A 144,179-nucleotide genomic window follows, 5' to 3' on the forward strand; every position below is an offset into this window, starting at 1 on the left:
ATTGATGGTGTGCTGGTGCTGCTCCTGCTGGGCTTGAGTGGCGGTGCTTCTCTTCTCTCCCCGCTCTGCTGCCTGGCTGTGTGGGCGGGGAGGGGGGTTCCCTGGACTGCCTCCTGGCCTGCCGGGCTTGCTTGGAGTCGGTCTTGCTCTGTGCCGGTCTTTGGATTGAAGAGTTCCCGGCTGTGTGCTGCGTGCGCTTGCCGGCCCTTTGTGGCTGGTGCTGGAGTTCCCGGTTGCTTGGCTTCCCGAGCCTGGCCGGGGAGCCGTGCCTTGATGGATGGGCTCCTGATGGACTTCTGCTCGGCGGTGCTGTGGGGGCCTTGTTCCTGGGGTTGGCCCCCACTCCTGGTGAGTCCCGATTTCGGGATCCCTTTTTTCTTCTGCCTGCCTGTGTATGCTGCCCATTCTCTTTTTGTTTCGGTGGCCGGCGCTGACGGCTGCAGGCGCCTGGCCTTGCTTCTGTGGCACTCTGCTCGTGCCTTTTCTCTGCCTGCCCGGAGTGTGGGGGGGGACTGCAGGGTCCCCCGCACAGCCTCTGATGTCATCTAGAGTGTGGGCTTCCCTCGTCGCGCCGCTGGCAGCGCTGGAATGTTTCCTGTTCAAGGCATGCGGGGGCCTCTGATGTCTGGTTCGGGGGCCGCCTCTGGTGTCCTCTGCTTCGTTCCTGATGTCTCGATGGGGGGTTTGTGCCTGGTGTCTGGGGCTGTGTTTCTTCAGTCCCTGTGGATACATGGGCGCTGTGTGTGGGACGTTCCTCTTGTTCCTGTTCCCTGCCCTCTGTTGACTATTCTTTTCCCCGCCTTGCAGGTGTGCTCGTGTTTTTCACTTTCTGTGGGAGTAGATGGGGTCTTCTGAGGGTTTGTGCCTGTTCCCTCGGTTTGGTGTCCTTGGCGGGCCGAGTGCTCTTGGGCGCCGGACTCCAGTGGGCTTGTCCTTCGGTGTGGCTGTGCCTTCTGGTCTCCTCATATGCCCCCGCCTTTGCCTGGATTATCCTTTTTTCTGACAGTTACTGTCTTTTCACGGATGCTTTCTGCGGTGGCCTGTACTGCGTTTGTATGTGCCCTGGGCTGCGTTTGTATGTGCCCTGGGCTTTTTGCACGATCCGGGGGATGGGTTTTTTGGGGTTTTGCGCACCCTAGAGTGCCTTCCGTTTTTTGGCGTGTCTATGTGGCATGCTTCTGTGGCTTGGAGCGTTGGGGTGTCTTGTTCCTTTGCTGCATATGTATGTGTTTTTCTCACATTTGCGGTGGGGGCCTTGTTGTGTTGTTGGCCCCCTCTCTGGCTTTTTTCACCCCCTCTTTTTTCTTCTAGTTGCTGCAAGGCGCTGGGCTCCATGCTCCTTCTTGTGCCTCTGATTTTGCTGGCGCTCGTGGCCGTGGGTTCGAGTCCGGCTGCTGCTGTCCTAATGTCCGGTGTTGGTGGGTCCTCTGTTCGCCTACTGGTGCCGGTCCTGGGGTGATGACAGGTGTGCCTTCTGGCGTGTGTCTTGTCCCTGAATTGGTGCCTCCTGGGGGTGCCGGGGTTTGTTGGGGCCTTGCGTTCGGCGCTGTGCTACGTCCTGTATTGCTTTTTTGGGGTGTCCTGCTGCTGTCTCTGGAGTCCCCGCTGCTTGCCTCCTGTGTGGCTTGTTCCTGGTCTACGCTCTGGCCGCTGGCTCGCCCCGGATCTTGCTGTCGTTGCATGGTGGGCTTTCTGAGGCTCTGCTCCCTTTGGTTCTCTACTTCTGGATGTGCCCGTGCTCTTGGCGGCTCTGTGGGCGTTCGCCCTTTCTGTTTGTGGCTAGCCTCGGGTTGGCGTGGGTTCCGGTCGCCTCTGTGGTGGCGGGTTCCTTTTCGCTGGCTCTGCCTTTGCTTGCTCCTGTTGTTCCCTGTGTTGTTGGGGTTTTCCTGCGTGCTTGCTTGTGCCTTTCTCTCTTCTGCATGGCGTTCCTCTCTTCTTCAGCGACGGCCTGTGGGGGGTACGTTCTGTTCCCCCTCTTCTTCGGGCTGCCTGCTGCTCCTCGGGCCGATGCGGGGGTGGGGTCCTGTGGGCTCCCCTGGTTCAGGTTGGCCTTTCGTGCTGTTCTCCCTCTGTGGCCTTGCCTCCGCAGCGGACTGGCTGTTGTGCCTCTGCTCAGCTTGGGTGTCCTGGTTCTTCGCTTCCTGGCTTCTGTGTGGTTGGTCGCCTTTGGGGCTCCTGGTTCCTGGTCCTGTTCCTCCCGTCTCTTGGGCTGTGCCTGGTTCCGCTCATGGGTGCTTGCCTGTGTCTTGCTGGGGGCTCTTTGGGGTGGTCTGTCCCCTCTTCCCGCGCTTGGGTGGCTTGTGCTGCCTTGGGTGCGGCTGTTCTGATTCGGCCTTGCCTGCTCCTGTTCTCGTCTTTTCCCTGCTTGGTGCCTGTTGGTGGTGCCTGCCTGGGTCTTCCTGTTAGTGTGGGCTTCCCTTGCTCCGGCTTGGGGCTTCTGGTGTTGTCCGGGGGCTTTTCTGTGTGCTTGACCTGGCTGCTTCTGCGCTGGCTCCCCCTGGGCTGGCCTTTGGATGTCTGCCCCTCCTGTTTCTGCCGGGGTGCCTGCCTGGTTTGTTCCTGGCTGGGGCCTCCGGGCTGCTGTCGGTTCCTGTTGTGCCTCCTGTTCTCCGGGTTGGTGTGCTGTCCCCGTGCTCCGCTGTCTGCTCTGTGTTGTGCTTGGTTGGTCCCTGCCTGGCCTTCTGGGGCTGCTGGGGGCTGTTGGCTTCCGGGTCCGTCTCCTGTTGGGGGTGTTTGCTCCCTGAGTTGTTCTAGTCTTGTCTGGTTCCCTTGGTGGGTGCCTGGCTGAGGTTTCTGCTGTTGCTTCCCGCTCCTGCTTGTGGTGCTCCTTTTTGGGCTCTGCTTCCTTGCTCTTCTCTCTTTGGATCCTGGCGGGGTGTTCTGCAGTTGAGGCCGCTTCTGGTGGTTCCTTCTGGGCCTTCTCCTACTGTTGGTTCTCTTCCCAGGCTTGTTTGCCCGGTGTTGAGGGCCTGTGTGGGGTTCTGTGGCTGCGGTTCTTCCGGCTTCTTGCTGGTTGTGTGTGGTTTCGGGCTGTGCCTCCTGGGTTTTCGGGGTGTGCCGTCCCATTTTTGGTCTGCTCCGGGGTTTGTTGCAGGCCTTTTTCCGGGTTCTACCTGGTTCTGTGGTCCTGGCTCGCTCCTTCCTCCCTTGCTTCCCGGGCTTTGTTCCCTGTGTGGGTCTGTTTGGATGCCCCTCCCTCTCTGGTTGGGGTGCTGTTCTGTGGTTCTCGTGCCTGTGCGGGTCCCTCCCTCCTGGCCGCGGGTTGTCTGTGCTTTCCTGCTGCTTGGTCCTCTGCTCTCCTTTGGGGTTTGCTTGGGCCTGCTGTTCCTCCTTCGTGGTCGGGTTGCTTGGCTCTGGTCCTGGCTTCCCGGTTCTGTTGGAGTTTGTTGGCCTCTTTTTTGTGGTTTGCTTGGCTCCTCACCGGCGTTGCTGGGTTGGGGCCTTGTGGTTGTGGTCTGGGTGCTGTTCTCCCTGGGCTTTCTTTCCCGCTACTCCTGCCCTTGCTGCTTGCCTGGCCTGGGTGTGGGGTTCCTGTGCGGTCCTGTGTCATATGGGCGCCTTCTTTGTGCTGCCCTCTGTGCCTCGATGGGCGGCTGCGGGGGTTTCCCGGTTGCTCTGTGCTCCCCTCCTGCCTTGTGTTCCATCCCTTTGGGATTGGGGTTTTCTGGGCTTGTGGTCGATTTCTCTGTTCCCGGCCTGGTTGAGTTTTCTTTGTTGCTGGTTTCCGGTCTTGTTGGCCTCTCCTTGTTTGGTGGGCTTTCGGCTGGGTTCTGGGGTCCTTCCCCTTACCTGTCTTTTGGGTCGGGTTCTCGGTCCTGTTCGGCTCCTGGGTGCTTGTTGCTTCCTGGGCCTCCTTGGCCGCGTTTCCTCCTAGGGTCTCTTGGGCTCGGGTCCTTTCTTTTTGGGAGTTTGGCCAGTTTCTGGCCTGTGCTTCTCCTTCCTTTTTGGGCTGGGTGCTTGTGCCTGCGCTCTGTTGGCCGTTTCTTCTTTGGCTTTCTTCTGGGTTGTCTCGTCTTCCTGGTGGGTCTGCCTGGCCCTGTGTGCCTTCCTGCTGGTTCTGGCCTGGGCGGTCTTCTCCAGTGGGTTGTTTTGGCTGGTCTTGGTGTCCTGGTTTGGGTCCCTGTTGCCGGTTTCTCGGGTTGGCGGCCTCCTTTGTCCGGTCCTTGTCCCTGCTGTCCTGTTCTGGGTTGCGGGCCGGCTGTTTTCCTGCGGTCTTCCTTTCCTCCTTCTCGGTGCTCCCTTGGATGGCTGCTTCTGTTGTGGTTTCCTGGGTGTGCTTGTGCGTGCGGAAGGCCGGGTTTTCCGCTTTGGTATTCTCCACTTGTTAGTATGAAGGTGTCGAGGACAGAGGGACCTGGGGGTAATGTCCTGTTACTTACCGGTAATCTTCATTACTCCGGGTCCCGTAGTCCTCGACACCTTCATACGCCCCTCCCTCCCTCCCGGGCGGCCGGCCTTCCTGTCTGGGCTTGTTAGTACAGGAGGTCTGCTGGGTAAGTACTGCTTATGTACTCCCGGGGGAGGGGCAGTATTAGTATCCCAGCATTCCTCTTGTTTTTTTCTGTCGGGAGATGATCATCTCCACTTGTTAGTATGAAGGTGTTGAGGACTACGGGACCCGGAGTAATGAAGATTACCGGTAAGTAATAGGACATTAAACCAACAAAAACAGTCAGAGAAAATATAGGAGGATGGCAAAAAGTTCAGGGATGACCCTGCATAAAGGGCCAAGTCTAACAAACATCATTTGAAAAATATGCATAAATTCCATTCTAACTGGTTGCTCCAGAACGGGGTCTGCATACAGCGCACCACTTACATTGCTATACATTAGATACAGTCTTATGTTGTGAGCCATATATTATCCTACATCCTTATAACAGTAAATACTCAATGGCTGAGAGGGAGAAGGATGGGCCTACTGGTTAAAGGGAAACAATCCCTCCAATAATTAATGAAGAGGTCCACATTTCTCCATAATGTATTTATGCCACCCCTATTCCTCATCTCCTAAGGGGCCATATGATAAAAGGAAACGACAATCAGTTAGAAGAAGGGACCTCCCAATCAATATGGTTTGACAGTTATCATAGCAAATGGCCTAGGTTTTCAAGAATCTTCCCCACACAGCTTCAAATAATATTTGTTGGTCATTAACTTTATACAACAGTTTTTCAAACTGTTCAAGTTTATACATATGTTCAAAACACTGTCTATAAACTGGGACTTTAGTAGTTTTCCAAAGTCTTACTATTCCTACTTTTACTTGTGCAGAACACTGATACCCTTAGCTTCACAATGGAGGTCCTCTCTGCAAATTCAAAAGTGTCATGTAAGATAGCTATTCAAAAAACCTTTAGGACAACATTGCCAAAATGCATTTAGGAGTAGTAAAGTTAACGTTACTACTTCTAAATGCCTTTTGTGAATACCGAAAGTCATAAAGTTAAGTTTTTGTCTCAGATTACTTTTGTGAATCAGGTCCTAAGTCTCTTGGGAAACACCTATCCTTATTGTAATTTAGATATGGCTTGTCTGATCTGTCTTTTATCAGATATGGGGTGACATTCCAGTCTCTGTTGACTAAATCCGTCAGCTTGTCAAAGGAAGCAAACAGTCTTGCCAAGTTAGAGCAGAAGCCGTATTTATCACTAACGCAATTTGCAATTGACAAATATGCCTCTACCTCCCTGGTCTGACTATGTGCGATGTAACCTGTAAGGGACATTTTTGTTTATAAGTACTGCGACTTCTTTTTTCGTAAGACTGAGCGCTGAGGCTTGGTGGACATCATTTGGTCCGGTCCTGAGGGACTTGACGTTCTTTTTTTTTATTCCAGCTACATTTAATAGATAAAACATTTCACTGATCTCACAACACAGTACACACGTTTTGGAATATGTAGTACCCAGTGTAGTTAAGGCTATGATTATTTTAGTCTTTCATGGTCAATACCCTCTTTTAGGATCAGGAAACCATTTAACTACAAAAAGTCATTAGTTCCTATGCACAGTAACTTTACTCATAAAACATAATACCCATCTGAGGCTATAGGAACGCTTCATGAATAGGGTCTGCTTTCAATGGTAATTTATCTGACCTCGAACTGACCCTCAAATATGAGTTAACTCTAATGTAATTTGAGGGCTTGTACTTTGTTGGTTTGCAGTGTGGGTTAAAAAACATAAACCTGGAGTACATAGTAATGCAATAGTCTAATTTCCTGAAACACAGAGTATATAGTGTGAAGCTGAAGTCAGTAAAGAGCATTAAACCTCAAAGAAGCTTATCTACGTTTCTATTTGAGCTTGGCAGGGGGCAAATTATTTAAGTTACAGAAGTTAACACACTGAAAAGGACATCGTTTAAGTAAATTGCTCAAGCAAAGAAGCATACTGTGATATAATGCATCACATTCACCGGTGAAATGATATACCATGTAATTTAAAAAGCAAATGCAAGTGTTTCTTTTATAATGATTTGCTGCTGACATTCTGGTATGCGCTCCGCCATAATCCATTAAAATGTGCTTCCTCAAGGGATTTGCTACTTGTGTTTATTCAGGCAAACTAGTATTTCTTCTATATAGACATGACTTTACCTTTCCATGAGTAAATACGAGGGCATTGGGTTGTAGATGACAAGATGCTAGGAATAACAATAAATGGCAGAGCCATTATGCCTGTCTTTAATGTGCTAATGCATGCAAGCATAGGCATGAGTGAGCTCCCTTGTGCTTGTACCTGTCTTCGCATGTGCTACCACATGAATGCCAGACCTATTGCCTTTGTTAATCGCTTCCCAGCCTCCTCTGGCCATGTCACTCGAGGAAACAGGCACCCCTTGCTTTAGTTGTTGCCATCACATAACTCTGCTATTGAGAGGGCCTTTATTCCCTGCTTGCATAATTTAATGAGCTTTATTGCTGGCAAGGCCTAAAAAAAACATTGGAAAGTCTCGCATGCTTATTAATTCATCACGTTTTTATAGTTTTCGATAGCTCCTCTTTTCCAATCATTATTGAAGGTCTAGAGAAACGATATATTATCAGTCCTTATTCAATTCTCGATCCAGATAGGAGCGCCTCATCTGCAGTATAACTTGAAAAGTCCTCTTTGGAAAGCAGTGTATCTGGTGATAATCTTGCATGTGTTGAAAGAGCATTTGACACGCTCACCCAGGCACCAGAGAATGTCTGCCCCAGGCCTTGCGTCGCTCCGAATGTCGGTGTTTCCCGTTGCAGCATGGTTTGCTCCTTCATATTCCATGCCCGCGCGGAGTTATCATTCACTCTGCTACGTTGCTCGACCTCCCGGAGTGGACTGCTTTGAATGTGAGGCAGCGGGTTATGAATGCGGCTTCTAGCAGAAACCAGTGCAACTCTCTCAGAATCGAAATCAGTCGGGCGGTCAGGTGGAGAACAGCTTTGATTGTTGCTAGTATTCTAGCCGAGAGATTCACCATCAAGACATTTCCAACTTGCTGAATAAAGTAGATAATTAGCACATTTACGGCTGCCTTCGTCTGTTCTGTTGAAACTATGGGGCATATTATCAACAACTAGCGATATTTATCGCTAAATAAGCTCAGCGACATTTTTTTTATATCGCAGTGCATCGCCCACTGGTGTAGCTTGGGGGGTGGGTGGGGGGCGGTCTGCCCCAGGCGGCACCATTTTTGAGGGGGCCGCGCGGCACTGGAGGCCCGTTGCGGCCGCGGTGGTCTTAATAATTTATTTGGGAACCAACACAGTGTCCAGTTACTATCCCCAAATAAATTATAAAGGCGGCCGCGACCGCAACGGGCCTTTAATGCCGCGGCCGCCGCCCGCGGCCCAGTAGTTTAAGTTTAAGTTCCAGCCTGCACTCCTTCTGACCTCACACCCAACAAAAAAAAAAGACGAACAACATGTAGGAGGAGCCTAAGCCCCTCTCTTAATGCTGCTTCCTAAAGCTCATTATCTGGTTATGGCATAAGGAATGGCATTAGATGCGCTGTCAAATCGCACCTACAAAGGTAGGTCAGGCGCAATGGCGTAGGGTGCAAGGAGCTCAGGTGCAAGCAAGGCAACTTGACCTCTTACTGCGAGGCGACTACTAAAATACAGCAATAAAGAGTTTTCCGTCGGTTCTGATGCACCTATGATAGCCACGCCCCTGGTCAGAAGAATGCATTGTAAAAGAGTGCCTTTACGCACATATGGTAACAGTGGACTGTTCCGTCAAAGAAAGAACAAGCCCTGGGAATAAGGAAAGTGCTGCAGAGACCTGTTGTGTAGCATTGGACTTTACCTAAAGATATGTGGTCATTAATGTCAGAGCAGAGGGTGTGGCCTTTTAGTGCCGTCGATTCATTCATCTGTTCATACAATTTCCATAATTCCCTGATGCAAGATTGGTTAAAATAAAATAGCTTCGTAGCAGTCTGCTATGTCAATTGAAGTGCCGCGACGTTCAAGGAGTAGGTGAGTTTGTTCAGTCATTACTGTGCTTAATTAAAGGACGCATGTTGGATAAATAGGTAGATTAAAGGACACAAACTATGCCATCTTGCTGGCTGACCGATACAGATCTTTGCTCCCCTGTAGCTGGTGAGACGTGAGAGGTAAAGAATGCTGAGTTACCACCTGAGCTCTGCATTGCGGGACCAGCAGTGGAGATGCATTACTGTTGATGTTAAGTTTAGGGACACATGTGTAAGACAGAGTCTGCCGTTAGTATCACACACAGAGACTGCCTGCTTTCGGTAACTGCTGCACAGTGCACACAAATGCAAAACTTACTTTATGGCAATTTAATTGAAAGCATCGCGGCCGCCTGCAACAACAGTGCTTTCAATTAAATTGCCAAAAACTAAGTCCCGCGTTTGCACTGTGCAGCAGTTACTGAAAACAGGTCAGAAGGAGTGCAGGCTGCACGTGGCTTAACTAAGTCCTGCGGCCTCCACGTTAGTGTGTCCTCCGACCGTTGTTGGGCCCCCTCACCATGTCCCAGCTGCTGAGTCCTCGCTCTAGTTGCGAAGCGCGAGCAGCAGAGGCGCGCAATTAAGGACTAAGGACACGCTGTTGCTCTCCGTGTGATCCAGACTAGCTCCGTGGCCACGCCTTTCTTTATTCATAGCCTGCGCGGCCGTGACGTATCACGGTCGCGCTAACGCACTGCTGCGTACGTGACAACTCTCCCGCACGCATGCGGTCTCCAAAACATTACATTCCTTTCAACCTTTATTAAATTCGAAATTCAAAAGGGAATAGACGAAAACCAACATAAAGTCTCAGGAAGTCAATCAGATATAGCGTACATCGGGATATTGAAATAAAAGTCAAAATGGCCGACAGGCCTGTTACCAGTTCAAGACGCAGGCGCCACCGTCTCAGCTCACAGCAAAGTCTGCCAGTTGTGAGGAGGGCGCGGGGTTTCTTCTCAGCCCATAGCCCGCGGCCTCTCCCCTGAATAGGACTCTCTGGGGTACACTTTGTCGGACCAGGACAGGCGACAACCCTCCACTGGGAGTTTGAGGGCTCTCGGCATAAGCTATCCCCAGGCTCGGAGGGCTTGCCCCTGCTCTCTCTTCAGAGTCTCCAGACATGGTCGATGGTGCCGGGGTGTCAGATGTTGCGGGGCTCAGCCTGGCTGGGTCTTGACCTTGGCCTGGGCGGTCACCCGCCTGGGCGACTGCTCGCTTGAAGAACGATATGTTCCGGGTGACACTCTCGCCCTCCCTCTGGGCGGTCACCATCGTGCCAGACCGACGTGTGACGGTCCATGGATGGGGCTCAAAGGGGAGCCGGAATTTGCTTCCAGGAAAACGGTCTCGCACATAGACCCAGTCTCGTTCTTCGATTGGCGAGTTTTTGCTCCGGCGCCTAAAGCTAGCGTATTCGTCTGAGCGCCTTCGATTGTCTTGGGTCTGCCGGGGGTTAGCTTTCTTGGGGGTCCATGTTCGGTGGTGAGGAATGGTGTCTTGGACAATCCGGCCCATGGTGGATGGCCCCGGGGCAGCCGTAGTTGTGCGGTGGGGCGTCAGCCTATATTCTCGCAGGAATGTGTACAGGGCCCTCTCGACCGGTGTCTCCTCAGCCTGAGCGATTCGGATAACTTTGTTAAGGGTCCTCATGAATCGCTCTACTTCCCCGTTGGCTTGGGGCCATCTGGGGGTGATTTTCTTGTGTTGAATCCCCCACTCCTGGAGGTAGTCGGCAAACTCCTGGCTTTGAAACGGGGGTCCGTTGTCTGTTTTCATTTGTTCAAAAATGCCATGAGTGGCGATTATCTTTTCTAATTTGGTGATCACTTCTCTGGCGGCCAGCGATGATATGATTTCGACTTCAGGGTATCTTGTCAGGTCGTCGATGACGACAAGCACGTGGCGGCCGTCCGGAAGGTGTCCAAAATCAACGCTCACTCGCTCCCAGGGTTTTGTGGGTTCGTCCTCAGTGATGATCGGTGCCGGGGGTTCCGACGGACCTGCTGCTTGGCACCAATGGCATGCTTTCACCCACTGTTCGACCTTCTCATCCATTCCAGGGAACCAGATTTTGGCCCGGAGCCTGCTTTTCGTTTTTACAATCCCTTGGTGGCCGCGATGGGCCAGCTCCACGGCCTGTTGCGATAGACTTGCGGGCATAACAATCCTGGGTCCTCGAAGGAGACATCCCTGGGTGTCCATGGACAGTTCGTCCTTCACTCTGAGGATCGCCTCGATGATTCTCCATGCCTCTGGGGTTCTTTGACTTAGGGAGTTGGATAGTGACTTCCAGTCACTGCTTCTGGATGCGTCAATTGCCAATTGGAAGGCCTCGTCGTTCTGGGTTGCTTCCACAATTTGGTCGATGCTGATGGGCATGGGTCTTGAGCGTTCCAGAATGATCCTTACGTATTCTTCCGTCTCTTCGGCATCCTCCCTCTCCTGCGTGGTGGCCGCTCGGGGGTGCCGGGACAGGTAGTCGGCCGGGTTGTTCACTCCGGGCTTGAATTCTAGCCTGTAGTCATATTCCTGGAGCTGCAAAATCCACTTTTCAATTCTCGGGGGAGGCTTGGAGATAGATCCCCTGAACAGGGGGAGCAGGGGTTTATGGTCAGTGGATACGGTGAAGGGGTGATAATATACGTACACGTGGAAGTGCCGGCATGCCCATTGTTTTGCGATTGCTTCTCTTTCGATTTGAGAGTACCGCTGTTCGGTCTCTGTTAGGGAGCGGCTTGCATAGGCTATCGGCACCCAGTCTTCTCCATTTCGGCTCTTTGTCAGTACCGCCCCCAGTCCGTATGGGCTGGCGTCCACCGCGATGTTTGTTGATTTTGTGGGGTCGAAGTACGACAGAGTGGTTTCGGCGGACAAGGCGGCCTTGGTGTTCTGGAATGCCAGCTCTTGTTCTTCTCCCCAGTGCCATGGGGTGGTGGTTTTAGTGAGTTCTCTTAGTGGTCTTGTGAGGTTGGAGAGGTCCGGAATGAACTTCCCGCAGAAATTCACCATTCCAAGAAAACTCCGCACTTCCGACATGTTGGTTGGGGCGGGTGCGGCTTGTACGTCTTTCACCTTTTCAGGGTCCGGTGCTACTCCCTTGTCTGAGAAGGTGTACCCGAAGAAACTTATGGTGTGCTTCAGGAATTGGCATTTCTCCCTGTGTAGGGTGAGACCCGAGTCTCTGATCCTCTGCAGCACGCTCCGGAGCCTCCTGTGGTGCTCTTCCACGGTATCGGCATAAATCAGTAGGTCATCGCTGATGTCGAGGACGCCTGTTATTCCACTCAGTACTTCGCGAATGGTGTTTTGAAATTCTTCTGCCGCACTTGAGATACCAAAATTGAGCCTTCAGTACCGTCGGAGCCCGACGTGAGTGGAGAACGTGGTGATATATCTTGAGTCTGGATGTAGGGGCAGTTGATGATATCCGGACCTCAGATCCACTTTGGAAAACCATTTCGCCCGTTCAATTCTCCTAAAATGTCATCTATTGTGGGCGTCAGATGCCTCTCTTGTTTGACTGCGGCGTTGGGTAGGCGCATGTCTACGCAGATGCGCATTTGGCCTGGTTGCTTGGGTTTTCGCGCCACTACGATCGGCGACACCCAGGGGGTGGGGCCACTGACCTTCTCGATGATTCCTTGCTTTTCGAGGTTCTCCAATTCCTGTTCCACTTTCTTCCTGAGGTGGAAGGCAATCCTTCGATGATGTAGGGCCACTGGCTGAATGGACTTGTCGATATGTAGGGATACTTCCTTCCCTCGGAGGCATCCGATGCCTCTGAAGACATAGTCGAACTCCTCGATGATCGTTTCGAGCTCTTCCTCTAGTACAGCCATGGCGAAGGATATTAGATGGAGTTCTTCTGCTGTTTGACCACTCAGTAACATTCCATTACCCTCTCTGGTGACATAGATCGTGGAGGACGCCTTTTTGTCCTGGTGGTGTATGTCTGATTGGAAACACCCGATCAGTGGTATGGGTGTTTTTTGGCCGTAGACGAAAACCCTAATTTTCGCAGGTTGTAGACTCGGTTTTTCTCGCAGTTGCGCGTAGACGTTTGCTGCCATGAGTTCGATGGATGCGCCCGTATCGATGGTCGCTCTCACTTCTTGGTTCTGTATTGTTATCCTGCACTTCGGTAGTCGTCGTTTCTTCCTCAGCGGCTGGTTTACCGCGAATACATAGTGTACCGGGTAGCTAGGGTTATTGTCGTCCAAATCTTCGCTTTCGGGATCCTCCAGCACTGTGTGAGCTGCCTCCGGTTTGAGTTTGGACGACCTGCATACCGAGGCGAAGTGGTTCATGCGCCCGCATGATCCGCATTTCTTTCCTCGAGCTCGGCAGTCTTGTGCTCTGTGCGGTATGCCACCACAATACCCGCAGTCTTTCCAATGGTCTTGCGGCCTACCTCTCCCCACCGGGCGTTGCTTGGGCCGTACTACGTTGACGTGTTCTGCCACGTGAACCTGTTCCGTTTTCGCAGGCCTGTGCAGTGCTGCCTCCATATGGGACTCCCTCGCTTGGGATAGTTCTTTTGAGCGCCCCAGTTTGAGGATCTCCACCAGTGGTTTGCCATCCTCTTGGAGGATCTTCACCCTCAATTCGGAGGAGTAACAGCCCTGGATGATTTGCCCGCGGATTTCCTCTTGCTCATCGCGGAATCCGCACGTGCTTGCGAGTTCTTTTAGGCGGCCATGGAAGGCGTCGAGGGATTCCTCCGCTTCCTGTCATGCCTGTCGGAATATGAACCCCTCGTAATCCTTGCTCTGCATTGGCTCAAAGTGGGCATTGAGCGCGTTGAGGAGAGTGACGTACGTGTGAGGGGTGGCCTCCATCAGGGTCTTGTAGATTCGATAGATATCCTTCCCGCCAAGATGTAGAAGTAGGGCCCTGCGTCTCTCCCTCGCTGTGCCGGCACCTTCGAAGTAGAATTGTAGCCTCTCAACCCAATCTTTCCATCTCGGGGCAAGGGCCATCGGTGCGCCATCAACTGAGAAGGGCTCGATGGGCAGAATGGACGCGATGGTGGGCAGAAACAAGAATCCTCACCGCCGGAGGTGCACCGGGAGGAGGGTCGCAGGACTGGGACGATTCCCTGACAGGGCAGAGTCAATGCTACAGCACCTCGTGGGTTCTTCAGACCCTCGTCGCCATTGTTGAGTCCTCGCTCTAGTTGCGCAGCGCGAGCAGCAGAGGCGCGCAATTCAGGACTCAGGACACGCTGTTGCTCTCTGCATGGTCCGGACTAGCTCCGTGGCCACGCCTTTCTTTATTCATAGCCTGCGCGGCCGTGACGTATCACGGTCGCGCTAACGCACTGCTGCGTACGTGACAACTCTCCCGCACGCATGCGGTCTCCAAAACATTACACCAGCCTCAGAGTCCAGGGCCGTCAATCAGTTGTAGCGTGCACGGGGCGTGCGAGCGCTACCAATGACGGCCCAGTAATGACATTTTTAGCCAGTCCTCGCCTCGCGATCAGAACGTAGCAGTGACGCTTTACACGCTTCACCGATACGCTCTCGTCATGAGGAGTCAATTCTGGCCTGGGGCAGTGGTTATTATACTTGCAGGCAGCTTTGGGCGTTTTGCTGGCCTGGTTGGCTCTCTGGACTGTGAGTCTGCAGCACTACAGACTCAGTACTAACAGGGGAACAAAGTTGCAACCCCTGGAGCCACCCCTGCCTTCCATAGACCCTGCTTGGAGCGAGTGAGGTAAGAGAAGAGCAGCAGCAGATTCAGAGGGGTGGGTGGCCGAGTCTGTGGCTCATCCATGATAGCTGCCAAGGTTTCAGATTGCTATGTGTGGCACTTTCAGAATTTCATTGTAATTATAAGTGACATTTCAGCGTCTAGAAGTCACACTTTCTCAGGGGCAAAAATTAAAATCCCTCAATAAAGATGAAGGAAACATATGAATATCAGAAATTACACCCATTTGATTATGGGGAAACTATTAACATTTTGAAACAGGTGCAAAGCAGTGTCATGTATGTGCATGTTTGCATTGTGCTGAGGGGTAATTTTGTGGTCTGCTTAATTCAGACACTCTGTTCATCACCACCCCCTTTTCTGAATCGTTTTTGGCCACTATAGGTGTGGCAGGGAACCTCAGACATGAGTCCCTTTCTCACTGCACCATCACGATTCAAGCAAGCCGGGCCGAAGACGGCTGAAATGCCAGAAACCGGTCCCCGGTAGCTTGTCTCCTTTCTGGTGAAGAATTGGCTTGGTAGTTTAGTCTGCCCTGTTCCCATGATGCACTGGGCCAGGGACAGACTGATTTGCATATAGCCAGGTTCTGAGCTGGGATGGTGCAGTGAGATAAATAACGGTGATGGATCAAGCCCTGATCTTTGGACTGGGTAAGAGTGGTCTGCTTAATTCAGACACTCTGTTCATCACCACCCCCTTTTCTGAATCGTTCTTGGCCACTATAGGTGTGGCAGGGTATACTCAGACATGAGTCCCTTTCTCACTGTACCATCAGGATTCAAGCAAGCCGGGCCGAAGACGGCTGAAATGCCAGAAAACGGTCCCCGGTAGCTTGTCTCCTTTCTGGTGAAGAATTGGCTTGGTAATTTAGTCTGCCCTGTTCCCATGATGCACTGGGCCAGGGACAGACTGATTTGCATATAGCCAGGTTCTGAGCTGGGATGGTGCAGTGAGATAAATAACAGTGATGGATCAAGCCCTGATCTTTGGACTGGGTAAGAGTGGTCTGCTTAATTCAGACACTCTGTTCATCACCACCCCCCTTTTCTGAATCGAGGGGTAATTTTTCACACAGCTCTCTGATGGATGTCACATGCGGTTTTTCTGAGCCCTCAGATAAATCATGCAGTCGTGTGTTCTCTTTTGTATTGCCAGTCACTGGTGTATTAACCTGTGTAGCCTTTGACCGTGTCATGTATGTGCATGTAACTTGCATGTTTGAGGTAACTATTAGCAGCAATACTACGTAGTGCTCACCGTCCTTTTTCCACGGCACCCCCCCCCCCCCTAAGGGGCGGCAATATGAGGGATAGCTCCAGGCGCCGCAAGCTCTAGCTATGCCCCTGCTGCTATTCTGTGGAATCCAGGGGACGAGTCGGCTGAAAAGTTTTAGTATAGAATAGGCTTTTCCGCACAGCGAGCGTATTTGATCCTGCATAGATAGACTGTCATCGAAAATGATGCCTAAGTTCTTTGCCACTCGTTTGGATTCTGGGGCGTTGCCTAATGCCTGGTGGCCACCAGCTATGGTCGTAAATACCATGAGCATGCCCAAAAGTAGGATTTCCAATTTCACGGCGTTTAGTTTTAGACTGTGTTGGGACATTTAGCCTGCGAGTTCAGTGAGACAATTAATTAAGTTGTCCTTAATCTCAGTGTTGGTCAGCCTGTCTATCAGGGGAATCACCAATTGTGTGTCATCAGCGTATGAGTAGATGTCAAATCCCAATTGCCTACTAATATCATCCAGAGTTGAAACGTATGTATTAAACAGGGTGGGGCTTAGGGTAGCTTCCTGCGGGACTCCATATTTAATGCTTTTTGATGTTGACGTGCAGGATCCCATGTGAATTGTTTGGGTCCGATCTTTTAAAAAGGAGGCAACCCATGACAAGACTTAAGAACTGATCCCTTTTTTCGCAGGATTTGGAGAAGTTTTGTGTGTGATACAGTGTCGAAAGCCAGTAAGATCCAGTAGGATCAGTGCTACGGCTCTTCGTTGACCAACAAGTGATCTCATATTATCAGGCACTGCCAGTAAAGTGGCTTTGGTGCTATTGTTGGCTCTAAAGCCCGTCTGCGAGGGTTCAAGTAATTTGTTAGATTTAAGGAAGGTGGTAAGTTGCTTATTTACTAAACGCTCCAAGACTTTAGAAGAGTAGGGAAGTTGAGAGATGGGCAGTAGTTAGCTGGGTCATATATTCAGAGTCCTGCTTTTTTTAGACGTGGAAATACCACTGTTTTCTTCCATATATCTGGGAATGAAGCTTGCTCCAGAGATTAGTTAAATATTTAGGTGATGTGAGGGGATAGTACGCATGCTAATTGGGCAAACATAAAATGGGGGTAGAGATCTAATGGTGTTCCAGCTTTGACCTCAATCATGTCTTTAGCCACTTCTTCAACTGAAAAAGGAGTTAAAGTGTCGATGTGATTTTGTGCAGAGGGGTGAGGGGCCAAGTTTTCCCAATCTGTGGTGTCTTCTGCCGAAGGATGCGTAGATTTTTGTCACCTTGTCTGTGAAAATGTGATTTCATTGATTAGTTCACAATTCTCTGTTGTAGGAGCTATAGTTTGAGATTGAGTTTGAGTTTACAAAGTTCACGAATAACTTTGTAGAAATCCTTAGACGAGTTGCCATTGTCTTCGATCCTTTTTGTATAGTAGTTTGTTTTAGTATTTTTTATGGCGTGATGGTAGTTTTTTTGTTCAGCTAAGAAGTTTTGTCTATCAGTGTCGTCCTTTGACAGTCTCTATTTATGCTCCAGAATGCAGCATTTTCGTTTATTTATTTTTAGTTCAGGGGTATCACCAATGCGCCCCTTCCGATTAAGGGGCGACCCTTTGGGCGCTGCTTTAAATTGACATCACAACTGCGATATTAGTCAGGTGTTATAAAATATAATACAGCGTTTGTTTTCAATAAAACATTACCATCCGGTTTCCATTGAAAATTTCTCGTATTTATTTCATATGATTCTGTTTCAAATTGAAATGTTGTATATCAAATTCAACTTATCAACCGATTTTTTGAATAAGATGGCTAAAATTACACTTTCTGAAAGCCAGGAAGTATGGCTATGCACCATAGACGTGAAAAAGCTTTATACCTCCATTCAGGCATTGAAGCAGTAGAATCTATGTTATTACAGTCAGAACTTGATCAAGACTTTCAAGTGTTTCTTATGCAGTTATTGAATTTTTCACTGTATCAAAGCTACTTTAAATGGAAGGACGATTTTTACCTACAACTCACTGGAACCTCAATGGGTAACTGTGCAGCTTCCAGCTACGCGAATATCTTTATGACCAACTTTGAGACAAATCACATCCTGACCGGAGAACAGTGGAAACAACATGCACGCATTTACTTACGATTCATTGATGACATTTTTGTGTTATGGCAGGGTCCACATGACATTCTAATACAAGAACTGAACAATCTCAACAACATTAATGACCGGATACAATTCACTTACCAGGTGGACAAAACAACTATAGCATATTTGGATGTCTTACTAAAGATAGAACACAACAAAATCACTACCACACTATTCAAGAAACCAACCGATCGCAACAGCCTGTTACATTACAACAGTTTCCACCAACTATCCCTGAGAAACAATCTTCCAATCTCTCAACTGTATAGAACCAAAAGGATAGTTTCAGACCCTGCTGAGTCCGAAAAACAAGTGAAGACGATGTTGGAATGATTTCAAGAACGGGGGTACTCCCTTGAAATCCTAAAAAAAGCAGAGGCAAAATGTTCAGCAAAAACACGATCTGACTTACTACAATCTGTTCAGAAAGTGGAAACTAAACGCATGGTAGTTGTTTCAAAGTACTGTACTAAAAGTCATGTCTTCAAACGTACAATACTCAAACATTGGCAGATTCTGGCGCTGGAACCAGATTTCAACGGTATTTTTCAAGAGAATCCAAGATTTGCTTTCACCAGGAGCCGGAACATTTTGAATATACTTAAGACCATGAATACAACAATGTCATTCACCCAACACAAAGGAACACAGCCTTGTCACAATTGCAATAATTGTAATGCCATTATAAAAGGTATCCAGATTAATCACCCACGCAGTGGGAGATCAATTGAACTTAAGGTAACGGCCACCTGCGATTCTAAGAACTTAGTGTACTTATTGAAATGCCCTTGCGGCCTCGTTTATGTTGGAAAAACTATCAGAAAGATCAAAACGAGGTTAGTTGAACATAAGAGCAGCATCAGGAGGAATGATGACAAATCTTCTGTGGCATCACACTTTAATGAACGCAGACACAACGTCTCACAATTACAATTTATGGTGTTAAAGACACTTGAGAACATTGAACACACTGATTTGAACCGTAAATTATTACAGAAAGAGAATGAATGGATTATTAAGCTTGATGCTTTAAAGCCTTATGAGCTCAATGACCGCACGGAATTCTCGTGCTATCTATGATAATGGTGTAATCACTGCAGAATGGATTTGTATTAGAAGGGACCCTTTTTTGAGGTCTCTTATTTCATGATTAAGTATATGTGATGCAATTTTAATAATTTTACTTTATTTAATATTTTTGAATCACGGTTATCCAGTTTGATCATTAACCCGACCCTTGTTAGTTCTCTTCACCTTTGATTTATGCATTGTTTGCGCAACAGATTATTGAAATCACAGTTCTTTTACACACCTTAAGTTGATTCATACATTTCAAGATGGCCGCCGCTTTCACTGAGGTTTTCTTTTTTTTAAGCAAGGCATCTTTTGTGTCTAGTAGTGCGTAAATCACGTATTTTTGAATGTAAGAAGACAGTCAACACACTTAGTGTGTAACAGAGTGATTATTCACATCACGAAACAGCCTTGCGGCAAGGCTGGTAAGTATGGGCATATTTCAATGTCCATCAGCCTTTTAGCATGAATGTAGCAGCGTAAAGCCATAAGCTTTTTTGCATGAATGTAGCAGTGTAAAAAAACAGCATCACTCAGCTTTGATTTAAGCAGCACACGCAACAGATCTACACACGTACTCGTTTTGACTCACACAATGTTATTTTTAGTTGGCGCTGAGATTACTTTTTATTAATACTTTGAAGCACGTGATATTACGAACTGTTGAAAGACCTTCAGGGGGTCTTAATTGTTTAGCAGCAAGCTATTTTGAGGATGATTAATATGCGTATCAAGGCTTTTTCACGGTTATCACAGTTTAAATCACCAATGTTTTATATACACGATTAGTTGGTTTATAAGCATATACTTAAATGAGGTACTGATTTTCACATTATAGATGTATTATTGTTAGACTTTTTGCTACATGAATGATATGAGTGTGGTTCCTCATTATATCTATTGATTTTCAGATTCCCCTGATGAAGTGCCCCACGGCACGAAATGCATTGGGACCTTGTGATATATGAACAATTGATAAGTTGAATGTGATATACAACAATTCAATTTGAAACAGAATCATATGAAATAAATACGAGAAATTTTCAATGGACAGTAGAAAACTCATCACCCAGAGGTCAGTGGGACGGCTTGGCCTTTCATCTGTGGAGCATTACTACATGGCCATTCACCTGGTGCAATTGGTGTATATGCATACCTTGGTCCGGGACCCCCGCTGTAGGTCATGATAGAGAACCATCTCTTGGGTCGCCCGCTGGGTCTACACTCCCTCTATCTGTCCAATTGCCCCAGAGCTGGCACCCCAAACCCCATTCTGCGGGCAATGCACAGTATGTGGGCTCTGGCTCACAAGCTTCTCTCAGCAGATGCACACCTTCATGATAAGCAATCATGGTATCCACGTAGGTGGGGCCATGCTTAACTGTACTTTCACTCATCTGCTCTACCAGGGTGAGTACAAATCCTTACAGCGTTGAAGGAGGAATTCGGCCTGCCTCTTACTAACCCAAACAGTGGCTCCACGCCCAATTGCTCCATTGCCTTACTAGCAGACTGGACTAATAGTCCTGGTCCTTTCCCTCCTCCCCAGTGCTTGCCTACCTTAATACTTGGGAGCACTTTAAGGGCATGAAGTTGTGGATGTATGGCCTCCTGATTCATCTCCTCTACTCCCAGTCACAAGTGGAGAGCCTGAGGTTTACTGGGCAAGCCCACCTTTAGGTGGAATACGAGGAGGAGGACTGGGTGGAGCTTCTGGACAACCTATGTCAGTGAGCACGGGAGGCCTGGTTCAGCCTATTGAAGATCCTTTAGGGGTGGCACTGAATGCCAGCTCAACTTCGATCCATGAGGTTATTGCCAAATTCCTCCAGCTGGCCATGTGCCCTTACACATTGTGACAATGCCCACATATTTGTTGAATGTCCTGTCATCCACCCCCTACTGGACCAAGGTGAGGTCCAGGCTAAGGGGGCCAATCAGCATGCCCTCCCTGCTTCAGGCCCACTGGTCACCCTTCACGACCTGGGAGACCTCCCCCATTTGGCTCACCACCCCCAACTTTTGTTCACTACCACCTATGCAGTGGCCAAGATGTGGATCCTGTGCTGTTGGCGCTCCCCAAAGGTGCTGGCCCAGAGGGGACCGCTCATAGCTATTTTCCAAAGAGCCTCCTATGAGGAGGTAATCTACAACCTAATGGACAAAGCAGATGTTTTCTCATTATTTGGTCTACTTTCCAATGGGGGGACTGATGCAGAGCAAATCGTTAGGGGTTCTGAATGTGCAACAATAGTGTAGATCCTCCCTCCACAGTGCTCCTAGCACAAAAGTAAATTTTGGGAAGTACTTTACTGCAATGAGGTAAGTGAAATGTGCAATCTTTCTAACCCCAGGGCATATAAAAACCTCTTTTATGAGGGTCCTCCTTATAGGTACCTGATCCACCCCCGTGAGGCATCTAGGGAAGACCCTGGGGGTACCTAATATATCAAAATATTGCAATGTATCTGTTTTGAAGAGCCCCTACCACCAGGGTTACGTTTTTTCACAATTTACATTTAAAAGCAGTGCTTTTAATACAGGGCTGCTTTTAAAATTACCTCGGGCTCCTATCAGCAGTGCACACATGCATGTGCAGAAAGGGCTGCTGGCCTCCAAACTGCCATGGCCTATTGCATACCAGGGAGTTAAAGGTAGTTTTAATCCACCTGCCCTCTTATGTAATATGGACTTATAGGGTGGGTCATGCCAATCATAAGGATACCCTAACACATAGTGTGTCCTAAAGAGTGTATGGGTTTACACTGTGTTTTCAACATACCAATGACCCTGGGTCTGGTTAGGCAGAGTCCAGGATCAGTCAGAGTCACTTACCACACAACCAGTCAGCAACAACATGGGGGTGTCAATGGTACAGGAAGACTTTGCAACAGAGAGAAGTTATGTAGCAGGCTAAAAGTGTGGAACACATGTTATCATGAGTTGATGTGAATGCTGTAGAATAGAAAGTGATGAAGAAAGTCATAAGCAAATTCAATAGACAGTGATTTCATTGTGGTCTCATAGGTCACATGGTGAATAATAGTGACTGTCCGGCGTTCAGAGCTGTGAGCTGCAAATGTGGCAAGAGAGGACAGGGTGGCAAAGAGGGAAGGTATGAAGAAGTTTAAGAAATGTTTGAGGTGATTGTATTTCAGATCAAAGACATGTTTGTAGGAAATCCTTTAGACAAACTGATAGTGGATGACTTTTGTAGAGATGATGTTTAATGGTGTCCTTAGCCCACAATTATCACAGATGATTTATTTAAACAGCATTTTATGAGTTCTCTCAAATTCCATAGAGTGGGCATCAGGCTAATGGCTTATGAGGGTCAAGCCATTGTCTAAAGAGGTACTTTCAGGTTCTATTGATGTGCAAAGAAAAAAAATATCAGTGGCAGAAATGACAAACGTATGTTGTGGACAACAGGGACAGCATCATCAATAAAAGCTAGGAGGATTTTTCCATTCCCAATTATGAGGCCCAGGGGGATCAAGTGGTTAAGAGCTGGTATCCAGCTGTATTCATGTCTAAACTGGGTTATATAAAAACCTATCTGCATAAAATCAGACTTAAACAAATTATGTGCCTGTCATGGCTAGGGTGAGGGGCATGCAGTTTTCTGTGTAAAATTCAGATGGGCAGGAGTTTGATAGACTATGTGCAGCAGGAGTGATTTTTCGACGGAGTGGTTGACCCCGCGGAGGTGGTGCAGAAGGAGAATGGCAACTGTTTGTCGAGTCTGCCGATGGGTGCATCAGCTATGGGAGAGCATTCATAGGAGGATATTTTGGTAGAGGAGAGTGTTTGTATCAATACCAAATGAGTAGTACTATTTGACCCTGCTCGTAGGCAGGTCACTCCCCATGTTGCAGTACTGCCTCAGTACTGCCTCAGCTGTACTGGTACTGGTGCCTTCATTCTGCTGCTCTGCTTAACTGTACTTGTCTTGCTGTTTCTGTCTAAAGCTCCTTTTTTCTCCCAACTATTATCTGTGCCCTGATTATATTCTGTTTCCCCGTAATCCATCACCCTCTTTGCTGCTCTTCCCGCCACTGCGTCCCTGCGGCCCACCCCCCTGATCACCCATTCGCAACCCCGCTCCCGCCTCTCAGCTGCTCCTCCCTCCCAACTCCCCTTATATGAGGCCGCGCAGCAGTGAAAGGGACGAACTTTGACCCTGCTCGCAGGCAGGTCGCTCCCCACGCCGCGGTACTGCCTCGGTTGTACTGGTACTGGTGCCTTCATTCTGCTGCTCTTCTTAACTGTACTTGTCTTGCTGTTTCTGCCTAAAACTCATTTCCCCCCCAACTAGCATCTGTGCCCTGCTTGTCTTCTCTTTCCCCCATCGTCTGTCACCCTCTTTCTTGCTCTTCCCGCTGCTGCGTCCCTGCGGCCCGCCCCCCTGATCACCCATCTGCCACCCTGCTCCTGCCTCCCAGCTGCTTCTCCCTCCCAGATCCCCTTATATGGAGGGCGCGCAGCGGTCACGTAGCAGTCGCGTAGTGGCCACTCAGCAGCCGCACGCAGTGGCCGCACCTAAGGCAAGCCCATCTGCGCCTGTCCATGGCTAGACCGCACCCAGCGCAAGAACTCATGGACCCTGCAACCGCCATGATGCCCGACACCGCTACGATGCGAGCACCCTCCACGCACTCAACACCGGACAATCACACACCTGCTTCCTGGCCGCCCGATGTGTACCCACGGACCTTTCACTTGCCAGAACTGCAGCTTCACCAGCATCCGCCCCGCCAAGACACCGACTAGGATGAACCTAACTACCTCAGATGTATCCTCTTAAACACCTGCTCCGCCTGCAAACACGCCATCAAAGTCTGAGACCTACTTGACTCAACCTCCTCAGATGTCGCCTTCTTGACGGAGACCTGGCTGAACCCCGTCTCGGCATCCAACATTGCCATAACCGTCCTGAAAAGCTACAAGATCACCCGCAGGGACCGCACCAATGGAGTAGGAGGAGGAATTGCCATCGTCCACAAGAACACTCTCAGAGTCTCGAACAACACAGACGACACCCTCAGCACCGCCAAACACCTGCACTTCCAGATCCACAACGAACCCAACCCCACCCTCAGAGGAACCCTCATCTACAGACCACCCTACCCCGACCACAGTTCAGCAATTCCATCGCCGACTTCATCAGCACACACGCCCTCGCCTCCATGGACTACATCCTCCTCGGGGACCTGGACTACCACCTCAACACCAACCCACCACCCTGATTGACAACCTAGACAACCTCTGACTCAAACAACTCATCACAACACCCACTCACTCTGCCGGCCACAAGCTCGACCCCATCTTCTCCGCAAACCCCCATGTCTCATCCAACCACACCACCGAACTCCACTGGACCGAACATCGCTGCATTCACTTTACCTTCAAGAAACCCACCAGGCACCACCACACCCAACAGATGCCTCGCCGTTGCTGGATCAAAGTCACCGAAGACCGGCTTACCACTACCCTCGCCCATAGCCCATCCTCCGACCCCGACACCGCCGCCCGCAACCTCAATCAGTGGATCGGTGACTGCGCCAACACCCACGCCCCGCTCAAGAAGCCCAACAGTCACACCAGCAAGAAAGCCAGCTGGTTCACTGAAGACCTCTAGGCCTCCAAGCAAACCTGCCGTAAACTGGAGAAGAACTGGCTCCGTGAACGAACACAAGGCAGCTACGCAGCCCACAGATAAACCACCCGCAGACACCATCACCTCATCGGATCTGCCAAAGGAGCCTCCTTCAAAAACCACCTAGACAACAATGCACACAACAAAAAAAAGAGCTCTTCAACATTGTGAAGGAACTCTCCAACCCCAGCTCCAACACCAATGACGTCCCACCTTCGCAAGACCTGTGAGACTCGCTGGCCACCTTCTTCCACAGCAACATCGCAGACAACCACGACAGCTTCAACACCACAACCACACCAACAACCACCAAGACCTCCGCACCCACGACCACCATCCGCACCAACCGCCTGCTCTCCTGGACCAACATCACCGACGACAACACCATCAAGATCATGAACACCATCTACTCAGCATCTCCGTCGGACCCATGCCCACACCACATCTTCAACAAAGCCAGCACAGCCATCACACCCCATCTCCGGAAAGTCATCAACATCTCCTTCAAGTCAGCAAACCTTCCCGGAGTGCTGGAAGCACGCCGAGATCAGAGCCTTATTCAGGAAACCCAAGGCGGACCAGAAAGACCTCAAGAACTTCCGGCCCACCTTCCTGCTCCCGTTCCCGGCAAAGGTCATCGAGAAAACCGTCAACACACAACTGACCAGCTACCTCGAGGAGAACAGCAACCTGGATGCTTCTGAGTCCGGGTTCCTCAGCAACCACAGCACGAAACTGACCTCATCGCTGCCACTGATGACATCAGGACCCTGATAGACAACGGAGAAATAGCGGCCCTCATCCTTCTGGACCTGTAAGCCGCCTTTGACACCACACACTACGAACACACCTCCACGACGCAGAGATCCAAGAGAAAGCCCTGGACTGGACCACCTCCTTCCTCTCCGGCAGAACACAGAGCATTCGCCTTCCCCCCTTCCGCTCCGAAGCCACAGAGATCATCTGCGGCATACCACCCCGGGGCTCATCCCTCAGCCCAACGCTGTTCAACATCTACATGGCACTGCTCGCCCACGTCCCCCGACTGCACAACCTCAACATCATCTCCTATGCCAATGACACCCAGCTGATCCTCTCCCTCAGCAGAGACCTCCACACGGCCAAAACCAACCTCCACGAAGGAATGAAGGCAGTCGACAAATGGATGAGGAACAGCTGACTGAATCTAAACTTGGACAAGACGGAGGTCCTCATCCTCGGATCCACCCCTTTGGCCTGGGACGACTCCTGGTGGATGACCGCACTAGGAACAGCCCCAACACCCACCGACCATGCACAGAGCCTAGGGGTCATCCTCGACTCCACCCTCTCCATGACTAAGCAGGTCAACCCCATCTCTTCTTCCTGCTTTAACACCCTCCGCAGGATCTACAAGTGGATCAACACTGAAATGAGAAGAACGGTCACCCAGGCCCTTGTCAGCAGCAGATTGGACTACGGAAACGCCATCAACGCAGGACCCTCCTGAAATGGCTGCAACGCATCCAGAACGCCTCTGCACGCCTGATTCTCGACATCCCTCACTGCAGCCACATCACACCCCACCTGAGAGACCTGCACTGGCTCCCCATCAACAAGAGGATAGTCTTCAATCTCCTCACCCACGCACACACAGCACTCCACAACACCGGACCAGCGTACCTCAACAGGCGACTCAGTTACCACACCCCCACCCATCAGCTCCGCTCTGCCAACCTCGCCCTCGCCACAGTCCCCCGCATCCGAAGCGCGACCTCCGGCAGCAAATCGTTCTCCCACCTCGCCGCCAAGACCTATAACACCCTCCCCACCCAACTACGGCAGACCTGCTGACATGCTGGCCTTCAGAAGACTCCTCAAGACCTGGCTTTTCGAGCAGTAGCAGCATTCCCCACCCCCAGCGCCCTGAGACCCTCACGGGTAGGGTAAGTAGTGCGCTTTACAAATGGACTGATTGATTGATTGATTGATAGTATGATTGAAAATTGGAGGATGAGATTGTGTCTCAAAATTTGTTATGGATGAAGCTGTGGTGGCTGGAGAAGAGGAAATTAAAGGTGATGAAACTCTTCTAGGCTCTGATGCTTGAATTGGCAGAAAGAGCAGGTTGCAGTTTATAGGAATTTAACTTGTCACACCATTAAATCTAGGAGGAAGGATTTCCAAACTAGCACATGAGAGACACCTAGGAGTGCTGAAAGCTAAGGAGAGAATAAGACATGTTTTTTTGTGGCTAGATCTGGACATAAAAATGTGTAGAAGAGTATAAGGAATTGTGCAGAGTACTGGGTAAATGGTAAGATGTGTAAAACATACATTGCACCTATGATTTGCAGACTACGTCTGAGTGACCCTTGGAACCAAATAGCAATGGATTTCTTCTCCAGGTAGCCTGAAGTGTCAAGTGTAGGTAACATAACTTTGAGGGTTTGTTTAGAAGGGAAGGATTACCTAGAACTTTGCTGATGGGCGATTAATTCAAACTTTGATCCAAGGGAAAGGAAATGTTCCTAAAAGTATGTAGCATTGACAGAGGTTTTATGTATTATCAATAATCTAAAAGCAGGGCTGAAATGATTAAAAAACGAACAAGGAGGCTATACGTTTAGCGAAGGTTAATGTGTTGAATAGAAAAAATTAGGTCTAGAACCAACATGTGGCCAATTGGCTTTCTCCTCCCATGATGACTGGCATGAGATCATTTGAGCTTTTTATGGGTCACAAACTTAATTCACAAGTAGACTTGGATGGATGAAATGGAAGAAAGTTTGGGTAAGTGTTGCGGAAGGATGGTGAGAGAAAGGAAGAAACTTGAATAACCAAGAGGGAGTAAGAAGCTAAATGGGGGCATCCGTCCGCCTCTCTGAATATGTCCAATAAATACACAGGAGAGAGTTAGCCTATCTAGTAGTGAACTCTTAACGTCTAAGAGGTTAGTTTGCTGGTCTCAATATATTACACAATGGTAGCGATTTTGCGGCCTGGTAAATTAATGCTTCCCTGGCAGTTCATGGATACATTAGTCGGATCCTCACCCACAGCTATCGCCAGTGGGATTCTTCATCATCAGATCTTCACCCTCTGCATTTTGTGTGAGTTGGTGGGCTCAACATAGTTTATAAGCATACATCTTTCTAAGGGATAACAGGTGCAAATTAAAATGACCTCAGGATTCTAAGTCCTGTTTGTTAGCAGGGTTTTTTGGCGAGAATCAAAATAGAGGGTGCAGATCCTCTAGCATTTTGAGGCACATTGAGACTAGCCCACAGATCTCTTGAACATTAAGAGTTCACTATTACAAAGGTTAACCCTCTCTTGTGTATTTATGGAAGGAAGAAAAAACAAATAGATCAAGAGAAAACTGTATTCTAGTAAGAGCAATGAAGGAGTAAGTGGTGAGTGTTGAAGATTCAGTTTACATTAATACACCGCCAGAGCCTAAAGGTCAGTGGAAGTTTACTGAACACAAACAGATTGTGAAGTTGTTCAATAATGCGGTGCAGACTGACAGCATGAGGCTATGGAACATGAGCCCAGTTGCTGTGTGACAAGGGATATAAGGAGAAATGATAAAGAAGAAAATGGTAATCTGAAGGAAGGTTTCACAAGTGGAAACCAATGTGAGGAGAATGGTGGTGGTAGCAGATCTGAAGTTGATGGTGGATGGTCCATGAGGGAAAGGGAGAGGACATTGATGTATAAGGCTTGTTTATATTAAGGACTATGGCCCAAATTTACTATGAATTTGCATCAGGGTTGCATCACATTTGAGTTGCAGCTCCAATGCAAAATATTTTCTGGCAATTACTGAACCACTCAAAGACACTTTGTGTGGCTTTGCATGGTTTAGTTTATACAAAGTAACGCAAAGCAGCACATGGCACTGCATTGCATTATTTTGCATAAGAAAGATAGGCATTACATGGGTGAAGCATGGGTGTTGCCATGCTTCTACCCATGTATTTTGACGCAAACCCAGATTTGCATAGACTTTCAAACCTCTGTTTGAGCCAAAATCATGTGTCTACCTGACATAACAAGGAGGAATATCAATATGTAATATGCCTCTGAGGATTTTTTTGTGCAGGAAGGTGTCACTAAGTCCAACAAAACTGAATTCCAGCAACAAAAATTGAGGTAAGTAGGCAAAAAGGGTGAGTGAAGACCACCCTAAGACTGACAGGTCTAACATACAATATTTACCTCATACTGTCACTGTTGGAACTAGCCCTTTATGCAGAATCTCTCCTAGATTTTTACCTAAACTCATTTTTGTTGGCTTTAGGAGTTTGTTTACTTTACAGCTGCTTACCAGTGCGAAAGTGCCTCGTGCTCTACTCTACATCCTTGATACAAATTGGCCCATACCTTATTGGCACATTTAATTTACTTGTAAGTCACTAGTAAATAGTACTACATGTACTCAAGGCTTATAATTTAAATACTATGAGTGAGCCTGCATCACTGATTTTACCACCCGCTAAAGTAGCCTTTTAACCCTTTCACAGTCAGGGCTCAGGGCTCCCACATCGCACACCTCTTTTTGCTATTTGGGGTAGTTCATGCTTAGGCCCCATAACTGTTTGTCCCATAAGGTATCCATGCCAAATTTGTGTCCCTTTTTACCAACATCTTGGGGATTCCAAAGGTACATAAGGTTTGTAGATTCTTCTAGAGGGCACTGGGAAAATACGCAAAATACAGCAACATGTTGTTGGGGAGGGCAAAATGGGGAAAAAGTGAAGATAAAAGCATCTTTTTTTCCCTGCAAATGGTATCAAGAAAGGGTCTTTTTCCCAAGTGCCAGGAACAGGCAGACTTTTGTCAGAAAACCAACATTTTCTACACAGTTTTGGCATTTTATAGGAACATAGCCTTTTTCCCATTTTTTGTGCTTTCACCTCCTTCTAGTTAGTGTTAGAAATAGGTGTGAAACTAATAATGGATCCCAGAAAGCTCTACATGTCTGAGAAGTAGACAAAATACTGAATTCACAAGAGGTCATTCATGTAGATGCTTCAAGGTTTTTCTATAAAAGTAACAGTTGAAACAAGACAATATTAGCATTTAGTTGAAATACAAAAACCATTTGTGACTACATTTTCACATGTAACTTCTTCTAACTAAGATAGATTTCTTAAATCAATATGCCGTGACATCTGCGGGATCCTTCTGGTTGTGGGTTTATATGAGGCTTGTACGTTCATTAAGAGCTCGATGTACCGAGAGCCCATTACTGAGTTGCATTGTGCAATGGTTTTTCATTGTGTACCGAGTATACAGCAAATCATTTAGTAAAATATAAAAAGTGAAAAATAGGTAACAAGCAAACCTATGTAATTAATAAATGGGAACAAGATATGGAATTTAGCAGCAGTGGTTATTTATGCATCTTTGAATTTGTGGGTACCCATATTAGCATGTGAATTAGAGGGTGCTGTTCAAAATGACTTATTTTTTATACACTGTCTTTCATTTTGAAGACAGAAATGTATAGAAAGGCAAACTGTAATAACAATGTGCCTAGCTGTGGAATGTGGGCCCTAGCTCAGCCGGAACCTAGATAAACCTAGCAAACCAGTACATTTTTTAAACTTAAACATCCTGGGAAATGCAGGATGGGGTGACTTGTGTGGCTCTAACCAGGTTCGGGGAACATCGTTTACAACGAAACTTTTACCACGCACTACCATTACAACGCAGGAATTACAACGAAAGTGGTTACAACGACTTTCGCTGGAGTGCGCTGTTGGATAGGGAATAGTTTAATTTTCTATCCAACACCTTCCCTACTATCCATGGGGACTGGAGTTGGAATAGAATTTAAACTATTCCACTATCCAGAGCCCCCCAACGCAAGTCGTAACGACTTGCGTTGTAATACCTGCGTTGTAAAGGCATGTGTGGTAAAAGCATGCGTTGAAACATCATACATCTACCAGGTTCTGTAACTCATATTTTACTTACATTTCTACGATGGAAAGCTCTGGAATCTGTGAGAAATAAAATGAAAAAAATAAATAAAACCACTTACCTTGCTCATGCCGCATCGCCGAGTCGCCGATGCAGCGAGCGCAAGGTATGTGCTTTTTCTTCTTTTTTCCTACATTTTTCTTATTCTATCATCTGTCTACTGCTCCCCGCATCGCCCCACCCCAATGCTCTTTCCTGCGCCACCGAGCCTACCAGAATCCCTTGCAAACCTAACACTTTTAAAAAAAACACATTTTCCTCACATTTTTGTGGACACATCAAATTTTGCCTGGGAAAACTGACCCTTTTTTTGCAATGTGCCTAGCTGTGTATTTCGGGCCCTAGCTCAGTCAGCACCTAAGGTAACCTAGCAAGCCTATACATTTTTTTAAACTAGACATCCAGGGATATCCAGGGTGGGATGACTTGTGTGGCTCTCGACACACAAGTTATCCCATCGTTGCAAACCTCAATATTTGTAAAAAAAAAACACATTTTCCTTTCATTTCTGTGATGGAAAGTTCTGGAATCTCCGGGGAGCAAACAAACTTCCACCCACCCATTCCCCCAAGTTGTCCAATAGAAATGGTATCTCACCTGTGTGAGTAGAACTAGTGCCAGTGACAAGAAACGACCCAAAACTCAACAAAGACACATCACAATTTTCCAGTGAAAACTGAACATTTTTTTGCATTCAATGTGCCTTTCTGTTTATACTCTTGTTCAGCTGGCACCTAGGGAAACCTAGCCAACCTATACAATTTTTGAAACTAGGCGTCCAGGGAAATCCAGGATGGGATAACTTGTGTGGCTCTCACCAGGCTCTGTTACCTAGAACTCCCTGCAAACCTCAAACTTTGTCACAAAAATACATTTTCCTCACATTCCCGCGATGGAAAGTTCTGGAATTGGTTGGGCACCACAAACTTCCACCTATCCAGCATTTCCCCAAGGCTGCTGATATAAATGGTACCTCACTTGCCTTAGTAGGCTTAGAGCCTGCATCAGGAAAAGGTCCAAAACCTAGTGTGGAGACATCAAAATGATTTATCACAAAATAATCTGGTTTTGCAAGGTAATCACCTACGTTTTTGGTCTGTGCTCGGCGGCCATCTAGGGACATCTACCATGCCGAGACATTTTTGAAAATCAGACATCCGGGGGAGTCCAGGGAGGTGCAGCTTGCATGGGTCCCTCAGTGTTTTCTTACCAAGAATCCTCTGCAAACCTCACATTTAGTTTAAAAAAAACAAGTTTTTTTCACATTTCTGTGTGGGAAAGTTGTGACATCACCGGGCCAACTCTTCTTACAGTCCCTGTATCTGACCTGCGCTCCAATGTGCAAGCCTGAACATGTGGCTTTTCTCCAGATTAGTACAACCAGATGAACGCAAGAGGTGTTTTGTACTTTTAGGTGCTATATTTCCTAAAAATTATAAAATTGCATTTCTCCAGTTCTACTGATCGGATTTTTATCATTTTGGTAATTTTTCTAAATTGATTTGGTATTTTTGTTATATTGTGTTTCCACTTTATTGTTGCTTGTGTGCTGCAGAAATACTAAACACATTGCCTCTAAGTTAAGTCTGACTGCTTTGTTCCAAGCTACTAGAGGGTTGAGCACAGGTTGGTTTACTGATTTGCATGGTTCACCCTGATTGTGGTTGTCACTTGAGTAGGTCTTCCAACCCTTCAACCAAAAACCTAATTGCTTACATTTCTATCAATATTTTTCTCAATGTATCCACCTAAATGTCTACCTCCAAACGAGCCACCTTACTATGCAAATGCCATTTGTGAATTTACCTGTACCTATATATGTGCCTGTGCATGTGTTCTTGATTTGTCTTTGTGTGATGTAGTGTGTATTTACAGAGTGTAGGAGTGCCTGTATGTATTCTGTCTTTGTTTGCATCAGTGCCTCTATGGGTGCTGCATTTATGTGCATATTTTCTAATAAGTCTGTTGCTCTATATGCACGAGCTCATGTACACATGCTGTTCTGTGTGAGTATGGGTCTGTTATACATAGGCTGTCCTGTTTTCAGTTTCTATTTTTAGTAAATTCTGGTGGGGTTTTTTCAGTGTTTTCAATATCTTAAAAAACAGTTGTTATCAGTGGTTACACACTTTCACACCACTTAAAACAACAGAAAAGGTGTTTTTCCGGTGTTTATGGAATGTTTTGCTTTCATCATTGCTTGCTTTCTGCACTGAAAGAACATGGTATATAGACAGTGTACGTATAGTGTATATGACGTCCAAAGAGATTTTTGCAAATTAATCTTATTGCAGTACACCATACAATACTTCTTCAGTGAGTCTTTGGTCATGTGCGCTCGTGCTTTCCTTCCCATGTAAACTTCTGTGAAAAGGCCCTCTCAGCATTCATAGCCCCTTGGGCTGAGAACCGTCAGCTAAGGGACACAGTTGGGATGACTCTTTCTTTGATGCCACATAAAGCACGAAATGATAAATATTTGTGTTTTAGTTCCTGGGCATAAGAAAACAGTGCACCAGAATGGACTAAAAAGTCAATAGCATCCCTCATTAACTCTGAAGATTGTAAAGATGCTTTCAGCATACCATCTAACAAGTGGCAAGGATCTCCTACAGGGAATCACTTCAGCTCGAGTATCAATTTTGACAGGTAATCACACACATTTTTTATATACGTAGCTGAATCACTAAAAATACAAACAATATCACTCCAATCTTTGTTGAACTTGGAAAGAACCTTTTTTTCAGAGCATAACAAGTGACACTGCGTTTCATGCGTTCCAAAAGTCTAGTGTCAGGTTTTCACCACTATCCCAGATGCTTGGTAATATATATACTTGTCACTATACCTTGCCTTTAATGTTTAAAGCCTGAGGTGTTGGTAATTCACCTACTAACAATACTGTCCCTCTAGAAACTATGGGCTGATGTATTAAGGATTTTTACCCATTCTCTGTGGGTAAATGTGATACACATATTAGGAAAGATTTTTATGAAACTAGCCATTTTACCTATTAGTGAAAGAATCAAATGCAGCCAAAATATCAAATGTGAGTTTGATATGTCCTGATTCTCTACAGTTTATAAAATAATTAAACTAAACCTAAAACGTGAAACTAAACCCTGCATCTTTAGACCAAAGGCCATAAAACTGAAAAAAGTAAAAGGAAGAAGAAACAATATTTTAGTGGCATCCCTAAAGAACAAAACTCAAGCAGAATAATGTTAGCCAGTCTTTCTTACTGCTTAAAGCTAGCTTGTATAACAAAGTTACATTTTATTGACCCCTTCAGTAAGAACAAAATGACTCTTTCACTTTCTTTTTCCTTTCTTTGAATGGTATTTAGTTTGTGGTTGTGCAGGTGTTTTTTCAGTGTTTATATCTTTTCACCGGTGAGGGCTATTTTTCTTTCAGTGGGGTTTTATCAGTTATTATAGGTTTAAACCTAAAACCCCACAGCCTAGTTATACATGATTACTTCTTGTGCTTCTTTGTGAAGTGTGTGTGTGCGTGTGGTGTGTGTGTGCGCTTCTGCATATTTGGGAGTTGTGTATGCAAAGGTTTAGAGATAGTGTCACAGGCCTCAATGCAGCAAAGGAGACATTCCATTCTAGCCCCAAGAGTTTACTCAAAGACAGGAATAATTGCAGTGCAGGGAGCCTTTCAGATCACGGAGGGATTCCCAATGCCGCTGCACCTGCTTTACTAATGTAGCTGTTGATGTTTTCCTTTGTACTGTGTGGATCTCGGTTGATATTTGTTCCCATCGCTCTGACCACTACGAGCTGAGTAGTAGATTCCGATTACAGTACAATATGTTGTCATACGGTACTGGGTCAGCCCAATTTGTGTAAATATCATCATGCCAACCAGACGTGCATCTTGCAGCAGCATCTCAAATTTTTAAAACGAATTGTATAATTTAAGAATGGATTCCCAATCTAAATTTGACATTGATTTACTAATGCTTTCGCATTGTAATTCTTATTTGGGGTGTAAAACATCAATATACCCATTGATCATTCACATTTCCCAGCAGCAATGTCTTCCTTTCGTCCAAAATCCCCACTGTTGAAATACACCATTGAGCACGTTGCACCATGCCCTGAAGTCAGTGTTAAAGCAATAATTGCTATCAATTAGGGGGTCCCTAGCCACAGGAATGCTTTCAAAGAAAAGATAAAACACGTGTTATCGATATTGGTATCTGACTGCAGCGCGGCTGTGCTAGTGAGACTCTTTCTCAGCATCTTCACATGCTCGATTATTTTAACACACTCAGGATAATGATCTTTAAAGGTTTGCTCAAGGTTACATGGCTTTTAATAATCCGATATTATGATATTTATTAACTAAGGTCATTTATCGAAAACAAACTAAGCCTTTTGCTTTTCACTAACCTTGTGGAAGTTTTCACTCGAGGTAGAATTGGTAATCCACAGTAACAGCCTTGAAAAGGTTTTTTATTTCGCAGAGTGAATGGTGCAGCAAAAGGCATTCTCGCAGAAAACCAATAGCTTTTTTTAGTTCCCACAGAACTTGTACAAACTATTTTTTTCTCACCAAAGTATATTTGTTACATTTTTTTCAAGGAACAGGGAATTAATTGATTGATTTCTTAATTCGATTATAACTATATAATCATACAAGAACAAGCATAAAATGTGTTAAAAAATGCAACAAATAATTGACATAAAACATTAAAAACATTGAACCAGGAGTGGCTTCTACCCTATGGCAGAGGATCTCGCCCCCCCTCCCTTGTGCTCCCCCTCCCCTCTCCAGCAGCCTCCAAAACTTGAAAAATAATACAATTTAAAAAAAGGTTTATTATAGCTTTATTTTTCTAGTCCTGGGCAGGGCCGAGCTTGGGGGTCGGGCCACCGGGGGGGGGGGGGCAGTACCTGGAGGGGTGGTAGGTGCACTGCTATCAGTGCGCATGCCGGTTTGGCTGGTTGTCTTAGGACGGCCAAACCAACATGCCCACTAAGCCGTCTCCAACTCAGATGCTTTGCCAGGTTGGAGACAGCAAAGCTCAAGATCCCAGTCTCCCTGGAAGTGCAAATCGAGGGCGCTCAGGCCAATCCCAACGCTTCTCTCATGTATGAGAGTAGCATCAGGACTGGCCAGACGAGTGGTGATGTGGCGGGCAGCAGAGCATGTTGTTTCTGTTTTTTGTTTTTAGTTATGTGTTGTCGTCGACTGTCTCTCTACCCCCTTCCCGCCCTGCCACTCTTACCTAATACCAGCAGTTACTGCATTGGACCAATCACAGATTAGAAACTTTGATGCAATGTATGTGCCCAATAGAAAAGTAGGTAGCCATCCTTAATAAAATCTAAAAATTGAAGGACTTGCACCTGCGAAGAGAACTTTTTAAGAAAGCTCCCAAAGAATAGCACACATCATGATCCAGGAGCATGTGAAGGGAATAAAGTGCAAGCTGATACTAACAAAAACCCTTCTTTTAAGGATTGGGACGAGGTAATTTGATAAAAACTACAAATGAATAAAGAACGATTCATGGTTTGAGGAAAAGATTCATCACAGAAGCAAAGTAAGATAGATTTAGAATCAAATTGACCAATAGAGAAGCATAGGTAACATCTTATGATCCCAGATGCAACAGATTCTCATCTAAATTGTAAGATTATGAAATTTGTGTTACAATACCAACAGATAATGATGAATAAGGATAACAAAATCACCATGCCATTGATGGGGTAGTGTTTGGCAACATTAATATGAACTGTTAGTAGGGACTGTACCATTGACTATAATAGTGGGACTAAAACAAGTAGCAATCGTACATCGATTTTATAGATTAGTTTTTAATAGGTTTGTTTTGTTTTAGTTAAAAAGGTATTAACACTGTATATTTATGTATGCAATTATTTTATATCATCTCTGGAAAACTTTTGTAAACATTTTTGAAAAGGAGAATGCCAGTTCTTTCGATATTGTAGGGTTTTTATTAACTGAAACAATAAATTATTCATTCATTCTTTCATTCATGATCCCAGATGAAGTTTAATCAAGAGTGCCCTTTCTCACACATTGTTTGTATGCTAGAGTTATGGCTCATGACCTTTATCGGTTTGAATACAGCTCTCTCCCGTAGGGCTTTATACTCTCCATACCCTCTCTATTGGCCACTGCCCAGCTCAAATAGAGTTCCTTGATTTTCCCTAATTCCTCTTTGAGGATGTCATGGGGTGCACTAAACAATTCTGGCCTACCCAGTGTTTCCGCTGTTTAATTTATATAGTTGAGTCAAGGGATTCACTATTTTGGAATGGGTAAGGTGAATTGACATATTCTACATTTTTTCGAAGTGTATTTTGCTATAACAGCCTGAGTGTTTTCCTATAGTCATACGGAGTGACTGGTTTCCAAATTTAAGAAAAGCTAAGAACAGGATATCCTTATAAGTAATTATATTTATATAACTTTGCAAAGGACTAAAACTCTACTAATGGAATGTTATTAGATAATAGTATTTATACAGCATTTTTTGGAGGCCAAAATAGGTGAAAACTGTAGTTTTGTATTATATATTACGAAAAGTGATAAAATTAACTGTTTATATTTTTATACAAGGAGCGAGAACATAAAGGAAAAATTATAGAAGAAGAACATCCTCATACTGAGGAGATTTTGAATATTCACTTGAGTTTAATTGAAGAACTAATCGTATCTGTCACAGGCAATAAGAGTGAAGAAGGGGAAATTAGTGCTGCAGACATGAGGTGTGATTTAGAAGAGGAAAGCTTGGATGGAGAACTTCTGGAAGTATTAAATTATGTTGAAAGTTTGGACAAAATGAATTCAGAAACTGCTAACGAGGGAATTGATCTGTATGACATATCTGATTAACTTCTATTGGAATGTGTGTTAAATTATGAGATGTTAATAGAATACATTTATTGTTTAAAAATAATAAAGGTTTGAGCACTATCTACTAATGTATTTATTGCACTAAAAGTGAAGCACTTATAGATTCAGTTATATATTCTTTAAATGTTTGTATTCATTTAAAATATGCAAAGTGGGTCTGAGGGTATGGATTGCTTAAAATCTGTATGGAGTATACATGCAGTCTTGTATGCACCTGCAAACTTGTGTTTTATGCCTTCAATTCCCCAGTCTGTATCCTTAGACTTCCTCCAAACACTCTGACACAGCTGTTTTAGTATTGTAGTGAGCCAGTCAGCAGTATGTTCTTTTCCATTGTACCGTGGTAAAACTGAAGCTGTAATAAATTTAGTGAGGAACTTTCTTTGCAGAAGTGTAATGATCCAGTCAGTATCTAGATATTCATGGATTAAAAGAGGCCTTAGTCCATAGGCTGTTTCAAACCTCTATAGATTGTACATGCACTGTTCTATGCACCAGCAAACTTATGTTTTATACGTTCAATTCCTCAATGTCTATCCTTATACTTCCAGAAAACATTTTCACACTACTGTTTCAATATTGTAGTGAGTCATTCAGCAGTATGTGTTTATCTGTATACTGTGCTAAAACTGAGGCTTTTATATATTCAATCAGGTTCTTTCCTTGCAGAACTGTAATCATCCAGTCACTACCTAAGTACTCATGCATTAAAATAGGCCTTAGGGCATAGACTGCTTCAAACCCTTATAGACGATGTATGCAGTCTTCTATGTACTTGCAAACTTGTCTTTCATACGTTCAATTTACCAGTTTGTATCCTTACGCTTCCATCAAACACTCTTTCTCTGTTGTTTTAGTTTTGTAGTGACTCATTCATCGGTATGTAGTAATCCATTCACTATAATAAAATACTAATGGGCACATATACAATAACTGGCATATCCCCAGGAATATGTCAGTTATTGTGCTCTGTGACACCATCACCATGGATATATTGTATTTACAATGCGGTGTACCATGGGACAAAAATGGCACATATATGTGATTTATCTGTGCTGTAAAGGTGGTGCTTTGTTTGAGTTATGTTGCAAGTGGAACGTATCATCCAGCAATGCTCTGGGGGCCCTATGCTCAGACTGCTGTGTCAATCCTTACACCTGCTTCAAGGTAGTGCAGGGTTTTGACACAGCATGAGCCCAAAAGAGACAAAGTGAAATCTTGTATATTTCAGTCAGCCATTTTTAGGAGGTGTTCCTGTGCCGGAACGCCCCCCTCCCCCCATGTAGGAGTGTCTCCTTCTGGTACAGGGTTTTACAATGTGACGCACCTCCCAGATATGTCACATTCTAAATACCACATACCATGGCACATCATTTTCACCACCGCTTCATCAGAAAAGTGATGCAACAGCGGTGTAGAAGAGGCACAAGGGTTTGTAAATCTGCCTCTAACAAACAGTTACAAATTCACCCAGGCAGTTTCACTTTTGTTATTATTTTACATAAAAAATATGAAATGTAACTTTAAAAATAAAATAAATGTTAGTATTTATAATAAAAATGTAGGTAATTACTATAAAAAGAAAGAAATATATTAATTAGTATATTTTAAAATTATCATTTACAAAACCTTAGAAATTCACTGAAAAAACCATAGGTTTCAGGCACGTTATAGTTAGAAAGAAATTCACTGAAAAAACCATAGGTTTCAGCCACGTTATAGTTAGGAATTAGCATTTAAAAAACCTTTGAAATTCACTGAAAAAACCATGGGTTTCACACATGTTATAGTTAGCTGGACACTTCTCTCATACAAAACTATTGAAATTCCTCCGTTATAGTTAGTTCAGCTAACTATAACTTGCGCGCCCGCAATGCACTGCTGATGACGTCACGTATTACATCCCTCATGACATGGTCAGTGACATCACTCATGACATCATTGATGACATCTCAAATGACATCACTGATGACATCACTGATGACATTATCCTTGTGAAAGAGTGGCAGACCTCCTCTCAGCGTAATATAACCTTTGATACACACATTGAAAAATAGAAACAAAAAATGTCAAAACAATGGAGATACCAATACCAGTTACAACCTGTTCAGTAATTCCAACATCTACATACACATCCACTCATTCACCAACAGTTCTATATAGTCACACATACATGTACTCACTCATCAAATGTACTCATACACCTATACAACCTGTTACACATGATACTCATCCATAGAGTTACTCACACACATACTCACACATGCAAATAAACTATCAAACATCCATTTACTTGCATATATAGCTATACACACACCACTACACTTACTTCTACAGAAACATACACATACTTATTCTCTTAAACAATCACTTATAGAAACACATACTTATTTATATAGGCACTCTTCCAATCTCACACTCTCACACATACTCACTTATATACATCAATACTCGCATATACTAGTTTAAAACATATGTAGTTACTTATATAGATACTATTGAGACAGTCGTTCACTCAGTAACACACCCATACACACACTCATCCACCCATACAGTCCTGCACACATGCTGTCTTTAAAACACATACAGTGAGTCAGTCATTCATGCATCTGTGCGCTGAGAAATACCCCCACCATACAGAAATTCATTCTCATACTCAAAAAACCAACTAATAACCCATCTAGATTCTCATTTATCTACTCACCAACCCATGCAGCTACTTATACACAAAATGAGACACTGAAACAGATATTTACATATTTAAACATTACTTGCTAATACATGTATTCACTAAAATACATTTAATGAGTATGTTATACAATCAATTTTACAAAAAAAATCTATTTAGACACTTATTTACCCATTGATTCTTACCTCGACCTTTAGATATACATATATAAAAAAAAAACGCAGTCCCCCATTTGAAACGTGCTTTTAGCTCTATTTGTGCAGTGCACCTCATGAATAGTGCATCTCTACAGCTAACATCAGTGCTCCATTATTCTTCCGTTCTATTTGGGATAATAGCAAGGTCTCCTGTGTGCAGTTCTCATGCGCTGTGAAATAAAAGTGAGAAAGTGCCATCTGGGATATGCATGTGAAGCATCCATATGTTTTTTTTGGCAGAGAACGTTGAGGACTTAGAAAAGATGTGAAAAGCAGCAGAGACAATCGTTATCTGAAATTTATTTTCAAAATACCTCAAAATAATATATTCGTGTTAATTGTGTGAACATATTGAATGTATCCAGTGGCCAGCTGTGCTTGCCTATGAATGTGAAATCATTCGGAGCAGGTTTGCCTTCTGCTGGCACATCCGTTTTAGCATGTTCTTGGGGAATGTGCTGATATCTGACATCAGTTTGTGTAAGAGGAGCAGGGTATTCAAAGGCTTGGTTTGCACATCACTGCTCATCGCATCTGTTAGTTTTGCACATTGTTGGTCACTTCATGTTGTCACATACAGTATTTTGTTTGCGCTTCGAAAACTGTCATCAATTCTACAAGAAGTTTCAGATTTTTGTGCGTGGTAAGATGTTGATAGCAATAACAAAACTTTTAGTATATAAATTTGCATCTATAAAAAAAATCTTGTAAACTCCTACAGAATCAAAGCAACAAAACAGAAGTCTCTTCAAACCCCAAATCTCCCCTGGGCCTGAGACCTTGATCCTCCTTCATTGAAGGTTAGTCAAGCAATAGATAATTGCAAGTTTTTAAGATACCTCCTCCAAAAAGGACATGGTGACCCTCTGTAAACAAGATTTAATCAGTGGCAGTTCTTTCTCTTCCTTGCTTCAACAATCTTAGGTGAATAAAGAACATTTGGAGATACACACCTACTAGCACTGCTACCATAGCATGTTTAACTTCTGTCCCCTCCCTTGAGGAGGGCCCCCTTAAAATGCCCCGTCTTTTCTTGTCTTTTGTAGATAGATACCAGATACTTTTAAATCCTATTAATTTTGTTACCTCTCTTGAGGTGGTCCCACTGTGCATAGTCAGTTATCAGCTTACCCACAGTTGGACATTGGGAGCTTCTTTGTTTCACCCATTGGATGGTCTTCCTTTGGCAGCCTGGAAGCCCAGACTGTGCTGTTGGCAGGGATCAAACAGTCACCCGATGTTTTACTCTCAATCCATAGGGGCATGGCAGTATATTGTTCTGTGGTCACTTAAGTGAGAGTCCATCTAAAGACATTTGTATGTCATGTTGTGGCCCACCCAAACCCAACCTTGGTTGATATGACTGCCAGTTTGGTAATGATTTGCAAATCATGTATATTTTGCAACTTTTGCTCATTGGAAAAAATTCTACAGGCATGAGGTGACACTAAAACTATTATTACATTCCATGCACAGATTGTAGGTACTTGGGGACCTAGAGGCATTGATAGCGAGGCCCTGCACCATACATCACAGTGCATAGTCAAAGGCCATGTGCAGTGCACCTGGCCTCCTGAAGAGAATTGGGCGCAGCGCCTAGGTGCAGACCACACCCTGCACCCAATATCTTGCGGTGCTCAGTGGGGTTGAAAAACATGTGTAATGAAATTAACATATACATTCACTAAAAATAACAGTAAACCATGAGTTATGGTTCAGGAGCAAATGCAGAAAGCCAATGGAATACGCCAGTTATGTTATGCAACAAGCGCCATACACACCATGGGCCGTATTACGTATTGGTGTTCTTTGTACCCTGTGCACATTTGAACAGGTGCCCTGGGCACAAACAATGACAATGCCCCCCATTATGGTGAATGTGCTGCCTTGGGGGCAGCTGCAAACTTGTGCTGTCCTGGGCAGCACATTCATGTGAAAACATGGAGCACCCAACTGCACTTTCAAAGGGGATTAGAGATCCCCTTGCAGGCAGGTGCAGTCAGTGACTGTACTTGCCTGCAAGGGGATGTCTGGGGGGTCATTTACCCCCAGCAGAGGGCTACTCTTAGGGGGTACAAAGACAGTGTGCCACCTTTTAAATAGCGCACTGTCAGTGTGCCTTTTAAGGGCTCTTTGACTCTGCACCTGTGTCAATAAAATGGTGCGGGAGCTGAGTCAAAAGAATTCCCTGATTTGCATAGGGCATGAACCTATGCAAAGGAGAGAATACCCTCTGTTGATAGCGCTGGTCCTTTTAGTGCACCAGTGCTATCGGTATCATAGAAGGGGACGTATGAGCAAAGCAGGTGCAAATGCCTTATGTAATACAGCCCAATAACTTTTAACACCTACGATGCACAAAGCACCCATTTGCAAATGGCACTTGTGAAAAAGATAGTCAAGCAAGAGTTAAAGTAGGCAAGCATCATGAATTATGGTGTACGTTGTTGGGAAACATCCTTTACAACATGGTGTTTACGCCGCGCGACCTTGACGACGCAGCCATTACAACGCAAGTCATTACTACGACTTGCGCTGGATGGCGCTCTTGGTTAAGGAATAGTTTGATTTTCTATTCCAACACCTTCCCTACTATTACGTGGGCTGGAGTTAGAATAGAAAATTAAATTAATCCTCAATCCAGCGCCCTCCAACGCAAGTCGTTGTAACGACTTGCGTTGTGAAAACCCCGTTGTAAAGTACCGCAATCAAAATGATCGCATTGTACTGATGTACATCCACGTTGTTTGTGTCACATGCTATAACCGTATATATAATACAACACATCCCTGTGCTTTGAAAATGATGCTGCACCGCGCTGCATAATTTTCTTGTAGTTGAGGCCCTTAGTCTATAGTGAGTGTTGATGGCTGCCAGAGCTGGGAAGTGAGTTGAAAAACAAGCCACTGACATAGAGGCCAGAGGTGCCAAGAGTGAATCTGTCATGAGCATAAAAAGTAAGCCAGAGCAAAAGACTAAAGGACACAAAGTGATGTCAACACATAAAAAGAAGGTATGATTTAAATGTGGATTGTTGTTTCCAAACAAAGGTAAAAGTCAGGCATTGGACAGATATGTAAAGGCTGTTGGAAAGAGGACCATTTTGTGATGGGTTGTAAAGTGGAGGTAAAAGCAAGTGTGTTTAAGCAAAAGTGGTTTGGTCGGGTAGAACAAGAGTAACTTTGGGAAGCTAGTAATGCAAGCATAAAAAAGGCTCTCTAACACACATAGAACGAAGTCTTAGCACTTAATGAATAAGACATGAGATCAACGATTGGATGATGTTATTTATATCAGAATTACTTCATTCAATTATATATACATTACATATGTAGACTCTCAAAACCAATAATAATCATCAATATAAAGTGTGAATGGGTGACAAATGTGCACGGTGCTTATGTGGTGAACATTATATACAGGGAAAGCAGTTCCATATATACAGGTGTCGGGATGGGCCAGATTTGGAATTCAATCCAGAGACTTCTATCTTTCCTAGCAGCCAGTGTGTCAAGACAAAATGGCTGCCAGAACATTCCAGAAGCAATGTTTGAGGCACACCCACAATTCCAAGCGGTTACATCAATTGAGGCAAATCAACACTGAACAAAGTCTATCATCATCTAAATCCTCGTCAAACTGTTCTTCCGCCTCAATATTAAGTGAAAGTGAGGAAGATTGTTGTGCCATGTTAATGTTTACCTCGAGAAACATGCGCATGTATAACTGGCTGGATGTGAGGAAAAATATCAGTCAAAGAAAAGTTGGCATGCCGCAGAATCAAAATCATACAAACATTGTCCAAATATAACATTGAAAATAAATAGGTGTTCGATACCTTTCATCATTGTTAGACTTGCCATCTTTGGCGAGCTTTCCCCTGACGTTTTGCCTCTACCTCCTCTATTTTTGATGCTCTGCTGGATTTTGTTTTTGCTGGCTTAGATGCTTTGGGCACGTTTCCACTGCTGATAAGTGTCAAAGTGCAAGTGCTCCCTGTGAAAATTGTTGTTACAATTGGTTCTCCCTGATTGGCATGTTTGATTTACTGGTAAGTTCCTTTCTAAAGTGCACTGAAGTGTTCCTGGGCCAGTAAATCAAATGCTACTAGTGGGCCTGCAGCACTGATTGTGCCACCTGCATGAGTAGCCCTGAAAAGGTAACTTATACCTGCTACTTCAGTGTCTGTGCGCAGTTGTTAACTGCCATGTGAACCTAGCAAGTGCACTCCACTTGCCTAGCCCTAGCCTTCCCTTTTCTTAAATGTAAAGCATCCCTATGGTAGGCCCAAGGTACCCCCCTGCGCAGAGTGCAGTGTATGTGAAAGGTAGCGCATGCACTGGTGTGGGTGACTTGTCCTGATAGTGAAATACTGCCAATTTCGTTTTTCACTATTGAAAGGCTATCTTGCCCCATAGGATAGAATGGGAAATGCTTTGTAACATCTTACAAGTATAGCTTCCCATTGGGACAAGATAGAGAATAACGTTTCAGCTCCTTGAACTCATAATTTAATCACACATCTTTTAGTAAAGATGGTTTTTAAATTGTGTTTTTTGAAAATGCCACTATTAGAAAGTAGGCATTTCTTGTTTAACCATTCTGATGGCTGATAGCCAGAAACCGGTCCGAGGATGCTTGATTCCGGTCCAGGAAAGACATGGTTTGGCAGTTGGGGCTGGACTGTTCCCATGAGGCACAGGGTCAAGGCTGATTTGCATATGGCCATGTCTGAACTGGGGTGGTGTGGAGTGCAAAAAAACGATGGATTTAGGCCCAGATCTCTGTACTGGGGTGAATGTATGACATTGTTCTGCATTCTGGCCATCAATTGTTGTTTTTTGCATTTGTCACCCCGAGTGGGATGGGTATGCTCAGATGTGAGTCCCATGCTCTCCACACCACTGGAGTCAAGCTATCCTGGCTGAAGACGCCTGATAGCCAGAAACCGGTCCTAGGATGCTTGATTTTGGTCCAGGAAAGACATGGCTTAGCAGTTCGGGCTGGACTGTTCCCATGAGGCACAGGGTCAAGGCTGATTTGCATATGGCCATGTTTGAACTGGGGTGGTGTGGAGTGCAAAGAAACAATGGATTTAGGCCCAGCTCTCTGTACTGGAGTGAATGTATGACATTGTTCTGCATTCTGTCCATCAATTGTTATTTTTTGCAAGTTTAGAGACCCGGCAAGCTCTCCTGCAGATTGTTTCAGCACTTGTTTGCTGGGGAAAGGGGGGCAAATTACAATTGAATGCCACTTGGAATGATTCTTTTTGAGAACTATTAACCTCTTTTTTATTTCCTAGCCCACCTCTTTTCACTGGCTTGGCTCTCATTCCAACACAGTTTAGACACTTTTGAGGTTTCACTGTCCATAGAAAGCTTACTGAAAAGTATTAAAGCCCAGAAATACACCAACAGGTTCCAGGAGGTCAGATTTAATTTCCTCCTTATAACCCTCTCCCTGGCAGTGGCAGGAGCCTTCTAAGAACCACCCCTCCAACTGGTCCCAGTCACAGGAAGGTTTAAGGGTAAGTACCACCACACCATACAGCCCCAAAGGGGGTATTTTCCCTTTGCATGCCTTCATCAAGGGAGTATAGGCCAGACCTCTATATTTCCAAATGAACCTGATCGGGCAACTAGCTTCCAACAATTACCTTTGCTTAATACAACCCATGTGTGTGTCCCATTTAAAATTCCTGTTAAAAGGACAGGCTTAGAAATGTGTAAGTATTCAGTATTCACACCTCCCAAGCATAAAGAAACCACTTAAAACTGTGTATCTTTTTGCCAAAGACCAACACCTTGGTCTTCGATACATACATTTTCAATACGTTCTGTTTGTTGTAAGCTTCAAGGGCATCTAGTTTTCTCTGCAGGCGACATGGATGTAGTCCAGAAAAAACAAATCATCAGTGTGTAGCTGGCAAGAGATGTGATGAATCTCAACTTTATGGGAGAATGACTTTGCTTCAGTTATAAAAGACAGGAGGTCTGCTGGGAATAAACTAAAAAGCAGAGGGGCTAAGACACACCCCTGCCGAAGGTCCTTCTTTATGTTCTTTTTTTAGATAGCCTAACTGTTTTATCAAGCTCAACCTGTGCCCAATTGTCCGTGTGTAAAGTGTGTAATACACTAAGGAGGACAGTTGGAAGCTTCCAGTTGACAGGTTTCCTCCATAGGAGTTCCCTGCCCATCGAGTCAAGGGCTGTCTGAAAGTCAATAAAACAACAATACAGTATTTAATTCACTTCCAGGCCGTCCGTATAATGGCTCAGAGAGCAAACTAATGGTCTGTAGTTCAGTGACCTTCCCAAAATCCTTCTTGCCAAATCGTAATGATTTTTTCCCCGGAGACCAATCCTCCAGCCTTGACAAACATTTTGAAAACACCTTAGCCGAGATTTTCAAGCGGCTAATCAGTTTGCAATATAACATAACATAATTTGTATTTGTAAAGCACACGTTCACCCAAGGGTATCCTGGTGCTACTGAACAGTTGTTTATTGTTAACCAACTCAATGATACTCATTATATGTGAGGGATCTTAACCATTTCACCTTTTTATTATAGGTTTTACTATTGACCCCTTGACCCCTTCCAAGACTTAGGGTAGGGCCCCTAGAAGCTATCTAGCAAAGCAGGAGAGAGGATACTTTTGCCCACCAGTCATCATTAGATGTAATTATCCCGCCAGGATATTATAAGGGTTTGCAGCTCTTGAGTGCTTGATCAGGTCAATTACCATCCCTACCTTTTTTACTGAGAACCAAGTGGGGGGAGGTTGTTATCGGCAGTACATTTAAACCTAAATGAGGTAGATGGATTACTAAAAAGATCAGCCAAATACGCTGCCCAGATATCCTCAGGAATCAACCAAAGTTGGAATTCCCCCCACTGCAGCCCCTAGAATGATTTACTTATGCACAAAACTCACATAAATCCCCAGATGGAATGATCTTTTGCACCTCAGGAGCCACGGGACGTCTCTCCATCGGAGCAATATCCCTGAGAGATCACTCAGGAAGGTGCCCTGGGCCACATTGGGGCGTATAGTAAACCCAATAAAATCGGTTGCCCCTTCAGTCTGCCACCTATCAGGACATACCACCCCATTGGTCCTGCCAGGACTTTTTTTCCCACAGGACCCCTGCCTTAACCCATATTACGACCCCTCTAGCCATAGATGAGTAATTGTTGCTGTATATCTGGCCGTCAGCGCAAACGGGTGGCTTCCAAGGCCATCAGGTGTGTCTCCTGCAAAAATGCAATACTCGTCTTAAGAGGCTGCAAATAGGCATAAATGGCGTATTGCTTAGAAGGTGTCTGGATGCTCTTGACATTACAAGTGAGGACATTAAGGTCTGTCATCAAGGCAACTAAGGTCAGTGTGTCCGAGTCTGGATACTGCGTGTGCCCCCGTGTGCAGGACTTCCTTGGATGGGAAGGACGGGGAGGCTGCAGGTCTGTAATGTTGGCAACTCATACAGGGGGAGAATAATAAGAAGGTAGGGTCGTAAGCAACCTTGCAACAGGAAGAGAGGGGAACCCAAATGTGAGGAACTGCCCAAACAATCTTGCCAAGTCATGGCTACGGAACTGTCGTCGTTGTTGGACTTTTGGGGGGAAGAACAGTGCGACCAACGAATGAGAGGAGTAAGTGTAAGGACCGTCCCCTTCAAATTACCTCAATAAAGCAGGATATGAGGCATCACAGAAATAGAAAAAATGGTGTTCTAACATGCATATAAGTCACAAGTTAATTAATGTCTGAACTTCGGAGGAGAAAAGGGAACCTGTAGGAGGGAGTAAAAAATGCCTTATCTGTCCCCCTCAAATACAGAGAAAGCATGTGAAAAATGCATCATACATAATGAAAGTAATGAACAAACTTGTCTGGAATGTGTGTGGCAGTCCGGCCTGTATGTAAATCCAATATCAAATAATGCCATCTGCAGTTTGTGGGGTAACAACTGGAAGTGGTGGAAAATCCACATTTCAGTACCATTCCGGTGTGGATCCGGGGGCTCCGGATGTGAGTGGAGAGATAGCAGAGCCGACCGGGGATGGAGATCTGGAGGGCCGGAGGTCCGTCATAGCCCACAGGGCCCCCTGACATTCCAATCTGATTTGGTTGTGACTGGGAATGGTCACTACATGTCCCTTATTCTTGGCCTTGCCCCCATGCCCCGACCTCAGCAGGGACACTTGTGAGGCCGGCACTCATGAGATGATTTGGGTGCTGACGCCAGCCCCTGTTCCTCAAACCAGTCCCATGTCCCAGCGGGGGAGTCAAAGTAGTTTGTAGCCCTCTCTTTGATAACTTGCAGGCGGGCCGGGAAAGCAAAGAGTAGCGAAGGTCCAGTCACGGAGCTGTTTTTTGATAGCAGTGAAGGTGGCTCGTCTCCTTTGCACCTGAGCCATATATTCAGGAAAGAGAGAAACTGAGGCGTTTTGCGCCTTAGGGCTGGGGTGTTTGCCTAGCTCCCGTAATATAGTGCCTCTGTCCCTGAAGTTAATGACTCAGAATAGGGAGGGGCGAGGACACACCCCAGGAGGGGGCCTGCGAGCAGGTATGCGGTGGGCCTGTTCTACCACGAATTGTGAGGATAGCGATCCGGGGACAAGAGCTCCTTCATCCAGGCCTCCGTGAAAGTCTCCAGGTCTTGTCCCTCCGCCCCTTCAGGGAGATCGACTACGTGTACATTATTTGGTGTGAGCGACCCTCCGAGTCATCCACCTTGTCCTCCAGGGTGCAGACTCGATCCAACAGATCTTGGAGTGCAGAAGAGCAATTCTGGGACCACGGTCGGAGATCTGCTAGTGCAGTTTCCGCATCATGAAGTTGGTCTAAAAGTTTGTGTTGGTCGGCTCTAAGGAGTGTGAAAGCTGAGGTGATAGTGTCCATGCGGCCTTCCAAGGATGTATCGGTCAGATCCAGGGCGTTGCTGATGCGTTCAACTGCTGCCAGTACAGAGTCTAGTTTGGTGACGAATTAATCGCAGTTGTCGATCCAGGGGTCGTGAGTAATTTCCCAGTCTGGCCCCAATGAGGCACATCCCGAGAGGGGTTGTTGCGTAGGCGGCCTATGACAATCTGATGAGCGCTCTTCATAGTATCATAGTAAATGAGGCCAGGCCGCTAGGTCTCCGCTACGCCCCCAACTCAGAGGCCTCATCTGTGACCATGATCAGACTCTCCAGAATGCGGCCTCCCTCTAACCCACGATGCACCCCAACGCGCGGCCAGTGACCACAGGACCCCTCCAGACGACAGGGCTCCCTCCACAGAGGAACCCGGCAGAGGAACAGCCCTGTGAAGAGAATATGTGTCTGCGTCCACCGGGTGATGTCCCAGCCAATAATTAGCAAAACGTGGTGGGTAAGATGTCTCCAGTCTCAGCCCAGCCGCCAAAGTCTCCACACACGATACGTGGCCCTCCGTGTGGAGGTACACAGCAGGTCGCCACTGCAATCACTTGTCAGCTGGGAAAGCAGGGGAATGTGAGGCTCCAGTAGGAATGACGAGTGTGGGACTCCACTACTCCACTACTCTCCAGCTCACCATCAGATGCAACTCTCAAGGGCAGGACATAGCGTGTTGTATTCCCTTCCCCACACCGGGCGTCCAGGCATCAAGTACACTGGAGGGGGTCCCTGCGGACAGCACAACGTGTGAACCAACACAAAGTAGTGAGACGCTTGCAAATCCATGATGATGAGGGGCCCCGGGCCCGAGCGGTCCATGCTGTCTCCCCCAGCTAGGCTAACCCCTCTGTAAATCCCATGCAGACACCTGATCGTGGGGAACGCACTGCCGGGTGCGGAATCCGGGTATGAAGGGTGGCGAGTCACTGGGCCACTTCTCCCTCCAGTGCACCGCCAGTGAAATGTCCTACTGCTGGGGCACGCTTCGACCGGTGCCAGCCACCGCGTCGGAGATCCGGGTCCCATAAGGGGCCACAGCCGGTAGCACAGTAGGCCTCCATCGCTCAAGGAGGAAGGGCAATGCTGGGCACTAATAACATTTCCAAGCGCAGCTGGGAATGAGCGAGGCCGCCCCTCAAGGTCCGCAGCAAGTGCAGTTTCACAGTCCCAGCCCCGCACAGATGAGGGCCCCTAGGTCCGATCACCCGTCGTGGACCCCAACCTCATGCAGGTGCTGCAACTCAAGGGTAACCGCTGGGGCCGCCCTACGCTCCCAGGCAGCAGGTTCACCTTGTGCAAGCAGTGCTCGCAGGGGATTCAGGCCTGATCGGCCTCCGCGGCTCACACCGCACACCATGCAAACAAGGGCAGCTGCCACACGACCTAGTAGGAGACCCTAGGCCCGACCGACCCCCGTGGCCCCCCACCACCACCAGAAGGCACCTCCTTTGCCCCTTGCAGGCCTACCTCGGTCATGAAGGCCCCATCGAACCCCTCCAGTGTTTTGTCAGCGGTCTCTATAACTGCAGCTCATGCCGCCGGATCCGGGCTTCTCCCGCGACCAGCTCCCCAGCAGCTACCTCCGACCTGTAGAAAGCATGGGGAGCCCGTCGCCTCTCGTGGCATCACCAGGGCAGGAGGCAGCAGCGTCAGGCAGTCACTTGAGTGTTGCGGGCCACCCCTTAAACGGAGGCAGCAGGATCATCTTGCATGGGTCAGCTGCCCGGCCACACGTCCAGGCCCAGGCCTCCACACTATAGCAGGCCGCAGCTCTCAGGGCTGCTGCGGGATGATTTCTGGGCTTGGAGAACCCTCCTCCGGTAGCGCAAGCCCAATTAGGCATGGCAGGTAAGCACTGGGGCCGAATAGAGCTGACAGCAGGATACCCAGGATAATCAGGGGATGAGGCTAGGAGCGCTAGCAGGATGCATCAGCCATTTTCGGCACCTGGCCATGCTGCTAGTAAGACGTATCTTTTGCTTGAAGAGAATTTTCTGCACTTGCGCAGTAGCTAACAAAATGGCTGCTTGAAACTCACATGCTTGCCACCTGCTTGCTGAAAAACTAAACCCAGCTATTTTACTAATGCTAATGCGGGGAAAGTAATAATAAGGAAATGGGATTAGGGTAGAGATAGGTGGTATACAAAGAAACCATTTATTTTGGATTATTATGGGCCTAGAAATACGAATCACAGTCTATTCCCTCTTGTTCTACCGCACATGCATAGTGCACCCAAGCTGGAAGGCGCAATGTCAACTTGAACATCGTCCAAGGTTTTCGATGGATACTTTCATGAGAACCGGAACGACAGTCCACTTAAATGCATGGGAACATGCAGATTTTTTATAAATTCTGACAATTACATTTTGAATGCGGGTGGGGAATAAAGTTTGAATAAAGAATTAAGGGGATGGGTTTATTAACAAAGCCTAACTGAAAAGACTAATATGTAAGCATGGAGTGATGATCACCTCCCTTGCCTGTCCAATCAGAGTTAGTATTTTCATGAGTTTGAAACATTAAGGGGTGGTACTAGCATACAGAAAGGTATAATTAAAGTAGTTTAGATAGTTAGTTAGAAGTTCCAGACGGAGATGCTGAAGCATGAGATCGGGATGCTCTCGGAGTGACGAGTGATGCAGAAGAATCGAATTGCTGAACCAATTATATTAAGCAAATTAATTTAGGAGAAGATCGAAGAAGAATCTCGAGGAGGAAGAGAGTGTCAAAGAAGGGTGCTACGCAAGCGTTGGTGATTGAGAGGTCGTCTGTCCTGTCCTGATTCCTGTCCTAATTCCTGTCCTGAAGCCTCTGTTTACCAGATCATTCCTAGGGACCCTTAACAATTCCTAGGCCTGGGAGTTCGTTTTCACACAATTCTAGGTAACTATAAATATATCTGTGTATACTCTTGTGTGCTTTCCTCTCTATCCTCTCCCTTTCATGCAGTGTCATTGCAAAGGATAAATGAATCTATTTTGATTTATTATTTGAATCTTTCTTCCTGTGAGAAACGGAGTTTGTTTTGTACTGTGTAAGTAGTTCACATGAATTAATTTGAGATACAACTATACAATTCATCTCACCTCTGTGATCATTTCCAATTTGTAAGTATATTGAAATCTTATGTCATTTCACCATCAACTAGGTCAACTAATGGTCCATTGACCAAAGGAAAGAACTTTTTGATCAGTGAAAGAATATTTAGGGACTAGAGAATAACTAATCTAGAGAATTACAAAACCCGACCCCAGCGGTTAGTTCCAGTGTGTTGTGAATGAATTTATGGGTCCAGGTGAGTATGTAGTGTTAGATTACCTGTTGCTGGTAACCCGCTGGATAATGCATAACATCCAGCATAACCAACTATTGACTTATGTCTCACTGCACTGCCACAGGTGATCAAGGATATGCACTCTGCACTTGAATGATGACACCCCTCCGAGCCCCGAACACAAAGGCCCAGAGGCAGTACAATGTGGCCCACAAACGCACCATGGCCATGGTGGAACGCACATTTGGCATGTTGAAGTCACGTTTCTGGTGCCTGGACATCACAGGTGGAAGGCTCCTGTACAGCCCAGATATTGTGTGCAGGATGATCATTACATGTTGTGTGTTGCACAACATATGTGTATGCACCAATGCCCCATGGGTACAAGTGCCAGATGCATCGGAGGATGATGAGGAAGATGAGGCAGGTGGACCACACCCCACTGCAGCCACAGCAGGAATAGCCCGTAGGAAAACATTCATTGGCAATTTCTTCACATGAGCATGTCACATTGTCACAGTCCTTAGCAAATATGGGACAGTACAAAATGACCACAGGCATAACATGTGCAAATAAATGCATCCCAAGAAACATTCCCTGAGTGCATGTCACTCATCTGTACAAGCACATCACTCAGACAAGTGCAACATGCAGTGCTAACAATTTCATAATTTGATAATAGATGGTGGGTGTGTCACCTCTGTACAGAGAGGCTGTTTAGGGTGTCACGTATTCAAAATGCCATTTTTGTTTGTCACAGATAGTACGGAATCCCACTCTTCGACGTTTCACATGTGTCCCAAATCATTACATATAGGCTCTCATTTGTAACCTACAAGTGACAACAAGGCTTCTTTTGTGGTCAAATATATACAACCATGATGCTGGGATGCAGCCTCTGACTCAAGTCCCACAACATGAGCAACATGTGCGTAATGGGAAGTCACTGCTCCTACATTCATCCATGCTTTCATTCTTGATTGATCATAGAAATGACACGTCTGTGTGTATTAGTATGTATTGTTTATATTCAGTGGAGTGTTAAAGCCGTCTTAGTACTGGGCCATGCAGACAACACTTTACAATGTTGGCCCATAGAGGGTCAACCAGAGTCTTTTAGGGATTGGTAAGTTACTCGGAAGGGGAAGAGTCCAGTCCGCAGGCTAATTGCTGTATCATTATAAAGCAAGCACAATATGGCACTCCATGTTGAGGTTAGAAGTTAGTGTCGCAAAGTGTATCGGGGGACGATGGAAGGTGTTCTTCCAGAGCATGATGCAGAGTGGAGAACCAAGCAGAAACAAGCCATATGGTGGAGATGAGTGCTACTGCTGCCTTCTTAAGACTAAGGCAGATTCATCCTCATCTTCGTCCTCTGACGTTTCATATGCCTCACATGTGGGTGGTGGTGTTTGGTCTGCAGCACTGTGGACACTGGGACCGGAGATGTGGATGTAGCAGCAGCATTTATCTGTGCAATGCCTTGTGGTATCACTCCCATGTTATTTGGAAAGAAAATTTGCAGCGGGCATAGTGCTCGAAAATAAACTGTGTAGCAGTTAAACCATAGATCTATAATTAAATTGTACAACCAAATCTAATATAATATAAAAATATATCTTTTTTATTTCACTTCTTTTTTCTTCTTTCTTATAAACTATTTACATACATATAGTCAATAGTTCTGTCAGAAGACATACATATCCTAAATGTTTCCCTATATACATGGAAACCACAAGTTGTTATGAGGTATGATGTGCCTAAGAGGTAGAAATGCCTTCAGTTATTAAATAAAAACAGTCACAGTAGGTCTAATACAGTATATCTAAGTGATATTCAGTTGGACACCAAGCCTATGTCAATTTCAGAAAAAGATTGATCACAGCGTAAGGAACAGTACCATCACATTAGGAGTATGGTCAAGGGCTATAATGGCATGGCACGAAGTTACCATGAGGAGAAGGCTTCTAGCAAGGGGAAGTCCATTTCAGACAGCACCAAGAAAGGTGGCAAAAGGCATGCTACCCTGCCTGTCTCCACAACATATCAGAGCCAGACCCAGCCAATCCCTCGCTCTTCAGGCGTACATCATGGCACACAGAAAGAAACCTTGGATGTTCCAGGACAATTAACGACTGCTCCAAGTGATGCACTCACCTCTACTCCAAGCATTGTAGCCTCCTCAAAGAGTGCTCAACCTGGCACATCATCAAGAGCTACAGGACAACAACAGAGGTCTTTCCTGACAAAGAGGGAGTGGAAGCTACTGTACAATTTGAACGTTCGGGTGGCCCATCTGGAATGTGACAATGATGAGTTCAAGGGGCAACTCATGGACATTAAGGGGGCCCTGGGGATCCCCTATTGATGTCCAAATAATTTTTGCTTGCCGCCCTGTCTAGTCCCCCAATTCCCCTCACCTATTTATCATCCATTTTCTAAAATATTATGTTATTTAGTGATAAGTGTAGTTTTAGTGTATGGCTAGTATAGTGTTAGGTGCAGTTAGTTCTTAGTTTTTTTCTGAATCTCTACTTAGTGTTTTTCATTAAGTTTCCTTTTCCTTAGGTTCAGGGGTTGATGTATTTTTTAACTTTAAAAAAACCCACAAAATATATATTTGTTTAGTATGTGTATTTAGTTAGTTCATGTATAGGTTAAGCTGTCTTTGTCCGTCCCTGTATGTGCCGTAAAGGGGAAGGTGGGTTGATGTATTATATATGTTGTTATGTTATAGTCTTTGGTAAGCTAGTTAGGTTAGTATAGGTTATTATTAGTAAAAGTTAGGTTACTGTAGTTTAGGATTAGTCAGCATTATTAGTTCAGTTTGTTAAGATTGTATTTTGTAAGAACGAATTACAGCAGGTTGATAGTTGATGTGTGGACATATACTGTTGAATTGGTTGTGGATTATAACAGATGGATCACCCGCACAATAAATTTGAATGTCTATAAATGTAAATACGCCATCTTCAAGGGACAGGCTACCATGAATCTTCATTTTAAATGTGATTGAACCAAAAAAAAATGATATTTAGGGCAGCAAAGTTCAGTTTGGAAAATGTTTTAGAGTGGTCTGAGAAATATTTATCAATATGAGAAAATTTGGCAAGTACAGAATTACACAGGATGCATTGTGCTCACACAGCATTGGTTACATGCTGTAGGCATGTTGTTAGGATACTTTGGGTCATCTTTGATTACACCTGTCCCCATAGCAGTTTCACTTTCCATGTAGGAGTGCTCGGGATGTGTGCTTTTTATTATTTACTTGTCATCCTAACGCCTCTGTACGTGTTTCAACATAGCACAGTACATTGTAGACAACACTGGGAAATATTTTGCACACAAGTGTAGTGCAAGGAGTGTTGTGATGTGTGTTTAGAACAACTGTGCTAGGATTTGAGCCAGTAACACATTTTGGCATATGCTTTCCTACACCATTTCTCTTCTTTCAGCTAGATAGATTTGTCGGCATATGTGACCTTTGAGGGAACTGTCTTTACATGAGTCGTGGCATAACACCCACCTATTCAACCATTGTCCACTACATTGACAAAGCATACATGCTCTAAGTATTCTTTTTTCAAGAATTTTAGAACCACTTCATGTGGCTTGACACAGACTTGATTATTGTTCCAAGTCAGGATCAACATCATGGGTATGGAGTATTTTTAAGTAGCTGAAACAGTGGTGTCTTACAGGTCCCAGCATTGGTAGAGTCACACCTGTCTGGCCTTCTCTATGCCTATCATGGATACAGAGTCACCATATTCCCTTTTGCAAATGTTCCTTGATTTGTAGTGGTGGCTTCAAGAAGTGTTGTACCAATGGCGTTGTCATGTTTTGGCATCTTATGCATGACTTGTGTTCACTAAACCGATGTCGAACTTCTTGCTGGTTTTGCCAATGTATAATTTATGACATGGACACAAAATCCCATAGATTAAATTTTTTTTTGATTTACAATTTGTAAATTCTTTATGCTGAATTGAAATATTATTATACACAAACAAAGACCCTTCAATTGTTGAAACACAAGCTACACATGTCTGCATTTGTGATGCCCCAAAATGGGTGGTACACCTATTATAGTTCCTACATTCCTTGGTGGACCTTGGATCTCAGTATTGGAGTTGACAAAATGTTCCTTAATGTTCCCACTTCTCTTGAAGCTAAATAGAGGCATTTGTATCAGGGGGCTCAAAAAAGATACACTGCGCTAGTGTTTTCGAATTGTCTTTTTTACTTCAGATGTAGCACTGCTAAAAGTGGTTACACAAATTAAGCATCTGTCAGTTGCTTTTTCTTTCATACTAATAATTCCTCTTGCAGTGTATACCTGGCCCGTTTCATTCACCCCCATTGCAACCGATAGGAATATTGGCGATCTTTTGGTATGGTCATCAGCTTGTTGGCATTATCTAAGGAGTCTGATTTTTAAGTACAGTTCCTGCGTAAACGCAGGAATTGACTGTAGGGTAAATTGTCTTTTTAATCTCATTGATAGAAACATTTTCCTCAGACTTCTTGGTATAAAGGGTGGTATACATTTTTCCCTCTTCATGTTTGATTGTCAAATCTAAGAAATGTATGGTCTCCTTCCTCCATTGAGTTTCATATCATTGGTACGATTGTTCAACCACTCATTGAATGACTGATGGTTATCAGCATATCTACGCCATATCAAATAGATTTAATCAATGAAGTGTTTCCAAGTCATAATGATGTTCTGAAATGGATTATTGTTGTATACCTATCTCTCTTCGTATTGGACAATACACATCACTGCTAGCTTTGGAGCTAAAGGACATCCCATTGTGGTCCCTTTGACCTGCACACAGAATATTCTATTGAAACTGAAAAATATCAGTTGGAAACAAATCTGTGCCAGTTCACAAACGAACCAAGTAGACACACAGTGAGGTCTTTGTCTCTTTTCTAGATAATGTTCCATAGCTTCAAGTCCTGCTGCATGAGGGATATCAGTATACAAACTTGTTATGTCACAATTTGATAATATATCTGTTTCAGGGTCCACTGTTATCTGATCATCATTGAAGAGTGTGACAGGCTGCTGTACAGAAGGAGATGTTTCTCCCTCTGCAATGTAAAGGGAAGATGCTGTTGTATGTGTATCGCAAGTATGGTCAGGCACTTGAGCAGTTTACAGGCAGACTGCATGACAATGTCCAATCTCTATTTTAAAATAGTAACACCTATTACATGCAGGTTTGTAAATCATCATACTACATCACTGATGTGACATTTGGGTTGAACATAGTTTTTGACTGTTTTACTGTATGCCAACTGTGAGCGACCAGTTTCTACACACATGTAGCACCTGTTATATCCTCTGTTCAGTAGTGACAGTGGTGCAGGTCGTATCACATTCTTGACAATGCTGATTTGATCTGAATATGTGTCTGTACACTGCATTGTGGTTGAGTCACCCCAACTCTTTCAAGTTTTCAAGTTTTTTATGATCTAGTTTTACAGGTGTAGATTGAATGACACCCCACCTTGATGTTGCCACTGCCACATGATTGTTATTGTGGCATGAGTAGGGCAATCATGCACTTGAGATCAGGGTTGGTGTGATGTACCCCATGATATGACAGGTAGATGTGCTTGATTTGTCTTGCTCCAACCAGTGTACATCTGTTTTAAGGTGGTAAAATCACATTGACAAATTACATTCTCATTGAGGTATGTGATATGCCGGGATGGAACAGCTTCTTGTTCATGCCCCCGTATTCACTTCACCCAGTCACCCTAGAACTTTGGTGCATTTTCGATTGTGATATGTGGCAAGCCGGAGGACATATAGCTCTTAGTTAGGCTTACGAAACTTGTGCATTGTTGGACTGCAGAGGTTTTTCTTGCATCACGGGGGCTATAGATATAATGAAGTGACAGAGTGAGGCCTCCTCCACTTCAGTCACACAGGCCTGTTCCATAGTTACAAGTTTATGGTGCAGCCCTTCTTTCAGTATGCACTGGTGCATAACTTCTCAGTGTTGTGCAAAGACAGGCATCTTTGCAAGATAGTGCAAATGTGTCTAGGTTCAGGCTAATAATGTTTATGTGCAGGGAGGGACTCCATCATGCAAATTAACAATGAGTTACACTTCGCTGGTTCCATGTGTGCTACACAATGGTACACTAGGAAATAGCAAAAACAATGGGAAATGAAGGGTTTCTATATATTTTCATGTCTGATATCATGTTTTTTCTTGCCTACATGTTTAAGTAGCCTTCTATTGTCTTCACCCTTGTGAGTATAGGGCAGCCTGTTTGTCAATGGGTGTTGCAGGGGACACCCAACACAACCCCCATTACCCTCACCTTTCACGCAATGTGAAGTATGTAAGTGGGCCTTGATTACATGGCAGCAGTTTACACTGGCTTGTAAGTGGTGTAAAGCCCCTATCACCACTCCAACGTCACAGTAAGCGACATTTTGGCAGGATGGGGGCGTGTAAATATGCCCCTCAGATGGACACATGGATGATACATGCTGTTTGGCTCAGACTAATTGGATGCTTGTGTTTCTGTAAGCATGCTTACAGACATGACTGCCTATGCATTTGTTCACTGCCACTGTTTACTTCACCTAAGGACCGGTTTCCAGGCATTTTAATGTGTCATGGCCATCCCACACCAGGACTGTGATAACTATACAATACTGGTAACTATATGATACATGTAGATACTTTGATTGGATTACTGCATTTTGATGTATCAGGTGATCATGACATGTAGCAAGATGACATGCTTTGGTGCAACATTGTAGTTTTTGCTATTGTTGGCAGGGTATGCTCAGATGTGAGTCCCTTGCTCACTTTGCCACTGGATTCAAGCAAGCCGGGCTGAATACGGCTGGAATGCCAGAAACCGGTCCTTGGCAGCTTGTTTCCGGTCCAGGGAAGGCATGGCTTGGCAGTTCGGGCTCGACTGTTCCCATGAGGCACAGGGTCAGACTGATTTGCATGTGGCCATGTCTGAACTGGGGTGGCATAGTGGGTTAAAGAACGGTGATGGATTAAACCTAGATCAGTTGACTGGGGGTGAGTGCTTGTATTGTCAACTCTCCGTCCATCATTTCCTTTGGTTTTTCGATGCATGTGTTTATGCCACAAACACTCACAACATGCTTTGACATTTTGGGAGCACAGGTCTGCTTATCATGAACAAGCAAAGGGGCATATTGACTGGAGAGGTGGCAGAGTGTCGCATTGGCCTCCTTAGCTCCACACCACACTCAGCCAAATTGGCAATACAAGGATACATCTCATTGACAACAATATGATGCAGCCTCATGAACCAGCCTGCCCGGGGGCAAAGGTTAGAAGGCCACCACCGATGCAGTCATCCTTGCACCATTGTGCAAGGGTGTCTGAGTTGAGTTGAAGATTATGCATGTGCGGGAAGGGGGACCTTACTGCACATACACAATCTTACCCACAATACCAGGCACCCTTGCATAATGGTGCAAGTGTGCCTACATCAGTGGTGGACTGCTAACTGAGTGTAGTGTTGAGCCAATAGGACACTCTGCTACCTCGCCAATCAATATGCCCCTTTGCATGTTCATGTAGCCCATTTTCTTTAGACACATGAATGGTAAATTTGCTCTACATTTGAATATTTTGATGTGCTGAATTCAAAGTCAGTGACAGCACCATTATGTGTCTTTATATGTATTAAAGAGCTAAAGTGACATATGTATATAACCCCAGGTACCCATGTATCTGGAAATAGATCTGTACACAGTGTGGGCATGCACTGAGAGATATTTATTTGGACATGAGCCTCATTAGTCCCCACCCCGACTCCCCCCAGTCCCTGGTTGTTACTTACCCTGTTGCTGATGTAGCTGGTCATGTTCAGCACTATCCTGTCCCTGGACTCCAACCACTGACTCCTCGCAGATGACCACCAACACCTGTTCCTCCATGGCATCCAGCTCCTGCTGTGGCACTGGACTACCACCTCCTGCAGTGCTGCCGATTGTTGGACAGTTTCTGCTTGGTCTTGCGCTTAGCATCATGCCAACACTTTTTGTTGTCAGTCACTGTCCTCTTGACGTCTGCTACTGCATTCACCTTGGTTTCGATGGCCTTCCATATTGCAATTTTGGTCCCCAATGACACTGTGGAGCTGACAAAGAGATGGTGTTGTTTGTCTCTCACCTCCGCCATCAGGATCTCATTCTCCAGCTGGCTTAACCTTGTTTTCCTCTTCCTCTTCCCCTGGGTCTCTGGCTGGTTCTCCTGGCTGTTAGGGAGGTTAGGGAGGTGGTTATCTCATTCAGTACTGGGTCCAAGTTGCTCCATGTTTCTTTAGGGCTAGTCTTTTTTTTGTACTTTGCAGGCTTTTTGTAGTTTGAAGCATGAAAAAAGTGCTGTCACACTGATTAATCTGCCTTTTCTGTCCGCTGACTGGATGGCCGTAAGTCAGGTCTTAACGTCAACAATTCAGCTGCGATAAATACATTTCGCCATGTAGCGATCTATTGCAAATACGTTGGTAACATGGGGATTGTTGTCAACGGTACGAGGCGGAAACATATTTGCTGCTAACAAACAATAGCATTAGTTAGCAGCAATTCTTGTACATATACCCCTAGTCTTCAACACCTTCCCCAAATTATTTTCATTTGGAATGGGAATAGTAAATGGCAACTTTCTAGTGTCCAACACCTTCCCCAAATTGGTCTGGATTGGACTGGGACTAGTGAATGCCATCCCTTTAGAGTCCAAACCTTTCTTTAAAATCGTTTACATTGGCATTTAATGTCCCCATTTTTGTGTCAATTATTTTAAAATTGTATTTCTATGAAGTACGAATAATTTATGTAATTCAATTAGTATTGTTGGTGTTTAGAAACATAATTGAAGAAGTAGTAAGATGCATATCCATTTTTATTTAGTTATCAAAGTTTTTTAATGCACATTCTTACATTTTTAAACATATATTTCTAGTTAAAAACAATTATATATTTGTAATTGAAACAATGTTTAATTCATTTTCATTAAACAAACAAAGTAAATCATATTTAAGTAGTATTGAATGTTGTGCATTTTCCAGGTTTTTTTCTATTGTTTAACATATTTTGTATCATTTCTGAAATTGTTTCATATACATATTTTTAACATCATTTTAACATACATTCTTCAATTAAAATTAAATAATAGTATATTTTTTAAACTATTATTTAATTAATACTTTACAATTTTTTAACATGTTTTATGACATGCTTTGAATGTTTAATACTTAAAAAAAGAAATTCATGCATTTATTCTACATTTATTTCTTTGGTGAGATTGTCTTTTTTTTGTTTCATTTAGTGGCCATTTTTCAACACTACTTTCTATTTTGTAGTCTATTTTGTAATTTTTTGTGACTAATTATGAGTTTGGCGATCCATGGGATCTCCGGACCTTTGGTGGAGTGCGTGGTGGTTGTGGACCGCTGCACCAGTGGTCAACCGCAACTATACGGTGGTCCTGAAGCAGCAATATGCTTTCCTCCGTGTCTCACTTTTCACAGTGGTAAGGAAACAAACAGAGACCTGCAGGTTCCCCATGTGCCTCTGGGCCTGGGGATACTTACCTCCCTGTGTGAATGCACCCCCTGTTGCTGCATGGCATGGACTTAATAGTCCAAGCCATGTAGGAATGGCCTTTGATGCTTATATTACTGTACCTTTTTGAAAAACACCACCATGATAATGCATAGGGACCACCCGCCAGACTACAAAAATACTAGCAATCTGGTGAGCGGCTAGTGGTGAGCTTTGGTGGTGCGGTGAAGGTGGTATGATGGCCTATTCCCACACTGCAAATGTTGTAATCAGGCCTTAGTCTATTTCCCGGATCCAGTTTGCAGTAAGGCGTTGCTGTTACCCAGAACAGGCAGGACCTTTTTAACGGCTTTTTTAGGGTTTAAAGTAATGTGAAGGGGTAGTCTAGAGGTCAGTTATAGTGTTGTGTGTGGTTTTGTTTGTAAATCTGGTTATATTATCTGTATTTTTTTTCACTAATGTGTAGGTTCAGGTTTTCGTACACAGTTTTAGTAATGTATCGATATGTTATGTTACTTGCTTTTTGATAATTAGGTGCAATGTAATATACTTTTACGGGTGGGTTTTCAGTTTTACTTTACATGTTTTCCTCTATAAACGTGTTCTATGGGCATTATTTTGAATTTGCCATTTTTAAAGGATCTCTCTTTTGGTTGATAGTGAACCAATATTTTAACCTTTGAGCTCTTTCTTTGGGTTTTCATGAGCACTTCTTCTTTTAAATAATTGTTTTTGTTAATGGTTCCTTGATATTTTAGATCACTCTTGGATTGGTTTTATTTGTGCCTTTTTTTAGGCTTTTTGGAAATTTCTTCCCCCAATTTTGGTGGATTATACTTTTTGGCTTTGTGGATACAGAGAATGATCTCCAGTTACAGAACAGTAAGAACTTGATTTTGGGTTTGGCTGTCTGACCACCCAAACACAGCGGCTTCCAGAAGACCACAGCGCTGGCGGTCTTCCGACCACCGTATTACGCATTTACTATGGTGCAGATGGTGTGGTTGCACAGTAGACAGAATATTTCTCCCATGCTGAGCCCACTTCACACCACACCTTAGGGAATTCCCCTGGTTCCTGATATACTTGCACTCAAATGGTTATTAGGCAACACCAGGAAAACTATCACTCAAGCCCTCAACGCCAGCAGACTAGACTGTTGAAATACCCTTTACACAGGGATAACCAGCCAACTCCCAAGAAGACTGTAGACTGTCTATAGACTAAAACACAGTAGCCAGGCTATTCCTCCCATGCTGAACTCACTTAATGCCACACTTTAAATAACCTCAAACTACTCACCCACACCTACAAAGCACTCCACAAAATAGGCCTGGTCTACCTGAACAGCCACATTTGCATCCACCAAAAAAACACACCCCATGCATACACAAAAGCATAGCAAGGGCATGCCTTCTCATACCTGACTCGTAAAGCCTTTAACTATCTGCTGCAAGACATCAGCGATGCTTCCTCTCTTCTTGACTTTCACAAGTGTAATACAGTTCATACTATATCAGTAAGACGGTGCGTGTGGACAACATAAATGTCAAAACTATGCAAGACTGAGTCTATGAGCACCCTCAGGATATGTTGGCCTTAATCCTGGCTAGTTCACATTGCAACATCTGGACCTATAACATTATAAGTTACCGGATGGTATGTGCATTCTCAGAACATCACAACCCTGACACTCCAAGGAAACTGTGAAAAGTGATCTCACCCCTTCATTCATAACTCATGCATTCCCAAAGGGAAACTCAAGAAATACCCAAATTGGCATTTCAAATATTTATTGAAGCAATAGGATTCTTGTGTAACATGCATGAGCTGCAATCCTTAATAGAAGGAAACAGAACACAATAATAAGCATTACAATAATGGAAAAGAAGATAAATAATTCAACCAATGTGATGTTATATTGATTAGATGCATAAATATATATAATCATATCTATATTCCTACATAGCGCTTCCTAACATAGTGGACTTTGGAGGTACGAATGCAAAAGAATACCCTAGGATGATCTAAGTGTATTCCATCTGGGAGCCCGTTGTTGTTCAGAGCAGGACTTCGTCCTTCTCAGGAAGGTAAACAGGATTGGGCTACACTGGAATTCTGGCATGGGCTGACCTAGTCTGTGACAATGAAGAGCTCCTCTCCCTAAATAAAGTATTGGTGGCCTTTATATAATAAATGTTACTATGCAGAAGCTCTAGTCAGGCCATCAATATTGATTCTACCCTCTGTGGGCTGTCACCAAGTGGACAACAACAAACACCATTTTGTGCAGTTAAATTAAGCCTGGAACAGATGTTCAAGGCCCTGATATTATGTCTATGAAGAAGTGTAAATGTTAGGTCTGGCCGTAAATTTCCACTCCACTTACAGAATTAAAGAACTCCATTTTCTGCGGAGATTGCAGAGTGCCTGATAAATTCTGTATTCTGCCTTGTAGCAGAATTTATTTATGGTTGGCGGGCTGGTGCTGGGCTTTTGCGAGCACTCATGAACACTGGTGAGATTTGCCAGCTGCCTGTGAGAGGCAGCGAGATTTTCCTGCAGCCCATGAGCACCAGTAAGATTTGCCGACCACCTGCAAGCACTTGCAAGACTTTCCTGCTGCTCAAGTGGCTTTAGGTCGCACCTAAGATATCCAGCACCTTTCTTTGTGAAGACAGCAGGAGAGCATCAGTGACTGCGGCTGTATCTGGCTGCATTATCAAGCAGATTTTCTCCTCGAGTACCAGTCGCTCATGATTTTGAGTGTGAAAATGCACATCATGTTTACAAACATCAAAAATGCAACGTAAACGAGCATATTGAGAATCTCCCTATGTTCGCGGAATTCCATGGAATCTCTCTCAGAGTTTTTAGGCTGCTCCTTGTAATTCTGCATAACAGAACTGCACAAGCTCAGCCCTGGCCGAGTAAATGTAAGCACATCCATTTAAGAGAATATTATCCAACATGGACGAGCAAGCAAATGTGTGTCATGCATCAGCATTTAAGAAAGACATCCACTTTAAAAGTGAACTTGTCAAATGGTGGTATTCATTGCCCAAGGCCTTTGTAACCAAATAACAACCACTCCTCGGACATAAGGCAACAAAAAGCTTCCTAAAATATGTGCTAAAATATACACTCAAATATGTAATGAAACCTAGAATCTTAAAAGCAATGTGCTCCTTAATATTAAAAGCATAAAGAAAGCCAAAAATATATTAAAAAGGGAGAATAAAAGAATGCATAAAAAAATGCATCAAAAGTAATTTTGCAAGCAAAAACATTGCAGAGTTAAAAAAACAATCATCATCACTTGAATCTGCCAGTTTTTTTAAATGTTCGCAGAAACAGACAGAGACAGACCACAATTATTCCCAGCTGCTGCAGACAATGCTTACGTTGGCACCCCTCTCACAAGTTCCAATGAATAAAGATGGTCAAATCCACCTCCCTCAGCAGTCACTGAAAATGTGACAGACATTAGTGCATTCACAAAGGAAGAGCCAGGATCTAGAAATCCAATAGTTGGGCACCCCAGAAATCCTCAAAATATCTATTTTGTAGCAATGGTAATCACACAGGGCAACTTTGCAAGTAAGCTTTTAACAGACCCACCGACAGTTCTATGTCTGCAGATTGGACTGGTGGCATTCCAAGGTATATAGCTGGGGCACACTCGAAAATGCGTGGTAGACAGCGGACATATGCTGCACGCACTGTAACCAGATATCCTGAAAGGATAGAAACCAGTTATCCTTTGAGTCCCAAAGCAAGAGTGCTCCAAAATACTGTATTATCCTTTCACAACACAGGAGCACAGGAGGCAGTACAATCCCCATTCTGCCACGTGACGGAACATCCATTGTGGAGCAGATAAAATTAAATCAATATCCCGACAATGAGGAACAGGACAAGTGGTAAGCCTAAAAAACACATGGAGTTTAAGAAAGCTAAAATTACTCTGAAGACAATCTGGAAGGTACAAACAAACCTGGAGCCAATTGTCTTAAAAAAAAGTGTACTACTCCTGCAGTATTTGAGGTTTTTAAACTGTTTTGCACATGCTCCCTGAAATGGCGTGGAAGGTTGGTACACAGTAACAACTGTATCTCAGATGAAGCCCTTGCAACTTTAAGATGATACAAATCTTTGCTTTCAATTACAATATACTGTTGTAAATCATCAAGCATTTGCTTTACTGTATGATTATCCCAGTCATCAGAGAAGTGACCAGGAGTAATAACATAATTTACAGAAACTTAAAAAACACATGGAACTTGTAAAGTCTCAGTTGGTCAAAATATATCATCTGGTACAATGTAATGAAGAATGAGGCTTCAAAACCTTGTTTACCAGTTCAACAGAAGAGCTTTCTGGGTGATTGCGTCTATTCAGAAGTAAGAACAACATAGTCACTAAACCAAGTAATGAAATTGTAATCCAAATATATATCCACGCTGGGATAAAGTATGTATTTTTAAGCAAAATTAAAATGCATGTGCTCTATGCTATGAAGGTGGGTCAGACAAATGCAAAGAAAAGTCTTCAAAGCCAACAAGGTAGCCTGAGTCAGTTTGTACAAATGAAGGAGACTCGTTGAGTTGTGTAGAACTAGTGGGGTGTAATAAACAACTTAATTGCTTGCTTGTTGTATTGAAATCTGTGTAATCATACATGATGATTCTATGGTGTTTATAGATGTAACCAGAAGTAGTGAAACTTCAGTGTCAGCTGTCCCCTGGCCGGAGAGAAAAATCGTCATTATAGATTAAAGTTTGGAAAGAGATTTCCACGTGGTAGTGAGAAGAGGTAGCAAACTATCCAGGACACCTAGAGGCCTACTACGTAGAACCAGCCACATAGTGTGGTTTGAAGAGATCAATCAAAACAAATCTCTTGTGTTTGCTGCCAATAAAAGATGGTAAAAGTAAATGTATGGTAAATTCAACAGGCAGGATAAGCAGATGGCCCAAACTCCTTTTGTCTGTTATTTTCTCCCGCAGTGAATCACAGATCTTCAGAATCCAACCAGGTGTTGCTGGTGCTGCCTTCAATTGACCAGTGGCAGAATGTTTCTATAGTGCAATGCTTTGCTGATTTGATAAGTCGTTCAGTTCATGTATGACAGCCAAACATTCACTGATATCAAAAGAAGGTTGCGCCACAACTGTACTGTGACTGTCAAGGTCTAGAACCCATATCAATACCCCAGGTCAGCATGCTAGATCCCCCTGTGTCAGTTCTCCTGTCCAGCTTACCCGCAGCCTGCTATCCTCTGCTGCCTGTTTACCTGCTGTCCTCTGTTTGTGCCACCTCTGTGCATTTTCTGGTCTGTTGTACCTTTTCTGCATATTTTTCCGCCCTTTGCTTTGCCTTATTCTGTTATTTTTTCTGCCTTCTGTTTTGCATTTTCTGCTTGTTTTTCTGTTTTTCCTTTTCTGCTGATTTTTCTGCCCTCAGTTTTGCCTTTTCTAATGATTCTTCTGCCCTCTGTTTTACCCTCTTCTGCTCGTTTTTCTGGTCACCATTTTGCTTTCCTGCTTATTTTCTGCCCTCTGGTTTGCCCTCTTCTGCTCTGTTTTGCCTTTTCTACTCATTGGTCTTCCCTCTGTTTTGCCTTGTTCTGCTCATTTTCCTGCCCTCTGCCTTCCCTCAGTTTGGCCGTTTTCTGCTTGTTTTTCTGCCCTGTGTTTTGCTCTGTTTTGCCATTTTGTGCTCATTTTTCTGCCCTCTGTTTAGACTTTTCTGCCTGTTTTTGCTGCCCTCTGTTTTGCTTTTCTACTCGCTGATATTTCTATGCTCTTTTTTTGCCTGTTTGATTTCTTTCCTCTTCTCGCCAGTTCCTCAAGACCTGGCATTTTCAATGGAGACCTCGCACCCCAGCACCTAGATACCCTTCAGGGGTGACAGTGCCACTTTCTACAAATGCTGATTGATTGAGTAAAACAGGACCTCATTGGGAGTCTGACCGATTAAGGATCTTCTGGGCAGATTGTTTAAGGCTCTCTGTACCCCATACAGGTATTGGACCCAACTGCGACCTTACCCTAATACTCTAGCTGTTAAAGACTGCTTTTTGTCACAGTTTTTCCTTTCCACAATAGCATTTCCCTAAGAATGGTATGGAGAGGAGTAGTGAACAGTCACACCCAATGGTCCCATAGTTTCCTGATAAGCCTTAGAGGAAAACACCAGGCCCTGGTCGGGATGGAATGTGGATACTGCATATGTATTGATAAGGACTTGAAAGTCCTTCATAATAGTTTGAGTGTCAGCTGATTGCTGTGGCCATACCCATAGGAATCGAGAGCAGGAATCCACTGCTAACATGATGTATTTATAAGACCAATCAGAATGCTGGGGTCCTCAGTGGTCCAGATAAACACAAGCAGTGGGTGATCTGTGGTGGAAACCGTTATTTGTTGATAAATGTCACATTTAAGGACATATCTTTTGTCTATTTGTGTAGACCTGGCCACCAGTAGTGTTGATGCAATAGTGACATTGTAACTGCCAACCCTGCATGATCAGATGTTAGACCCTGGTGCACTGCAAGGATTAATCTTAACCTATGGTCTAAATTAGGAATTGCTCCATCCCCACTCTAGGAAGATGAGAAAACAGAATATTTTGCGCACCTAACTCGTAGGAGTATTTTGCTGGAAAACATTTTCCTGAGGGGGCACCACCGATTGAAGCTGTGTCAGCCTTCATAATGTCTCTATCTATTCTTGTGCTGGAACGAGCCACTTCAGCTATGGGAGCAGTCTGCACCATTTGCTTTGTGGCTTCATCAGCCAGTGAATTCCAGGCAACATGTATTCCTACACATTGGTGGCTCGGTGTGTGAATTACATGAGCCCATGACAAACCCACTTTGAGTTTCGCCACTTGTCCCAATAGCATTTTATGTTTAATCATGTACCCTTCTGAATATCTGAATGCATTCTGGCTCTAACAGTGTCAATACTTATTGTAGGACTGGACGCAATAATACATGTCAGACACTATAAGTTGTGGGGAATTCAGGATCTGTATTCTCAAGTGCCAGAATTTCGAGCTCTTAGTTCAACTAGGTGGGCAGTGCGATCACCTAGTGATTGCATATATTTTTTCAGAGGCTGGAATTCTGAAACCCTGATTTTACCCTTAACCACTGCACAAGTGACTGATTATTGATGTTTTGCAGGCCAGTCAGAACCATCGGTATAAATTATGAAGTCATCCTGACCAGGAGGCATTATCACGATGGACAGAGGATATTTATGTTCATATTAGACGTATGCGTGTGTTTGTAATGTGGAGTCAAAGACATAATCTACATCTGTTGCTGTTAGTGAATTGGCCCAATTTATTCATCTTGGATGTAAAACTTTCACATTAGGGATGCTGATTTGTGACAGCCGCTAAGGCTGGAATTGGGGTCAGAATAATTATTCATTTTACCTGAGCCAATGATCTTATGTTGTTGTGTCCAATGTGTGCTTGAAAAGTCAGGATAAATTAAATCATAAAATAGTTTTAGCCATTGTGCATAATCTGGTATATATGTGCCAATAATTGAGGAAACCCAATATCGATTGGAGTTTTTTCATGGTGTTTGGAGGTTGTAAAATTGCACAATTCTCTAGGAAATATGTTGCTATACTTTTGCCTTCACTTGACAAATCGTATCCAAAGAACAGGACACTGACATAGGCAATTTTAGATGAATTTGTAGCCTATTTGGGCAAATCCTAGAATTATGCGATCTACTGTGACCAAGTCTGTTGCTAAGCCATCATCCATCAAATATATATCTTCAACATAGACAATGCTTGGTCAGCAAATGGTTTTAACAGTTCTGTTACATGGGCTGAGAACTGCCCGGAGCTATTCTTAAACCCTTGTGGCTACCGACATCATTTTTTTTTTAGAGCCGAGGGGACTAAATGAAGTCAGATACCTGCTTTCAGGAGCTATATTTTGGCAGTAAAAACATTTAAGATGTCTAATGTGGTTTCATATGTTTGGCTCACTACATAGTTAATTAGTGCTATGCCATGTGCATTTTGTTTTCAAATGTGGGAGTAGCGCTGTTCAATTGTCTGTACTCTATGACAAGGCGATATAAATACCCTAGTGTCATTACTGAAATCAAAGGATTGTTCATTGATGAGATGCTATTTTCTATTACACCCTGGTATTCAGGTTGTGTTGTCATGTGTTTCCTGCATGGTCCATTGTAGTTTTTCCTGTGATAGCCTAATTCTGCTTGTTGCAGGCCATATTTTCTTTTGCACAAATTACAATATAAGCACTCTTGCGTTTGTGCCACATTCTACTTTCACATGGAACCTACATATGATTTCGCGCTCTGGTTTTTTCCGGGGATTTAGTCTGAAGATGCTAGACAAGGTAAAAAAATGCCCCTTATTATTTTTCCTGATCAGACACTAGCACCGAGATATAACACAAGAACACAGCTGACGTTTGAGAGCACACATGTTTTGTCATATTACTGAGCACAAGAGCTTGGGAAAACATAAACACTGAGCGAGGGTGCTGAAACAAGATTGCTACGTGAGATGATGTGTAGAATGTCCATCGGTGTATGCTAAGGTATGGGGTCTGCCACTAATCCCAAAGATCTTTTATATAAAATCCTCTCATTTCAGTTGAAGGAAGGATGGGTTTATGATATTCTGTCTTATAACATGAATGAGTTATTTATGATATATGATTTAGTGACTATGCTGACAGTACTTTTGGTAGGCTATTGTTTTCTAGATATGGTACTTATACTGCATTTTAGAGGATGATAGTTTAAATATATATTCTTGACTTGGGACACTTAGGGGCTTATTTATGAGAGGCTTGCACCGCCAGAGGGTCTTTTTTATCATGCTCTGGTGGAACAAGCCTCTCAATCAGGTCTATGAGGCAACACAAAGCCACTCTGCATCACATTGCATGGCCTTTTAGATACGGAGTAAGACAAAGAGAGATGCTTTCCATGGGTGTTGCAGTGGGTTTTCCTATGTAACACCTATGGATTTTGCCGCTGCCAAAGATCTACTTATTCATGTAACTTTTATGACTCCCTAAAGTGCATGCACAATGAGAAGATATATTTTTATTTCTCCTTGCTTTTTTCCTTTTCCATGTGTGCTAAATTCTGCAGCACACATAGAGAGAGGAAAATCCCTCTTGGGCTTGTTTTTGTGCAGGAAGGTGCCTCTTCCTGCACAAAAACAATCCTTCCTGCAATGGAAGCCTTCGTGCACCATGGTGTGACTATGTTGGTGCTAGGCTGCAAATTGTGTGTCAGCGCAGGGGAAAGGACATGAATGCAACTTATTTTATAAATATGGTGCATTCCTTCACTTTCACATTGGCTTAAGCCAGCACAGCAAGAAGATTTCTGGTGCTGTCCTTTCACAATTCCTCATAAATGAGATCCTTAGGGCCTGATTACGAGTCTGGAGGTCTTGCGCCCGCCAGACTCCCAGTGGCAGAGGAATGGCGGTCCACTGTTTTTGCTGATTAAGACTTACAAAGTCATGTCGGCGGTAGACCACCTGCTGCATCAGGGAAGTCTCATTCCCTGGTGGTGGCGCAGGAGTGCCGCATCACATTATGCTACGCAGGCACTAGCGATGTCCCACTCAGCATATTTAGATTTCTTGCACCTCCAGGCTTTTCATGGCACAGCCCTGAACAAACTGGCTGTGCAAGACTAAAGTGGGTCCTACAATATTCCCCAAGACATAGGTATACATTCAGGGGGGCACGATATGTGCCCCTATCATTATTTCCCCCAGTTCCAGCACAGCATGGATATTACTGTCCATGCCGTGTTGGAACTTTTTGGCCATTCGTATGGCGGTGCCTGTTTGCAAAGCACCGCAATAGGAATGGCCAAAGGACAGGCAACCGTATTACAAGTTTCACATGTTCAACTCCTTATATGGTCGGCAGCCCTTGTGCGGCTTTGGTGCAGCGAAAGCAACATTGAGCCGGAACCTCTGCACCAAACTCTTAATCAGGCCCTAAGTCTGTAGTCCGGTGTTTCCACCTGGACTTAGTCATTGCTACTGGTGCCAGACACTATATAAGATACTGGTGAACTATTGTGACTTCTGCCACACTGCCCAGCAGAGTCAGAGTCCACTCCCTGTTCAGAAGCAGAATACTCAGCATTTGTGGTGTTTAGCTTTTATCTTAGGCACCTTCCTCTTTTAAAATTGATGCTTTGCTGTGGAAGAACTTTGCTTTCATGTACTTATCGGATATGCACTCTGATCACATCCTCCTCTTTCTGAATGTTTTTTGTATGATTCATGAAAGGAACGAGACGGATGTGTATCAGTATCATCAAACCTATCAGGCTGGGGCTCCCCCGTATTCATTTTGAATGTGTTTAAGCACCTTGGTCAAAGTATAGACTTTGGCCCAACACTAATGCTAGGAACATTTTGAGAATTCAGGGGTATATTTAAAAGACTTACCGCTAAGCAGTTGTCATGTGGCTTAGTGGCAATTTTTTTACCGCTGCCGATCGTCAAATCCTAATGCTATGTTTGCGATGTGTTTTTCAATACTTTGCTACATGGCATCAGGATCAACTAGCGGCTGCAAAAAAAAAGCAAACACTAGCATCAAGGGGGAAATTCTCTTTAGCGTGAAAAAAAGTGACGGCCAGCCAAATAGTGTTAAAGAATTCATGCTAGTCAGCCCAATGTCACTTTTCAGCATCTAGCAGCAAAAAGAGCTTACTAATATGAATTAAGGAAAAATAATTGCCTGAAGGCAGAATGGAGCATCCAGGACCAAGTTCCGCACAGCACAACAACCCCCCCAACCCTCTCCAACAGCCAGGATGATCAGCCAGAGTCCCAGGGGAAGAGAAAGAGAAAGCATAGATACAGTTAGGAGGAGAGTGAGATCCTGATTGCGGAGGTGATGGAGCACCAACACCACCAGCCCTTCGTCACCTCCAAGGTGTTACTGGGGACAAAAACACTATAAGGCAGTCCGTTGTCAACAAGGTGAACTCCATCGCAGATTTCAAGAGGCTATTGATGGACTGCAAGAAGTGCTGTCATGATGTCAAGTGCCATACTAAGCACAAACTGGCTGGCAATCGACAGGCAGCATTGCAGACAGGAGGTGGCTGTTTGTATTTTTGTGCCACAAACGGCTAAGAGTTGAATTTCCATTGACAACTCATGTACTTTGCAAGTTTTTTATTTCAGCTATCAAATCTTCACGCTAACATGCAATGAATTCAATAAAGTAATGCTATGTGGTATTTGACCTGTATTTGTACACGTTATTTAGCTGTTGCATCGCTGGTAACAGTGTATGGCCATGCCATTTAACATATGTGGCTTTCAGTAGCCAGATCTCTTTGGTTCAGAATGTGTCTGGTTTCTCAACATGCACACCTTTACAGATGCAAACTGTGCCATACTTCATAATGTTTGATTAACAATGCATACAATGGTACATGGTACACTGTTTTCCATATGTTGTATGGGTGACTACATATGTGGCAAGTACTTACCCCATTCCAGTCAGGTGTCTACTACTGTCATTGGGCTGAGACACACAAATATGTGTCAACCAATCATGTACTACTTGTTTCAAAGATTTGGGGGCATGCATACAAGGCACAAACACCAATGGGACATCACTTTTGTTTATGTTCTTGTTGTGTTGAACAAGTCCCCATATTTACAGGGTTGCGCTAAGCCAGTCAACTTTGATTCACACCACCTCATTCATTTTTGCCTTACCACAGCAGCCACTACAGCAAAGGGGTGGGCATTTGGTGTTGGGTTTAATGTACCAACACAACATCCATAGTTTTTGATGCAGCTCGAGTTTCACAAATCTGGGGCTGTGTCAAATTTGACAGCTCTGAAAATGTGACAATCGACGTGCAAGACTAGGAGACATGTATTTAGTTCTCATGTGTTTCAGCTCATTCCATGTGTGCTGCTGCACTCTTTCTCGATTATTTTTGTGCTGCAAGGTGACCTGTCATGCACAGAAAAAAAACTATGCAGAGCAATCTTCCTTGCTAGAAAGGCACAAGTGTGTTGGCACAGGTACTGACCTGATTTGTTGGCATCAGCGCAAAGGCAAACAGAAGGATGCACCATAATTATGGTACATATGCCTCATCCCCGTGTATTGAGACAAGACAAAGCCCTGTGCTACCAATTTTTACACAATACCAGCCTCAGACCTTTCATCATATATTACTCCTAAACTTTCTGATTCGAAAGGCATGGAAATGAAAGTGGATGTGTGTGACCCTGTGAGATGTTTTATGGCTCATGGTGGTCCACAGTTTCCACTGTAGGGACACTATGCAGAAGTTGGTAGATGTGTTGTGAGGTTGCATAGAACTACTGAACAAGTATCCTACGTACACTGTAATGCAAGACACCTTGGGGTCAATGTAGGCCATAGCTCTGACAGTATTTGGTATCCATTTACTGTGTGTCTGCACTGGCAGTTGCAGTACAGATTTCTTCTATGACACTCAGGATATGTCCTTGGAGACATTGTTGTTAGCTCCCAGGCTTATGTTGGTATCCAGGACAGTCCGGAGGAACCTAAAAAAGGATTCTCGTTATACTCTTGCTCCTCTGGCGGTGGTAGGTTGAAACGTTCCTTATACTAGCATTTGGAGGACAGCGAGTAGCTTGGCTTGTGGAGGGATGTTGGTGCAGTACTGGGATGTAGGCTGCAGGCCAGGTGCTATCTAGTTTAGGAGGCGGAGAATAGACCCCTTCTTATGCATGTAATGGCTATGACCTCCTCTTGCCAGATGCTAATGAAGGTGACCACCTAGCTGTAGATCCTCTCCCTTCTCCTGCACTGCCATGGGGTGGTGATGGTTGTCATGAACCTGCTTCCCCCTGTCCTTGCACATTGTGCTCACTCATGCTTGTCCTGGAGTTTAAATAGTGCTAGTGTATGGAACTGCCCAGCATGTTGGTAGTTTAACTGTCCCAGTGCATCATGGGTGCTACAGATCTGAGTAATCCCTGGTGGCAGTGGTTGTTCCATCATTTACATGTTTATGCCCTCTGGATATGTCCAACAATGATTGTATATGTGAGGAACATTTGTTACGCGAAAGACATTAAGCACATTGCATTCGCAACCATGCACATGTCCACACAACGATAGACACGCACACATGACATAATTGATAGTGGCACATTGTCAGCATACCTTCATGTGTGGCATCTTGTGTGCTAGGCTATAAAAGACACTCAAACTATCTGCACATGATTGCCCTCGTCAACACTACCTTACCTGAAAGCCTCCTGTCTTTAGTGATTATCTTTCTCAGTTGGGCATCTCTGATCCCCCAATGGTTTCTGGATGGGCATCTCTCCTTCTTCCACACCTCCCGACAGCTCCAGAGAATCTCTAGCTTTCCACAGTCCTTGCCTCCAGATTCCTGGCAATAGGTCTCCTGTATAAGTGGCAGGGTAGTCCCTTGTTCAAATAAATTTGATCCCACTGTGTGGAAAATCTGTGGGGAAACAATGTAGATTACCATCAAGGTCTAGCTATTCCCCAGTGCTCAGTGATAATCTGCAATAATAAAGGTGCTATGAATTATTGCGTGATAGCTGAGAGTCACATTGCACACATGTCCATTTACGGTGCTGAACAACGAGTAAATCACGTCTGTAGGACGAATTCATCAGATTTCAAAAGGAACGCCTACATTTATGGCATTTTGTTGAGGGGGCAAAGGAGAGCAATGAATGGGCCGACTTTACAGAGAAATGGCATGTCAAGTCAATTTCAAGGGGTGGAGCACTCACCAAGAAAACTTCAGGAGACTCTGTCTAACTCGGACGCCATCAGGAACTTGCAGAGTGCCCCAACGGTAACCACCCTGTTTTGTTATGTTATGTTATGTTATATTTATTTTGTATAGCGCACAGCTACTCAAAGAGTGTCCCGGCGCTTTATTGCAGACCTGTATCGAAACATAACAAGAAGAAAAAGAACAGAAAACTGAAAAAAAAGGGGGAAGTACAAACTAACCAGGAAAGCCACTATCTAAGAAGTAAAAAGCCATGTTTTGAGGCCCTTTCTGAATGTCAATAAGTTGGGCGAACTGCGCAGTGTCAATGGCAAAGTATTCCAGAGCTGCGGAGCCAACAGTCTAAAAGATCGGCCTCCTATGCGTGCCCTTTTTATACGAGGAACCGCAGCGAGAAACAGAGACCCGGACCTCAGGGACCTGGCCGTATGGTAGAAAGTTAGCCTTTTTTGTAAATATTTTGCTCCTGAGGCATGAAGAGCTTTATAAGCCAAGGTCAGAGCTTTGAAAATGATCCGCTTTCGGATGGGGAGCCAGTGGAGTGACTGCAGGAGGTCTGAGGTTCTAGTACGGCTAGATAATCCAAAGATGGCCCGTGCTACCGCGTTCTGGACCACCTGCAGGCGTTGCAGCAGATAATCAGGCAGGCCGAGATAGAGAATGTTGGAGTAATCCATTCTCGAACCGATTATGGCCTGCACCGTTATCTTCCTGTGTTCCTCCGATAGTATGGGAAGAAACTTGCGTAGCATCCGGAGTAGTCCGAAACAGGTGCCAGTAAGACCGATAATCTGGGATCTCAATGTCAAGCCATTGTCGATCTTGATCCCCAGGTTCTTGGCCACCTGGGACGAACCTGCCGGCGGAAACATATTCTCTGGCCACCATTCATGCCAAGCTGGATCTGAGCTGCACCCGAAAAAGAGTACCTCCGATTTATCCGAGTTGCACTTGAGGCTGTTAAGTTGGAACCAATTAAAAACAGCCCCAAGGCAACCCTGGATACTCTTTCCATCAAACTCCGCGCCTTTCCCACACGTGAAAAGGAGCTGGGTGTCATCGGCATAGGAAACGATCTGGGCCCCGAAAGATTCCGCCAGTGCCGCCAAAGGGGTCATAAAGATGTTAAAAAGAGACGGGCTCAGCACTGAGCCCTGAGGGACTCCGACACCCAATGGCGGCATCTCGGCGGAACTGGAGGAGGCCCAGACCGTTTGTCGACGGCCCGCCAAAAAATATCGAAACCAGCTAAGCACCGTCCCCCTCAGACCGATCTCATGAAGTCTGACGAGGAGACCCTCGTGGGGAACGGTGTCGAAGGCCGCCGACAGATCGAGCATCACCCTATATTAAGTAACTCATATCACGTGATGCAGCCGTGTGTCACGTGATGACCATTTGCCTAAACAGTCCACTGTCCTATCTCAACCTGACAGACATCTTGAAGTTTGTCTTTAAACCATTTGACTCATGGTGAGAGCACGGAGTAAAAACCAAACATCAGCAGTTTAGTCTGATAGAAAAGGAAAGAATGTTTAATATTGCAGCCTAATTCAATGAATTTCAAAAACCACAAACGATTGCCACACTGGATCAAACTAGCGGTGTGGCAGACAAGTTGGACAGGGTCCTCAGCCTGGCGGCCATCTTGAAGTGTTTCAACACCATGTCCATCATGGTAATTGGTAAGGAAAAGGAATAAAGACCAATTATTCAAAAAAGTATTTAGAAAACAAAAATCACCAATTTGAAATAGTATTACAGCCTTCGTTAGTCATTATCACATAGCAAATTATGGTCAAATTTAATAAAGCTCAAAGTGCTGCAGACAAATGGGACATTCTCCAAGCCTGCAGTCGCAGGGAAAGTCACACAATCCATTTACATGTGGCAAACACCATCACTTTGTTTAAATGTCACAGAATAAATTGAAGAAAAACGAGTACAGTGGGTCAATTATGAACATTAAAAATATTACCATGTCCACCATCCACTCATTAGAACGTGTGCAAATCGATATAGTACAATGTCGATCCATGTGGGGTAAGGCGTCCACAGAGGATAATAGCACACACAAAATGAGTAAATTGAATTAAATCCTACTTTCCTTGTAAGTACATCCATTTCAGAGAATATTATCAGCGTGGGTTAAGAGTTAGCATTTAAGAAAGATGTCAACTTTAAACGTAAACATATGAAGTGGTAGTTTTCCTCGCCGAGGCCTATGTTACCACATGACTTTGAGTGAGCTCTTTAGGGTTGTCCTCACACACCTGCAACTGAGAGACTGGATACCCTCATGGGTGATTAGTGAGCTATAAATTCCTACTAACACAACATAACATAGCATAGAATAGCATATCATAACATAACATATTGACATAACATAAATTAACATAACAGAACATAACAGAATTTCTGTCCAAAAACAGTTTATTGTTTTGCTAATAACTTTAATACCTTTTGACGAATCTGCATCCACTCAGCTTTGTCCTGTAAAGTTTTGCACCAGTCCATCAAGTGGGAGACCAAAAAAAGGGGTTAAGGAACAAATATGGCAAAAATGTAGAACTTTGCTCAGAAATCATGCTTTTAATTTTTTGATGTTCAGTCATTTAAGAGAAGTTTGTGTTTAAAGAGGTACTGAAATCAGGCTTACAGGGGCCGTAAGGTAGTTATATTTGAATGGTTGGTCCTGTGGGAGTCCACAATTACAACAATAAAAAAATACTGTCCGAGGAAGGTTTGTCTTCCATTGAACCTTTCAGTATTTTGGTATAGAGTCAAAATATCGAGTTTTAATTATCGACTAGACATAATATCGAATGAAAAATATAGAATAGACATAATATCGACTAGACATAATATAGACTACTAAAATATCGACTAGAAAATTTTAATATCGAAAAGAATGGACATAATATCAAATCAAAAATATAGAATGGACATAATATCGACTAGACATAATATAGACAACAAAAATATCGAATTTAAGGTAAGTTAATATTAATGTTTAATTTTTGTGTAATATAATTCTGTAGCGGGTTGTGGGTTTATAGGGGAATAGGGAGGGAAGTAATTTAATTATAATTAATTAAATATGTTATTTTGTTTATTGTAATTTATTTAGAATTAATTGTTAATTAATTATTAATTGGTAATTAATTAAAATATAATTGGTAATTATTTTAATTGATTAATTGATAAATATGTTAATTTTAGTAATTCATTTTCTGTAGCGGGTTGTGGGTTTATAGGGGAATAGGCTGGGAAGTAGTTTAATTATAATTAATTAAATGTTATTTTATTTATTGGTATGTATTTAAAATTAATTGTCAATTAATTATTACTTTGTAAATAATTAAAATGTAATTGGTGATTAATTTTAATTGATTAATTGATAAATATGTTAGTTTTAGTAATTCATTTTCTGTAGCGGGTTGTGGGTTTATAGGGCAATAGGGTGGGAAGTAATGTAATTATAATTAATTAAATATGTAATTTTATTTATTGTTATTTATTTAGAATTAATTATTAATTGGTAATTAATTAAAATATCATTTTTAATTTATTGTAATTGATTAATTAATACATATGTTACTTTTATTACATTATTTTTTGTAGCGGGTTGTGGGTTTATAGGGGAATAGCTTGGGAAGTAATTTAATTTTTTTTTTTTTTTTGGTAAGACGTTTATTGGTATTCAATAGAGCAATACACGTAGCGGAGCCTACAACCCTGTGGGCCGGCTGCAACATTACGGTGTATTATAATGGTAAACAGTTATAAAAGAAAGGTACACGTTACCTTCGACCGTGACCCCAAAATATAAGTCATTAGATGTATCCTTCACTTCACGTATGCTCATAGTGCAATTATATATTCAAATGACGTCTTGTTTTATCTTTTTTATAACGATTAAGTGATTCAACTCGATAAACTGAACAGTTCTCATCGGTGTGTCCCAAATTGTTGGCTGTGTCGTCGAGGAACATTCCAGTGCCTACTGTACTGAAACCTATAAAGTTCACGGGCAGACCTTGTGAGCGTGTCAGTGGAATAGAGGTGGTTAATACCTGCACTCGGTCTATCCTTGTCGTGGTCCACGCCATCCGGTTAGAGCGGCAAGGCCCCACGGATTGTCTATGCATTGTGTTATGTATCATATGGATAAATGATATAGCCTGATTGTATGTTGAGAAGACGCAACGTACGTCCGGCCTCGTGGCCTGTCAGGCCTCTAAGTGTGTTTCCCGGGTGGGGCGTTTGAGTAAGAAAGGGCTATGTATGGGAGACGAGAAACCAAAAGAAAAATATAGGGTGAACGGGGGGATTCATGTGGGAGGGGGGGCGGGGTGGGAGAGTGTACGTGAGGGAGCGACGCCATTAATGGGGGCCAGGAATATGGTGCAACAATTCATGGATTGGAAGTAATTTAATTGTAAATAATTATATTTTTTAAATATTTTTTTGTGTCTAATTTTTATTTATTTTTATATTGTAAATTAATGTATTGGTAATTGGTAAATAATTAGTATTAGTAGGTCATTTTTATTATTAGTTCATTCTTATTTGTAATTTTAATTGATTAATTAATATATTTTATAAAATTGTAAAATATTTTAATTATTTTGAAATTGTTATTAATATTTATGTTATTTATATTTATATATGAAGTATTTACTTTCCCTACTATTGCACTCACTGGAGTGGGAATATTAATTTGTACCCCTACGCTATCCAACGCTTTACCTACTGTTGCACTCACTGGAGTGGGAATAGTAATTTTCACCCCTACGCTATCCAACGCTTTCCCTACTGTTGCACTCTCTGGAGTAGGAATAGTAATTTTTACCCCAACGCTATCCAATGCTTTCCCTACTGTTGCATTCACTGGAGTGGAAATAGTCATTTTTACCCCTACGCTATCCAACGCTTTCCCTACTCTTGCACTCACTGGAGTGGGAATAGTAATGTTTACCCCTACGCTATCCAACGCTTTCCCTACTGTTGCACTCACTGGAGTGGGAATAGTAATTTTTACCCCTACGCTATCCAACGCTTTCCCTACTGTTGCACTCTCTGGAGTAGGAATAGTAATTTTTACCCCTACGCTATCCAACGCTTTCCCTACTGTTGCACTCTCTGGAGTAGGAATAGTAATTTTTACCCCTACGCTATCCAACGCTTTCCCTTCTGTTGCACTCACTGGAGTGGGAATAGTAATTTTTCCCCCTACGCTATCCAACACTTTCCCTACAGTTGCACTCTCTGGAGTAGGAATAGTAATTTTTACCCCTACGCTATCCAACGCTTTCCCTACTGTTGCACTCACTGGCGTGGGAATAGTCATTTTTATCCCTACGCTATCCAACGCTTTTCCTACTGTTGCACTCACTGGAGTTGAAATAGTAATTTTTATTCCTACGCTATCCAACGCTTTCCCTACAGTTGCACTAACTGGAGTGGGAATAGTAATTTTTATCCCTACACTATCCAACGCTTTCCCTACTGTTTTACTCTCTGGAGTAGGAATAGTAATTTTTATTCCTACGCTATCCAACGCTTTCCCTACTGTTGCACTCTCTGGAGTGGAAATAGTTATTTGTACCCCTACGCTATCCAATGCTTTCCCTACTGTTGCGCTCTCTGGAGTGGGAATAGTAATTTTTACCCCTATGCTATCCTACGCTTTCCCTACTGTTGCTCTCTCTGGAGTGGTAATAGTAATTGTTACCGTCTCACTATCCAACGCTTGCCCAACTGTTGCACTCTCTGGAGTTGGAATAGTAATTTTTACCCCTACGCTATCCAACGCTTTCCCTACTGTTGCACTCACAGGAGTGGGAATAGTAATTTTTAACCTTACGCTATCCAACGCTTTCCCTACTGTTGCGCTCACTGGAGTGGGAATAGTAATTTTTACCCCTACGCTATCCAACGCTTTCACTACTGTTGCACTCTCTGGAGCGTGAATAGTAAATTTAACCCTCTCGCTATCCTACGGAAAAAATATTGTATATGTTTTGTTAATAATATGTATATATATATATATATATATATATATATATATATATATATACATGTTTTAAAAAAATTATTTTAAAGTTACATTAATTATTTATTAATTTTAAGTTTATTTCAGTATTTTAAGTATGTTTAAATTAATTATATTTATTATTATATTACTTTTAAATTACTTTTAAATATTCGATATTTTGACTGTCTATATTTTTTCCTATCGATATTTTGGAGTCAATATTTTTGTACTTACCTGCTTGTAAATAGGAAATCGATATTCTGGCCTTCTATATTTTTACCTCGATTTTTTGGTAAGTCGATATTTTGACTTTTCGTTATTCTGTCAGTGATCCCAGTATTTTGAGACTGGTACAGGTCCCACTGTGCTGAATGATTCAGTTGGCTGTCTGCAACCCAAAGAAAAATGTTGCTGCTACCTTTTCCGGACTGAGAAACATGGTCCCTCTGTAATGAATTTGCAAAAACAGAGATATAAAGAAACAAGGTAGGAACATTCTTCCTTCTGGTACTTGTGGTGTAGACCCAGAGAGACCCCGCCCCCAAAACAAAAATGTAAAAACAAATTATGCTCTGCATACTGCGGTACTTGTGCTGGACCCAGACAGATTTACATGTGGTACATAGGTACTACCAAGGGAGCTGTTGCAAAAGATTCATCTCTATGTACCGCATTACTGTACAAGCTTGGATAAGCTTGCTGATGAAGCTTGCATGTTATTGTGGTGCCATGGGGGTGTAGTTTTTGCAGTTGGTACTGCAGGAGTACCATGGTACCGGCAAAAGTAAAATAAAATATTTAAAAACTACAATGTGGGTTTTGTTTTTTGCTGAATAGCTTTGCATCCGGTTTGGCCCTGTGGCCACTCCCTGGCTGTACATGGATAAAGACTTTGTGCAGCAGTGGATTGGCTGCCCATGAGAGGTTTGTTGCAGGGCTAGGCCTCAGGCCAGACTGTGGGGCCAACCCCTACTGCTCATGACCAAAGGCCATGTGCAACAGGCAGTTAGCTGCCTGCGGGATGGGCTGTCTGTAGGGGGTTGTGAGAAGGGCCTGGATAGAAGTCAGGTCCTTTGACCAACCACCCTGCCACACACAGCAGAAATATGTGCATAGAGGGTATCTGAAAAGAAGTGGCTGTCTGTTAGAAATTGGGTTTCTGGTTGGAATAAGTATGCACCCTTTCAAAGCAGGAGCCACAATTCGAGTCAGGGTTAGTCAAATATACCACATAAATTAACCTGTGCTCACTCTCTGGTAGCTTGGCACAGAGTAGTCAGGATTATCTTAAGACGCAATGTATAAACTACTTGTGCAACACTTCAAACTGTAACACAGCGAAAACACCACAAAAAGACAATTAGATTATGAGTTTATAAATTAATCACAAACAAAATGAAAGAAATCCAATACGTAGAATCTGAAAATATGTATTTTTAAAGATTAAGAGTAAAAATAACTCTTAGAGGCACTAGATGCCTATGGGTGTTATCTGGTCAAGCTGGACTGGGGCAAAGTCAAAAGCTCAGGCTGACTGCGATGGAACGCGGGCTGGATACAGAAGCCATGCAAGGCCTGCTGAACAAATTGCCTTTATCCTGGTCGCAAGAGCGAGATGCTGGGGTGTAGCCAAGGCATGTGTTGTGTTGGTTCCTGCAGTCAAGGTGATGTATAGATTTTCTCCACAAAACGATAGTGATGCGCCAGGTCTGAAGATGAAGCACCAAAGCAGGAAAATTAATTATTTCCGAAGCAAATGGGCTGTTTTTTTCCATGCACTGAAGGGGCTTTCTCGATCTTCTCACACTGGAGCAGCAGCAATGCAGTGGTTCTTATGCGTCGAATCTTGAGGTGCTACACTGGGTTTATTCCCCCAACAGTGGCAATGGGTTGGTTCTGCTGCACGCAGCAGAGGATCCGTCGGAACCACTGGAGCAAGCACCTGGATCCACTTTTAGGGGACCAGGCACAGGAACAAGAGGTGAGTTTTTGATATCCATGAATCTTAAAGCAGGAGGCAAGCTAGCATGCCCTTGGAGATCACACGGGGTTCAAGCAACAGTCCTTTTCTTCCTCAGCAGGGGCAGAGTATAGCAGGCAGCAGGGCACCACAGCAGAAATATTTTTTTCTCAAAAAGCAATAATTTTATCTGGCAGAGTTTCTTTTTTTACAGGTCCAGAAGTGTCTGAACTGGTGGGGTCAGAGACCCAGTACTTACAACTGCTTGTGCCTTTGAAGTGAGGGTGACTTTATAGAGGGGCTTTGAAGAGCTCGGAGATCTTCACTTCCCAGCACTGGCTCCAGACTCATTACAGGAGGGTAATCAACGCTTTGTGTGGGGACAGGACACTGCCCATTCAGGTGTGTCAATCCCTCCCTCCCATTCTGTCCAGGTTCAGCCATCAGGATGCAGATGGGTACTTAGTCACACTACCCTTCCTTTGTGTGTGGTTGTCTAAAGGGAATGCACAATGTCTAACTGTCACCTATACAGACATGTATTGGAGACATGCTTCATGCACGCAGAGCTTTAAGAGCAGAGAAATTCCATCTTTCTAAAAGTGGCATTTCTAAAATAGTAATAGTCAATCCAAGTTTGCCAGCAAATAGGATATATCATTACCATTCCAATGATAATAAACATGACAGAGCTACTCCTTCTCAATCAGGAATTACAGCTTAAAAGTGCAATAAGGTATTCAAAATGTTAAACTATGACGTGGGTTGGCCTCACCATACCTTTTAATTACACAGCATCCTGCCCTATGGCTACTTGGGGCCTACTTTCTGGGTAATCTTTATGTAATGAAACAGGGTTTAAAGCTTGGCAAGGGGTTTTAAATGGCAAGTCAACATGGCAAGGTAAACTGCACACACAATCTCTTCAGTGGCAGGGCTGAGACATGTGTAAAGGGCTATTTGTGAGGGTAGCACAATCAGTGCTGCAGACCCTCTAGTAGCATTTACGTTACATGCCCTGGGCATAGGTAGTGCACTTCACTAGTGACTTACAAATAGAATAAATATGCCAATTGGGTATGAGCCAATGCTACCATGTTTACAGGAGAGAGCACATGCACTCTAGCACTGGTTAGCAGTGCTAAAGTGCACAGTCTCCTAAAGCCAACAAAAACGAGGTCAGAAAAAGCGGAGGAGGAAGGCAAAAAGTTTGGGGTGAACCTTCAAGGAGGTCCATTTTCCAACACTGGGTTTTGGGGGACTGGATGCAGTAGCTGGCTTGCAGCCAGGCCCTTTGGTCTATCCCTGCAGCACATGGCCAAAGACTATACACATACTAAAAGCAGAAATCTAAGACTCATAGGATATCATGGCCATAGCCAGACATCAAAGAGACAAGCCTCTCCCTGACTGGTAGCCATATCTCAAGCAATTTTCATCTATGTGGGTACGTCTTAATATTAATGTTCAAACTCATAGATAAGAATGAACTCCTGTCACCAGACTTTAGGGTCTGGTGGTATGCTTTGAAGCCAGGCCCTAGCAATACCCAACCTAGCAACCATGATGGCAAAGAAATGGAAACCTTCCAGGCTGGACAGTAAGAGAATGGATAAATATCATCAGCTTCAAGTCATTTGCATGCAACAAGTTTTTCAGTTTGCTAAAGACAGTTGACCAAAATAAAAGCAAACTTGATGTAAGAAATTGGATTGTTGGTTGGCTGGGGTAGGAGCCCTGATCAAGCAGCAACCACAGTCCTTGTCAGGGTGAGGCACAAGATAAACCCAAATTAACCTATGTACAACCCTCTGGCAGTTTGGCGCAGAGCAGTCAGGCTTAGTTTGGAAGCAACGTATAAAGTATTTGTACAAGACGTCAAACAGTGGAAAACACCACACAAAAGGGATCCCACACCAAAGTTAGAAGAAATAGAGTTATTTTAAATAAATAAAATAAGACCAAAAGGACAAAAATCCATTCAGTGGAACTGGAGGTATGTAATTCTAAAGATTTCAATGTAAATAATGCCAAAAAGCACAAAACACCAACTGTGAATATCTGGTCATGCTGGTTCTGGGCAAAGTCACACGTTCAGGCTAACCACAAATAGACCACAGGTTGGCTAGAGGGACACACTTAAGTCTGCTGAATACAGCACTTCAAATCCTGGTGCATTGTATGTGTGTTATTGCTTTTCAAGACGTTGTGTCATCCAGCATCATTTCAAGGAAGCTGTGCAGCAAGGCTTTGTTGGGCTTGGCATTGCTTTGTGTTGGATCCAAACAGCTGTGCGGCAAAACTTGACTGAGCTTTGCAACACTTCACGTCAGTTCTGATGGAGCTAGCAGTTGTGCGGCAAAGCGTTGTCAGGCTTTGCATTCCTCAGACTCAATTCCTATGAGGCTGGTAGCTGTGAGGCAACTTTGTGACCCCGAGCCAGGCTACTGGCACTAAATGCATAAAACAGGAAAATGACAACTTATTAAAAGTGCTGCGGCAATAAATGATGGGTAAAATGCGGAATGAATCAAACATTCACCCCCAGTCAAGAGATCCGGGAGAAATCTATTGTTCTTTTGCTCACTATGCCACTCTAGTTTGGACCCAGCCATATGCAAATCTGTGTTGACCCTGTTCCTCATGGGAACAGTCCAGCCCGAACTGCCAATCCGGGTCCTCCCTGGGCCAGAAACAAGCATCCTAGGACCAATTTTGGGGTAACATCCCTCATCAGCCACGCTATCTTGAATCCAGTGGCACAGTGAGCAAGGGAACCATGTCTAGGCATACCTGTGCATAACCTGATTAGAGGCTGATCATGAGCGCCTCATACAGCTAGAAGCTGACTCGATGCAAGATGTAAAATTCAATCCTGGCTCAAGTATCAGATTATGAAAGGGTCCTCCGATAGACTTAATTCCATCAAAATTAAGTTAAGTATGAAGCGATCATCTGTATTTGGAATGTACAACACACAAAAAGTAAGCTGAAATTGGCTTTCGTAACTTGAGCAATAAGCCAACAGCCCTTAATATCTATATTGACTTTATTCGGCAACCGCTCTCTATTTATAGCAAGCAATGCATCCCCCTTCTGTGACATGCTTGCAGTCAGAATTTGCGAGTATCCTATAACGTTTCAGTTCCAGTTTCTTAACAACCCATAAGCTTAGATGTGTCTCCTGTAAACCTATGAGTAGTGGTTTAAGCATAGTTAGCTTTTCCTTCAAATTTCAGAGCTTGTCCTCTGTTCTCAGGTCATTCACATTCAAGTGACAATGCGGATACCCTGGCTACCCAAATTACTATACTCAAGCATCATGAAGAATTATATTGCTGCTTCGGACAAACTTTTTGCAGCAGCAATTGATACTTTCCCATCGCCTAATGTTTGTTACGCTCCAGTTATCCCTAATACAATATACAAACCCACCTCTTAAGAAACACCAGTCCAGTTCACTTCCAAGGAGCCCACTAAAACAAAGCCCTCCCAATCACCCAAGTGTACACCAGTTTCCTGGTTGGGAAATAGGGATCCTTAACCCTGCTTCATCTCCAAACCCTTCCTTCATCCAGCATATAGCTGCAAGAATACTAGACTGGTCCCTTATCAGAAAGGCTGCACCCAACCACCTTCTAGAAGCACCCCGGCCTCCCAAATGAGAAGCAAAACAAGATATAAAGAGAGAGAGAAAAAAAATGGACCAATAACATCCCTGTGTGACATTACGGTTAGACCCTTTAAACAAAACATAGAATGCATTAAGAATGCTCATACGCGAAGTCATCCATAAATCAAGTAACAAAAAAAAAGAAAAATTAACCAGGTCTGGAGGCTCCCAAAACTAACCTTCACTTATAATTCCTGCCCCAGATTTTCAAAAGCAGTTGAGCCTTCACAGGATCCTGGCAAAAGTATGTTTGATAAAGAAGCTTGAAGTTGGCAGGCTCCAAAAGAAAAGCAGAGACTCATGGATGCCATTTGTTTCTCAAAGTTTTTCTCTCTCTGAGGCCAGGGGTCAAAAGGAAGTGCCAGGAGTAGCTGGGAGCAAGCTAGTGGTCACAGCTGCATCCCCTGACAACCCCCAAAGGACGTCCACGCAGAGGCTCCCAGATTGACTAAAGAGCAGGTATCAGTTCTCTAAGCATCCGTCTACGTCAAGATCAGGCAGAACTGCAGGGTGAGCGTGTTGAAAAATCAGTTGCCAAAAAATATATTTACCCACATAGATCAAGGTTGCCCGGGGTTATTGTGCGTCCCTCCCATTAGTTGGCTTTCTAAAGGTGAATTGGTACATCCTTTGCAAATGACTGTTGATGTCCCAATTATTAAGTTGTGGGAATGCCTGCTTGAAACTATGTACCCCCTGACATAATTTCCCTCCTGTCTTTCAGGTATAACAAGCACCCCCAAAATATTTGGGCATATTCCATGTTTTATTTCCTCCCTCTTTTGTACTATATTCTCAAGCTGTTCTTCAGGCTTCCCAACTTGACCCTGGTTTTGCTGTACTGCGGTTTGCAATTGGGTTGATAAAGCTTCCATGTTGTACAGCTTACCCTGAAGTACATTCATGTTCTTTGACATTTTGGGGTTGATTCCGATTTGGGAAGAAAAAAACGTCCGACGATTCGTATTCGTAGCCATTTCCGTACGAATCGTACCAATCCGTCCGAAATGCTTAGTACGATCCGTTGTCCAAAAATACGTCTGAATGTTTGCGAACCGTACGAAAAATAAGCAAAGATCCGTACGATATGGCTTCGGAAATTGAACCATGCGATTCGGAAACATGCTGTATGACCCGACGAGTACGATCCGGACCGGGGTACGAGGATGCGATTCGTACGGTCCACGTCAGGTAAGGGCGATTCATACGGACAACCACACAATGACATACACACCATACAGTGCGTACACCCCATGATCTCAGGGGTACGGTGCGCACCCCTGCAATCATGGAGTGTATGCACCGTACACCATGATCGCAGGGGTAAGCACTGTATCACTGCAGACATGGGGTGTACACACCGTACCCGGGGAGGAGGGGCGTTCCGTACCTGTTTCGAGGCGAACTTTGCTCCTTCAGACATTTTGGGCTCCCGTAAAAAAAAGTGTTGTACGGTGCGTACCCGACACGAATCGTACTTGCTGGGTCGGGCAAACCTGCTTCGAGCCGTACGGATGTCGCGTACAGCGGGTTCCAAGGGAGATTTGTGCAGAGATTCGAGTCGTACAGTCTTTGAACTATTCGTACGGAGTCCTGCTCCTGGTACAAATCGTACTTCATTGTACGCACGGGACGCTGCAGGGTACGATTCATACGGGAAAAAACGCTCCGTACGGCTATTCAGAGTGGTTTTTCCAAAATCGGAATCAACCCCTTTGTGTAAGACCACCTGCATCATGAGATGTTAAGTTATTTACATAGAGAGAAATCCTTCTTATATTCCTCCTTATGAGACAGCAAAAGCTTATAAATAGAGGCCAGAGTGGGTTAGAAGAAAAAGTCACTTTGACCAAGTTTGGAATCTAGCGGAGTTGCTATTTCCCCATTGGTTTCCCAGTCCGATACATATAACGTAGAGAAAGTTGAACCAGCTGTTACGATATACCCTGAAACCACTGATGTGTTCCTGCCATTGTGTGTATCAATGCCTGCTTTTTAGTGAGTTTCAATTCTGTGCCATCTGAGTCCCAGAAAAGGTCATCTATATTATCAATGTGCACCGTATCATCAGCCACAATTTCCACAGCAGCACCTATGCATAGCACAATTCTATCAGTGGAGCCAAGGTTGCCCTCATGTTGGGTATTAACAGCCCTCTCTTGGGCTTCTTCTTATTTTTGCTTGTTGGCCTTGAGCGACCCAGGTGCCTTAGTAGATGCTGAGCTCAAAAAAGAAGTCTGCAAGGTAGAATATTTGCTCCTGACTGAGCTGGAAGGTAAGCCAGAGCCATCACCAGTCATAGAACCCTCACACCCCCCAAAAATCTGAAAGTATAAACAAATCAGCAATGGCCCCTTTAGAATCCAATACCATGATGCTATCCACGATGCTGCCAATTCCCACATGAAGAAGAGGAATGGAATCACTAGATGGAGCAAACTAAACAAGCTCTGAAGCCACCGGTGGAGTCCTAGACTCTTTCTGGTGCTCCTCTTCTCTCCTTAAATCAGTAGAAAGCCAACCTGCGCATCTCAGTGTATACTTGATGCCTTGAAGCTCCAACATGGTCAGAGAGAGCTGTGCACAAGCCGTACACCTACCTACCATCCTCTTTCCTAAAGAGGACCCTGCCTAGCTGGTCAGGACAGACAAGAACAGTTGAAGACTTGCTGCCGCGCTGCAGACCTTACCTGACTGGTAATTTCTGGCATGTAAACGATCAGAAATTTGATAATTGAAAGTTAGAGTACAAGTCCAGATGCCCACTCACCATACTATCCAGATTGTATGGCAAGACATGAAGCTAGCATTATGCATTCAACCTTTCATTCACTCGCCTGAGCAGCAACACTTAAAAGTGTCAAGAATTTGAACTCAGAACTACTTCACAATGAATACAACTCTCAAGTCCTCTCAAATCTCCGTGTCCAGCACATTCTTCCTCTTTTGCTTGCTGCTTCTGATCTCATAGGTATCATAGAAGTAGATTATTTCATACAGATTGTACCATTCATATTTGATTTGCAGTGCATTAGGTGGATGTAGGTTTTGACTTAAAGTGTTTTAGGACTTTTTTAATAACCCAGTTTATGGGTGTGATTTGTGTTTGTTTATAAATATTAGTTTCTGTAAGGGTTACAAATTGGGAAAGTAGTTGTATTTTGGGGATATCTTGGATCTAAGCTATTTATTGTTTGTATAGCTTTAAAAGTGATAAGGAGAAAACAAATCGTCACATCTGGCGAAATACGGGGCATATTAATAAGGCTCTAATTTGATTTGATTGGAGGAAACGTTACTGTAAGAGGTGCACACTTTCAATTGTAGGTTCAGAATCCACAATGCATCCACCATCTTAAATTGGGCAGCGCCTCGCTAAGACTTGCTTGTCACAGGCATGTCGATTTTTAAAGGAAATAGAGTGCATTCTGGCAACGCCACACACATGCTGCTTTCTGAAGGTATGGGGTTTAAACATCAATAAATGTAGTGCTTCTAGTTGCCTAGAAACGTACTCTCAGAGGAGGCCATTGCGAAGTGTGACACAGAGTTAATGGCAATATTGTGAAAACACAACATTAGAAAGGAAATAAGGAATATGAATATTATGTTTAAAAAGAGTACTTTTAAAGCACATTTAGGGCAAACATGAGTGAAGAGGCTTCTTGGAGTCAGGAGGAAATAATAGGGTAAATAGTGTCACTGCAGTTAGCAGTTAAAGGGACATGAAAAGAGGTATTGAAGAAAAAAGGACCATACAAAAATCAGGAGGGTGGGGACTATTTTTCTATCGCTGAAGTTGAGGGAGATGTTAATCGAGGTACAGTTGGATGGTGTTTGTAAAAGAGAAAACATTTAAAAAAGTCAAATGAAAGGAAAGGAGGCCAAAGCAGCTCAAACAGATTTGATGTTCAGAGGAACATGCATGATGTACAGTCCAGTACTGCAAACAATGAGGAGAAATTTGAAGATTTTGAGCAAATTGGTGAACGTCATGAATTAGATCAGTACATCCTAGATTTAAGTTATAAGGATGCTTTGGGATCCGAATTAAACCACATCATTAAGGCGCGAGAGAAAGTAAAAAGATTAATAGTTTATCCATTCAGTGAAAATACTTTGATCCAAAGGACATTAGGCACTCAAGGGTCAAGAACTGGTGGTCTTTGGAACATGTGGTAGAATATATTAAACATTGTATATGAAAGCCTTTGGGAAAAGGATGATACATACATTATGACTGCAAAATGCTCATGTCCTGTGATAAAGAACAAGATGACAGCTCCAAATGGATTTCATATCTTTTCAAAATGAGTAGGGACCCTAGAAAACGATTAGAAAGATCATAAAACAATTTCAGGACAAGGTTTTGGATATTTTAGCCGTTTAGCAAGGATTTTTGATTTGGGGGAAACAGCATATTTTAAGGGTACAGATTTGAATATGCACATTTTGAAAGGGTGGTGTCAGAAAGCAAAATGTTTTCTGGGAAATGCTTATGCTGGTCTTTTGGCAGAATGACGCAAGACTGTTCTGATGAGTATCAGTCCCTAGGAGATTTAAGTGTAAAATAATCCAGTGAAGAGTCCAAAGTGCTTTTATTTGGAGTTGGAATGGCGAAAGGTATAGGGAAATATGCCCAAACTTTCATGAGCTTGGATAAGGCTCAGCTTTAAATGACAAAAGGTTTTTAATCTAAACAGTTTTTGTGGGAAGGCTGGGAGCAGAGTGCACATTCTTAGCAGTGGACACAGTATGACTCATTATGATGGAAAGCAAGGAAGTGCCAATTTTAGACCAATTCCAGGATTCTATCCACAAAGAGGGAGAGGATGAAGAGTTAGATCTTCTAGAGGTCGAGGACAAAATGCAAATTCAGGACAGGGTGAGTATGAAGATCTATTTTGGTTTTAGCCTAGGAAAAGTGGGAGAGGTTAAAGTTTTTTGTGAAACAATGAGAAAAAATAACATCAGATCCATGGGTGTTATCAACAATACCAGGTTACCAAATAGATTTCGATTCAGATCCAGTTCAAATTAAAGAGCCCAAAGAGTTGATTTTTCAAAAAGAGGTAAAGGATATTTTACCAGAAAAAGCAATGCAAATGTTAGCAAAAATGCCATAGTGAGGATAGGAGAAGACCAGGTAGGTTATGTCAGTAAAAAAAAAAGAGGAAGGTTGGAGACCAGCAATACATTTAAGAGATATCAACCATTTCATAAAATACAGACAATTCAATATGGAAGGTATTCATCTACTAAGGGATGTTACAGGAAAGGGAATGCTTAGTGAAAATGTATCTCAAAGATGCTTCCTAGACAATTCCAATAGATCCTAGGAATCAAAGGGGCATATGTACAAGGGGCTAACGCCGCCTTAGCGGCACTTTTCCAACGGTTTTGCAGTGATATTTTTATTGTCATATGTACAAGTTGTCGCTAACCTCTGTAGCGGCAAAAACATCCATTATAAAGATAGCCACTTCTGTTAGCGATAATGACATGCAAGGGAGGTATTCCCGTGCGAAAATGGCAGCTAACCCCACTTTGCGATATTGACAAAGGGATTCTTTAATTTGGAGGACCAAAAAAACTGCTTCTAACTCCAGTTAGAGGCAGTTTTTTAAAAATTACGCAAAAGTGGCGCAAGGGCTTGTGAATCTGCCCCCATGTGTTTACTTTTTTCAGATCAGTGACATTTATATGATGAGAAAAAGAAGAAGAGGAAGTGCATATTGAGAAGTGTAGCAAAAGAGGAAGAAAATGGTGGACAGGAGTTCTGAGTTCTAATTCTGGAAACGTTTAACTGTTGCTGTCAGAAGATTGAATAGAAAGTTGAATGCATAATGCTAGCCGCAATGTCTTTAATAAAATCATGATTCTTTATGCAGTTAACCTTTAAGAATCTTCATTTTCCTTCATTATTTCCTCTTGAGTTATGCCATATCGCAAGTCCGGCAATGAAAGTTTGGCAGCCGGGGCACTCTGGAGCCCGCGCGCCGGCGATGTGATTAGCCATATGCCCCCATCTTTACCTGGACAGCCAAATCTTTTAGTCAGAGGCAGTGCCATTCTAATGTGTTTGCTTTTATCACTCTATTACTGCTGTTGGCTTCAACGATCAAAGCATTTTCATATTGTACTGTCTACTCATCCTGTTATAAAATTCCACTGCAGTAACATTGAAACATCACAATTATAAGTGGATACAAAAGTACTCTACAGTAATTCAAAATAAATAATAAAAATAAATTAACACAATATTTATTTTCTGCCTTATTATAAACGGTTTCAAACCTTCACTGCCCACTCTTGATAATAATTTTCGAAAATTTCATCCTCAGCAGGATATCAAAGGTAGACAATGCACTTAAACCATTTTATCAGCAGTGGTTAAAATGTAGAAAATTAGAAACTATACATGTACCCATTTCGAGGTCGATATTCTTCAGATTTTTCATGAAATGAAAGCTAGACGCATTTCTCTTGAGATAGAAAACATTTTCACCGTGAGCTTCAGTACTCTAAAATTGGATGATGCTGCTTAGCAAAGCGGAGTTGGCATCTACATTGGCAATTACACGGCACATGGCTATATTTTTATAAGGTGAGTAGCGGGCACAGATGGCATTTGTTTATCTGGCCAGGTACTATCGGAAAATGTGACGCCAGGAACACAAGTAACCAGAAGGCTCTTTTCAGGTCATTTGTTTGGGTCATTATTTCCCTGAGAGTTCTTGGACACTGTCACACAGAGATGGGGCCAATAACACATGTCCCAGTTGGACTTTTCATTCCCCAAAACAATTTTTGCTAAAGAAAGTTGAAGCTTCTCCTGATGGCACACTCTAGCTGTTCGATATGTTTAAATACATCAGCCCTTCAGCCGCTTGTATACTGCCCAAGAACACAGTAAGACACGGAACTGACATTCTTATTTTAAAGGTGAATTCTACAAAATATAAATATTTATGGCAGAACACATGAGAACAGATCAGGTCTGAATTACATATATTAGTAAACAATAGAGTAAAAACACACAAGCATGGAATTTTAATAATAAGAAAATATAAATTCATTGCTACTTGTAGTTATTACTTATTTTTGTATGGCTGCACAACATACATGTGAACATTTACACCAGACATGTATTGCTTCGTTTATCAGAGGTCTCTAGGTCTAATTCCGACTGCTTACGTGGCTATCATTATATGTATTGTATCTCTTTGTCTTTCTGTTTGTCTGTGTACTTAGTACACTGAAAGAGTCTAAACATACCGGACGCTTAAGGTTAACGTTGATAGAACCAATGTGCGAGGCAATCACCTAGGACCCATCAGACACTGCATCTAGTGTGGGCCAACAACATTGTATTATTGAACTCAGGGCTCTTACAGATGATAGGACCATTGCGCCGTAAGTATGTAAGAACACTTAAACCGATGTAGGTACTGCCTAAGGAGCCCTGAATTAGACTCTAAAGTTATTATCAAAATGTCGGCTCCCTCATGTGTAGTTCAAAGTATATTGGAGATTTTGTATTTAAATTCCGGTTGCAAACAGCTTTGACAGCCTGACAAGACCGTGTGTCAGCACAAAAGACACACCACACACCACACAAGAGACAACATAACCATACATATAAGGAAAGGGGCTTTTGGTCAACCATCTTTAGTCATTGACTTTTGTAGATGGGCACCTTCAGGGATTGTCTCTATGGGCTGTCCATGATGTGGTGGGTCACTTCACAACACCTACTGGATGTTTACAGATTTTCGATTTATTGAGAAGAACGGTAAGTAGTGCGGGGGCTTCTGTGAAAATTGAAGTGCCCGGTGTGCACATAGCATGCCAATGGTTGATTTTCTATTCTACCCCTGTGTTTGGGATCTGCCTCTTTTGGAATTTTATTTAGAATCAATCATTTTTATGGTGTGGTGTCTGAGAGGTATATACACAGCTTTGCTGCCTAAATCAGGGTGCCGGCAGAGCGTAGGATGAGCAGAAATACACAGCGTTCATGTCTACAACCCGGAGGGCGACCCCGCAATAAGATCAAGCATAAGTTATGAATTGCATACTCAGCAATGAATTCCATTTTTAGAGAAGAACAAACAAAACAAGTAAACAGCCTCGCCCACCCGCACCCACCCCCCTCACTCCGCATCAGTTCCAGTACGTGCACGCAGGACCTCTCACCAACCGGCTATAACATTGGTAAACTACCCAGTATCCCTGTCTTTGGATGATCCGGGCAGTTCTAGTGAAATGAGCTGGAGAATTTGCAAGTATTTAGGACAAGTCACTTCCCTCATATCCTTGGTGAGTATCTGCAAGTAAGGGGCTTACAATTCCGCAAACTTGTTGCCTTTCCCTTCTATGCTGAGCGAAAGGCGCTCCATGGCCAAAAGCTGCCAAAGCCGATGTATCCAGTCGATTGGCACAGGTTATGACGAAGACCCCCATTGCGCTATAATAACCTGTCACACAGCAAGCAGTGGCATCGCGATCTGTCTGCCTCTCAACAATTTAGGATGGGAAAGACCCAGCAATGTGTATTCTGGGGCTCGCACCAATGTAATCTGAAATGCTGGGTCAATATCATCAATAACCGCTGTCTAGTAACACACCAATTTTGGGCAGTGCCAGAGTAAATGAACTAGGATACCCATTAAGCCACACACACGCCAGCAGAGGTCTGTCTTGCTCTTATCCCAGCAATGTACACACGCCAGTGTGTAATACCAGTATGTAACTACTTTATAGGCGGATTCAGCTCCCACTCTGCTGTGTTCAGTGTAATGCGCCTGGTATAGTATATGGTCCCACTTCTTGAACAACAAAGGCCTCCCCAATTCCGTCTCCCAACGAACTTGCGCTTTTGTATGGTGTCCCTTTGGGCGTGTAGTAATCACGGTATATAGTTCAGAGATGAGTTTATGATCATCTTTTTTGCATACCAGCCATTTTTCAAAGGGAGTCAGAGGCTGGGACATTTGGGCAAAATTTGGGGTTTGTGTGACCCAGTGTGCAACTTCTCTGTAGTGGAATGCATCAAAAGCCAGTAAGTCATAGTCTTTATACAGTTGGGTAAAAGGGATTAAACATTCAGTACCAAAAAGTTAGTCCACCCTCTTGCATCCCTCTTCCCTCCAACGATGAAATACTGGAGACGCTTGCCCCTGCTGGAAGTCGGGGTTATTAAACACTGGGGGACATGGGTGATGAAAATGTGGTCCAGCCCTTTGGCACTGCCAGCCGATCCCAAACCCTGAGCATTGGTGAGGTAACAGGGGACGAGTATAGTCCCCAAGCTCTTTGCGTGGGAGCCACAGTTCCTTCCATATATTCTCCCAGGCTACTGATTGATCCATGAACTTCCAATGTTTACTAGATAGGGGCCTATTCCATTCAACAAGATAGCGCACACACGCCGCTTGGTAATAAGCGCCCACCAGCGGGAAGCCTAACCCTCCCTGTGCTTTCTTGGCAGTAATGTGTGGAAGCGAGAGGCACGGCTTCTTACCCTCCCATACAAACTTATTAAGAAGCGATTGCAGCTTCTTTATTGTGCCTGGCAGCGGGGATAATGGCAACATTTGGAAGATGTAAAGGATGCATGGAAGCACCATCATTTTCACCTCCGCTATTCTCCCGTACCATGCTAGTTTGAGGCGCAACCAGGTGTCCAGCTCCTTGGTCGTTTGTTCCAATAATAAAGGTTAATTGAGGGGGACCGTTTTATCGATAGTCGAGGTTAGCCAAAGGCCAAGAATGGTAATATCTGTGGGTGTCCAGTGGAATGCAAAATCTTACTGTAAGTCCAGAGTCACACTCGCAGGTACCGAGATGTTGAGAATCTGCGACTTTGCGAAATTGATCTTGAAGTTCATTGGTCAGGGACTGCACAGTTAGCAGGGGTTGAGTAAGCAAAAGTGTCACATCGTCGGCGTACATGCTAATTTTATGCACGTCAGACCCAAATTTGAGACCGACAATGCCAGGAGTTGATCGAATCTGCTGGGCAAACAGCTCCTTATAGAGTGCAAATAAAAGCGGGGATAGGGGACAGCCCTGGCGTGTTCCCCGGGTGATAGGGAAGAGGGCTGACCTGCATCCATTAACCCGCATTGAGGCCTTAAGGGCAGCGTAGAGGCAACAAACCCATCGGATAAAGTTGTATCCAAAGCCATACTAATGCAGCGCCGTGAACAAGTATCCCCAATCAACGCGGTCGAAGGCCTTCTCCGCTTCTATCGAAAGCAAGATTGACTGTGTTCGCGAGCGATGTACGAGGTCAATGAGGTGCAACAGCCTCTTAGAATTGTCTCTCCCCTGTCTAGTAGGTATAAAACCCGACTGGTCCGGATCTACTATGTTGGCCATAAGGGGGCTATGGCGCAAAGCTTAGATGCCCGCAAACAACTTTGCATCGATGTTAAGAAGTGAAATGGGTCGTATGACCCACAATCTCTGGCATCTTTCCCTGGTTTCAAGATAACAGAAATAGATAATTCCGAAATAGTAGGTGCCACCATCCGGCCCCGGTGACTTAGCTATTTTTAACCTTGAGATAGCCGATATCACCTCCTCTATGCGAATTGCTGAGTCCAGGTTATCAGCTGCATGTCTGGGTATGGGAGATATATTGCAGGAGCCCAGATAAGCATCAGGGTTGTGCAAGGGGGCGTCTCTATCTGCATAAAGGCGTAGGTAAAAACTGGAAAAGGATTCAACAATACAGTCATCCGTGGCGTGTTTCGTCCCATCTTGATCCCGCACGGATTGAATTGCGGACATCTGCGTCTTTGCCCGTGGTCTATGTGCTAGCATTTTTCCACACTTATTACCACTAAGATAACATTTGTGTCTCAACCTCAGGAGAGCGTGCTACGCCCTGTCTAGATCCAGGTGCTTCAGCATCCGCCATCGGTTTTCTAATTCCCGCCACACACTCGGGCCCCCGCCCGCTTATGGACTGCCTCCAGGTCTCTCACATCCCTTTCTAACTCCGCGCACTTCTCCCTGCACAGGGCCGAGAATGATGCTGCAACCGCAATAAACTCTCCCCGAGTTACCAACTTCAGAGCCTCCCACACCGCTGCAAGAGGGGTAAATCCCTGATCATTATCATGAAAGTATTGTGCTATAGTATTTCGTATCCGCTTGATTACCTCTTCAGAATGGAGGAGGGATTCACGAAGTCTCCAACCCGGTGGGGTTGAGGGCACGCACTGGGCTGGCAAAAGAACTGAGATGAGGGCATGATCCGAGAGAGAGCAGGGAATGATCTCTGCTGAGTGTAAGCTAGCCATGAGATACTGGGAGGCTAAAAAGTTGTGCGTATGTTTTGTGCGCTACAGAGAAGTATGTATAGTCGCACTCTTTTGGATGTTGTGTTCGCCTCACGTCGCACAACCCACAATCCTCCAACCACTTCCTCCCAGCCTGTGAGAGCACCCCTATTTGGTGTGATCTCTGACCTGATCTATCAAGGTCCGGATCCATTACCACGTTTAAGTCACCACCAACCAAAATCGCAGCATCAGGGGAAGCAAGCACCTCGGTCAGAGCAGAGCATAGGAAAGGTTCTTGTCACTCGTTAGCTGCGTATAGGGATCCTAGCGTAAGATGTATATCCCTCCATTGTAACCTGACGGCCAGTAGCCTGCCTTTAACTTCTCCAATTGTCGAGACAACTTTACATTGGGATCGCGCTCTGCACAGAATCGCTACACCATTCCTTTTGGACAGCCGGGAGGACCAGAATTGCTGTGGGACTCGCCTATCATGCAAGCGCTTGGTATCTTTAGCAAGGACGTGGGTCTCCTGGAGTAAGCAGATATCACTATTTGTGTTTTCCAGGAGGGAGAGTAGCGCTGAGCGTTTCACTAGATTGTTAAACCATCGGACATACAGACTAATTACTTTCAAATCTCTACCCATTGTAATGATGGGGGAATGTGGAGCCGAACAAGCGCACAAAGCTAAGTAGCACTAATGCACCGAGGGCCAGCCTGGGGAGCCTAATCCCCTGCCAATCCCGTTAAGGAACTAATGCGGAGACCCAAAACAAACCCAAATAAATCCCATCCCCAAACAATAAGAAACAACTAAGCAGTGAAAATGAGAGGGGTAAACTAGGGAACATGGCAAAAGTTTGTCTCAGTGGTTAAAGTCAAGGGGGTCGTGGCAAGTAAACTGTCAAATCAAGAGTTAGTACTCTCTTATGACTCCGGTGCCAGGGGAAAAGTGACCGCTTTTCACGATCGGTCTTTTCCATCCCTCCGGCGCACGTTGGAGAACCCAGTTGGACGCCACGAATCAGGGAGATCAAGGGGATTCCGGGCACTCTGTAACTTGCGACAGTGAGGAAAGAACCACTTCCCTTTCTACTTTACTAGCAACCAGGTCAGATTTTGAGATTGATGGTGGATTCCCGACCCGGTGCCACTCGGAGGAGCGTCGTCGTCATCAAGGAGTTGGCCCTAATCTGAAGGAGCTTGCCCTGGTATTTGAAGAATAGGCAAAACGGGTGGCCCCAAGAGTAAGGAATGTTCTTTCCTTGGAGGTGGTGTGGAGGCCGCCAGATATTGGAAGAGCGCAGGGTGGTGCCCACGGAACTGTATGGGGTGTGGATAGCGTGCCCTCTGGAGGATGTGTTCTTTTAATTCGAAGTCAAACACACAGACAAGTATATCTGGAGGGGGGCTTTAGCTCAATGCGGTAGACCCACCCAATGGACCCGGTCCATTTTGATATCTTGAGCCTCTTCATCGCCGAGGATCTGGTGAAATAAAGTGCTGACATAGGCAAGAAAATTGTCACCTTCCTACTTCCATTAGGTCACCCGAATCCGAATGTTGTTCCACCTGGAGCGGTTCTCCAGGTCTTCCGCGTGGGCTTGTAGATCAAGATTCTGCTCCCAGAGGTGTACCATCTCTTGTTGTAGTTGGTGGAGGTCTTCTTCCCTACCGAGGTCGTGCTCCTCCAGGGTCGCCACCCTTACACCAATGTTATCTACATCGCACCTAACCTCCCTCAGGTCAGCAGTTAGTTGAGAGCACAGTTCTTGAATGTCTTCTTTGATAGCAGAGAAGAGCTCGACCATAAAAGCTTTGGTCGCTGGCACGTCATCGCCTTCCATGTGGCTTGGCTTTGGATTAGTCTGTGGGTTTGAGTGACCGCTGATTTCTGGAGGAGCTCTTTCAGCGGTTTCTCTCTTCGAGCCCTGGCCGATGCCATGAAGAGTCTGCAGGACCACTAATCTCTTTGATGTCCCCCACCACTGTAGCTGCGGGGGAGGGACAGTTTGCCAGGCCCCTGAGAGGGTCTCCAAGCCTGCCGACAGGAACAATTCTTAGCGGTCAGAGCACCACTCCGGTGCAAGGATCAGCGTCCACTATCTCCTCGCAACGTGAGCCAAAGCTGGTGCTTACACCTTACCTTGCGAAGGCAGTCCGAAGATCACCACCCCCGTCTGCGCTGTCCGCTGGACTGACCAACAGCCTCACTTGCTCTGTCCCACTTTACCGTCCTGGCCCCGGCCTGATAGGGGAGGATTCAATTAGGTGCCCTCAATGAGGTCACTCTCGGCAAGGAAGCACACCCACGCCCCACTCTCGCTGTCTCACTTCTTTCCCCTGAGGGGTACACCAGCTGCACACTTCTCTTGGGCCGGACTGAAACACCACCTAGTCTCGCCTCACCAAGTCCCACTTAAGCAGATCCCCGGGCGGGGTAGATCCCAGATCCAGAAAGTCAACAATAGCCCGCAATTGAGCCCTTGGTCACCCCCAAAATGTCCAGAAGTACCGCAACTGCCTTGAGGGATCCACCGCCTCGGCGGGATGAGCAGGGCTTGCAGGTGGCCGCAAGCGCCAGAAGGCACTGTCTGTAAATCTGGGGAACGTAATCAGCCTCACAAAGCAGCGACACACCGATCCAACTACCGATCCTCACCTCCGGCTGTCTCCAAGTTTGCGAGGCCTCCTAGGCAGGGATTCAGAGTCACACAGGCTTACGGGCCACGTCTGCTATATAGTGAGCCCCAATCATCTGGCAGCCAAGCAGGCTTCAGTGCAGGGGGGCTTCTCCCCGTGCCAAGCAGCACACACAGGACATTGTCAGGCCTGTGGCAACCCGCCAAAGTGAACACACAGTTGTGGGCCACTGTGGGGAGAACGCTGCAGTCACCGTAGTTCGCAGGGGGAGGGAGCAGCTCCAATCTCCCGCATCCATCGTCCATCAATTCGCGGACCGAAACCAGACCCCTTGGCCACACCAAGAGCACCAGGCCCTCTGCTCCTCACCTTACAGTGACGCAGGTGCAGCCAAAGGTTCCGGCCACTACCGGAGGGCTCCATCACAGTCCGTAGCTCCAGAAGTTCGTCCCGCATATCAGGACGGAGGTGTCGAGTACAAACAAGCCCTCTGCCCGCCAGGTCCAATTGTCAGCGGTCCACAGGCCCCGCCAAAAGCCAGGCTAGGCAGCAACAAAGGAGCCCAAAATGGCACCGGACCTAACTTTGCAATCACTCTGGTCGAGCCCTCATCCTCAGCTCTTCACGACTCTGGGCACTCATGAAGGTAAGCACCCAGATGCAGCGCTTCCACGCAGTCCACCTTTGCCCGGCTTTCCTGTCCACCACCATTGGAACCCCACCGGGACCAAGGACCAGCCTGGGCCGCTAGGCCGCAACCACACATGTGGGAAAAAAGCCTGTAAAAAGCAGGCAACAGCCAAAAGGAAGCGAGCCGCGGGTGCCTGGGGCTCAATTAGGGGCACTCCGTCTGTGGGGCTCGCAGATGGGCTCCATCTTTGGTGTGGCGACGCTGGAGGGACAGGAATCCATGTCCTATCTCGCCACCATCTTGGCCACGCCCCCTTGGAATTTTCTTTAAAGGCAGTAGGGCTTGATCTGGAATCAGATAGGAGGTATGTATAGAGATCCCAACTGCAGGGAGAACCTGCAGGTATAAAGACCCATACCTACCTTCAGCTACTTTTTCTGTGGTCTGCATGCTATCGCTGATCACTTGTCTTTAGCTGTTTCACAGTTGCCTTGGTCCCCTTCAGAATTGCTCCCCATAAACTGGCGTTACATTTTGCCCCAACCACTCGTAATGTTCCCCTGTCACCAGATCCCTTATTGGCTTCCTGTTCTCCCACTTCCATTACCCCTGCCACTGGAGCACCCAATAGCTCGCTTGCTGCTTATACTAACTGATGCAATTGTCCCACATAGGTGCAGCGCTAACAATTGATTTTGTATCCTTTGCACTAAGTTGTCGGGATTTAAGGCTCTTTTGGGTTTCCTGTACAGGCAGTTAGGCCAGTTCTGGTTAAGATAGGGAGTATCTAAGGCAGTGGTTCTCATCCTGGTATCTGCAGACCTCAGGGCTTTCACAGTATCTACTCATGGAGTCTGCAGCTGTTTAGAAAATAATTCATATTAGCAGATTAATAAAGTATATGCACATAAAAAAGCCAAATGGAAAATGCTTCATGAACGTTAAGGAAAAGAAATGGGAGTCAACAAAACAAGTTGATACTATTCATCTGTACACTTTTCTCAGTGTACTTTGTCTGTAAAATGAATTAATGTTTTTATGGTGCATGCTTTCATGCTAAAACATATTTTAATGTTGATTTGTAAAAATGCTTTGATTATAGGCCTTAAGAAGTCCATGTAAAAATAAACAGGTTAGCTGCCAGCAAAATGTATACATTTGATTACTGAAACAATAAAATATGATTTTTCACAACACTGTTGGACTTATGAGCATTGCTGGTTAAGAATTGAACTAAATTCATGCAGAGTGTGCTGAGCAAAAATATATAATCGAAATTTCCTTCTTTGAGGCTCATTTATGCAGGGATGCCATAGCGTCTAAAGCTTTTTTTGTACGAAGACAGACTTGCAAAAATATATTGAAAGCCACTGACTGTCGTTCAGCTTCTACTTTTAAGACTCTGAATTATAAACCTATTGTCCAATGCTTAGTTTGTAAATGAATAATTGCCGGGCCCAAAGTTTTGTTGAGAAGGCCATGGTTGTTGCTATCAAAGGTGAGGATTCTGAATGTAAATGTTGGATAGTCTTAATTCCATATCATACCTCCTTAATCCACACCAGACACTCCATTATGTTTTTATCTCACTCTACTTTATCTTACTTATTTGGCCTTGCTTTCTCCCTTTGTCACAGTTTTTTCCCTTGTTTTCTTCCACCTTCTTTTCCCCCTTTATGTCTGTCTCTCCCTTGCTCTGGGTCAATGTTTGTTGAGTAAAAATAAGTGCTGTTCCACAAAATTCGTGCCAGTGGTCCCCACTTGCAACCAGTGCTTCAAAATAGGCACTGCTATTCTCCATGCTTCTGTGTAAGTAATTAATACGCTTTAAGCATACATAATAGATTCATGCCTTGTCATAAATTGTGGATTTTCCAAATTAATACATCTGGAAAGTATTAATTTGAATAGATAAATAGTTGATGTTTCACCCATCCTAGGTTTAGCCTACTTTTAAATATTACATTCAGAATATTTGTCTCATTATATCAACTTTTTCCCATGTGCTCTGCAATTCTTTATGTCACAGACCACAGTTACCTGGATTTGGGGCTGAGACGTTGGGGACTCAAGGTGATCACTGACACAATTATTTTGGGACTCACTCAGCAGTTATTTAGCCCTCTCCCCAGGCACAACATCGCTTAATGAAGCACAACGTGGTTCCGTATCCATTACCTACCGATTGAATGCATGTTGGGATATGCAGTTACTATCATCTGGCTGTAGCTGCAATCAATAACGAGCGGAACCAGCTATACTCCAGCGAATGGGAGGGCCTTGGAAGATTCAAAGGAGGGAGCGAGTGTAACCCAGTGCAAACAGGCATCTGAGGAAGGTCCACGCTGAAATGCATTATGCCTTGCGACTGTGAATAAAGGGTCACCTTGAATTTCCCCACTGTGTCCTCTGGTCTCTTCTTCGAAGTGATCTTCTCTTCATGTTTTCACACGCTGGCCAGTATCGCGTGTAAGAGGACCCATCTTGAAAAGAGGCTTGCAACAATACTGGCAATGTGGCATAATTATCCAAGGGATTGGATTTGCAAGCCCGCCTCAGAAATAGGCTGAGCAAGTGGTCGCTGCTATCAACAGTCTGTGACTGCACGGGGACCAGTAATCACGGCATATACGCGTCACGGCCAGATATTTAGCCCTCTCCTTCCTTTGCCAAGCACAACAGTGCTTAATGAAGCACAACATGGTTCCGCATCCATTACCTACTGATGAGATACATGCTGGGATATGCAGTCACTATCATCTGGCTGCAGCTGTAATCAATAACGAGTGGAATCAGCTATACTCCAGCCAATGGGAGGGCCTTGAAAGATTCAAAGGAGGGAGCAAGTGTAACCCAGTGCAAACAGGCATCTGAGGATGGCCCACGCCAAAATGCATTATGCCTTGCAACTGTGAATAAAGGGTCACCTTGAATTTCCCTACTGTGTCCTCTGGTCTCTTCTTCGAACTGATCTTCTCTGCATGTATGTATATATATGTATATATTATAGCTTCCAATCCCACATTCTCTCCGAATGTAAAGGAAAGCACTCACGGGGGCGAGTCCAACTCACAGCAACTAGACACGTTTCGGCAGTCGCCTTTTGTTATGTTATGTTATGTTATTAAAATTTCTATAGCGCACAGCTGCCCCAGCAAAGGGGCGTCCTGGCGCTTTGACAGATGCTGTAACATAACACACAAAAGAAATTCGATGGTAACCAGGCGCGCTGGAAATGGCCTTCTTTTATGTCAATTACAATCATCACATCAACATTAGTAGACATTGAGAATGGACTAGCGTGTTCATATTTAGCCGCCATTTTAAAATGTGCAAAGAAACCATTTTCTCAAGAGCACAAAAGGCAATTCAATATATACATAAATACATATATGCAATTTCATGAACTCGTTTGTTAAAGCTCATATACTGTTAATCCTGTTGCCTAGTACATTTCGCCCACCGATGGGCTTTCTCAGATTAAAACGTCCTGCCCAGAGATGGGCTTTCACAGTGCCCTGAGTATCACCATCAATATAGTATTATATGCCATAAAATAATGCCCTGTTTTGGCCTTAGCAATTAGACACACAACGGATTTCAGCACATCCAAGATGAACAATTTCTATACCTTCCCCCATTTTCTAACTTCTGCAAAAACAATGTGGTCACTCTACTTAATTTCATCTCAAATATCTAATAAATTATCCCAAATTTTCTTATACATCTTTCAAAGATTTTCAGACTCAGGTTCGAAACATCCCGTATCCATGGGATTGAATATTGGCCTAGGTGCACTGAAAGTTACTCATTACAGTTCAAACCGTCAGGTACCTTTGTTTGGAGATCTATTATATACCTGGATTCCAGTCTCCTTAGGCTGGTAACCCTATCTCCACCTCGTGGATTTTGTGGGACATGATCTAAAGCAAAGAAAGTTCAAAGGTCTCTATCACTGTTATGTTTGGCTTTAAAATACAGCGCAACCGGGTACGACAATTCACCATTCTTGAGTGCCCTTGTGTGCTCCCGGATTCGTATCTTGCTTTGGTGTATGGCACTTCCAATGTACCTAAGTCCACAAGGGCGATTCAGGCAGTATACTGTATCTGGTGTACTGCATGTGATGAATTTCCTGATGGTTTTAGGTTTCTGTACCCCCGGTATTTAGTATTTTAGGACCCTTTTGCTGCCTGCACAAGTTTTACTCTTGCTACAGGGATAGAAATCCCTGCAATTCTCTATCAAAAAGCTTTGGTCTTTCTCTCCTCTTATAGCTGTTCGTAAGGGAGTAACAAAGAGCCCTAGCTCTTCGAAAGGTCAACAACGGTCATGCTGGAATATCCATTCCAATTACGGGATCCATCTTGAGCAGGTTCCAATTCCTGCGCAAAATAGTCCACAGTTTGTCTGATTCACTCGAAAACGTTGTGATTATTCGAAAGCCAGACTCATTGCTTTTCTCAATAGATTGCTCTTCCAACAGTTTACTCGTATGGACAGAATTGACTTTTTTTAAAGCTCCCATTAGTACCTGCTCACCATAGCCACGTGCTCTAAATCTGTCCAGACAGTCATTCGAATGCTTCTTTAAGTCAACCCCCCTGGTGTTGTCCCTTTTTATTTGCAGCAATTACCCATAGGGATGCTATTTATCAATTTGGGGGGATGAGCACTACGGGCATGTAAATAAGAATTTCCTGCAGTGGGTTTTTGATACAATTTGGTAAAGATTTGTTTCTCAATCACACAGACCTCCAGATCTAAAAATGTCACTGCTCTGTCGCTGATCTCAGCATTAAACTTCAATTTCAGATTATTGTTGCTAAGCTCATGAACGTACTCTATAGCTGCCTCATTGGAGCCCCTTCAAACCAAGAAGAAGTCATCTATGTATCTGTACCAGGCAATGACCCTATCTGTCCAGATACCGTTGGTATCTGACCATGCCAACTGCTCCTCCCACGAGCCCACAAATACATTTGCGTAGCTGGGGCGAAGCAGGTGCCCATGGCCGTACCGGATACTTGTTTATAATACTGTTCCTGGTGCAGAAAAATGTTATTATTCAAGCAGAATTCCAAGAGTTCTATCAGCATCTCACTGTGCTCAATAAAGTTAAGAGGTTGATTCCTCAGAAAATAGCATACTGCTTCCAAACCTTGATGATGTGCTATACAGGTATATAAGCTTGTGATGTCCATCACAATCATTTGGTCTCCCTCCTGCCATGCGACAGTTGTTATGTGGTGTAAAAAATCTTTCGTATCTTTAATATACGATTTCAATTCCACCACAAATCTAGATAAAAAGTGATCTATATACATTGACACATGCTCTAAAAGACTACCCTGAGACCAGACAATTGGCCTCCCTGGTGGCAATAGTGCATCCTTGTGCACTTTGGGCAGATGATAAAAACAAGGCGTTACAGGATTCCAACGTCTCAAGAATAAATATTCCTCTGCTTCTATCTTGCCTTTCTTACACCAGTTTTTAATAGCCCTTGGCAGTTAGTAATGCCTATATTGTACACATTCTTTCCCATATTTTCATAAAATGTCAAATCAGAAAGTTGACGTAAAGCCTCCTTGTCATAAGCATCAAAGGTTTGCAGCACAACATATCAGCTTTTATCCAAAGGCTTACAGAAAATAGACGTGTCTTGTTTAATACATTCAATAGCCAAATACTGCTCATGGGTAAGGTTATGTCTCTTAGTCCAAACATGATCACTTTTTCGTAGGTTCACTAGCTCCTTTATAACAGTGTCTGAGAAGGTACCAATAATGTCATTGGGCATTTGTCGTAAAATATTGAAACGGGTTTAAAAGGAGTGGTCACATTCGGTTGTTCAATGCCCAGAACCTCCACTCGATCATCAGTCTCATCCGGACCTGCAATTTCATTACCCAGATCTTCCAGGGCCTGCAATGCTGGTAAATCATGCCCGACTAAAATGTCAGTTTTGGATGAATGTTCACCCATTCCTTTTGTCTGTTGCTTCTTCGGTCTTAGTTTGAAAAACTTGTGAAGCTTAAGTTTTCTTGTGAACCTAAATAAATCAATTCTAGTTTGCGTGTATTCGAGTTTCTTCTGTGGACAGAAGGTGAAACCTAACTGCAATACTTGTTCTTCACATTGCGTCAGCTTCCCTGGAGGTAGGTGCATAATGGTGAGATTCTCTATTGCTGTTTGCCTTAGCGGCGCTTGTTAAATTTCTTCTTGTCTCTTTTGACTGGAGGGGACCTGCACCCTTTTGCGCCACTTCCCCCTCATCTTGTCGTTCTCTGCTTCTTGACTCTGGGAGTTTTCCCCTGGTGGCCTCCTGCCATGAATGGTGGATAACTCGAAACTCGTCGTGAAAAAATGGATTTGCTCATAGCCGTGCTTGAAGACCCATTCTCATCTTCAGATTGCTCTGAGGTAGTCAGATCTGATTCGGAGGTGTCTGGCTGACTTGTTGCCTGTGGCACAGATTTTGTCTGGAAAGCTATCCGTGGTGCATTGAACTTTTTGGCAAAAGTAACACTCGCCCTGACGCGTAATGGCGTTTGTTGCACTCGAATTTCTCTTGTTTTTGTTGTCTGATTTTACCCTCATATGTTTTCAGACGTTTGAGCACACGCCCATTAGGAATTATGGGGGATTTTGCACCTAGATTTTCCTAATTTTCTTTTGGATGATCAAGTGGAAATTTCAGCTGTTTTCAATAGCTAAAACCGTTGTGTGATGGCAAAGAGATAAACAATGTTCCCCCAATCTCATAATTATGATACTTTGCCATATCATAATTAAGATAAAGTCATGATGAGCGTTTTACTCATTTTTGTTTTTATGAATTGCCCCCAAGTTTAATATTATATGACAATATACAATGGTTACTAGGGGGTGGAGCATCGAATTGAGTAAGGAAGGGAATGAGGAAGATACACCAATGAGCAATGAAGGTTATCTGTAAGTATTTTGCCAATTTGGCATCTGAACAGACTTGTCAGTGTTGTCAATGATAACGTGGTTTAGCACAATGCTATGCCAACACGTAAAGGGTGCACAGTACTTTAGCATGCACAGATACTTCATGACTCCTCTGAGTGTGTCAATTTGTGAACCAAGTGTAGCCTAATTTTTCTCCTCAGTTTATAGATATGTCTTTTGCCTAAGCCATTTAGCTAGAATGTATACTTTGGTCCATGGTATGACCTCTGTTGTGCAAAGGGATCTTATCCCCTACGATTTGATATATTATCGTGATCATGAACAGACCTTCAATTGTTTTAAAAGGCTCACACACAGTCCCAAGTTCCTACCATTTTGCCCGGTTTCAGATTATTTCAACTTGATCAGTAAAGAGGCAACAAAGTGCCACGTGTTTGGTGTACCAACAATTAGTATTACAAATAAGTATAGCATGTTAAAGTGAGAAAAAACACAAGAAACAGAAAAATCATGGAACCGGATTGTCTAGGTTTGCCTACCTACTAAAATTCCGGAAAGTCGGAATTAAATCCCCTATTTACTATCAGGTAATAGCCATCTCATGATAGTAAGCTCGCTTTCTGACTCCTTTTGTAGTGAAGGCCCAGCCATGCTCAAGTCTCACTTCCCTATTGCCACTGTACACCTCCATAGGAAACTCTAGCATCTGAGTGACATAGCAAGGAGTGAGAGGCAAGACAGCAGAATATACAGTCAGCTCCAACTGCCATTCTCTCCACACACCACCTCTATGGCCCGCTAGGTGATGTAATGATGTGTATGCAGTCTAGTCTTTGTGGGTGGAGTTAGGGGAGTTACAGGAAGAGGAGGAGCGGGGACAGGAAAGGGGCAGTTAGAGTAGGGACGTGGTCAGGAGAAGCAGCAAGAATAAAGGCTCTCCAAATAGTATACAGCGTGTCTGTCGTTATTTACAGCACGACGCTACAGGTATGCATTCTTCAGGAAAGATGTATGTGAGGTTTGGGCCCCAAAGTCTTCCTTGGGTGTGGACATTCAGGAATAGAATTTCTTTTGTGTGTTGTAGCTTCCTGCAAACCAATGAACCAATGAGTCCTGTCCTGGTGTCAGGATATGTGAGTTGACATCCCACAGAAGTAACACAACGCAGTTTGTTAGAAATTGTAAATTATACAGGGTGTAACTCTCAATATTCCCTAAAAAAACATCAGTGTCACATTATCTAATAAATAAAAATAAATCTCAGTGCTTTTTAGCATTTTTCGTGCACTGGGAGTTTAAATGTAGTTTCATCCATAAGCTTGAAGGATGTTTTTATATTGAGAACTTAACCTTACATGTCATTCTATTGCAAAGCATGTGTTCTTCTTCACAATAAATAATTGAAATATTATTGAAGGTCACATAAAACATTTGTATTTCCATGACAAGTACACAAAGCTTTTCTTTAAACGAGGCCTTCGGTTTGCTTAGTAACAGCGAATCACGCTCAAGCATAGTCATCAAACCCAAGCATATTCCAGCCTAATGAACTGGATTGTGCCAAGGACATGATTTCTTCCATGACTGCTGCCAGCGTGTGCAATTTCTGAGATTATGAATTTCGAGTAAGTGAAAAACAAAATGCTTTAGCACAGATGGCAAGACATTCTATTTAATATGGCATTGTGTGACTGTCTGACTACGAGGACTAAAGTTCAAGCAACCAGGATCATCAGAGCAGAAAATATTTCTTTCAGAACTACTGCTGTTTAAAAACAGCAGATATTTTGAACGGGTAGGCAGCACAATGACATAGAGCACGCTATTATCCATCTAAATACAACTGTGGATGCGCTACTTATTGTTTAAGATAGGTTTATGTGGCTTGTTTTTCAGACACCAAACTGTTTTTTTTGGTCAAGATAATTCTTGCAACTGGGTTACAAGTTACTGGATGATTTGTTGCCCTAGACCGATATTAGTAGGTTTCCGTTTGTGTGTATACATGGGGCATTTCACATTAAGGCTTATGGTTCACGGATGTACACGGAATGGGGTGCGTTTGGTTTTGTAACCACTTTCGCGTTTGCGGGTTGACTTTTCCTGCACGTTTGCTTAGTGGCATTTTCACGATTAGTTGAAGCTTTTATTTCTGCCATTTTATCTCTTACGTCTAGGTCATACTAGTCTCCTAATTTCAGGCTTTTTTTCATTCTATTTTCCTTTCCTTTTCCCTTTTCTTTCTTTTGTTAGTCGACACATGCATGTCAACTTTATTTGTGATTTTATTTTTAACAAACTGTTGATGTTGTGGTTGGTATGTGCCAACTGGGGTATAGTTTATATTTGATTTCTCTATTACATGTAGGCCTTTTCTATGTAATATATATGTCGTGTGTATATAAAGGTTGTTGGTTTTGTACAGTGTTTTTTTTGTAAAGGTTCTGTAAATATTTTTTTAACTCCACAGCCCTGAAGAAGTCCTATGTAAAAAGGACAAAACACATTGGCTGATGGTTTTGCATGAATTGAATATTAAAGAAGAGAAACATCATATATCTTGCATCAGCAGTGATTCACTTAATTGAATTGGGAGTCCTTAAATTCTATGGATATTTCTTTATGGACGTTTTTAGGCAGTTTTACCATAAATTATATACAGAGGAGCAGGACAGACTACCAGAGGACATAAGCGGATATCTCCAGGATATACCAAGCAGAGTACTATCTGAGGAAGATAGGGAGGCATTGGGGGCTCCGCTGGAAGAAGAGGAAATTCTGGAGGCCATGTTGAGCTTGCCATCTGGTAAAGCTGTGGGCCGGATATGATTCCTAGAGAATTTTACAAGGTCTTCTTTAAGACACTGAAAGCAGATTTAATGACTACAATACGCGAGGCACAGGAAGGAGTATCAATCCCTGCAAGTTGGGCGGGGGCTGATATAATAATAATTCTTAAGAAGGGTAAGCCACCTGTCGAACCTGGGTCATACTGTCCTATAACTCTAATAAGCTCAGATGTCAAATTTTTTTCGAAATCCCTAGCGACTAGATTATTGGGGGTAATTGCAGGATTGGTCAGTATCCCAAATAGGGGCACTACACAACATATTAGAAAAGTAATTACTTTATTTGATGCCCAGGTGACTGCACAGGGGGCCCCATGGCAGCTCTCCTGCTAGATGCTGAGAAGCCTTTTGACCGCGTGGCCTGAGAGTTCTTGTGGGCGGTAATGAGGAAAGCAGGGCGCGCGGAAAGTTTTCTGAAAGCGATACAATCATTGTACAGGGCTCCAACGGCATGTATAAGGGTGAACACGGGACGATCGAGTTCAATTGAAATATCACGTGGTACAAGGCAGGGCTGTCCGTGCTCACCCTTACTGTTTGCGTTGTATATAGATCCGTTAAATCTCTAAGTTAGAACAGAATGAGCTGATACACCCAATAGTAACAAAGATGGGCCTGTGTAAAGTTTTAGCGTATGCGGATGACGTGGCAGTTATTACACCCACACCCACAGAGGCTATCAGGGAGATAGAAACAGAAGCGGATCAATTTGGACGGGTGTCGGAATATGCTCTGAACAAAGCTAAAACACAAATCATACACAATACATACACAGAATGCCCAGATCCGCGGGTGGTGGCAGAGGGGGTATATCTGGGAGTGTCTATCACTGCAGACCTAGATAAGCTGGTGGAAATAATATTAGTCCGATAATAAGCAAGGCTAAGCGAGACCTGGACAGGGTGCACAATATTCATATGTCTATACTGGGTCGAGTGAACTTTGTAAAAATGAATCTCCTCCCAAAGTTTTTATACCTATTTAGATCAATCCCCCTATTCTTTAATGTTAGTTGGTTTAATACAATAGAACAAATATTTAATCGATTTATCTGGCCCCATGGCAAAACCAGAAGGGCACTGAGAATCATGTCGCTACCACGGGATCGGGGGGTCTGGGTAATGCCGGACCTGAAACTGTATTACAGGGCAGCAGCGTTACAACAAATGACAAGTCTTCTGGGGGGGCAGAAATGGATTAAGCGCACCACACGGGGTCCACGGAAATCTATGGATTGGTTTTAGGAGTGGAGGTAGAAAATGTGCTTTTGAAACACACAGAGCCAAGTAAAAAAACAAAAACAAATCTAAAACAGTGGAGGCGGCGTATAAGATTTGGAGGGCTTTCAAGAAGAGTTTTGGCTTGGTAATGCCCATACCAGACTGGTGAAGAATCCCACATTACCGCCGGGTATCTTCGGAGATGCAATCTTTGGGGAGTGGGAAAGACTTGGGATTAAGAAGGTGGAGGATCTCTTAGGCCCTGAGGGTATGCGCCAATTTTCGGTACTCCAAGGTGTATTTGGAATGAGTTCAAGAAGCTTTTTTAAGTACTTACAGGTAAGAAGCTTTTTGGCTGGCAAGACTGGTGGGGCACGAGGTTTTGCAAATAATACAATACTGCAGGTCATTGAGGAGGAGCAAGACTGTACAATTAGAAGATTGTATGCAGAGTTAATCAAGAACAGAGATGATGGCTTAGAAAAGGTTGAATTGAAATGGATGAATAGAATAGGGACAGTGCGGGGGGTGTTTCGGAAATCATTAAAGTTTGGTCATGAAATCCTTTGTTCCTCAGCTCTGCAAGCATAGCATTATAAAACCCTGTATACGCTGTATTATACACCTGCCAAAATAGCGCAATGGGGGGGTACGCAGGGGATAACTTGTCCTAGATGCGACAGCACTGATGGCGATATAATTCATATGTTTGTTACCTGCCCAGATCTGCGGCCCTTAATAGAAGCTATGGAGGTATTTTTGGACAGGGCATTAAAACTGCAAGTTAAGTTAACACCAGAGCTAGTTATGCTGGGCGTCTCAAGCGAGACTCCTTGCTGTAGTCAGGAAAACTTTCTATTTGTAGCAATGGCAGTCCTCCGCCTGTGTATTGCGACAGCCTGGAAGGACAGAACACCTCCAACGATTCAGCAATGGGTAGCCAGGTTGCTGCACAGTTGTAATTTTTATTTTGGGCTTGGGCTATTCGAGCCAGAAAGCTTAAATACTCTGTTTAATCTCTTTTTAACAATATTAATTCTAGTAAATGTTATACTTTTTTGCTATTAACTGGAAATGTGTTGCCAAATTTATTATTAATTACAAATTTTTTTAACAAAAACTTGCTTTTATGATAATGGAATTTTATCGAAATAAAGCTTTTTGACTTTGACTTTGTAATTTAGAAAACTCGATTTATGCTAGGCGGGGGAAAAAGGGGAGAGCAAAGGGACAGCAAATTTGGGCTTCAATTAATAAATGGAGGGAAGGGGTTGGGTTAATTTATGCAAAATGTATATGTTTTATTTTTACCCGTCTTTTCTCATCTTGGTCTTTCTAAAACTCCTTTCTCTTTTCCCTCTCCTTTACTAGTCCTGGGTTACTTGTTTTTCCTTCTTTTTTTTCTATTTACTTTTTATATGAATACTCTATATAAAATGGATCTGTAATTTATTGGAATGATTATATTGATTGCTCCTGTTCTGAAATTAAACAGAATTGTCCTGTGTGGGAATGGGAGGGCGGGGGGGGGGGGGGTAAAATTGTTGTAAAATCTTTATTTTTTTTTAAAAGGATATTTCTTTATGGACTGTTTTGATAAGTTGTGGTGCAGCTCCATTCTACCTGGTTTGGCTTCAGCAAGATATAAAAATCAGAAACTTTTAAAAAGCTGACAGTTTAATTTGGGATTGTGTGTTTGCAAGAGACGTGGCTGTGCAATGAAACCCCAGTGTTAGAAGGCTATATACCGGTTCATAAGTCTGCAACAAAATGTCTACAAGGACGTCCTGCAGGAGGGATATCTACACTGATATCCACCAGAACAGCTAGGATAGTGGCAACACTAGCAGTAAGATGCGAATGGTTGGTAGCATGTAAAGTGGTGCTCCGGGACCCTTTACCCCATGAACAAAAAGTTGATAATAGTTTATGCATATATAGGGGGGGGGGGTGGTCGTAGGAGTATAGGTTGGAAATGGTAAGGATGAAGGAGGATGTCGCCTGGCCATGTGAAAATTTCCAGAAATAAATATTTATACTGATGGGGGATTTGAACCATAAATTAAACCCAAATAAAGTGGATATATGATCAAAGGAAATGCAGAAATCAGACAATATAAAGTTGGCAAATTTCGCTAAATGGTCTAAGTGGAATATATATATCTGGAAACATATCTGGGTTCCAAAGGCCTACTCTGTTTGAATGGTAGGGGGATGAGGATTGCCCAGCACTGTAGACATTTAAGGTTGGGCAACAACTATGTCCAATCGACTATTTATAAATGCGCATGCTTGGAATTTTGAAAAAATAAGGGACTTTTAAATGGAGTTTGAAGAGGGAAGTAATCACCATCCTCTTAAACAGAATTTAAATGGGGGAGAAATGACACAGAGGGAAAAAGTGAGCCCTCTTCAATTGGAATATCCAAAAAGATTGACCACTAGCCTAATGGAAGTAAACATGGAAAAACTAATCTTCAGCAAAACATATCACTAAAGGATGTCTCAATAGTACCTCTTTAGTGGTATGAGAATATAATTGGACAGGTGGTACAGGGCCTTAGAGTAGCTCTAAAATGAAAGGGAATAAGGAATGTGAAAGCTCTGAATAACCAAAGTACGCGAAACAAATGGTTTACCGAGGAATGTAGGAAACTAAAGGCACAGATAAGGAAATGGGAAAGAAACCTTTTAAAAAAAAAAATATTGGGTTATTTTGTAAACAAACATTTCCAGCAAGTGGCTCCAGTATAGCAATATTTCTTGAAGCATAATCATAAACATTACTGAGAAAAATGCATAGGTGGTAATAGCATTAGAGGCACATAAGCATTATGATAAAACATCTACATGAAACCATATCATACCCCCAAGACTTTCCCCCTGCATGAGGATAAATAGAGGTCTAGAATTACAGACTCTTGTCACAGAACACAGAGGCATGTAAAATGCAACTGCCCGTTAAGGTGTGTCCTAGCATTATGCTCCTATTGAGATTGCAGATTGGAGTCTGCAGCGGGCAAGGGTGGATCCTCAATTAGGTACATGGTGAGGGGGGCCCATAAATCACAAGGTCTGGAGGGTACAGGAATTAGTTCAGAGTAGGTATTTAGTTGTTCCTGCCACAAAATCATGTCACTCAACCAGTCCTTAAAATTTGGAGCCCTGCCCCTGCCCCATCTGCAAGCCACCCTTTGTCTGGCTAGTTGTATACTAAATGTTACGAATCTACGCTGTGCTGCAGGTATCACCTCCGTGCAGCCCAGTAATGCTGGCAACGTGGCCGTCGGTATGTATAGAATGGTCATGTGCTGCAGTGCTACAGACACCTGCTGCCAATACGAATGCACTTCACCATACTCCCATGCCAGATGTAAGAAATCAGCGTTATCCGTCTTCCATTTGTCACAAAGGGGCATTGTCCTATAACCCATATCGGAGTAACCTGGCAGGAGTGTAATATAAACGGTGTTGAAATGTATAATGTGTGATGCATAGCCTGCTATTCGAGGAGACAAGCTTAGTCTGCGGAGCCTGCGGAGACTCCAGATGATCCAGAACCAGGCGGCCCGGCTGGTCTATGGCCTCCCACGCTATCACCATTCCACTCCCCTTCTCAGGGAGCTTCACTGGCTTCCCGTAAAGGAACGCTCCCTTTTCAAGACCGGCTGTATGGTCTTCCAGGCCCGCCAGGGCACTGCCCCCGCCTTCATTTCTTCATTAATAAAAGAACACGTTCCCGCAAGAGAGCTCCGGTCTTCCTCCAAGTCTCTTCTTCAGATCCCGCGTTTCACACGCAAAAAGTGGGGTGGGACCAACTTCTCCACCCTGGCTCCCACATTTTGGAACTCCCTCCCTGACCATCTCCGTTCTGCCACCCACTATCTTTCCTTCCGCAAGGATCTAAAAACTTTCCTCTTCAATCAGGCCTTCCCCGTTTAATTCTTCCCACCTTTCTCTCTTGTCTTCTCCCTCAGCTGCCGAACCCCCCACTAGCGCCAAGAAACCGCACGGTGCACGCTGCGCTTTAGAAATGTTTTAAATTAGAAATTAGAAATTAGTCTGTTGACAGCAATAGTCACACTGATGATCAGTAATGTCATACCCCAGCTCAGCACATCACTTTGCACGTGCTGGGCAAGGAGTGCATTCCATTTCAGTAAATACGCTGTGATACAAAGTGGAGACTAGGTGGGTAGCGTCTGTGGTGCCAACATGTGATGCAGCTGGCCTAATGTGGGAGGCTCCATAGGGTACAATGGAGTGTGTTCTCCTAGTCCATGCCTTAATCACACATATAGAAAGTGGTCCATGGGGGATGGCTGGGATGCCTGAAATAGCTGCGCTATGTCCCTGAATTTCCCATTTAGATAGAGGTCTCCCCAGCTGCTGATGTTAACCTTAAATTTGTTTTTTACAAATATTCCCTCGTGAAGTAGTGGCATTTTGGGGTGGCATGTGAGTTGGAGCAACGGAGAATAAAGCATTGATGTCTTAAGTACATAAGAGAGGCGATGACAGGCATTAATAGTACAATCAATGGAGGATGGTTTCTCGGGCCAGCTCACCGGAATTGACATGATGACCCCAGCCAGCGGGATTGGGTGTGCGAGCCAATGTTCTGTAGCTGCTTGAGGGGTGTATCTGGGGGGTGAAACCAATGGTGCACCTGGGCACATAAATAATACAATTCAAAATTGGGCACGTCGAACCCTCCTTGGGAAAAAGGGTGGGTGAGTATGTCCCACTGTAGCCGTGGTCGCTTGCCGCCCCAAACGTATGAGCTCCGATCGGAGCATGTTAAAAAAGGGTCTACCAGGAAACTGCGGTATGTTAAGCAATAAATAAAAAAATTTGGGAAAGATAACCATTTTAATGAGCGATATAGGGCCCACAATGGGGGGAAGGGAAGGGCAATTCACATATTGATACAGCTTGGTATATGGTTGAGGGCGCAACCATAATTATGTCGCAGTAATTCCTTGCAATCATTGGTGATATGCACCCCTAGATATTTCACTCCTTCCGAACACCACTCAATAGGATAATCAACAATAAATGGCACTGCAGCTGACGTAATTGGGAAAATTTGGGTCTTAGCCTAGTTAATGTTTGTTCCCGAGAGCCCACCAATTCCTGCATAAATGGAATAAGATTGTGAATTGGATCTTTTACATAAAGGGTGACGTTGTCCGCATATAGAGACATCATTATAAGACATAGAAAGCAATGAAGGGCCTTTTCCTGGTGATGTAGTTCAAGTCTCGCCGTGAAAAGTTCTGTTGCAAGGGAAAATTGTAAGCGTGATTGGGGATGAAGTGTGACCACTGAAACTCATTCGAGCTGTGGGAGAAGTGTAGGGGAGTGGTATCCATGAAAGAAACCCATTGGGCAGACCCATGTGGAGAAGTGTGGCTCAACGATTAGAGCGGCAGACCCTGATCCAGAGGTCTAGCCCGGGACTAGGGTTCAATTCCCCGCCACAGCGGGTCTTGGGCTCAAAAATTCCACGGACCTGATAATTCTCGCCTCGGTGCCTATTCCAATCATGGAGTCCACTCTGCAACTCTGGGCAATAGCTTGCTTAATCTCCACAACGGCCCCCACAACGCTAAGGATGCCTGGCCTCCACCTTGGGGGTGCCCAGGAGTGGACGCCTCACAGGGAAAGCTAGGATGGGTTCCACAGCGGTATTCGTACAAGCGCCTTGAGACCCTTGCGGGTGAGTAGTGCGCTATACAAGTATCAATTTACATTACATTTACAATTTACATGTGTGGACGTTCAAAGGAAGCTGTTTTGCGAAGATGAGTATCGGGCCCATATTAAAAAGTGGATAGCACAGTTTCTAAATATAAATATTGGGTCGGCAGCTGATCAAGTCATTCTGGGACACGCTGAAAGCTGGACTACGGGGGGAGACCAAAAGTTTCACATCATATAGATGGAAGTCTGAACAAGAGCAGATGCGCAGTCATGTTAAGGAGCTAAGGGAGGGAGATTGAACTTACTTTGAAATATCAAGAATGGCTACGAAACTCAGACGAGTCAACAAAAAGTAGCAATTTTGAAAGCCCAATTATTGGAGTCATTCGGAAAAGATCTCGTATTGAAGTACTTCCAATATCGTACAGAGATGTTTGAGTTTGGGGAGAATTCTGGTAGGGTCCTAGCCAAGAGACTTCGCCAGCGCAGTATACAGAACCAGGTAGTAAAAATCCAAGATCAATATGGAATAATACATGATACTCAGGAGGCAGTTAATAGAGTTTTCTTGGATTTTTACTCCTCTCTGTATAGGGAAGATATTCCTAGGCTGGATATTGAGAGGGCTATGGAGGAGTTTTTTAATGATATGGAGACAATTAAAATCTCTCAAGAACAGGCTGAATTTTTGGGGTCACCTATTCAAATGGAGGAATTGGAGCTGGCTGTTAAATATTTAGCTAATTGCAAGGCCTGTGGCCCAGATGCTGTTCCACTGGAATTCTATAAAATCTTTCTAGATGATATTAAATTGTTTTTCCTTGAGGTCCTTAGAGCAGCGCAGAAGGGCATAGTGCCGGAATCATGGCAAAATGCAACAATAGTTTTGTTTAGGAAAAAAGGGAAACCAGAGCTGCTCCCATCATCATTCAGGCCGATATCACTAATTAATGGCGATTCGAAAGTTTATTCTAAAATCTTGGCTTGTCGACTTGCGCAAGTGATTACTCCGTTGGTCTCCATACATCAGCATGGATTTATTCCAGGCAGGGACACAGCGGATCATGTCAGGCGCTATATTGCATTGTTAGACTGGGCCCATGTCATGAAATCTCCCCTCGGGTTGATCCTGTTGGACGCAGAGAAGGCGTTCGACAGAGTCTCCTGAGGGTTCTTGTGGGAGGTACTTAGATGGAAGGGGTTTCCAGATGAATTTGTACATGCAGTCTCTGCTATGTATCTTTCCCCAAGGGCCCAATTGCGCATCTCAGGGCAGCAGACTAGCTTTTTTCCTATTACAAGGGGCACACGGCAGGGGTGTCCTTGTTCACCCCTGCTGTTCGCCCTATATATAGATCCGTTTCTCTCTAAAATCATGGCTATAGCTCCAATAAGGGCTGGTGATATCTCCTACAATCTGTTAGCTTACGTAGACGATATAGTTGTGATAACATCCGATGTCCCATCTACATTCCCTGCACTGAAGGAACTAGCTAAACAGTTCGGAGCAGTGTCGGGTTATAAGTTCAATGTCTCAAAAATGCAGTTGGTTCAGACTCCCGATATGCCTATATCCGACGCTCCTGTTGTTCCTGAAGCTACGTATTTAGGGGTGCGGATAAGTCCCGCAGTCGATAGGATTCCGGACCTAAATATCCTATATCCTCCCAACGATAGAAGCAGTCAACACTAAATTGGAGAGACTTGACAATCTACACTTATCCTTATATGGTCGGTGTAGCGTCCTTAAAATGATAGTCCTCTCGAGATGTTTATATTTGTTTAGAACCATTCCTTTGTTATTTTCTCAAAATAGCTTGATTAAGGCAGAGAGGGTGTGCAGTAGGTTTTTGTGGGGATATAGGCGCCCACGACGAGTAGCTAAGTGGATGTATCTTCCTCGAGATCGGGGGGCTGGGCGGTCCCCAGCCTTGTTATGTATTATTGGGCAGCAATGTTACAAGCTATGGGAGTGCTGATATGTGGAGATAGGGCGAATGTACCGATGTCCAACCAACCTACTATATATGAGATAGGGTTAGGTGAAGATGCCAAGGGTATATTGTTGGAAGTTTTGGAGCCTAGTTATTACAAAAGGACACGCTTCAAAGTTCTGATCGCTGCATGTTCTATCTGGCGGAAAATTAGGAAGAAATTAGACATTCCAAATTTGAATTTCTATGCCCCATTTAAAAGCAGCAGAGTGTTTCCTAGTATCTTTCAAGACTATGTAATGCTTGGCCCGTAAAGGCAGGGTGCCTATACCCTGGGTGACCTAGTAGAGGATGGGCAAATTTTAGCATACAGTGATATCAGGAATAAATATAAATTATCCCCGCGCAATTTTTTTAAATATTTGCAAATACAAAGCTTTGTGTACAAACAATTGAAGACCTCACCAGCTATACTTGATAAGATACCAATTATTGAGATGATTGGGAAAAGAAGTAGAATAGGGGCACTTTATCAATATATAGTATCAACCTTCCCGGATGACTTGTCAGCTCAAAGTGCTAAGTGGGAATCTAAATTAGGAAGGACAAGTATTGACCTAGCCCCGGTAATGGACTTTGCCAGTAAGGTCATTGTCTCAGGTTCGTTGAAGACACAAAGCTATATGGCCATGTTAGATCTTTATTATACGCCAATGAAAATCGCAAAATGGGGTGCTAGGAAGGGTAATATTTGTGCTCGCTGTAATTCATTGACTGCGGACATAATACATATGCTTTACGCTTGTCCAGTACTAGTAGGGTTTTTTGACGACATTGAGCATTTTATCAATTCCGCACTCAAGATAAGCTGTTTATTGACTCCAGCACTAGTGATATTCGGGGTCGACGTGGGTAATAGCTCAGCTGGTACTCACTCCTTTTACAAATCAGCTTTTCTATTTATTGCTATGTCCCAGGCACGTCTGTGTATTACATCTCAGTGGTTATCTGCGGAAGCCCCAACGTTCGCACAATGGCGAGCAAGACTGTTAGCCCTCCATAGGTTAGAATTCTCTGTTTTTTCTTGTAAAGGGGGGAGGAGCCGGCAATTGGCAACCAGGATCTGGGTGCCGGTGTCTGAATGGGTTGGCTAAAGATTCACTGTGCTACGGGGTACTGACTGATTTGTTTTCTTTCTCTTATGATTGTCGCCTATTATTCCCTTGCCGATATTGATTTCTATTTTGTTAACTGCTCCACAAGTGCCTATCATTAGATTATTCACATGGATGTGCAATGTTATTTTTTAGTAATGTTTTTTGGGTTTAAAAACCAACTCTGCAATGTGTATCGTAATGTGTTTTTCGTATATCAATTTTTTTTTTTTAAATAAAAAAAAGGGAAGACCCATGCATTGAAGTATAATGAACAAATAGTCCCATTCCACCAAATCAAAAGCTTTTGTGGCGTTAAAAAGACTGCGACGAGTGCTAGCTGAGGGTCAAAATTGTGCAGAACGGAGAATAGTGTACTCAGGTTATGGGAGATCGCCCTCCTTGGTACAAAACCCCCTTGATCAGGCAGTAATAATTTCTCCATTAGAAGACTAAGTCGATTTACCAAGATTTTTGCAACTATCTTTGCGTCAGTATTAATAAGAGATAGAGGCCTATACAAATCGCAATCATCCGCAGGCTTGCCAGGTTTCAGAAGGGAAATAATGAGCACCTCTCTCATAGTGTCAGGGAGAACTTTAGCCTCCAGCGCTTCCATATAGACTTCCCTCAGAACGGGTACCAATTGATTAATATAGGACTTATAGAAGTCAGCTGGTAGGCCATCGGAGCCTGGGGCTTTCCCGGATTTCATACCCATAACAGCCTTCTTAAACTCGTCCAACTCAAAAGGCGCAGCTAAAAATTCCCGCTGAGTATCTCACAGCCAGCCCAAGGTGATATCATTAAGAAAGGAGTGAAGATCCGGGGGAGCTGAACGTCGGGTAGTATATAGTTCTTCATAAAAGGACGTAAACGTATGTAGGATGTCCCGACTATCTCTGTAATGCACGCCTGAGGAGTCCATGATGTCAAGAACATAATTAGAAAATCGGGGCTGTCGAATATCGATGGCATGTGCCCTGCCCAGTCGGTCCCCCTCCACATATCGACACGCAGTAAAATATTTACAGCGGAAACTAATCTCCCGCTCAGCAATGTCCATATATTCAGTGAGTTTGCCTCGTAGCTCAGCTGTCTGGGTGCATGAATTTTCATGCCACATATTTGCCTGTAATTGCTTTAGTTCTCCCTCTAGTCGACGCAGACTATGCCTGATATCACAGAGTACCCCAAAACTCTTAGCGATGCAAAAAACGCGTATTGTAACTATAAAAGCCTCCCATATTGTACCTTACTACGACTAAAAAAACTTGAGATCTCATCGCCTAATGCTGTCTCAAAGATTGTGTCAAGGAGGGCTTTAGCTATCAACCTCCAGCAGAAAGGGGCTACAATGGAGTTTGGAGGAGCTATTCGCAGGTGTGCAGATGAATGATCTAAAAGTATTCTAGCCATATGAGTTGTGGAGACAATCCATGGCACTATCCCATGAGACACAATCCAATAGTCAAGGCAGGACCAGGACATTGCGGCACGGCAGTAGTATGGTAAATGCCTTCTCTCCGCCTATGTCTCCATGCATCCATGAGCCCATGTGCCGAAAGTAACTGTGTGAGGGTATCTTGAGTCCTGGGGATGAGATCTGTTGAGAGTAGGGGATAATGCAGTATCGAAATCACCACCCCAGAGGATATGGGTAGAGCCAACTGTTAAAATTTGTCCCCAAAGTGAGGTGTAATAGTCTGGGTCATCATTTATAGGCCCATAACAACAAGCCACAGTGATAGATTGTGTTCCCAGGATACCCCAAATTATGCAATGCCTGCCAGCGGGGTCCCTTAGAGAGCCACCCAAGATAAAAGGAGTGCCTTTCCTGACCAGAATTAGTGTGCCTCTTGAGTATGTTGAGTAAGATGAGAAGACTCTGTCGGACGCCCATCTATTTAAAAATCAAGGCTGTCTGCGGGGGTCAGCATGTGCTTCCTGAAGTATCGCTATCTGTACGTGATGTCTGTCAAGGTATGCCGGTATCTGTCTGCATTTACATGGGTCACAGAGGCCTCTAAAATTCTACATGAGCAGATTGATATGTAGAGAGTCAGTGTTCAATGCATATCACAAATTGTGGAAAACAACTAGTAATGGCATATGCATAGATATACATGTATGTGTTCCCTTGTGCGGAAAAGTGCCACTGCTGGTGTATGAGACTGGAACCATAGGAAAACATTAGCAAATCTCCCCCGTCCCTAACCCACAAAAGCACCCCAATCATGCCAGGATAGTCTCACACACTAAAACCCCAATGGAACCATGACATATCATACCAAGTAAATGCGGATCTACATGACAACATAAAGAAAATCAGCAAAAATTGAGGGGGAATGCCTATATGGGGGTCGCCAGGGCTACACGAAACCCACCCTTCCCTCAGTCCTGCCTAAATAGAGCCGCAGTTTCCCAGAAGGGAGAGAAAAGGCAAGAGGGGAAGGGCCGTTTGGCTCATAATAGTGTCCAACGATCCATTGCACCAAAATATAGTTCAAGACAAATGGCCAAAAAAAGGGGGAAAGGACAATAACACCAAGCCTGCAATATCGGCGATGACTTATCTGTGTCCATCTGTCCATCGTCATTGCAGCTTCACCGAAGAAGCATATGCATGACCAACATGTTATAAAGTTTATCCCCAGACATAGAAACAGCCAACTAAATGCAGCATTGCCATGTCGTCTAGAGGCCAGGAGTTTCACACATCTGTATGCCTCTAGGGGAGATCCTCAGTCTTCTTGCGGAGAAGGCGATCGAGACACACGGTCCTCTGGTGTACCTCCAGGAGAACGAGAATGCAGTGATTTTAGGAATTCCTTCACTGGGTGCGGATTTGTGAAGACAGTATTTTCCCCCCGGTTGGAGACTCGCAGATGTGCCAGGTAAAGGAGTGCATACTCAAACTGGGCTTTACAAGGCTTTTACCTGACGCCAATGAATTTTCGCCGAGCCTACTGCACCGCCATGGTGAAATCCCGGAAGATGGTGAATTCCACTCCATCATATCGCAGGTTTTTATGTTCCCTTGCCAACTTCTAGGCGGTATCGTGATCACGATAATTGAGGAGACGGGCCACAATTGTTCTGGGGGGCCTGCCGGGTGGAGGATGCAGCCCTAGTGAGCGGTGTGCTCGCTACACGATAAACTGGGCAGAAAACGGATCATCGTTGTTGGCACCAAGCAGTTGCCGCTCAATACACTCCTCCACACGGCCCGTGTCGGTACTTTCTGGAATGCCAACAATTCTTATATTGTTCCGGCGACTGCGGGCCTCAAGATCTTTATTCTTGGCATTCGATCACCTTGAGTAGTTTGTCCATGTGTGATACCTGCTGTGGCAGCTGTGCGGTAGTATCCTTGTTGTCTGAGATGCGTTATCAATGTACGTGCACAATGAGCTCCAGCCAGCACCACTACAGTATGGGAAGGTCTCAGTGTCCCAGAACCACAATGGCCCCACACACCCGCCGGCTCTTGAGGCTTTCCAAACTAGAGGGGGAGTAGTACAAGCAGGGTTGAGGACACAAGAGGAGGTGGAACACCTTGTAAAGGATCACAGTACTGTGTGGAACCACACTGTTGGTGCTGGTTTCCGCTCAGCAGGAGAGAACCAGGGGTCCCAGCCATTTATATAGGAGCACAAGGTGTACAGTGTGATCAGTGAGTCCAGAGGCGACTAGGTTCCCACCTCCCAGTTGGCCAATGACGTCCACACAGCAGCCCAATAGACGCGCCACACAAAATCTCTGCCCTAGCGCCCAGCCACGCGTGTCAATGAAGCAATGTAGATGCGGAACGGTGCAGGGTCGCAGTTTCGGCATGCCCCTCTCCTATGAAGGGAACAATCAAGGCCATAAGCGGAGGGGGGCTCAGTCATAGCGTGCACACAGTTGCAATTACCAAGGCTCCCAGCTTCCCGGACAGAGCTATCTGTGGGCTCCCTATTACACAGGCTGGGTGATCCCCCACAAATTTAAACACCAGGATGCACCAGCCGCCTCCGAGCACCCCGAGCACTCCGGGTCTGTCAGTCTGGAAAGGGATGTGCAGCAATCCAACTCACGGCTGAGACAGCGAGCAGCAGACAAAGCGAGCCACAGTGCAGGACAAAGTTTCAGTCCAAGGGCACTTGTAGCACTCACCGCGCCATAAATATGCAGATGGATGCAGCAATAGGGACAGGTCCATCAGGCGGGAAGGAGATGAGCGACATTGTAAACTCACAGCCGAGACCGCAAGCGGTGGACAAAGCAGGCCGCAGTGCGGGACAAAGTCGCAGTCCAAAGGCACTCACAACGCCACAGGGATTCAGATGTATGCGGCAGCAGAAACGGAGTCGCAATGTCTGCGTCCAGCTCTGATACGCTCTGACACAGCTGAGGCCCACCAACCACGTGGGAGCCGCGGCACTCGAGTGCTCGCCGCAGCCTCACTGAGCTCCAGTCAAGATTCGCCAGGTGCCTCGCTGAGATCTTCACACCACTCCGATGTCCCCGCAGATCTCCGTACACACTTGAAAACGGCACTGGAGATAGCAGGCAGCTAAAGTCACAGGATTGCAGTGCAGACAGCCAAATTAGACAACGATGTCAGAGGATAAATGAAGGATTCAGTAGCCAAGCTGCCAGAGACTCACAGGCGTGAGTTCATCTTGGTCGTGCGTGACCTAGCGCCCCCAAAGGGGAAAGAAACCTTGAAATAAGATACACAAAACAGAAATTCATAATTTGCTGATGAAATTAAGGCAAATATATAAACCTTTAATCAGAGACCAGAAAAGAGATCATAAAGAGAGTTGTTGGGGCCATCTGATAGAGGCAATAGAAACCAAAAATATAAAACATTTCTGAAAAACTGATACAAGAAGGGTCTAGAAAAACGCAGGGCATAATGACCTGTGTGGTAGAAGAAGAAGCTTAGGTGGACCATCTAGAGGAGATATATGGTAAAAACAAGGATTGATTGGGGGTACAAGTAACCTCTTAGGAGAAAGTGGGTGAAGACTTAAGGTTCACATTCTCACTAAGTAGCAACAGAATCATCAGCTCAGGAGTAACCCTGACTTGTGCATTCGGACCTGGAACATGCCTTTATTAATCATGAAAACCTGTCCAGACTGGTTTGCAGAGTTCTTGTATAGGCTGTTTGATAAGATCTTGGATACAGGGAACATACCTGAAAATTGGAGATGGGCAATCCTCAGGCCAATACATAAAAAGGGAGATATAGAAAGCCCTTTTGGCAGCTATCACCAATGGCCTGCATTGAGCCTCTGCAGCCCTCTAGCAAACTTGGCACCTTTCATCTGCAGCCAGCCAGCAAGGATTTCCTGATCAGCAGTTCCACCCACTGGTCTGCCACAGCACAATATGCAGATTCAACTCCCCTGGTCTCTGTGAGATCTCTGCCACCATCCACAGCCCTCCCTACTGCTGTTATTTGGTGATTGTAGGAGAACTGAAGAATCTGATGATCTCCCCCTCAGGAATGCCCACCCCATTGGACGTACTGGAGTGGGAAATTGATGGAGGGAAGCGGATCTGTCAATTTGTCAATTTCATCAGACTATGCAGGCGTAATAACAAAATGTGGCAACCTTAGTCAGAAGCAGCCTTACACACAAAGAACATCTGTTGCATGTCAAAACGAAGACAATATATCTACAATTTTTTTTAAATCAAGCCAAATTTGAGAATACAATGTCATACTTCAATTTTCAAAGAAGGGAACATTTTTAAGTTGCATTAAAAACACAGAAACAATTATGGGATAATTCTGATCAATCAAGACCACATTAGTTGACTTTAGAATAATGTAGTTAGTATTTGAAACTAATTCATCAAAAGAATAAAAAATGTGAGTCCTAAAATTATAACTCTGCTATGGAGTACCCACATATAACTATCTTTCAACAGTTGTTTAGTGTGGTGCCTATGGCAAACACATATTAGAAGTGATAGAGTAGCTGGATGATGGCAAAACAGTAGTGTGCTGAAACTGGTGGTGGAATAGGATATGGCAATGGAGAAATCATACGTGTTTGATGATCACCAGCGTTGGATGGTGAGACAGTCAGCATCTTCTATGACACGCACAGTCAATGTCTGCTAGTGCAACTCTTCTAAAGCTAAACTTGAAAGATTATGAAGAAACAGTGGAACCTGCAGATGATCATTGGAAGTATGTGTGTTATTCAGATCCCAAGTATAAAACATATAAAAGCAAGTGACACACTGCTTCCTGAGTATGTGTTTATGTAATTTTTTGGTTCCTGTTTGTGTGCGCGTGTATGCGTGTGTGGGTGGGGGTGTTTGTGTGTGTGTGTGTGTGTGTGTGTGTGACTTGTTCACCTTACCCAGTGATTTGTCAATGCCCATATATTGATAGTATTGACTCTTACCTCAAGGCAAATAGGAGGATCTCTGAAACTCACATACTTGACAATGTGGCCTATGCATTCGGCCCTAAAGCCATCCATGTTCATCGAAGGGCCTTTTTTGTCATGTATCTTAGCACTACAGGACCTTGTTCAAGCTGCATCTATTAGCTTGACTTGAAGCCTCCAGAGCTGGTGCCACAAGCAATGGCAAATAGGATCATTTTAAATCTCGCAGGAATCAAAATAACAATGCTATAACACTTCTGTTTTCCTTGAACCATATAAAAGATCCAACAAAACAAGAAGCTACATATTTCCAATTTAAGTAAATCAAGTCTTATCATCTTGTAGCCTCATATAATGTAGGAAATCCTAATAAATTTCAGAAACAGGCTTTCCACCAGCGATTATCATGTCAGACTGATCTAACCCATTTAGGAAAAGAACACACCTATCAGTAGCATTAAATAATTCCATACCTTAGAAAAATCAAACTGGCTCATAAGAAAAAGAAAGGCTCAGGGTTCAGTCACTTCTGCCCTTCTTGACATACAGAAAGATTCAAAGAAACCACCCCTCAACAACAGCAATACATCCTTCCAAAAGTGAAGCATCAAGTAGGGCCACCAGAAATGTATGGCACCTTAATTGCATTAAATCAGCAAAACAAAAACATGCACTCCGCTTTAATGTCTTCATCTTTAATTTCCTAAAACAATACCATCATGAATGCAAAAAAACAATAGAATCAACCTGAAATGCCTGAAGTGGAGCTCTGGCTCATTCAACTCAATAGCAGAGGATGCAGTCTCAAGATTACAGGTCCTACCTCAACTAGATCTCAATGCAATAGCGACATGGGAGACTATTGCCAATAATATGACTAAAATCCAGAGTGATAACACCCACAAAAAGAGAACTTGACTTGACCATGGTAAATCGTCAATTATGCCCTCCCACATTCGTAATATAATAAATGAAACAGGCAAACTTTTTTGGGAAATTACGGCAATATCCAGGAGATCCTGATCAACTCCAACAACTCCGCAATGAGAGATGGCAGCTAAAAAAGAGAACTGGAAGTATAAACAATCGAAGCAAGTAACACTATGGGCCCAGTTATTACACGCCTCTAAAGCACACGACTCGAAAAGATTCTATCAGATAATTAATAGGAATAAAAAAGGTCCTGCAGTTGCAAATAACGTAAATATCAGTGAGACTGAATGGGTACATTACCTAAAGTCACACTCAAGAGCGGTTTGACGCTTACAGCTAGTCCCTATTGTTCTCATAAAACCACTTTGGCACAGCAGATAATTACAGCAACCGAAGTAGAGAAGATCATCAAAACGTCCTGGGCCGACTGTACCCCTGGCTCAAATAGGCTGCCACAGGCATTATTAAAACATCTTGCCCCAAAATAGGAGGACTTTCTAGCATCAATATTACATTTCATTCTGGAAAACAATGGTATTCCTGAAGGAGGGGTTCCATACTCATTGATGGATGATGAGTTAAAATATTTTTCAACACTGTTACTTCATGATCTGGAATCCTGGTCGCTTGACAAAGGAAGACACCCCTTAAACCAAACTGGCTTCTTAAGGGGCCAAGGTACTTCAACCAATCTTAGGACCCTGAGCCTAATCAGGAACAGAGCAAAAGCAACTGGGATACCTATTTACATGTGCTTTGTTGATTTTAAAGCAGCTTTTGATGGTGTCCCTTGGGACAAACTATGGACCAAGCTTCAGTGATGGGGTATCCCACCAAAAATCCTACAAGCAATTAGGCTGGTATACTCGGATACTTGGGTCAATATCAAAATTGGGGATTGCTTGTGCATACCAAAGAAGGTGCAAACAACTTCTGGCGTAAAACAGAGCTGTGTTCTAGCTCCCTTTCTCTTTAAGTTTTTTTTCTTGGCAGATCTCTCTACTGAGCTAGACGAACAGAATGATCATGCACCGAGCATCGGAGGACAACAAACGTCGCATATCCTTTATGCCGACTACCTGGTGTTGTTTAGCAACTATCGAATGGGCCTTCAAAGTCTGCCTAACACACCGAAAAGAATGGCCTGGAAATCTGGAAATACATTTTTTGAAAACAAGTGTGATGATGTGCAATCGTCCTTCTAAGACCATTCAAAAATGGCTTATTAATGGAAACAGAATTGACTAGGTCAACTCTACGTATACCTGGGAGTGAAAATAGACTCAAATGGCTCCTTTGGCTCCCAGAAGAAGGTGATAAGGGTGAAAGCACAGGCCATTAATGATGGCTTCTCATCACTGGCCAGATCCATTTGAGGCTATGATCTAAAGCCCATGGGATCATTTATGAAAGCCAAACTGTTGCCAATCCTTGCATACGGATCAGAGATCATCCTCAGTGGTCAGGCTCTTCTGTTAGATAAATTGATGATAAGAGCCTATGAAGAAACCTTAAGGCTCCCCAGGTAAGCCTCTCCTGCACAGATCCGGCTGCAATTCCTGCTCACAAAACAGACACTTGCTAGTCCAGCGACTTTCCTAAAGCTTTGCCATAACCAGTTGAAAACACCCTGGCTGTTCTAGGTTTGATTGAAATCAACCTACAACGGGGCAATGGCACTCATAAGAAATAATTAGAAAGAAGCATTAGGATGCTTGAACTGGGTGACCTTTGGACTTATAATACCTCTGGGTAAACCTTTAAGAAACTAGTAAAAAAATATACTAAACTTCATTGCTAGGTGGCAGATAAAGAAAGCCTGTCCAAACGTCGCCATGGGTGGCTGGTGTTGAAATCATATTCCACTCTAAGAGAATCAGCCCTGTTTGCTGCACCCTTCCCTCTGTAAATCAAACAGTCATTTCTGGCCTTAAGATTTGGAGAAATACCCAGGCTAGACCTCATGCTAAAATGGAGGATGACAGGTCTAAGTGAAGATCGGTCCTGCCGTTTATGCCACCAGGGGAATGAAACATTGCTTCACATTGTATGCATCTGTCCTATATTGATGGTTCAACAAAGATCTCTACTAAGACAGAAGTTTATGGAATGGGGAATTAGGTCATGCAGGCCTGCAATGGTGGAGTTCATGGACCCATGCAATACAATACTGAACTAACTCAGTTATTGAATATTTTTAAAACGATGATAAGCTAACAGGTCAAGTGATGAGTAATCTGAAGGGGGCTAAGAGTCTAATTCTAAAACGTGATAAATCAGAAACCTCCTAGGCAAGCTTAACATGAGCAGATAATCAGCATGGACGGGCTGCTAGGGATAACAATAAACAGCTCTTCCCTATCCTGTTGTGCTCCAATAACTACTTTGTCTATTCTGGTATTTTTTAATGCTGTGAAGTTTTGCACACTTGCACTTTTACAGTGGGACTCATAACCAATCCAGCACTATATACATACCTGCCTTAGTGATGCTTATATAGGAAAAAGACCAGCCCCCGATTAGCCACTTTTATCCAATGTAGCTTTGTATTTGGCTTTTTGACTAAAATACCTAGGAAGGAAAGTTAAAGAAGCAAAGGGCTTGTGGTGCGATGCTAAGTGGCCGTATTAGCTGTATGATAAATCTCCTTTTTTTAATTCATTTTGTATGTATTTTAAACGTTATGAACTGTGTGATTTTGTTTATGGTTTTATTTGTCTAATAAACTATTATTAGCTTTATGTGCAAACATCATTGGGTCTAAAAAGTCAGCTAACTAAACACAAAAAACTTTTGGGAGGACTTGCCAAACATTTATGTGCACCACATGAGGAACAACAAAATATACTAACACCACCAGTTTGAATTCATTCTCCAGTTCACTTTCTCTCTAAATCTTGTGAGCATTTGGCAGCCTCTCCCTATTTGAAGTGGGGTCATTTGGTGAAATTTTGTGACTTCAAGTTGCACTGTTCGCATACTCTCTCACCCATTGGCCTTGATATTTAATGATTTTGAACAGCACATTCTATTGTAAAGGGCTTCCTATTACTTTATAATTGAAAACACTTACAATTCCTGTATTTTAAGGTCTTGAATATGAATACACACAAAGTGGCTACACCACCACGTTTTATATCTCATTGACACGTCCAACAGCAACATGTCCATTGTGTATTTTGTAATTACATTGTTTTGAAGACTCTGGAGGAAGCCTTTAGATACTTTCCAAGGCTCTTCCTGCTAGCACACTGTATTGCATTCATTCAATGGACTTTTTTATTGTTCCTGTAGCGAGTTTGTTCTGATACCTCTGTATGACATTAGGTATGAAGGGGCGAATAAATATTCATGTAGTGTGATAGTGTTAGGATAACAAGGTTATACTTGTTTTATAATACTGACATTTTATTTGCTGGCATAATGTTACTTTTGCTCACGCCATGATGACATTGCAGTTCACATAATTTTCTAGGGTGAAATTGGTTAATAAACCCTCACATTTGGGGTGAGTCAGATTTTTGGGGTCACTACTAGGGATGCAGTCCAAAACTTAATATCTGTCAATTTGCTGCATTTTTGGACCTTAGTCTACTTCTCTGATTGTGCTCATTGGTGCACTTATTTCGAACTCTGAGAGCCTTCATGGCAATTGGTTTCTATGTTCTTTCACTGATCTATTAAAACTCCTGCTTCAGTTATATTCTTTCTGCATTGCAATTTAATATTTTATTAAACCCTCATGGTTTTCCACATGTTTGATCTCAAACTTCCTTTTTAAGTCCATTCTTTATTGTTGACTGTATTTTGAAATGCTGTTTTGAATCTTGAATTTTGGCACACAATGCCTCATCTATTCTTAAGGACAACCCCGTCCCCAGCCCCGAGACTGGGCACTGTGAGTATTATGACTATCAAGCAGATTATCTAAGAGATAAGGCCTACAATTTTTGATGGCCTGTAGGGAGAAGATTAAAGATAACAGATTAACCCCGAGATACTTTTTATCCCCGTTCTCAAGTTTGTCTGCATTGTTCAGTTTCCTTGACCGTACCACATTTAGATTATTTGCTGTGCTCCATTATTCCAGAGATGTTCCTGAGCAGAGGAGTGGAAGTATTAGTGGAGCGGGATGCATTGTGAGTAATTGTGGTAGTTCGCTAGGTCATTGTGAGATTTTTAGTTTTGGAGTGTGGATTTGTATGCAGCCATGAATTACACTGTTTTTGAAAATGTTTGTTATGCACGTTTGTGGTTCGTTAGGTGAATCGATCACCTTTACTCTGATTTGGAAAATATTGGATTTCTATGTTTAATGTTGTTTAAGGTAATTGGATCTCTCACAATCCAAGGACTTGAGATTTTTTTTCTGTTTATGTGTATCTATGAGGTGCCACAAAAACACAGAGATAAAAACTTCTGAATTGATAAGAATCCTTAGGGTGCATGTTTTCTATTAAGGATTAAATTGGTGGTTACCACTAGACATGAATCTGACTTTGTGCGATTAGCAGTACTGAAAGAAAGACTATCTATTCTTACAATTTTTTCTTTCTTTCCTCTTACTTATATTGAGGGGTTGTGTATATGCAGACTAAGGCATTGTGTTGATTTCTGTTCATGAAGACGTAGTGCTGCAATTTATCAATATCAAAAGAGAATCAAACAGGTATTGGTTAGATGTCACCATGAGGTGCACTGTCACTCGTCAGTTTCTATTATGGGTTGCACTGTGATTGGTTGGCCTTTCCCATCGCCATACTGTGATTGGTTGGTTGTTCATTTGTATAGTGTGTTTTGTGTATATTTTGTGATTGGAAAAATGGGTGTTTTATTGAAAAAGCCTAAGGTTTCTAAGTGTGTCGCTAATATGGGAGGAGAAAATATTACTCCTGTGGATTCACCTGTGTTTCAAAATATTAAAGACAGAGGTTTAAACATGTATGTGTGGGTAAAAGAAAGGCATGAATTTACCTCTGGTTATGAGAATTTGTAATTACCTTCAATATCAGAAAGCTTGAATACCTGAAACATATGATGAGCACGAAAAACTGTGACCTGTGCCTGCACAATTTTAGCCCTTAAACAAATGTGATTGAGGAGCAATCAACAAATAGAGGAAAAGAATGGGAAAATAGGTTAGAGGTTCAGTGAGTCAGAGGCAAGAGTTGAAATGGGGTATGCAAAAACAAATTTGAGAGAAGAGAGACCTGATGCTGGGTGTGGGCCTGTTTCCTGCATTAGTCCGTGAAACAGACAAAAATGTACACTGAGAACAAATCTGGTGATTCCAGAAATGAGAAACGGAAGTGGGATTAAGAAAATTATTCTGATGGGAAATATGATTCATTAAAAAAGTCTTTTAGATTCAAGACCTCCTCCTTATACTAATGAACCACAGATACCAGCACACGATATGAGTGTGGCAGAGGCAGGTATGGGGACACATGAAATAACAGCACTTCAGATTGCAAGTGCTCCAGTTCCAGCTACAGCTTTGCCTTGTTAGTGTTTTTCAAATAAAGTATTTTTCTCACTGTATCTTTCTGATTTCAGCACTTCCTTGGAAGATCTTCCCATAACTGAATGAAGATTGTTGGAATTCTAAAACCTTTTCTAAATATCTGAAAGTGGTAGCATAAAATAATTTGAACATTAATCCCACTAAAAATGAATTTAGACGGAATGAAGAAGAGTGTGAGTTTATTAATGAATACAATGAAAGAGAATAACACTTTTGAGGATGCGAGTGAGATAAAAAATGCAAATTGAGTCTGAAGAGCAATTTAGAAGTTTAACGATACATCCAAGATTAAGAATCGATCATGTGAAGAGAAATATATTGTGTCTGGTGTGTCATAAACCACAGATTGTTAGTTCAAGTAGCTGGAGAGAGTGAGTGTTAAAGGAGTTCATTTTTTAATGAGGAGTTTTTGATTGGTGAAGAACCTATATTCAGAGGAGTGTATTATGTGTGTGGTAAGACTATCTGTGGTTTAACCAACCTCGTAATTGGATAGGGTGTTACTGCCTTGCATTTGTAGTTCTTCAGGTTTACCAGGGGAATTAGATGAGAGGGGCTGATGGTTTGAAAAGAGTGAAATGTGGATTTGGGCAAATTGTATTAGATGTGCTTGGTGCTATGATTCCATCTTTTAGTGTGGCACTGAATGACGTGAAGTTCCGGAGATTGTCAAAGCTGGTTGATAACCTTGCTTCTAATACTGCTGTAGCATTATTTAAGATTAATGAGGAAAACAGCTATGCATGCTATGATCATACAAAAACCGCACAAACTGCCTTAGATGTCCTTTTCACAAAGGAGAGCTGAGTCTGCTGAAGGGGCAACAATGCTGCACCCTAATTCTAGACAATAGTTAGTTTATTAATGCTTATATAACACGTGTAACTAATATCTCTTGTGAAGCAAAATCTTTAAGGAGTCTGGATAGTAAGAGTCAGTTGGTTCCTAATTTCGTGCGATTGGAAAGGGATCTAGGATATTTAGTGAGTGGTTAGACAGTCTTTATTAATCCCCAATAATTTTTATTTTAATTTGTGCAAATGGTTTCATTATTTTGCTTAAATTATTTGAAGTAATCTGTTCTAAAATGGGAATACATTGTTGGTGTAAGAAGAAGGTGTCAGCAAAGTTGAAAAATAAATGGGAAAAAAAGGATTTTGGAAATGGAAGACTTTAAGCCTCCAACCTATGACGACACCAAGATGTTGAAATAATTGAGATATAAAAGGCAGAAATGATGCATGCTTTATTAGGAAATGTATCAGTTGATTTGTTTTTTTAACATATTTTATTTGGTTATTCCAGGTGAAATTAGGGACAAGCCCTACAAATACCTGTAGGAAGCAAATTGGACAGGAGCACCAATATTTCAAAACTTTTCCAATACCTGCAAACATGCAGGAAAATACAAACAAAACAATATGCAGAGAATTCCAGACAGAAGTTTCTATATCTAAGGTATGGTCACAGAATGATAATTGCTTAGTGTGGAGTGATTATATCCAGAGGATCCCACGATACTCTGCCCAGCAAGTCCAGATCTTCTGGTGCTTATGAGGGCAAGCATGTACCAGAAACACTGCAATCTCCACACCCATACATTTATCTAGCTCTACCTTCCACTTGCCTAAAGTCAGGGGGAAGTCTCTTTCCATAGCTGTGCAATGTCACATTTGGTGATGGTAATGGCCAGAAAGAGTAAATGCTATTTATATTTATTGCCCCCTATCCCATCCGTACTATACAAGAGGAAGAGTCACTGGTGATATGGGAGTTCCCATGGTAATACCTCACTAAGGCAAGAGGATACCCTGCGCCAGAAGGGTTGCAATGCAGAGCAGCCCCAGACTGTATGGAGAAATGTCCCTTCTTCTCTGTTGCATCGTACGCATGCAGGGGATTGGATGGCCCCCATCTTCCAGAGCCTGTTTGGAGTATAATATGCGTTGTGTAAGTACTTGAATTGAATGAGAGGGTACCGTGTGGAAACTGCTGTGCCCCGAGGGCTAGCAATGATCTTGACCCAGTTGCTCAGGTCAGAAATGTCCTCCTGCCACATTCGTCTGGTCTGGTCGAGGGTAGTTTGGGTGTGAGTGGTCAGTGTTTGATAGATTTGCCTGATTTTGTGTAGGCATAAAGTTCTCACTAAACGATGCCCTTCAAGAGGATGGCATTCCGGTAGGGACTCCAGGGTCTGGATCAGGGGGGTTAGAGCATGGCGGAGTTGGAGGAATTTATAGTACTGGGTCTAATGCAGTTGAAAATCTACTTCAGGTTGCTGGAAGGATTTCAGTGTAGTACCCCGCATCACATCGCCATGGGTAGAGATCCCTACCAAGTCCCACCCATGTAAACCCTGCAAGGCTGCCACCCACAAAGTTGTGTACCGTGCCACAGGGGAGTCGTTTGAGTTAGTGTCCCACGCCACCCCATCTGCTTGACAGTGTCCCGCCAGAGCTGTATGACCGCTTTACTTGTCGAGGGTAACGGCTCCAAAGGGTCTTGATTGCAGAGGAGGTGGAGAAGGGTAATCCATCCAATTGCAGCTTGTTTGAGTGCAAAAGCCAGGTTGGTTGGGGAGTTGAACCACCATTCATTTAATATCAGGACATGAGAGGCAACATAGTACGCATAGACGTCCCCCGCTGCAATTCCCCCATATGTGGACTGTGTGCATTTGAGTAGCGCTACTCTAATCACACTGCCATTCCAGAGAAATTTTGCAGTCTATAGAGAATTCTGCAAAAGGAGACTATCTTGCTAAGATGGCAGCTCTACCATATAATGATAGTGAAAGGGAGGACCACATTGTTGTTTCATTAGTGAGGCTCGCGAGCAGTGAGCTGATATTGTTGGCCCATGAGATATTAGGGTTTGTTGATATGAAGATGCCCAAATATCTGAAACCATCTGCTGCGTGGGACAGCGATGTCGCCCAGGTGCCGCTTCCCTGATTGCCGCACACCGGGATGAGCACAGATTTGGCAGGGTTGGTATGTAGGCCGGTAGTTTCCCTGAACGCTCTAAGTGTTTGGAGGATTCGTGGTAAGGAGAACCACGGATCCGTCATAAAGAAGAGGACATCGCCTGCATATAACGCAATGAGATCTGAGTGTGATTGTGACCATTCAAACCCACAGAGCACCGGGTCCCCACAAACCCAGGCCGCCAAGGGTTCCACTGCTCGAGCGAACAGCAGTGGGGAAAGGGGGCAGCCCTGCCTTGTACCTCTGCAGATGGGGAATGGACCAAAATGATGCCCTGCTATACGAACAGAAGAAGTTAAGCAAGTGTAAAGTAACCGGACATATACTAGAAAGCGAGGACCAAAGTTTACTGCCTCGAGTAACTGGAACAGATAGAGCCAACTGAGTGAGTCAAACGTTTTATCTATTTCTGATAACAACAGGGCTGTTGGGCACCCCAATGTGGGGCCCATCTCTATGGCGTTATATGATGGCGGGTGGCCCTAGGGGGAATAAAGCCCGATTGGTATCACTTGAGTTTTGGTGATGATTGTAAGCAGCAGATAGATTGTTGGAGTTTATTTTATTTGGAAATATATGTGCTTAATATTATGAGTTATTTGCAATTCAAACGAAAAGGTAGTGACATATTGAACTGTTTTTGTGGCTTTATGCTAAATAGGCCTCAACTGCATTTTATAAAACATATAAAGATGCAGTTACAGAATATTCATTGTCTGTTTAGATGTCTCATTGACACTGCACACAGCAACATGTACAATGTTAATTTTGTTATAACATTTGTAGGAAGCATTTAGACACTTTCCAAGGCTCTACTTGCAATGATCCTGCTCATACACAGAACTGTGCACAGAGACCTAGGACGTCAGTGAATTTTGGTGTACCAGAAACTCACCTCCGTACCTAGAAAAAACCCAACAAGCTAGCATCAGTGTCACATTAGCTCTTCGTCCTATAGCAAAGTGACCAATGATTAGACAACCTAGAACATGCAACTTAGGAACATCTTAGGAATGGTGGGAAGTGAGAACACTCTTTTGTTATACTCTCATACCAGTCCACAACAGGAGTAAAGAAGAGAAACGGTAAGGTTAAAATATTTATTTTAACAACGTGATCTCATGTGCAGTATTTTAACCAACATAAGCAGACATATGATTAAAAATAATATGGTCAGCATGGTAAAAATTCCATAAAATACAAAAGGAGAAATCATATTACAATGATGGTGAAAACAGGTCCTATAGCACTTAGTTTTAACAATCTCCCTATATAGGAACTATGTATTATAAATTATAGAAGGTCTCTTAGGCTTGGTTTGGTGGACCCCATTACCTTTCCGCTCAGTAAGAGCACATTACATCTGGTTCAGCATAGGCTCTCTGCATCCCTGGAAACAGAAATCTTCCAAGTGTCTGAAATCTTGGCTAGTGTGTGATAATAAGGACGCCAGAATCTTACTTGGCTCACAGCTGCCAAAATGTTGTGTCTACAAAACGTTACCCGAACATGTAGAAAAACAACTAACATGTTTTGATAACCTTGAAGGCTTTAGCACTCACTGTGCAGACTAGTGGCACGATGTAAGTCTAGAGATGTCGAAAACAAACCTTTTCTCATGTGTAGACCTTCGTGAAGGCTAACTTACAAAAACAGCTATGCCATGTTGTGTGCAAAAGCAGCAAAAGGTAAAATGGCATTTAAACTTCTAATAAGCCATGCTAACATAACATAACATAACATACCCACTGTATTGCATTCACTCAAACGAGTTTTTATTACTCATGTAACTGTATGGGGGAAATCTCTGAAGGACAATAGGTCAGAAGGGACAAACCAGTACTGGGATAGTTTTAAGAAGGTAGGATTATATGACACTTTATTATGCTGAAATGTGATTTGCTGACATAATGTTACTTTTGCTTCCACCATGCTGACATTTTAATTTCCATCATTTTGTGTGATAAAACTGCCTTTTTGGACCCTCAGATTTGGTTGTAAGCCAGATCTTTTTGGATCACTATTAGATAGGCTGCCTGAATCTCTGTGAATTTGCTACACCTGTGGAACTTAAGGCCTGATTGAGGAGTCAGCAGATTGGTTACTCCATCACAATGGTGATGGATATGACATCTGTCGAAATATAAACCCCATTATATCCTATGGGATTTATATTTCAGTGGAGTAGCCCATCAGTCGAGATCCAAATCAATTGTTAAGTCTACTTTTAAGATTTTGCTCGTTGCTGCATTTATTTTGAACACTGAGAGCATTCATGGCAATTAAAATATATATTCTTTGAGTGATTTATTGAAATGTCTGCTATATTTTTATTCTTTCTGTAAAGCTCTTTAGTAGTTTAATAATCCCTCATGTTTTTCGAAATGTTTGATATTAAACTCACTTTTTGAGCCTATTTTTTATTATGCACTGTGTTTTAAAATGATGTTTTGGCACATTACCTCCTCTATTCGTGAGGACAACATCATCCCTGACCCCTAGTCTGGGCGCTATGAGTTTTATGATGAGAATACAGATGGTCTAAGTGATACCGCCTACTGAACTACTGTAGGACCCAACGAAGCAGCAGTGAGCCCCTGAAGCACTGTGGTATTCCAGTGTTTGTGATTGCAAAAATCGTTTTTTTTATATCTTGCCTTGGTATCAGAATGTTTTGATATTGAAGTTTGTCATGAAAACTTCAATTATAGAATAGAAAATTGTTTCTTCCTGTGTAAGATTCATGGGTTTCATCCCATAATGCTTTTTTTAAATTATCTTTTTATTAGGGTTGTTATCTACAAGTATAATATCTGGAATACAAAAAATAAGCAACACAAGATGCATGTGCATTATTACATTATGACTGTGATGTTAAAGTAACATACAGTTGATAAGCAGTTGTAGAAAGTTCAGTAAACAATCATGTGACAAGATCGACAAGTAAAACTAGTAACTTGTGCCCTAATGACTCCTAACAAAAAACAAGAAGTGAATGTCAAATGTGGCTTGATTGTGTGAACTAGACAACTGTCCAATGGTCTTCATTATATTAAGCCCTACATAGAAACTGGAGGTAGAAAAATGTGAACAAGGTATACAAAGAAAACATTATTTATAGTCAATGAGAAGTAGGATTGTGGGTAGGAGGGGAAGGAATTAGCTGAAAATATATTGCTGTGAGTTAGGTAAGGTAATATATGTGTTTGGATGTATTGGTCCAGTGTTGAAGGTGGTTGGGTATCATTCTCCCAAATCTCTATGCCTAACTCGTCCCATTACTGTAGCCCCAGGCTTCTTCTCTATGTACTGCAGTGCTTTCACTGGATATAAACCTGTCTTTTTTATTGTGAATTGTGATGGTTCTTTTTACTTTTATCAGCAATAGATCACCTAATTTTGTCCCAGCCTTACCACGATTAGGTCATGGGGCAAGGACTAAAACACAAGTCTCTGAGGTTGTAGAACCTTTATGATCTGTTTCTTTTCTTATAATGTTGCCAAAATTGGACAATTGTGGGGTACTGCCATACCATTTAAAAAAAAAACGTCTGCAGACTTTGTGTAGCAATGGGAGCAGGCTGCTGTGTCATGACAGGTCAGCTTTCTAATTGCATGCCCTATACATTCGAAAGTATTCAATCTGTTGAATTTGGCCATTGCAAAAGACTTTCCTGGGCTACGCTAAAAGTTTCTCCGATATTTCCAGTGATGTGGCAGGCAATTTCAGCCTCCAAGCATAATTGTAGATAACTTGAAGGAGAGTTATGAAGTTTTAATGTGATTTGTAGAGCCATGTGATAAGCCTACAGTCAAACCCCATAGAAAGCAGCACATGCAAGTAGTAGCGAGGTTGAGGTTCTGAAGTGAAATTCCCCAATAGTGATGGCTTTGTGACCACCATTGCCGTGGAGTTTAGGCATAAACTAGTCAGGAGTTACCAAAGGATCAAAGGGGATTTGAACTCCATTCTCAAAGAGGTCCCCTACTGTAGATATCCCAAATTGCTCCCATCAATGCAGTATTGGATCCCAGAGCCATGTGAATTAACAACATAACAAGTGTAACATTGGGCATGCACATTAAGGAGCCAGGTGCTTGCTGTCTCACTTGTCAGTGGCAATATTAAACTACTTGTTGGATATATTAGGAGATGGAAGGGGCCTGGAAAGGGATAACACTCAATTCACTTAGTTCCACAGTTCCTGTGAGTTCATGTGAGCTCAGCACCCTACAGCCCTGCTAAACAGAGTGCAAGCTATTTTGTCTGGGCAGCCATGTAAAATAGCTCAAAATCAGGGACCCTGCAACCCACCTAATCTACCTGTTATTTCAAAGTGCCACTCGAGGACATCAGCCATTTAATATTAAATTCAATTATAAACTTTCCACTTCCTTGAAATGGTGACATGAGATAACGTACAGTAGATTTGCATGATAAAAAAGAAGATGGGGTGCAACTACCATCTTGGTCCGCCTTCGTAAATTGAAAAGTTCGCCAAAAGGTAATCTGCAGGTGAAGATATACCATAGTATGACCAATGTTGCACTTTATGATGTCAACTTCAAGGTTATAGAATTGTTCCCCCAGAGACTTAAATGAAGATGTGTCTCATGATGGGGAAACCGACACTGAACTGTTGCACTGTGGAGAGACCTTGGTTTCATTAGGTAGAGGCACATTTTCAACCAGTTCACCGTCAATCTCGTTGACCAGCCAAAAGATTTGAGTTCCCGTAAGGCCACCCCTATTGTGTAGAGGAACTCTGCCCATCTACAAAAAGTATTTTCAAGGCAGAGGGGTCCTAGAACCCAATGTAAATAGCACCACCTAACAGAATCAAATGCTTTTTCAATGCCTTTTCCATACAGCTGCATTGGACCAGGACTGAAGGGCTATTTCTGTTACTTGGAATAGTTGCTGTATGTTTTAGGAAGTATTGTATCCAGGAGTAAACTGTTGTGGTTGGAATGAACCAGATGGGTAGAATGGGGTAGGAGCCGATTTGCGAGAATCTTGCAAGAATCTTGCAATCTTAAGATGTAGAGTTGCCTATTAGCTGGCAGGTTTCTCAGAGGATTAACCTGATTTTAAAAGGGCTGAAACTAAGACCTCGGAAGTCGCAGGAGGAAGGCCACCATAGTCAAGAACCTCATTATCACCTTGGCTGCTAATGGTTTTCCCCTCCTGTGCTAACATTTTATGAATTCCTCTATTCATGACGAGCTCAGCTCGTCATAAGCACAGCTCAACTGTGCCTCATGACAAGCTGAGCTCGTCATGAGCATCGAAGGGGTTAAATAATGCAACAAGCTTGAAAGCCAATGGTCCACAAATTTTGCAAAAAAATCATTTGAATTCTGTCCACACATGAAACATTTCAATGACCTAGCTGTGTATTTCATGTCTGGACAAAATAATGTAAAAATATATTGTGATTCAAAAATATTGTGGTAAGAATATCGGCATGTCAAGGATACAGTCTGATGGAATATCAAAAATGAAAATATTGTTTTAGTGTTGCTTTTAATATCATTCTAAAAAGATAAATGCAGAAAATATTGTTGTATTTAATATTGTTTGTAAGTGCTATTAGTATATGTGTTTGATTGTATATGTTTGTGTTTTTAGTTACATAATTAATTAGTTATGAAATTGTTGAACATTTTATGTAAATATATAATGTTTTTGTTTTATAAATGCAGAATATTGGGGTTTTAAGGGATAAGGGTGGGGAGATTGTTGAAAAGTGTATATATTGAAGTTAACTTCATGGTAATAATTTTAATGGCATTCAAATTGATATTTCACAATTTTAAAATGTATTTTGTTACATTTATGTTTATAATATGTTTTTATTCAATATTAAATATAATAAATTTAGAATTTTATCAAATTCAATGACTGATGTAATAAAATATTACATTTAAAATGTATAAAAAAATAATTTGCTACGTTGGTTTAGATTGTGTGAAAATGGTTTTGGACGTGGTAGATTAATGTTTAATTTATAATTTGCTTTTGGCTATCATTTCTAAGTAATGTACTCCTTTGTTAAAGGAAGCCAGTGCGGGGTAGTAAGGGCTAGGAATAGGTCTGATAATACTCTTATCACGTGTAACATTACTGGCCAAACGTGGTTTGATCATTTTTCGCTTCTATATACCACCCACCTAGATGGAAAGCAGGGGCCGACCATATTATCCTCAATGGACCCCATGGAGGAGCGAGAAGCCCATGCCTTCACATCCAAGGAAGTGGAAAATGTGATTAAATCTTTAGTGCCGCATAAAGCAGCAGGCCCATATGGGATACCGGGGGATTTACTCCGTCTCAATCACATCGAATGGGGGAGGCTTATCTCTACTCTACTTAATGCCATCAATAACGGCGCGGCAATCCCAGACTCATGGAAGGGGGCAGAGGTCGTCCCAATTTTTAAGAAGGGGCGTCGGGACGACCCTGCCAATTACTGCCCAATAAGCCTAATCGATTCTACACAGAAGATCTCTGGAAAGGTGGTTCTTTGGAGAGTGTTACAGTGGGTTGATGATAACAAAATCCTTTTGGACTACCAAGCAGGTTT

The sequence above is a fragment of the Lissotriton vulgaris genome, chromosome 4_1, assembly GCF_964263255.1.
Source record: "Lissotriton vulgaris chromosome 4_1, aLisVul1.2, whole genome shotgun sequence".
Lineage (NCBI taxonomy): Eukaryota > Metazoa > Chordata > Amphibia > Caudata > Salamandridae > Lissotriton > Lissotriton vulgaris.